Raw genomic sequence first — 144,179 nt, 5'->3', positions numbered from 1 at the left:
AGATGGTGAGATAGCATCACCAAGTCGATGGACATGGATTTGAGCAAAGTCCAGGAGATAGTGGAGGACAAAGGAGCCTGGCATGCTACAGTCCATGGGGTCACGAAGAGTCCGACATAACTTAGCAACTGAACAACTATATCTGAGGGTTAGGAATCTGGAAGTCGCTCATCTGGATGGTTCTGTCAAGGGGTCTGTCTCTCAAGAGACTGCAGTCACATGCTGGTGGGGCTCTAGTCATCTGATCCTTGGCTGGGGCTAAAGGATCCATTTCCAAGGTGGCCCACTCACATGGATGGAGGCTGGGTATTAACACATCTCAGTTCTTTCCACATGGACCTCTCTATGAGACTACTTGAGTATCCTCAGGACATGGCAGCTGCCTTCCTGCACAGAAGGTGATCTGAGAAAAGACAAGGAGGAAGCCACAGTACCTCTTATGAATTAGTCTCTATATTAGTTCTGCTTTATTGTTTCTTTAGCAGAAAGTCTCTAAGTCCATTTCACACCTAATAGGAGGAAAATTAAGCTCCATTTTTTAAAGGTAAGCACTTCACAGAATGTCTGGACAGAATTTTAAAACCACCAGAGATATCATTTTGAGCAGAAAAATCTACTCTACTTAGTAATAAATCTAATGAAAGATGCTTAAATCTTTAAGGAGAAAAATTTTAAACTTTAGTGAAAGACATTAAAGAAGACCTAACTTAATGTAGAGCTATATATGTTAGGTAGCCTCAGAAGCAATTCTCTCAAATTGATAGATTAAATCAATTTGTTTCTAATCTAAGCCTCTGACAGAATTTTTTATTTTTTATTTTTTTTTGAACTTGAAAAGCATATTCTGAAATTCATATGGAAATTCAAAGGCCCAAGAATAGCAAATACACTCCTGAAGAAGAAAGAGTACAAGGCTGAAGAACATGCTCCACATACATCAAAATGTCTCATGAAGTTTGAGAGCAATAGCAGTGAAAACAGTGTGGGATTGTCCCAGAAATAGACGAACTCTGCAGTGGACAGAATAGCAATCCCAGACACAGATCTATACAGCTATAGAAACTTGATGCATGCCAGAAGGAACACAGAAAATGACTTGGGGAATAGTATAGTATTTAATAAATAATGCTGCCACAACTGCTTATCCTCAGAGAGAGAGAAGATGAAATTGTATCTTTACCTCAGACCAAATCTTTAAATAAATGAATCCCAGGTAAATTTAAAACTTGAATGCAAAAGCCAAAACTCTGAAAGTCACAAAAGAAAAGATACAAATAGGACTTGGTGACCTTATAATATGCAAGAGCTTCTTAAGCAGATATAAAAATGATAGCCATAAAAATAATTGATAAATTTAACTACCTTAAAATGAATAACACTGAACAATCAAAACAAAAAAAGAATAAGCATAAAGAAAGTGAAAAAGACAGGTCACACATGGTAAAAATACTTTTACCAAGATTCACAAAACAAAATGTGTTTCCATATAACAGAAGGAAAGAAAAACTATTCTGGACAATTCTTGTCCATTTATATCTGGCTAAAAGCAAGGAGGTGGGAATGAACTTGGTGTATTCGGAGGATAATTCAGAATGCTGATAATCTGGCACTTTCAGTCATTCTGCAAATTCTTATTCAGTCAGTTCAGGTGCTCAGTTGTGTCCGACTCTTTGCGACCCCATGAATCACAGCAAGCCAGGCCTCCCTGTCCATCACCAACTCCCGGAGTTTATCCAAACTCATGTCCATCGAGTCGGTGATGCCGTCCAACCATCTCATCCTCTGTCGTCCCCTTCTCCTCCTGCCCCCAATCCTTCCCAGCATCAGGGTCTTTTCCAATGAGTCAACCCTTCGCATGAGGTGGCCAAAGTATTGGAGTTTCAGCTTCAACATCAGTCCTTCCAATGAACACCCAGGGCTGATCTCCTTTAGGATGGACTGGTTGGATCTCCTTGCAGTCCAAGGACTCTCAAGAGTCTTCTCCAACGCCACAGTTGAAAAGCATCAATTCTTCGGCGCTCAGCTTTCTTCACCATCCAACTCTCATATTCATACATGACTACTGGAAAAACCATAGCCTTGACTAGACCGACCTTTGTTGGCAAAGTAATGTCTCTGCTTTTTAATATGCTGTCTAGGTTGGTCATAACTTTTCTTCCAAGAAGTAAGCGTCTTTTAATTTCATGGCTGCAATCACCATCTGCAGTGATTTTGGAGCCCCCAAAAAATAAAGTCTGACACTGTTTCCACTGTTTTCCCATCTATTTCCCATGAAGTGATGGGACCGGATGCCATGGTCTTAGTTAGGTACTTTCTATTAATAAGTGCTATACTCAGCCACACATGAGTTATAATCTAGACCTGGTCCTTGTTCTCATGGAACTGAAAATGATTTAACAGTAACAAAAGACAGCTTATAAAAGTAATAAATCATGAATGTCACCTTGAATATCACCTATACTTGTGTCATTAATTGACAGATATGGAAACTGAGGTCCAAATAAGAGATATGATTTGTTGAAGTTCTCACAACTAGTAAATTTAAGTTGGGACTAGTTCTCTTGATTTCCTCAGCATACTCTTCTGCCTCTCAGATGATAGTATGAGGGAGTTTAAATTGTACTCCTTAGTGTAGTCTAATTCAGCACTTCAGGAGATTTCATAATATAATTGATATACACATGATTAGAGGCATACAACTTGAGAAAAAACTAGGCATTGCGATGATGCTCAAACCCTATTACCATTTTGTTAGACAATGAGCAGAATACATCCAAACAAGGGAATACCAGACAGTCAATAAAAAGATGATGTAAATCTAGAAATAGATCTGTATATGGAAGAATGACTATGACATAACATTAAATGAATAAAGATTATAGAATGTTAGTTACATTTATCATATCTTATATATGTAAAATTATATATATATCTAAATACAGGTATAAATTATACAAGGTATAAAATTATATACACAGTTATATATGTGTGGATATATATGTATGTATATACATATAGTGTGGTATAGTGTGGCTATGCTTGTGTTAGTTGCTCAGTCGTATCCAACTCTTTGCGACCCCACAGACTGTAGCTCACCAGGCTCCTCTGTCCATGGAATTCTCCAGGCAAGAATACTGGAGTGGGTTGCCATTCCCTCCTCCAAGAGATCTTCCTGACCCGGGATGGAATCTGGATCTCCTGCATTATGGGCAGATTTTTTCTGTCTGAGCCATTGTATAGGTATATATAAACATGCAGAGATATAATGATTTCTGGATGAGTGTTTGTTGTGAGTGTTTGATGAGTGTTTGTTAAGAGTAGTATTTGTTAGAATATGAGATGAATTTTATTTTCTTCTTTGTACATTTCTCCATTGTTGATTTTTAAAATATTGATCCAGTATCTATTTTTAAAGCAATGAAATTTAAAAGATAGATTTTTTTTCTGAATAACTTCAAGTATCAGGAGCATGCTAATGGGTTGAACACATATTCATGATAGAACATGGACAATGGAAATAGAGAGTACAGCAAGACCTACTCATCTAGAAAAAGGGATGGGGAAAAATCTGCATGTAGGATCAAATGATACAACTTCATAAAATAATCTGAAGGAGCCTGCATCCTGGATGACACACAGTCTCTACCAGCCTTGGACTTCCAGGGCTTCAGGCATCTTCTGACAGGAGAAAAACAATGCCTGTATATACAAACCCCTACTTAGCATGCTTTCAGTTATATGCAGCTGAATGAATTTGTAAAAGCTACATGCAATAAACTTCCTCAAATTGACTTTGCTTAATCATAGTTTGTGATGTGGAGAAGGCAATGGCACCCCACTCCAGTACTCTTGCCTGGAAAATCCCACGGATGGAGGAGCCTGGTAGGCTGCAGTCCATGGGGACACGAAGAGTCGGACAAGACTGAGCAACTTCACTTTTACTTTTCTCTTTCATGCATTGGAGAAGGAAATGGCACCCCACTCCAGCATTCTTGCTTGGAGAATCCCAGGGACAGAGGAGCCTGGTGGGCTGCCATCTTTGGGGTCACACAGAGTCGGACACGACTGAAGCAACTTAGCAGCAGCAGTTTGTGATGTCCCCATATAGCAGGAGCTAAAATTGATTTTTGCCAAATTAATTTAAAAATAAATCAAGAGTGAAATTATGAGGGCAAGGAAAATCATTATCTTTGCTGAAAGACTAAGCTACTTATTAATCACAAGCCCTTTAGCAGCATCAAGCACAGAGTTACATACAAATATTTCCTATGTCCATTATAATTATTTCTATTTATTCTGTAACACTTTTGGCAATATCTTCCTAATCCTGTTCCAACTTGTCTGAAGTCTAGAATACTGACTTTTCTCGTGGAGTTCTCGAAAATTAGCTGTAATGCCTTAAAGTTTAATCTACAACAACATAAGAACAATATGACCAAAAACATAGCAGTTTACATCTAATATCTATGCTTTTCAGTGAGTGTAACTCACACAAACATGTTCATCACTTAAGGTCTAACTCTTCTGTTCCAATTATATGAATAACCTTTATAATCAGAGATACAATATTTTAGAAAGCTGCACAGAAAGTACTTACCTAAACTATGTAATTGTGCCATGACTGATAACTATTGATCTGTCTTCCTCCCCCCAAAAAAGGTTTGGAGTAAAACTACACAGGCAATTTGAATAATATAATTGAGTCATCATTATTCACTTGTAATCCCTTTCCTTTGCCACATTTATTAATCCTTAAAGGTTTTCAGAAAATCGTTCTACTCCAATATTCTTCACATACCATCTGTTCAAGCACATTCCTCGTATTCTTACTAGGTTTTCACAGATGCCACTTTTTAAATCGGCAAATCTCCTCAGGAGCATCATCTGGCTCCCATCACCCCTACTTCAGGGAGCCCCTAGACATCACAGTAATACCAGCATCAGAGCAGATGTTCCATATTCTCAGGCAGATTTCCCTCCCTCTGTAGAGTTTCTGAATGCAAATTTTGAGATGGGAAAAAAAAAAATCTTTTGGGTGTAAGAGTTTTCTGCAATTGCTTCCTCTGTGTCAAACGCAGTCTGCAACCCTCATTTCTACTCTTCTGGAGAAGACCTGGTCAGAAGGAATCTCTTTTCTCAGGGTGTAGGGAGCAGAAATGAACACATAGAGACAGAGACCAGAGAGAAGCCTGGAAAGCCAAAGGGAACAAGATGCAAAGTCGAATTGTACAAGGCTCAGTTTTTGTTGTTGTTGTTTAGGTTTGGCTGCCCTGCACAGCACGGAGATCTTAGCTCCCTGACCAGGGCCCCATTCAGTGGAAGTGTGGCTTCTTAACCACTGGATCGCCAAGGAAGTCAAGGCTCGACTTTGTAAAGGTCAACTGGGTCTACTCTGCCATGGAAATTAAGCAACATTCTGATTTGTGCAGAAGGGAACAGATTGTCTTTGGGAGATATGTGGAAATACAACTGTGACTCAAAACAAGATGGGAGACTGAGAATTTTTGCATGGAACTAGATCACTGAAGACAATTACTTTGGATAACTGATTTGTTAACTGCCAGGATCTGATACAGAAATTATTCAAACATTCTTTCCAGATCTAGAACTTGCTTGTTCCATGTGAACACAATGTCAAAGTGAAACCACATGCTGCAGTGATGCTGAAACAATGTCAAGTTCAGGGGAAAGGCCCTGGTATTAAACAGGGTTCTATCCTTCTACACTGTTGGTGAGAATATAAACTGGTATGGCCACTGTGGAAAACAGTATGGAGGTTCCTTAAAAAACTAAAAATAGAATCACCATATGATCCAGCAATTCCACTCCTGGGTATATAACCAAAAAAATTTATAATTTGAAAAGATATATAGCAGCACTATTTACAACAACTAAATGTCCATCAGCAGATGCATGGATAATGAAGATATGATATATATATCACATGTGATATATATACACACATACATATACGTGTGTGTGTGTGTGTATACACATATACATATATATAGGAGTACTACTCAGCCATAAAAAAGAATGAAATAATGCTATCTGTAGCAACATAGATAAACCCTGAGATTATCACACTAAGCGAAGTAAGTCAGACAGAGAAAGATAAATATCACATGATATCACTTAAATGTGGAATCTAAAATATGACACAAATGAACCTACCTACAAAACAGAAACAGACTCACAGACATAGAGAAGAGATTTGTTGTTGCCAAGGGGGTGGGGGGAGGGAAGGAATGGGAGTTTGGGATTAGCAGATGTTTATACAGAGAATGAATAAACAACAAGGTCCTACTGTACAGCACAGGGAACTATATTCAATATCTTATAATAAACTATACCTAAATCAAATCCCTTATGATTATACAGGGGAAGTGAGAAATAGATTTAAGGGACTAGATCTGACAGACAGAGTGCCTGATGAACTATGGACAGAGGTTCGTGACATTGTACAGGAGACCCGGGATCAAGACCATCCCCATGGAAAAGAAATGCAAAAAAGCAAAATGGCTGTCTGAGGAGGCCTTACAGATAGCTGGGAAAAGAAGAGAAGCGAAAAGCAAAGGAGAAAAGGAAAGATATTCCCATCTGAATGCAGAGTTCCAAAGAATAGCAAGGAGAGAAAAGAAAGCCTTCCTCAGCGATCAATGCAAAGAAATACAGGAAAACAACAGAATGGGAAAGACTAGAGATGTCTTCAAGAAAATTATAGATACCAAGGGAACATTTCATGCAAAGATGAGCTCAATAAAGGACAGAAATGGTATGGACCTAACAGAAGCAGAAGATATTAAGAAGAGGTGGCAAGAATACACAGAAGAACTGTACAAAAAAGATCTTCATGACCCAGATAATCACGATGGTGTGATCACTCACCTAGAGCCAGACATCCTGGAATGTGAAGTCAAGTGGGCCTTAGAAAGCATCACTACGAACAAAGCTAGTGGAGGTGATGGAATTCCAGTTGAGCTATTTCAAATCCTCAAAGGTGATGCTGTGAAAGTGCTACACTCGATATGCCAGCAAACTTGGAAAACTCAGCAGTGGCCACAGGACTGGAAAAGGTCAGTTTTCATTCCAATCCCAAAGAAAGGCAATGCCAAAGAATGCTCAAACTACTGCACAATTGCACTCATCTCACACGCTAGTAAAGTAATGCTCAAAATTCTCCAAGCCAGGCTTCAGCAATAAGTGAACCGTGAACTTCCAGATGTTCAACCTGGTTTTAGAAAAGGCAGGGGAACCAGAGATCAAATTGCCAACATCTACTGGATCATCAAAAAAGCAAGAGAGTTCCAGAAAATCATCTATTTCTGCTTTATTGACTATGCCAAAGCCTTTGACTGTGTGGATCACAATAAACTGTGGAAAATTCTGAAAGAGATGGGAATACCAGATCATCTGACCTGTCTCTTGAGAAACCTGTATGCAGGTCAGGAAGAAACAGTTAGAACTGGACATGGAACAACAGACTGGTTCCAAATAGGAAAAGGAGTACGTCAAGGCTGTCTATTGTCACCCTGCTTATTTAACTTATATGCAGAGTACATCATGAGAAACGCTGGGCTGGAAGAAACACAAGCTGGAATCAAGATTGCTGGGAGAAATATCAATAACCTCAGATATGCAGATGACACCACCCTTATGGCAGAAAGTGAAGAAGAACTAAAGAGCCTCTTGATGAAAGTGAAAGAGGAGAGTGAAAAAGTTGGCTTAAAGCTCAATGTTCAGAAAACTAAGATCATGGCATCTGGTCCCATCACTTCATGGGAAATAGATGGGAAAACAGTGGAAACAGTGTCAGACTTTATTTTTTGTGGCTCTAAAATCGCTGCTGATGGTGATTGCAGCCATGAAATTAAAAGACACTTACTCCTTGGAAGGAGGGTTATGAGCAACCTAGATAGCATATTTAAAAGCAGAGACATTACTTTGCCAACAAAGGTCCGTCTAGTCAAGGCTATGGTTTTTCCAGTGGTCATATATGGATGTGAGAGTTGGACAGTGAAGAAAGCTCAGCGCCGAGTAATTGATGCTTTCGAACTGTGGTGTTGGAGAAGATTCTTGAGAGTCCCTTGGACTGCAAGGAGATCCAACCAGTCCATCCTAAAGGAGATCAGTCCTGGGTGTTCAATGGAAGGACTGATGTTGAAGCTGAAACTCCAATACTTTGGCCACCTCATGCAAAGAGTTGACTCATTAGAAAAGACCCTAATGCTGGGAAGGATTGGGGACAGGAGGAGAAGGGGACAACATCACCAACTCGATGGACATGGGTTTGGGTAAACTCCGGGAGTTGGTGATGGACAGGGAGGCCTTGTGTGCTGCGATTCATGGGGTTGCAAAGAGTCAGACACAACTGCGCGACTGAACTGAACTAAATAAACTATAATGCAAAGTCCCCTCAATGTAAACCCATGGCTGATTCATGTCAATGTATGGCAAAAACCACTACAATATTGTAAAGTAATTAGCCCCCAACTAAAATAAATAAATTTATTAAAAAAATAAATAAATAAAACAGCCAAAAAAAAAAAAATAGGGTTCTAGAATCAGGCACATACTAACTTGCTCACTATTTATAGGAACCTGGATAAGTGGCCTGATTTATCTGACACCTCAGCTTCCTTATCTCTAATGTGAGCAGTCAAACTAGATGACTACTAGGTCACTCCCAGCATGAAAGTAGCACAATGCCTTGTGCACAGTATGAATGCTCATAATTTATGATGAACTGGTTGCATCTTCTTCCAAAATAGCCTAACAGATGTCAAGATCTACTGGATCAGCTGGAGCAAAAAGAACAAAAAGAACAACATTGAAAGACTGTCTGTGTATGTTTAGTAGAAGCCATAAATGGAGTTCAGATACCAAAGCGAGGTTTTTCTGAGTGAAAAACTTTGCTAGGGGCTGCATGACCTGCCACTGAATTACAGAGGAGAGGATGGCACCCAGAGTGGCAGATAGATGAGTCCCAGAGTCCAGATCCAGGTCTACCGGCCAATCACTGAGTAACACCAGGTAGAAAATCCACATCTCTGAACTGCTGCTTCTTCATCTTTAAAAGAAAAATTGAAGAGGACAGATATGTTCTGGGAAAGTGGGGTGTACCCTTCAGATTTAAGTCTGATTACAAGACATTGACAAAAAGAATGTTTAGTTACAGTCTTCTCTTCTCCCCATCACTCATTCTTTCTTTCTTCAAACTCACAGACAACTTTAATTTGGGTAGGAAGAATGTCAACTGATTAAGACACTTCGCAATCAACAACTGTTTCCATTCATTCCACATTTCACCTATGACAAGATAGGTAAAGTTAAAGAGGAGGAGGTAAGCAAAATCTCAATTATTCAACTATTGGAAGAAATTTGCCAGGCTTAGCAGAGACCTTAAAAAATAAAAACTTTTTTTTTCCTTTTTTGGAAATTGGGGAGATTGTTGTATTTTAATTTCTTAGTTTGGGCTCAGGTATTAGTCATCCATATCTTCACCTCAACTTTCCACTGAACAATTACAGTCTTAGTCATAGTCTGGCAGGGACCTCAAAGATCTTGAAGAAAAACAGCTTCCCAACTAAATGCTAAACTTCTTGCCTTTTCTCTCTCTCTGCCTTTTAGGACTAAGTCTGCATGAATTTGCTAAAATGTATTCGGCTAGCTTGTTGTTCTTTCCATTTGCCTCAGTTTCTCCCTTTGCATACTACTCTCATCCCAAGCCATCTGAATCCTGTCTGTCATGTCCCCACACTCAAGCCTGCCCTCTACCTACTCACACTTCTCCACCCCATTCCCTGGCTCCATTCATTCCTCTCAAAATTACTTTCTCTCTGTCTCATTCCATTTCATTCTGGGAAGTGGTAGGCCAGTTTATGAGGTCAAACTCCTACAACCTTGAGGTTAGTCTCTTCATTGCTCTTTGCGGCTCTACAAATTTAAAAGAGACTGATTCAGACACAGATAGCATCTTAACACTGCCCTGCCCAACATGGTAGCCACTAGTCACTTGTGATCATTTAAATTAAATAAAATTTAAAATTCTGTTCCTGTTTATAGTCACGTTTAAAGTCATAAGATTATTTCTATCAACATAGAAAGTTCTATTAGTCAGCACTGCCTTCACATAAAGGAATCCATTGTAATGGTGAGTTGCGAATATGACCATTATTTCTGGGCTGAGAAACTCTACAGGTGCTAAAAATGAATATATTTGTGTGTTATAAGTGTATAATCAAGAGTTGGGATAGGAGGTGGCTGGATGAGGGAGAGACAATTCTCTTTTGATAAGTATATTAGGCCTTGATTTGGGCAGAGGCAGGCCAATTGAAAATAGAGGGGCAATCTCTTTTTTGGCTCAAATGGTAAAGAATCTGCCTTCAGTGCAGAAGACCCAGGTTGGGTGACTGGGTTGGAAAGATCCCCTGGAGAAGGGAGTGGCAACTCACTCCAGTATTCTTGCCTAGAGAATCACATGAACAGAGGAGTCTGGCTGGCTACAACCCATGGGGTTGCAAAGAGCCGGACACGACTGAGGAGCTAACAACTTTCTCTTTTTATATTCACAGGAAATCCTCCAGCAACCTATTTTACAGGTGAGAAGATTGGACAAAAAGGTGTTAAGAAGTTTGCTCAAAACTTAGAAACCAGAATGTAAACTCAAGTCTGCTTGAATCCTAACATTCTTCCGATTGTGCCATGCTGCCTGTCAATCTCTGTCACCAGGGAAATGGGACTCCCAGCAAAGGTTCCCAGCCACTGGGTCTCAGAGCTCACTAGTTTTCTTTCCCTTCAAAGAAGGGCTTGGGGCCATGTAATATAGAGTAATAAATATTTTTTAACACTTCCTTTTGAGATAATCCTAGATTCACATGCATTTGTAAGGACTAAGAGATCTTGAATATCTTTTCAATATGTGTGTGTATATATATATATATCATATGTTTTTGTTTTGTTTTTTTGTACTTATTTATTTGGCTGTACAGTGTCTTAGTTGCGGCAAGTGGAATCTTTTTTTTCTATTAAGATTTTATTTATTCTTAATTTTATTTTTTGGCCACATTTCAGGGCATGTGAGATCTTAATTCCCTGACCAGGGATCAAAACCATGCCCCCTGCATTTGGAGAGTGGAGTCTTAACCACTGGACCCCTAGGGAAGTCTTCAATTTATATTTTTAATCTTCTACAGACTGGATCTGCTATAAGGCTATCTTTATCCTAGAAGACTTTAGAAGCTATCAGGGAACACATAAATAGATAATTAATATAGAGCTTGTTAAAACAAAAATGCAATGCCATTTTCATTTACCAATTACCAATAAGGATAATAGTAGTAACATGGTAGTAAAAGCATGCTGACAGACACATTCCCATATTTTATTGGTTAGAGTGTAAAGTGAGGCAAATTGGAAAGCAGGTTGGCAATACATATGAAATATTTCCATCTTTCAGCCACTGTCTCTTGAGGCCTGCTATATATGTGCCAGGTCCTGGGCTAGACCCTGGGGGAAAACAGTAAACAGAGCAGACACTGTCCAGCCCTTCTGGAACTTACTGTCCTGTTTTGTTTATAGGCAGATACACTTTTGTGAGAAGTGTTGTGATAGGCAAAGTATAGATGTTATAGAACTGCATGAGGAAAGCTGAATTCAGCCTTAGGCAACTAGGGGAGGCATTCCTCAAGCAGAGGACAAGGGAAGATGGCCTTCCATCCACTAAGAGATAAACAGGAGCTGGCCAGAGGAAGGAGACAGCGTCATGTGGAGAAAGAGTGTCTTAAATGGAAGAAACAGTGGGAACGGCCCACAGGAAGGCTCAAAATGAAGAGAGAATGGCCTAAAACATCTGGCAAAACTACCTTAAGGAATAACCTAGAATACCAAAGCAAACCAATAACCTTTTAAATAGATAGACTTTCACCACATCATTAGTTAAAATAGTAGAATATTTAAAAATATCTGTTTCAGTAGAAGATACTTGGCTTTGTTATGGAGGGCACATCCGCAATACGGAATATTTTGTAGCCATTTAAAATAATGCTTACAGTGCTTTTTTTTAAATACTGAAAATACTTATGTTAAAATGCTGAATGAAAAAGGCAGGATACATAATTTTATATCTAATATGACCACGATTGTGATGTGTGTGTGTGTGTGTGTGTGTGTATCTCTCTCACATGAGGGCTTCCCTGGTAGCTCAGCTGGTAAAGAATCCATCTGCAAGGCAGGAGACCCCAGTTTGATTCCTGGATCAGGAAGTTTCTGGAGAAGGAATAGGCTACCCACTCCAGTATTCTTAGGCTTCCCTGGTGGCTCAGACAGTGAAAGAATCTGCCTGCAATGTGGGAGACCTGGGTTCAAGCCCTGGGTTGGGACGATCCCCTGGAGGAGGGCATGGTAACCCACGCCAGTGTTCTTGCCTGGAGAATCCCCATGGACAGAAGAGCTGGTGGGCTACAGTCCCTGGGGTTGCAAAGAGTCACACATGACTGAGTGACTAAGCACAGCACAACAGCATAATGAAATGAAGGAGACAAGTTAAAAGATTGACAATGACAGTCTTTTTTTTTTTTTTTTTTAGTATGTATGCTGTCAAAGTAAGCATGGTAGTCTTTTGATAGTGAGATTACAGATGATTTCCATGTACATGCTATTTTAGAGCATAATGTTTACTTAGTCTGGGGCAGAGTTCAGTCCCACCATTTCCTATCTGTGTAGCCTTGGTAAGTTATATAACTTCTCTGTGTCTCAGTTTACTCATCTGTAAAATAGGAATAATTACAGAACCTATGTGACAGATTGTTGTAAACATTATCATAGTAAAGTATCTCAGCATGCTCGTTATTACTGTATCTTAGTATTCTGTTAAATATATTAGCATTCTGTTTCCTATTTTTAAATTTTTCTTTAATGCACTTACATGACTTTTATAATGGGAAAATCAATTTTCATGAGAAGAAGTGCTTCATGTTGTAAGCTAGTGGTGTGTGTTATCTTAAATGAGAACACTGAGAGGAGGCAGCTCACCCTTTCCGAGGAAACAGAGGGATGTGAGAGAAGGGTCTCTGAGAAGGCGAAATCTGAGCTGACGGTTGAAGACCAAGGACTTAGAGAGGAGAAGGGCAGTGGAAAATTCTAGACAAATGGAACATCAAGAAAAGACTTAGAATCTTAGGAGTCTCAAGGCAGAAGGAGGCTGGAAGATTAGCCAGCCCACCTTTCCACCCACTCGGGTCTCCCTCTGCTGCACACCCTACAGATGCTTACATGCATTCAGGGAGGAGGAGGCTGACTGCTTTCAGAACAAATCCATCCTCTGCCTGGATAGTTCTCTTTGTTAGGAAGCGCCTCCATATCTGGACACTCATCTACCACTGCACTTGCATACATACACAGCAGAGAAAATCCAAGTCACACGTTCACACCAATACACACACATGCAAGTATCGGTCACCGAAGTGTGGTCCATTAAGGCAACACTCCTCAATCTACCACATGGTGGTGGTGTTTGTGGCTTGACTCTGAGATGCCTTACAAACATTACTAATTCTATAACTTTTAAATGCAAAAGTCATGAGAGTGTTCAAGTTTAAGGTAAAAAGTAGCACATGATTGCAATAGAGGAAACAAAATATAAAAACAGTAATGCTGTCACTTTTTATAATAGCATATTTCATTCTGAAGGAAAAAGATGACTTTTAGCACCACATGGAAATTCCTGTAATGGTACAGCCTAAAGAAGAGATGGTGCTGGAAAATGGACAAGTGTGTGTCTGGAGAAAAAGCATCAATATTGTATGCTAACTGGAGAACCCCGGAAATTCACTAAGCAACTCAAGAGGCCAGGTCTGACCTCTGAGGCTTTATTGGAAGCTTGTAAGTCTAAGCCCTGTTGGAAGCTAAACACCATCTGCTGATGTTAATTTATCGAGTGCAGACCTTGTAGCAACTGTTACCTGTCCCAACACCTCTGAAGCACAGTTAGAACTGAACTATATGATAAAAATAACATGACAAATCCACAAGGAAAAGATAGATTATTCAATTAATGCATTTGAACATCCAGATAAAAGCCCAGAAAATAAAGCTGGGTCTCTACTTCACTGTCAACATCAAAATTAATTCCCGATGGATCAAATCCTTACATGAAAAATGAAACTATAACAAGTAAATTTTTTAATAATGGCAGAGAGGCAAAGACATTTTAATATAACATAATACCCAGAAGTCATAAAATAAATATCTTACATGGAAAAGAATTTCACCAAAGGGTAACAGGAAAAGTATTCGTAATTCATATCCCAGGCAATGGGTCCATTTTCATAATATAGTTTAGTTCAGTTCAGTCGCTCAGTCGTGTCCGACTCTCTGCGACCCCATGAACTGCAGCACGCCAGGCCTCCCTGTCCATCACCAACTCCCGGAGTCTACCCAAAACCATGTTCATCGAGTTGGTGATGCCATTCAACCATCTCATCCTCTGTCGTCCCCTTCTCCTCCTGCCCCCAATCCTTCCCAGCATTAGGGTCTTTTCCAATGAGTCAACCCTTCGCATGAGGTGCCCAAAGTATTGGAGTTTCAGCTTCAACATCAGACCTTCCAATGAACACCCAGGATTGATCTCTTTTAGGATGGATTGATTGGATCTCCTTGCAGTCCAAGGGACTCTCAAGAGTCTTCTCCAACACCACAGTTCAAAAGCATCAATTCTGCGGCGCTCAGCTTTCTTCACCGTCCAACTCTCACTTCCATACATGACCACTGGAAAAACCATAGCCTTGACTAGATGGACTTTTGTTGGCAAAGTAATGTCTCTGCTTTTAAATATGCTATCTAGGTTGGCCATAACCTTCCTGCCAAGGAGTAAGCGTCTTTTAATTTCATGGCTGCAGTCACCATCAGCAGTGATTCTGGAGCCCCCAAAAATAAAGTCTGACACTGTTTCCACTGTTTCCCCATCTATTTCCCATGGATTGATGGGACCAGATGCCATGATCTTAGTTTTCTGAACGTTGAGCTTTAAGCCAACTTTTTCACTCTCCTCCTTCACCTTCATCAAGAGGCTCTTTAGTTCTTCTTCACTCTCTGCCATAAGGGTGGTGTCATCCGCATATCTGAGGTTACTGATATTTCTTCCGGCAATCTTGATTCCAGCTTGTGTTTCTTCCAGCCCAGCGTTTCTCATGATGTACTCTGCATATAAGTTAAATAAGCAGGGTGACAATAGACAGCCTTGACGGACTTCTTTTCCTATTTGGAACCAGACTGCTGTTCCATGTCCAGTTCTAACTGTTGCTTCCTGACCTGCATACAGGTTTCTCAAGAGACAGGTCAGATGGTCTGGTATTCCCATCTCTTTCAGAATTTTCCACAGTTTATTGTGATCCACACAGTCAAAGGCTTTGGCATAATCAATAAAGCAGAAATAGATGTTTTTCTGGAACTCTCTTGCTTTTTCGATGATCCAGCAGATATTGGCAATTTGATCTCTGGTTCCTCTGCCTTTTCTAAAACCAGCTTGAACATCTGGAAGTTCACGGTTCATGTATTGCTGAAGCCTGGCTTGGAGAATTTTGAGCATTACTTTACTAGCATGTGAGATGAATGCAGTTGTGTGGTAGTTTAAGCATTCTTTGGCATTGCCTTTCTTTGGGATTGGAATGAAAACTGACCTTTTCCAGTCCTGTGGCCACTGCTGAGTTTTCTAAGTTTGCTGGCATATCGAGTGTAGCACTTTCACAGCATCACCTTTGAGGATTTGAAATAGCTCAACTGGAATTCCATCACCTCCACTAGCTATAGAAAGCTCTCCAATGAATCAGTAAGAAGATACCAACAACTAAGTGAATAATAGAGAATGAAATACAGCAGCTCTTAATCACATGAAAAGATGCTCAGTTGCATTCATAATAAGAGAAATACAAATTAAAATTAACTCATGCATTATCTTTTATCTATAAAATGGCAGAGCACAAGGAATGTGATAATGCACTCTCATACATTGATAAGCTGTCAATTAGTAAAATTTTCATGAAGGAAATCTGACATCATCAATCAAAATTACAAATACATGGTCTTTGAGGTAACAGCTCCACCTCTAACAATTTATCTTTCATATATCCTAACACATGTAAAGTAGTGTGGGTATCAGGTTATTAGTTGCATCATTGTTTATAAGAACCAAGATAGAAAACAACCTGAAATCTGTTACTATCAAACTACTAAGTGGCTACCTCCAAAGTGAGGCAGATATTTATGTTGATATGAAAACACTTCTAAGATATATGGTCAATTGGAAAATAGCAAAGTGAAAGTGAAAGTCGCTCAGTCATGTCTGACTTTTTGCGACCCCATGGACTATACAGTCCATGGAATTCTCCAGGCCAGAATACTGGAGTGGGTAGCCTTTCCCTTCTCCAGGGGAATCTTCCCAACCCAGGGATCAAACCCAGGTCTCCTGCATTGCAGGTGGATTCTTTACCAGCTGAGCCACAAGGGAAATAAAGTGAATCGCATACTATAATTTGTGTTAATAATAAAGAGCTATTCAGATGATATAGATGTAGACAGGTTTTTGCTTGTATGTGTTTAGAATATTTCTGGAAGGGTAATCAAAACCTCAGAGGTACACTCAATAATAGCTGGAAATTTGAGTTGGGGGAGAAAGAAATTTTCTACCACAACGTATCTTTGTACCTTTCAAATATTTTGTCATGAATATACATTAGCTATTCAAAATATTAATAAATTGAATTAAGCAACATATTCCTGCTGGAAACTAATCCCTTCCTCTTCTCTGCTACCCCTGTATTTTTCACTCACTTATTTGTTGTGCTTGTATATATATTTGTATCATCTACAAAACCAAGAGCAACTTGAGGGCTGCAACTCTGTCTCTATCAAGTTTCTATCTCCAGCATCTAGCACAGTGTCTTACATATAGCAGGAAACTTTTTTTTTAAGTGACGTCTTGAAGAGTGATGAAGACTTTTTCTTGGAAGGAAGTCTCCTTACTTGATACAGCAGCTGAGCAGGGCTGCAAGACCTTAAGAACATTCTACCTTGCAACATGTCCTTATTCTTTAAGAGAAGGGAGGGAGAGACAGAAAAAAAAGAAAAAAACAGACGCAAAGAGAGAGAGAAAAATAAACTGAAACAGACTCAAAGATCAGATTAGACTTTAGAGCAGCGCTGCCAGGAGGAATACATTTGAGGGGGGGAAATTGTGATCATGTGACTGGATGGGAAGGAGATCATTTGAGATCTTCCATGATGTAAACAAAAGGCAAACACTGAGAGGAAAAGTAACTTGTCAGGAAGTCTACATTTTAAGCATTCTATTGTCATTTCTGTCTCTGTTCATGGTGGGTTTACCTAGGACAGAAGCTGCAACTTCAACAGTTAAGTGTCAAGACACAGGCGTCTACATTCTATAGCAAATTCAGTTGATGCCATCTCAGCACACCGACACTGCTCACTTCCTAAGGGCAGGGTTGGCAGGCACTTTTATTAGCAATCATCTCTGCCACCTTCTGATTATCTACAGATTTAAGGCCACATAATCATCCCCTGCGTCACAGAGAGGGGGGGGGGGTGGAAACTAAGAGTCTCTAAATCCCTCCTAACACTTGCTTCTTCCCTACCAGCAAGATTAGAGCAGTCAACAGCTGTAAGTATATGTGCTCAGAACAGACAGGCTGGGCTGGGCTGGGCTGCCCAGAGCCTCAGGAGGGCCAGTTCTCAGGGCAATGCTGGGGACCCCAGGTCTGCTGGTCCAGGCGGGTCTCTCTTAGACAGTACAGGGGACGTGACCAACTCCTAGGGGCAGTGAGCAGGCTAGGGACCCGACCACAGCCAGGAGGGCAAAGCCAGGGCTCCCATTCCTCCAGCTATGCTGAAACAGACTGAGAGGAGACGGTCCTGGGGCTACAGGTCCTGGAATACTACAGAGGGTGAAGACGCGTCCCAGGAGGCGGGCAGTCAATACCACCGCAAGAGCATCTGCTCCGTGGGGGGCCGCTCAGGTTCCCAGGCCAGCATCCCACCGTGGACAGAGGGCAACTATAACTACTACATCGAGGAGGATGAGGATGGGGAAGAGGAGGAGGAACTGTGGAAGGACGAGCCGGCCGAGGAGGAGGACCGACAGCCAGGGGAGGCCACCACCACCGAGCGAGAGGAAGGCGGCGGCGCCGACACTCCACTCGTGTCCACCACGCTGAACGTGAACGTGGGCGGCCACAGCTACCACCTGGACTACACGGAGCTGGCCTGCTACCCCAAGACGCGCCTGGGCCGCCTGGCCACGTCCACCAGCCGCAGCCGCCAGCTGGGCTTGTGCGACGATTACGAGGTGCAAACAGACGAATACTTCTTCGACCGCGACCCTGAGGTCTTCCAGCTCATCTACAACTTCTACTCGTCCGGGGTACTGCTGGTGCGCGACGAGCTGTGCCCGCGCAGCTTCCTGGAGGAGCTGGGCTACTGGGGCGTGCGTCTCAAGTACACACCACGCTGCTGCCGCATCTGCTTCGAGGAGCGGCGCGACGACCTGAGCGAGCAACTCAAGATTCAGCGCGAGCTGCGCGCCCAGGCGCAGGCGGAGGAGGCGGAGGAGCTCTTCCAGGACATGCGCTTCTACGGGGCGCAGCGGCGCCGCCTCTGGAACCTCATGGAGAAGCCCTTCTCATCGGTGGCCGCCAAGGCCATTGGGGTGGCCTCCAGCCTCTTCGTGCTCATCTCCGTCGTGGCGCTGGCACTCAACACGGTGGAAGAGATGCAGCAGCAGCCGGAGGGCGGCGAGGGCGGCGGCAACCCACAGCCATTTCTGGAGCACGTGGAGATGCTGTGCATGGCCTTCTTCACGCTCGAGTTCCTGCTGCGCCTGGCCTCCACGCCCGACCTGCGGCGCTTTGCGCGCAGCGCCCTCAACCTGGTGGACCTGGTGGCCATCCTGCCGCTCTACCTGCAGCTGCTGCTCGAGTGCTTCACCAGCGAGGACCAGCTGCACGGCAAGGGCTCGCCGCGGGAGCACGATCTTGAGACGATGGGCCGCGTGGGCAAGGTGGGCCAGGTACTGCGTGTCATGCGCCTCCTTCGCATCTTCCGCATCCTCAAGCTAGCGCGCCACTCCACAGGTCTGCGCGCCTTTGGCTTCACGCTGCGCCAGTGCTACCAGCAGGTGGGCTGCCTGATGCTGTTCATCACCATGGGCATCCTCACCTTCGCCGCCGCCGTCTACTCTGTGGAGCACGACGTGCAGGGCACTAACTTCACCAGCATCCCGCACGCCTGGTGGTGGGCAGCGGTGAGTACCACGGCCCGTGAGCTTTCCCTCCCGCTTCCCCAACTTGGCAGAAGCTGCTGCTCTCCTTCCTGGGTGATGCCGCCCTCCTTGCTTTGTTCCGTCATCTTTCCCCTGCCTTGTTTAATGGTCATTGCTTTCTCTTTCTCACTGTCCTCAACCAGAAAATATAAAGCAACAGCAGCAAAATAGGTTGGGTGTTAAAAGGTTCGAAAGACATAGTCCAGTAAGAAAGACGAAGTCCAAGAAGCTTGATGTGGTCCTGACGTGGTCCTAGGAATCTCCAAAGCTAGATTTAGTTTTAATACCCCTGAGAGGCTGATTTTAAGAAACAGTGACTGTTCACTGATGAAGCCTGAGGAACTTCATCATCATCACTTGTGTTATCTGTCACTTATTGAACACCTGTTGTCCTGAGTGGTTTATAATGCTTAACTTATTCCAGCATCACAACCATGTGAAGTGGCTAAGAGCACTATTTTTTAAGAGGAAAAATTTCCTTCAAGTGTTGAAGGAAACTGTTGATGTTTGCAGGGAAGGAAACAAGACTTGGCTGAAGAGTGTCAATCCTCACCGAAATTTCACTGGTTCTAGCTAAATCTGAGCATCTAACACTGAAACTTGCTCTGGTATCACAAAAATTATTTCTGGACCTGGCATTATTGCCCCATTTTACAGCTAGAGGAATTGAGGTGCAGAGAAATTGAGTGTAGACACACAGATAAATGTAGCAAAGTGAGGACTGAAACGCAAGCCTGCCCAACTGCAAAACCCATGCCTTTCCACACCAAAACCCATGCCCTTTCCACACCTAGCACTGCCCTTCTCAAGCTTGAGTTTTTCTGCATTCCTTGCTTAATTTGAAGTTAGTGCATGAGTTATTTTTGTCATTCTTTTCTTTGGTGTTTGCCTTTTGTAATAATTTATGCCATTTACTCAAATATCTGTTTCTCATGTGCTAGACTAAATCCTTGAAAAAAATCCCTGAATTCCTGGAAATGTTGATGGGTTCTTAAGCCAATGAATAAATTGACATATGTGCATAGGAAGGGGCTTTCTTGGTGGCTCAGTGGTAAATAATCCACCTATAATGTAGGAGCCGTAGGAGATGCAGGTTCCATCCCTGGGTCAGGAAGATCTCCTCGAGATGGACATGGCAACACACTCTGGTATTCTTGCCTGGAGAATTCAATGGACAGAGGAGCCTGGTGGGCTATAGTCCATAGGGTCGCAAAGAGTGGGACATGACTAAAGTGGTTTAGCACACAAACACATGCCACATGCACACATAGGAAAGAACTAGGTGTATGCTTCCCTTATTTTTTAATTAGATTGTTTGTAATGGCTTTAAAGACATTAAGCAAATATAACCAGTTTTTGCTGTGTTATAAAATAGATACTTTTGACATTAATATTGGATATGTTATAACCCACAGTCTGGTGTAAAGTTCTGACGTGAACTTACTCAGGGCTCCTACTAATAGTGTAGCATAGTAGGATGGAAAATTTAGGTTTAGGTTCCAGTCACAGATCTGCTAATGATTAACTGTGACCCTACATAGTGTGTGACCCTTTCATTAACTGTGAAAACTCGTCCCCTTTCCCCCTGGCCTCAGTTTTCTCATCTCCAAGAGGAAAGGGTGTAGAGCTCTACAATTCAATGAGTCTCACTTCCCTGGAAAGCAGAGTACTCACGTGTACAACAGGATTTGTGAGCTTTCCTTGATGACAGAATGATGTTTGGCTCTTCCAAATAAGCATTTGAGCCAAATGCTGCTCCTCTGATCATATTCCAAATGATGAAAGGTCATCCCCATAGTAGATAACCATGTGTACAGATGGAACTAGTGGAGCATGATTTATCCATTATTGGATAAATAAATTTATTTTTTTATTTATAAAAAAATTGTTTATAAATTTTGGCCAATGCATTGGCCAGACACATGCATTGGCAAACAACATTGACATTAGAGATGAGTAAAGCAAGGAGGGAAAAGAGAAAATCCACAGGCTGATGACATAAAACCAAGTTGTAGAAAGTCAAGTTTTCATTCAGCCAAATATCTTAGAAGGCTAGTGTATGTAAGCTGGAGCTAGTGGACTCTTTGATATTGTATTTTTAATGCACAAAAGGGTTTTTTTACCTTTTGTATATTAATATAAAATTTATGATGAGAAGTCTGTTGCTAATAATGAGTTTTTCTCTTTAAAAAATTTCCTGAAGTGAATGCCTAATAATCTCCTTTAATGTCTTGATCTTTTTGATGTATAATACTTAAAATTTTTCAACTTATCCCCCTTTTTATATTAACTAAAATCATTTCAAAGTTGGTATTTTCTATAGATTTGACAATAAAAATTGAATTATCATTCAGTTTCTATCTATAACAAAGTTTACCAATTATTACTTTTACCAGTGTGATTCATCTTTTGTTATCTCTATAAGGCATGGTTTTCATAGGCCAGAATTTGCACATGTCAACCAACCTTAACCTTTACCAATGGCATTCATCCATTTTGTTCTCTAAGAATTAGTTATACTAGTAAAAGTCATTATGAATTAGACAAAAGACTGGTTTCCTGTATTTGTTTCTCAACTAACCTATGAAAACAATGGGAGCAACTCCCCTTTAAGATTTGAGGACTGCTCTATTCCTCAGGACCAATATATTATTAACCCAATTCATCTATATATTTCTGATGACATTGCATACTGTACACTAAGGGCCCTTATTTGCAATAAAGCAAAGAGAAAAGAAGATGCAAAGTAAAAAGATGCATAAGATTAGGACCAAATCTTCACGTAACCCTCAAAAATCCATTTTCATTCACTGAGCAGGATTTTTTTTTGAGCACTTAGTATGCCAAGGAGTATTCTAAACTCTACGGATACTGAGTGATTGGGGGGGAGGGCGTGGGAAGTGAAATTCTTTCCCTCATGGAGTTTGCATCCTAATGGAGAGAGATAATAAATCATTTCAGATGTTAGTGTGTTTTTATAGGATAGAGAGTGATCTGGGTGGCAGAATCTACCTTTGATATAATAGTGGAATGGTCAGAGAAGCCTTCCTGGAAAAGTTGACATTTATTAAAACTTGAGTGGTGAGCAAGCTGTGACTACTGAGCCCACAGGCCCTAGAATCAGCAAGGTGCAGCTACTGAGCCTGAGTGCCGCAGCTATTGAAGCCCATGAGCCTAGAGCCTGTGCTTTCCCACAAGAGAAGTCACCACAGTGAGAAGCCCATGCACTGCAGCTAGAGAGTAGCCCCCACTCTCCACAACTAGAGAAAGCCCTCACGCAGCAACAAAGATCCAGCACAACCAAAAATAAATGAATACATAAATATAACAGTGTGTACATATATTTTTTAAAAAAAGAGCTTGAATGGTGAGAAGAAGCTCATCCAAATAGGCATGACTGAGCAGACATGAGAATCTGAGAAGTAGAATCCTAATGTATGATTATGAGATCATACATCTCATAATTTAAAAAATTTTGAGCACACACCCATGATAAATATGTAGTTATTCATCAGTTATAAGCTATTTATTGCTGTAATAATGATGCATTACAAACCACCCCAAAATTCTGTGGCTTAAAATGTCAAGCATCTTTTTTGGCTCATGAGTTTGCAAGTCAGCAACTCAGGCTGGTTTCAACCACAAGGTTCTTGTCATTTGGACTGGTGTCAGCCACTCATGTCCCAGTCCCAGTCTGATGGACATCTGGGATGAAGAGGGCGACTAGGTCTTTCCTTATCCAGGTGGCATGTATCCATGGCTGTGGCAAAGGGCAAGAGAGAGAGAGTGTGCAAGCCCAATCATGCAAGCTCTGATAAGCTTTTGTTCTTGTCACATGCTCAACGCATTGGCCAAAGCAAGTCACAAGGCCAAAGGCAGAGCAAATTAGCCCACTCACTATAGGAAAGCACCACAAAGTTGTATGGCAAAGAACCTGGATACAGGAAGACATAAAAAATAGAGTCTTGTAATATAATCAACCTACTGCATTAAGATATTACTTCTCACATATATTATATAGCTCAGAAAACATACACTCACACATTGAAAATGTAAAGATGAGGTAAAGAAAAATAGTACTGATATTTTCTTGCCCCACTGCAGTGCTGTAGCCTTTGTGGTATATTCACCCACATTAGGAACAGGTTCTCTAATCCCTCCTTCCAAGTGTTTTTAGTGCTCCCAGACAACCCAGCATCTGACTTGTTTTTAATAATCTCCTCTGTCTCTATGCCAAGGATCCTGCAACCTTCCTCAGTAATTCAAGTCAGGGTTTTTAAGAGAAGCATGGCAATTTTCATTATTGTGAACTCTCCTACAGCTGCAGAACAAATCCCTTATGGACACTCATGTCTGGAGATGCTCATGCATTAGAAGACAGACCCTGCTCATCTGTCCAATGTAGGTTATGTGTAAGCATAATGTAATAGGAAACATATGTAAAGTACTAGCCCGTAAGCTATCCACAGTAAATAGAAGCTACCATATCTGACTAGTTGATAGTCTTTATCACATGGAAACAATAATCTCTGCTTCCAGATTCATTTGGGGGAAAATAAAACAGAAGTGATTCCTTCTCTCCTGGGGAAAAGAGAGAGACTATAAGATGCACAAGAGGGTCAGCTGTTCGATCCTGGGAGAGCTTCTGAGCAAGCAGATAAACAGGCCAGGCCCAGAGGAGCTCCAGCCATGTTGAGGCTCCCTGGGTTGCCTGGGTGTGGGAAATGCATGGCACAGCTTAACAAGCACAGTTAACTCTATGATCAAGCTGTAAGCATCGGCCTTCGTTGAGGCTGTGTTTTTGAGGAGAAAAGGAACAACAGGACAGTTGAACAGACCGTTTCCTTTTGAGCTTGGCAGAGCAGGTTAAAGCTGCAGAAACCAAATAGGAAATTATATCATGAACTCATGTCTTTAAAAACTAACAAAAACTCTTAAAAAAGAAAATTTAGCTCTGGCTGAGGCGTCACATAATTGTGGCCCACAAGTTTGTTATCATTTCTTTGCAAATAGGTGGCTCTGACAGGATCACTGAGATTCATTTTATTTTTATCGCTTGCTTGCTTGGAGAAGGCGCATTTGAAAGGTGAATCAGGAAAATGGAAAACAAAACCAGGGTATTTTAAACAGAGGGCATTTGATACAGGGAGATTGATACAGACTGGAAGAGCAAAAAGGGGAAAGTGAGATAACCTAAAGATTGGTAAGTTAGGAAACAATGGTGGCCCCAGAGTTAGGGGAGCAAATAGGAGAAGGCAGGGTTACTGTAACCTGGGAGTAGAGAGAAGGAGCCGCTGAGGCCGATGACAGGACACCCAAGATGGCACCGTGAGGCGGTGCTGGGTGTGCTGAAAGAGGCCTGAGCTGTGGCTCTCTGTCATTGCTGAAGGATGACGGCAGAAGCTGGATGCAGCAGGAGAGACCCTCACTTCCTCACTCCATCTTCTAGTCTCCCAACAGTGTCTCTCACTGGCAGAACCTCACCACAAGACAGCGGGCAAGGGAACCTGGAAAATGTGGTTTGCAGCCTTCCAGTTGCTGAACTACAGAAAAGTGCACAGAAGGGAATGGGGCTTGGGGCCAAGAAATAAGGAGTAAAGGTTTGGCACAGAAGGCATTGAAGTTCTCCTGGCTCCTTCAGAAATAGCACAGGAGCCATCAGTTGGGCAAAGGCTCTTAGGCACTTCTGTGATCTTTGGTCTGGTGGACTCCTGATTTTGAGGTGGTCCCCTTTTAGCTCTGTGAGCTCTTCCTGTTGGCCAATACAACTTGAGTGGGACATGATAGAACTGTAAAGCACAGGGAGAAGTGCCAAGTAAGCTGAGATTGTGAAGGCATCATCATTCTTGTGTGCCTTTCTAGGGACAGAGGCCAAACTGGCCTGAGCTTCTGGACAGCCTCCCCCTTATGGTACAACTCATGTACATCTCAGAACTTTCGTACACACGTGAGACTGGTTGTGCTCTTCAAGGAGATTACCCATGACCTCATTCTAACAGGGCTTCCACTGATCAAAACATTTTTTGAATTCCCCTGAGGAATTGTTCCACTGAGCACGTGTCACAACACCTGCAACATATCCACTTACTTATTCATAGTGGGGCTAAATCTTTCCCTTTATGAGGCTGGATTTAATGTTTTCAAATAGTCAAGAGCCTTGAGTTTAAGACCAGCCCCAAGGTTAATCCTCAAGGTGGATAAGAACACTTGTTTCAAGGTCATACCACTGAATTCTCTGTATAGATTATAATCCCAAGAAGGAATTCCTAAAATATTTGTAGTAGCCACAGCCGCATGGGTAGGCTAAGTATAGTCTTTGAAGCTAAATTCATTAAAGGACAACATGAAGTATGCAATAATCTCAGCCAGAAAATGTTCGTCTTTACTATCTCAAATTCTTTGGGAATTAAGAAGAGGAATTAATTCTTTGGGAAATCAGTTTTATTCCTTGAAATCATTATTCCTGGATGTAGGGATTACTAGGTGCTAAGACATGATCTTGGAGTAGGAAATGGCAACCGGCTCCAGTAATCTTGCCTGGAAAATTCCATAGACAGAGGAGCCTGGTGGGCTATAGTCCATGGGGTCACAAAGAGTCAGCCACGACTGAGCAACTGAGCACAAGATGTAATTTATGACGAGGTCACTATGAAGGAACTAAACATTCCTTGCTGAAGGAGAAATTCAAGTATAGTTATTCTAAAGTTTCAGAGACAAATCGGATGCTTGTCCTCCTTATAACATTTAGCGGGTCAGCATTTGCTGACCAGTGGGTGAGCTGCTAGGGAAAGCCTGCATTCTGGCTTTGGGAACCCAAGAGCTAGGGAAAAATATGTAAGTTTTCAACAGAATGGTAGAGTGGCTGAGCCAGCCAATTTTTTCACGGTATTAAGATGGATGGTGGAAATTTCGGTCACATGTCCAAACCCAAGTCCTGCCAATGCGAGAACTCGCTCTGTGAGGCCACTGGGTCATTCTGGGACCTTCCATTTTTAATGCTCGCTCAGGGAGAAATGGTTTGGCCTGTGGAATGTGGAGAAGAAGTTTCCATAAGCCAAGGAATCCTGGGTCCCTCCGGAGCCAAGAAGCAAGAACCAGATCACCAGTTAAGTCAGATTATCCCCTACACAGGCAGTGCATAAATTAGCTCTGCATTTTGAACGAACTCTTCAGAATCAGTCATACAGTCTCCTAGCAGAAGAGATCTCTTGTCTAAAAATAGAGATCCAAGACATACAAAAATATTTAAACCATATTATGCACATCAAATATTGAATCTTTCTTCAGCCAATTCTCTTTGCTTTTGACTTTTCACTCAAAGTTCAGCCAAGAAAAATTAAAAAAGAAAGAAGTTGGGGTTGGGAGAGAATCAAAGCCAGTGTGGGGACTGAGCAAAGGTTTAAATTAGGCACTTTGTCTCAGTTATTTTCCTTCCTGTGTATCCTCATGTTTCCAACCCACCCCAACCCCTCCCAGTCCTGGATCCTTGAGGGGCTGGATTAGACCAAAGTCTCTGCTTTGGTCTTTCATGGGTGTTTCCTAATCTGAACTATCCCTTCCTGTCACTCACCCTTCTATCCAGACTCCAGCTAAGTTGACTGACTAAACACTCACAAAGAGGTCTGAGCAATGGGGTTAGTGACATATGGAAGCTGTTCACACACCTGGATAGAGAGCTAATGCAGTTTTTTTTTTTTAACTTTTTATTTTATATTGGCTTGTAGCTGATTAACAATGTTGTGATAGTTTCAGGTGCACACCAGAGGGACTCAGCCAAAAATATACATGTATCCACTCTCCTCTCCCCTCCAGGCTGCCACATAACATTGAGCAGAGTACCATGTGCTGTACTATAGGTCCTTGCTGGTTATCCATTTTAAGTACAGCAGTGTGTACATATCCATCCCAAACTCCCTAACTATTCAGGTGCTTTTACTTTCTGCCTGGCTAATGACAAGAACATACACACATACAAATACATACACACACAATGCAAACTTTTCTTTTCTTTTTCAAGATTAGCCCATGATCTTATTTTATCACTATCTCTGATCACCCTTTAGTCCAGAAGGTAGGAAAAGGAGATTCTCTACTGGAGACATGGTGTCCCATCCAGTCTCCCCCAACAGCATTCAGCATGAATCTCTTCCCCAGTCTGTTGGACTAAGGAGCACAACTAACATTATCCCTTATATACCAGTGCCAGACACTCCTTCAGGTGGCGCTAGTGGTAAAGAACCTGTCTACGAGTGCAGGAGATGTAAGAGATGCAGGTTCAATCCCTGAGTGGGGAAGATCCCCTGGTGAAAGGAATGGCAACCCACTCCAGTATTCTTGCCTGGAAAATTCCACGGGCAGAGGAGCATGGCGGGCTACAGTCCATGGGGTCACAAAGAGTCAGACACAACTGAAGCGATGCAGCAGCAGCAGCAGCCACTCCTTTACCTCCCATAACAACCCTCAGAGGTACACACTATGATTCTCTCTCCACATTTCAAAAGTAGAAACTGAGGTAGAGAGCATTCAGACCACTTACCCCAATCCCACAGCTGTGGCCTAGGGCCACACCTGCTTCCTAACCTAGTCTACACCCTCCTGCCTCTCTTAGATGCAGGCTTGAAGTTTCCCATTGTGGGGGGAGTATTCCCCCCCCACCCCAATACACACACCCTCCGCAGGTCTCTCTCTGGAGATGGAGTAGCGAGAGGCGGTGTGTCACCTGTCCCAAGAGGAGTTGCAACCTCTCGCTTTGATGGGCTGCATGAAGCTCTGGTTCTTATCAGGGCCACCAGATTTGCCCAGCTGGCCCACTTGTCCATTTCATTCTAACTCATCAATCACACTTTAAGTTCAAACTGACCCTTATGTCATCGAAACAAAAATGTTTACATTTCTAAGCTAGAGGCTGTCTCTGTACAGACCCACAGGGTGATCAGATCTGTACATTTATAACTGTACGCTGGAAAATTGTGCAACAACACAAATCGATGAAGCTGACATTGCCCCCTGGAGTTGTGCGATGCACAGTCTTTTCAACTGTAATCAACAGCCCTGCCTAAAAGACTTCTAGTAATTCTGCCAAGAGTCTTGGGACTAATGGGAGTCTTAGTATATGAGGCATTAAAAAACAGGCCCCAAGAGATTTTCCTGGGCTTTCTCTGGCTACATTGACTGATAACTAGTCCTGTGGGTATCTGCATTTTAAAACAGAAGCTTGTTAACCTAAATAAATCTCTAATTAGTGGAATTTAAAGCAGTGACAAGTGTGAAGGGAAGGATTTCATTCAGGATGAACATATTTGTGGTCAGTGATGTCTTACAAAAGTCCCTTTGCAGAATAATGAGTGTGTGTCTCCAGACATTGGCAATTAAAGCACCTTAAAGACAAAATATCTCATTCGAACTACCTAACAGCTCTGAGAAGTATAAGTTCAGTTCAGTCACTCAGTCGTGTCTGACTCTTTGCAACCCCATGCACCGCAGCATGCCAGGCCTCCCTGTCCATCACCAACTCCCGGAGTTCACCCAAACTCATGTCCATTGAGTCAGTGATGCAATCCAACCATCTCATCCTCTGTTGTCCCCTTCTCCTCCTGCCCCCAATCCTTCCCAGCATTAGGGTCTTTTCAAATGAGTCAGCTCTTCGCATCAGGTGGCCAAAGTATTGGAATTTCAGCTTCAACATCAATCCTTCTAATGAACACCCAGGACTGATCTCCTTTAGGATGGACTGATTGGGTCTCCTTGCAGCCCAAGGGACTCTCAAGAGTCTTCTCCAACACCACAGTTCAAAAGCATCAATTCTTTGGCACTCAGCTTTCTTTATAGTCCAACTCTCACATCCATACATGACTACTGGAAAAACCATAGCCTTGACTAGACGGACCTTTGTTGACAAAGTAACGCTTCTGCTTTTTAATATGCTGTATGAGAAGTATGAGAGTTGCCCCTATTTTAAGGATGAGAGGAGGACAACAGAGGAGGCTGATTTTAATGTCTTTTGTGTGCCTGATAGTGTGAAGCACTTTATAATCTTTTTTTCCCCAAACTTTAAACTTTTTATTTTGTATTAGGGTATGAAGTAAAGTGTTAGTCGCTCAGTCATGCCCAACTCTTTGCAACCCCATGGACTGTAGCCCGCCAGGCTCCTCTGTCCATGGAATTCTCCAGGCAAGAAAACTGGAGTGGGTAGCCATGCCCTTCTCCAGGGGATCTTCCTGACCCAGAGATGGAACCTGGGTCTCCCACACTGAAGGCCGATTCTTTACCATCTGAGCTACCAGGGAAGCCCATGTTGGGGTGTAGTCAGTTAGCAATGTTGTGGTAGTTTCAGGTGAACAGTGAAGGGACTCAGCCATACATATAATCATTTTTTTTATGTAGCCTTCATGAGAACCCTGAGAGTTAGTTATTATCCTCCTGTTTTATTTTTAAAATTTATTTAATTGGAGTATAACTGCTTCATAATGTTGTGTTGGTTTCTGCTGTACAACTACGTAAATCAGCCATAAGTATACATATATTCCCTCCCTCTTGAGTGTCCCTCTCACCATCCCCACCCCACCCTTCTAGGTCCCCACAGAGCACTGAGTAGATCTCCCTGTGCTCCACAGCAGCTTCTCATTAGTTACCCATTTTGTACATAGTAGTATATATACGTCAATCCCAATTCCTCCCACCTCCTCCCTCCCCCCCTTGGTGTCCATATTTTGTTGTCTATGTCTCCATCTTTATTTCTGCTGTACCATTTTTCTAGATTCCACACACATGTGTTAATATATAATACGATATTTGTTTTTCTTTCTGACTTACTTCAGTCTGTATAACAGGCTCTAGGTTCATCTACATCACTACAAATCACTTAGTTTCATTCCTTTCTATGGTTGAGTACTATTCCGTTGTTTATCAGTACCATACCTTCCATCTTCCTGTTTTAGATGCAAGGACCAAGGCTTAGAAATTCTGAATGTTTTGCCCAAGGTCACTCAGCTGGGAAGGGTCAGAGTGAGGATGTGAACCCAGGTCTGACTGGTTCTAAGCCCAAGCTCTTTCTAGTACATGTATCAGGTAGGCAAACCCAGGGACCCTGTTCTAAACTTGGCCCCAGATGAAGGGAGGCACAGACCTACATTCACTGAGCCTATTCTACACTGGGAACTTCATGCACATTCTCTTCTGTGCCCTTCACAACAACCCTTTAAAGTAGATATTACCTCCTCTGTATTGTATGTAAGAAAATTTATAAGTGATGGTCAGGATTTAAACCCAAGCCTTTCAGCTCCAAAGCTTGTATTCTTTCCATGACACAAGTCTTGCAGGCAAAATTCCTGGTACCTTCAAAAGCTGGCTCCACGGGGAGCCGTTACATGACCCATGTGCACCTTCAGGGAGATGGAAGACACCTTCCTACCTGGTTCTCTCTTTTCCTACTTCTCCTTCTCGATGCTAACAATCCATTCTACTTTCCCTCCCTCACAGGTGAGCATCTCCACTGTGGGCTATGGAGACATGTATCCAGAGACCCACCTGGGCAGGCTTTTTGCCTTCCTCTGCATTGCTTTTGGAATTATCCTCAATGGAATGCCCATATCCATCCTCTACAACAAATTCTCTGATTACTACAGCAAGCTCAAGGCTTACGAGTACACGGCCATACGGAGGGAGAGGGGGAATGTGGAGTTCTTGCAAAGAGCCAGAAAGAAGATAGCAGAGTGCTTGGCTGGAAGCAACTCACAAGCCACCCCAAGGCTAGATAATTAATATTTCTTAGTACGTGTGGCTGGTTGAAGCCATGAACTTCAAGGCTTCATTCCACTTTCCTTTTTTTTTTTTTTTTGGTTTTTATTATAGGATTGACAGTGAAAGGGCACGTGAAACAGACACACACAAAAAGCATTCAGTTCACAAAGTTCTACCTCTAAAAATGTTCATTTTGGCCCAAACTCAGACTGCCTCCTGCTCTTCTTTAGTAATGTTGTATAAGAGGCTGACCTGCTCACTGACACTGATATTGAAAACGTCTCGAGAGGAGCGATAGTTCCTTGTATTTCTCTTGTAGCTTCTTTGTGGCTTTTCAGTAAATACTTTTGGACTTGAGCTGACTTGAATTTCCTGGTTGAAATAAAAAAAGATTCCTAATTGTCTAGAGAGAGGGAGTGTTGCAGCAGGAACTCTGAGCTTTGGAGTTAGACCAACCTCTGTCAGAAGTCCAGGTCTCCCAGCTGTTCGATTTGGGACAAGTTACTTTTAACTGTCTGAGCCTCAGTTTCAACTTTAAATTATACTTTAAAAGGAAAGCTTTCCTTACAATATGAGCATGGGGATTGGAGATGATCCTTATAAATGCTCAATAAATGGTAGCTGTTAATATTGTTAGAGCAGGTATTGTGTGGTCAATTCTTGACTGGTCATTCTCATTCAAGGGAAATTTTGACAACTCCTCCTCACCCCTTGCCCCAGTACATTTGGCAAAGTCTAGAGATGGTTTTGACTGTCAACATTGTGATAGAAGATTAGAGGGGCTACTGGCACTAATAGGTAGAGACCTGATTTACTACTCAACATGCTCTGGACAACCCTATCACAAAGAATTATCTGTCCCAAAACGTCAGTAGTGCCAAAGTTGAGAACCCTGGGCTAGCTGTAATGTGGGTGCCCCAGACTTGACATGTGAAACATGCCTGAGGGTGTTAACCTCCTCTCTTGACAGGAGCCCACATGTGTCCTCACCTCTCAGAGCCTCAGAGCCTTTTCTTCTCCTTTCCATGAGTAGACAAAAGCAAACAGAAAAAACCTCTGCCTTTGGACAACTGTTCTGAGCTAAGCACTGAACAAAGTGAATTAAGTAAGCATGGCCCTCTGTTCTGAGTATAATCTGTGGATCAGAAAACCAATTCCTACAGGTTCTTTCTCTCCCTGTCCCCTTGTCCTCTTAATTCTTTCCTCCCTGCACAGGACTGTTGGCAAGTAAAGTCCTGGGCATTAGAGGCACTTTTGAATGAAACAAAAAGAAATTTCCTCTGTAACAAGGGGCTTGCCATGCTGACCATCAATTTTGTCTCAGGGCATGATCAGACCTCCACTTGTGTTATAAAAATAAGAGTAAAAGGGATTTCCCTGGTGGCCCAGTGGTTAAGACGCCACGCTTCAAATACAGGGGACATGGGTTCGATCTTGGTCAGGGAATTAAGATCCCACATACTACATGATATGACCAGAACATTAAAAAAATTTTTAAAGTTTAAAAAAAAATAAGAGTAAGCATTGTGTACATTCTTACACTTACAGGCACTATGGACTGCACTTTAGAATATATAACTCCATTTACTCCTTCATCCATCCCTAAATAAAGTGTTATATTCCCTTTTATAGTCAGGAAGAAAACACTCAGAGAGGTTAAGTAATGAGGCCAAGTTCACACAAGCAGTAGATGGCGGGACTGAGCGTTGGCCCAGGTGTGTCTGATCCCTAAAGCTCTTGCTGAGAGTCTAAACTGTTGGTTCTCAGGCTGCATCAGCAGCAAGCAGAGGACTTGTTACACACAGAGTGCCAGGCACCCCCCAGAGTGTCTGATTCAAGAGGTCCAAGTGGGGCCCAAGGATGTGCTTTTCTACCAAGCACCAGGTGATGCTGATTGCTGCTGGGCCACAGACCACATAGGAGAACCACAGTCTAAGTCACTCCACTCTGCCCCTCCCATGAGATGCTCTCCATATGAAAGTAAGGTGTATCTGGGAAAAACTAGATGTAGCTTTCTTCAGTCCTAAGCATCCTTAACGGGCTTCCCAGGTGACTCAGTGGTAAAGGATCAGCCTGCCAATGCAGGAGACGCAGGTTCAATCCTTGGGTCAGGAAGATCCCCTGGAGAAGGAAATGGCAACACATTCCAGTATTCTTGCCTGGGAAATCCCATGGACAGAGGAGCCTGGTGGGCTACAGTCTGTGCGGACATGACTTAGCAACTAAAACAACAACAACACATTCTTAACATCATTATAAATGACCTGGTACCTAAAGGATGGACAGAAGCCCTACTATTGGAAGGCAGCTAAATAAAACAGGATGTCCAGGTAAGTCTGAATTTCAGATAAACCACAAATAATTTTAGTAGAAGTACATTCCAAATATTGCATGGTTTATATGCTTACTAAAAAAAGTATCTGTTGTTTATCTGAAATTCAAATTTAATTGGGTATCCTTAGCTTCATCTGCTAAATCCAGCAGCCCTATACTATTGCTTTAGAGAGACAAAGGTTTCTCGTGTGGATCAAAATTACCACTCAGGTCTTAAAACCCTACCCAAACATCAGGCCCCTCAGCCAAGTGGGACGTCTCTCCTCTCTTGCCAAATAAAAGAGGGAGGAATTTCAGATCGGGCTCCTTGCCAGAACCAATCATGAAAACAGGGTTACAGCATGCAGGAGGTCTGGTGCATGGCTTACAGAACCAGCTGGCATGCTAAGTGCCACAGCCACCCCTTCCCCGGGAGGGGTGTGCTGATGCAATGCATGTTCTGGGGCTGTTGAGGGCATGAGGAATAGGAAGGGCCAGTGTTCATCACCCCTCCCTCTGCTCAAGACCCAGAGGAAATGACCCTGACCCTTCCGAGCAGAACAGGCTTCGTGAGAGATAGGGGTGGGAGTGGCGGAGGGAAATGGGGAGGTCTTTGCGAGGAAGATGAACTTTTCCAGGTCCCTCGGAGAGAATCTGGTCAATGGCAGAGGCCCCCTCCTCCCAGTCTCACTGGCCCTATCTGCTTAGACAGCTGTGCTCTGCCTCCTGAGACAGTAGAACTGACCAAAGGGTGAAAAAACAAAAAGAAGTAGCATATCATGAGCCCAACCATGCACCAGGAACAGAATCAGTGTTATTTCATGTAATACTTGGACAGTTCTAAGGAAGCAGGTTTTCAGGTGGTCCCTTAAAAAGGCTCAGCCACACTGACCTTGACAATGAAACGATTCAAAATCTGACTCCACCAACCACTGTGAAGTTTAACAATATAAAATTGCTATTTTCTTAAAAAAAAAAAAAAAAGATAAATATTGGAGGTTTCATATGGTGTAACTGAATAGCTGTGTGGTCACTTAATTTCTCTGAGCCTCAGTTTTTGCAACATTAAAATGGAGACAGTAGCAGTATTTTCCTTGGGGTTGTGGGAGTGATTAAAGGACATAATGTCTTTAAAAACCTTAGCACCCTATTTAGCACATATTAAGAACTAAATACACGTGGCTGCAATTATCATTATCTCTGCTATTTTGCTGGATATACAGAAAAATATGTAATAGAAAAATTGTACCAGCCCAAAGAAAGTCGTTTATCATCAGGGAGAGAATTCTGTGGGTGAAGTCAGAATCCTGTGACCAGCCATCTTGCCATCCAGGGCTGTGTACAACAATCCAGACCAGTCTGTCCAATAAAATCATCAGTGATGATGGAAACATTATGCACTAATACTGCATAATGGCCACAAGCCGTGTGTGGGTACTGAGCCCTTGAAATGTGGCTAGTGTGACTCAGGACCTAAATTTTTCATTTTATTTAGTTTAGTATAATTGACTTGTAAAATAATATTTGTTTCAGGTGTGCAACACAGTAGTTCAATATTTTCATAGATTCTACTTCATACAAAGTTATTATAAAATACTGATTATATTCCCTGTGCTATACATTACAACCTTACAACCCTGTAACTTATTTCTTTTGCACCTAGTAGTAGACCTTAAGGAGTAAGTACCTCTTAATCCCCTTCACTTATTTTGCTCTCCCCCAACCCCTGCCCCACTGGTAACCATGAGCTTGTTCTCTGTATCTGAGTCTGCTTTGTTTTTTATTTTTTAAATCCTACAAGTAAGTGAAAACATATAGTATTTTTTTTCTCTGACTTATTTCACTAAGCATAATACCTTCCAGGTCCATCCATGTTCACAAATGACAACATTTCATTCTTTTTTATGGCTGAGTAATATTCCATTGAGTATATATCCCACAATGAGGTATCACCTCATACCTGTCACCATGGCTATTGTCAAAAAAAACCAAGAAATAACAAGTGCTGGTGAGAATTAGGAGAAAAGAGAACCCTTGCACACTGTATGGAGTTTCCTCAAAAAATTAAAAAATAGTACTACCATACCATCCAGCATTTCTACACCTAGGTACTTAACCAAAGAAAACAAAAACACAAATTCAAAAAGATAGAAATACCCCAGTGCTCATAGGATCATTATTTACAATAACCAAGATATGAAAGCAACCTAAGTGTCCATCAGCAGATGAGTGGATAATTAATTTCATTTTAAATTTAAACAGCCACATACAGCTACAGGCTGCCATAGTTGGCAATGCAGTTAAAAGCCTTTCTTTTTTAACCCTCATGGAGGCATCTGCTCTGAGGTCAAGAGGACTGTTAGGCTTTTGGTGGGAGAGTGATACCAAGAGAAGAAAATAGGACAACCCCCCTGTTCTGGCCCAGAAACTTAGACGGGTTTCCAGGACAACACAGACTGAACTGGAAGCAGAGGTTGTCAGTCCAGCTGGTGGGCTGGAATGGCCTCCTTTGTTAAAGAGAAAAGAAGATAAAATTTTCTAAAGCAGGCACAACAACAACAAAAGAGCTCTAGGGCTTCCCTACTGGCTCAGTGGTAAAGAATCCACCTGCCAATGCAGGAGACATGGGTTCCATCCCTGATCCAGGAAGATCCCATATACTGCAGAGTAACTAGGCCCCACATGCCACAGAGCACCTAAATTAGTGTGCCACAGCTACTGAGCCTGTGCTCGAGAGCCCATATGCCACAACTACTAGGGCCCGTGCACGCTAGAGCCGGTGCTCCACAACAGGAGAAGCCACCACAATGAGAATCCCGTGCACTGCAACTAGAGAAAACCCCGTGCAACAGCAAAGACTCAGCACAGCCAAAAATAAATACATAAATAAATGTTAAAAAGAGCTCTAAAAAAGGACCATCATCATCATTTAGTGACTCCCAACCTTCATCCTGAGGGCCTACAAGTGATGGAGTTCTCCAGCTCTTGCTAATCCCTGAGCATCTCACCACCCCTTGCTGGTTTCTTTAATCCTGACCACATGTCTGTAAATAGAACTGTTAAATGATACAAGGAGGATAATAGAACAAGTTGGTTCTAATACCCCATCAACCTATGAATACAACCCAAAATTTCTGCCAATAAATGCTCCAAAGTTAAAAAAATAAAAACCTAAGCACAATCACAAATAGCCAGCTAGCCTTTCCCAAACAAGGCTCAGGCTATACCCAGCCAAATAACATCCTTGCCTTGCTTCTGTCTTTTCTAAGTCTTTCCTCTAGCTCCTGTTGGTGGAAAGTGAAAGTGAAAGTCACTCAGTCGTGCGTGACTCTTTGGGACCCCATAGACTGTAGCCCACCAGGCTCCTCTGTCCATGGGATTCTCCAGGCAAGAATACTGGAGTGGCTGTTCCCTTCTCCAGGGGATCTTCCCAACCCAGGGATTGAACCCAGGTCTCCTGCTTTGCAGGTGGATTCTTTACCATCTGAGCCACTAGAGAAACCTCATTGGTGGAAGACTCCTAATAATCACTTCTGGTTTGGCACTGCTCAGTTCAAATCTACTTTTGCTCAAAAAATGCTTACAATTTATAGTATGCTTCACTGGATCTTTTAAAAGAATCTTTATTAAAACCTCTTTGATTAAATCCTTTGAGTGTGTCATCTATTTTCCATTTGAATCCTAATCCACCTTGCCTACCTTAAGAAAAATATATTGCTCATATCCCCTAAATCACTGCTGAAAAGATGAGATGTTTATCTGAGGATTCAAATCTCCCCAACATATCACCCCAGACTGAGAAACAGCCCTTGGATTTAAAGACCAGGAGGCATGTCCAGTTCACAGAAGTCTGGTAGGACAGTGATGACTGGCTCCCTTAGCTGCCAATAAGTGATTCATCCTTCCTGTCAAAGGCCTTCAGCTCAACTCTCCTTAGGAGCAATTTTCAATGACTCTGTTGAATTGCCTTCCTCAGTCCCATCCCACACATATAAATGGATTCTCATGACTTCATGATGGAACAGTATGCATATAATAAGTTGCAATATTTGCAGCTAGGAACACACATTTTGGTGGCCTCTGAAGACATCAAGAAACCATCCTGAACAATCTACTACCTTCCCTCACACAAGTTTCATTAACCTTGCTTCGTAAGTGATATAACTAAAACACAGAGAAGTTAAGAAATATGCCCAGAGATGGCAAACACCTGTTTTTCATGCTGCCACCCACCTCATGCCCATAGCAGACATTGTTAATCAATCTCACTTTACTCTTTCCCATTGGAAAGCCTTCTTACTGCAGCTCTCCAGCAGCCAACACAAATCTGTCAGTGTTGACACTCAAGATGTGTTTGCCATCCTCACACGTGCTCAGACTTTAAAAATTAGGAAGTGGGACTAGAAACCAGTCTCTGAGTCTCCTAGTACACTGTTCTTTTTTAAGGATTTCTCTGTAAATCCAGAAAACCTGAGCAGACTGTGTTCATGCTATCCTTAATACCTATGATGCCTTTGTTAGGAAACATGCCTGAACCTCCATTTCTACCTTACCATAATGAGATTATGATTAGCTGATACATGAATGCTAAGTCCTTGGCACATTCCTGTCATATACTAGGTACTCAGCTCATGGTAGCTCTTATCCATTCTTTATAAACAATGCCATTAACATCCACCATCCAGAGCATGCCCTTCTATGGTGGTCATTAGGGTCCATGTCATTGAGCTGTTAAATACTTTCATTCTCCTGGAATATATGCATGGTAGATTATATTTCTTCACCACATTCAAGTTATGTGTGGCCAAGTGGCTTGCTTTGGCCAAACACATGTGAGCAAGAGAGACATGTATTACTTCTGGACAAAACCATTTAATTGCTGCATCTGTATTCCAGTCTTCCTTTCTTTCTGACTTGGTCATTATGGAAACAGATTTCAAAATGGAGTATCCATCAGCCCACAGCTCTGAGTGACAATGATCAGCAGAACTTGGGTTGACCCCCCTTGACATGTAATGAGAAATACGCTTCAGTTGGGTAAAGCTACTGAGGTTTTGTAGTTGTTTCCTTCTGCAGCCATAACTTAATCCACCTAGATGAATACTCTGTTCTCTATCAGGGTTCCAGGGAAGCTGAACTTCTCCGTCTCACTACAGAGAAATGATTTCAAATAATCACGTTTCTTAAAGGGTCACATCCCCAAAGTGACTCTGCTACACATATGCAAATAATGCTACCTAAAATGTATTAAATGGCCATTATGTGCCAGACAGTGTTCTGGGCACTTCATGGGGACTAATGGGCACACTTAGCACAGTTCTGGCACAGGGTAAACATGCTAATTCACGTTAATCTGCATCATTGTTCTCATCACCATTATCACACGTCATCTCCAGCCCTGACAACAACTCAGCGAGGTAGGGACTGCTCTGACCTCCTCTCGATAGAAGAGGAAACTAAGGCACAAAGCAGTTAAGTAACATGAGCATGGCTTCAGAGGCAGAAAATAACACAGCAAAGATCTGCACTCGAGTTCACTGGAGACCGGTCCTTATTCTTCCCATGCTACTGCCTACACATCCAGATGAAGCCCACCAAATTCTGTGTGGTGCACATTCCTGGTCACCGCCACTTCCCCTTGGTGGGGTGGGTGTCCCACCATCAGAACTATACCCCTTGGTTCTACCACTTGCAACAGTTGGAGGTTAATTCATTGAGAAGGTAGAGAAACCAGCATCCTTTAGACCAACTTATCCAAGAAAATGAAAACCTGGCATTCAGGAACAGGGTTATGCTTTTCTACCAGCTTCAAGGTTCACTGTCAAGACGGCTTTCAAATTTCTTCAATATCCCTAGGCTGTCATTTCTTTCTTTCCAGAAGTAGCACAGGTCCCAGGGCCAGTGGTAAGTTTGCCCAGCCCTGTCCATCGCCTAAGGACATCAGAGGCCAAACAGGGAGGGAGAGAGAATTTCAGCATGGACAGACCCACCAACTACTCTTCACTGACCACATCTTCCTCCAGGCCATTTATTTCATTAAAGAGCAGGGGGCTCAAGGGAATCTCCAGAAAGGGGACAATTTCATTCTTCCCACATCTTAAAAAATTAAAATTCTTTCCAAAAAAAATAATTTGCTCTGTTCTTTGAGAAAGCTAAGGAGAGGAGAAAGGGGTCAAGGAGTGAGAGGTAAGAAATGTGAGGCAGAGAGGGAAAGAGGAAAGAAAAACAGAACAACAAGTCGAATAGGGAAGAGAGGGAAGTTAAGAAGGGAAGAAAAAGAAGACAGAACAGAATAAAGCAGCAGTGAGAATAGCTCTGTGCCTTCGTGAGATCAGCAAACCCTCTGAATTTTCACCTTTGCTCAAAACTGTAGTTGGTACTATTTTGCCAATCACCCACATCTGGGTGTTTCCTGGTGTCCCTTCCCTATGCTCCTCGCCATATCCTGAGAAAATCTACTAACTCAGTAGCTTTCACAGTCTAATCCCTAACAAGAGTTCATTTTCAAAGAACATGGAGGAGGAGGAGGAAATTTGTAGTCTGACTGGACTGAGTTCAGAATGCAGTCCTAGCACATTTTTTTCATTCAACAAATATTTATGGATAACCATCTGTGTGCCAAGCACTGTTCTAGGCACTGGGTTACAGTGAACAAAACTCCCTGCCCTCATAAAACTTCTACCCCAGAGGAATAAATAAAAATGAAAATCTATATTATCTTAGTGTTAAGTACAATGGAGACAAATAAACCATAAGAGAATAAGGAGTAGTAATATCAGGGGGAGGGTCCCTTTAAAGTGACCAGGGGAAGTCTCACTGTGAAGGATGCTACTGAAGCAGAGCTTCAAAACGAGGTGAGGAGTTACCTAACCCTGTAGGTATCTGGGGAAGAGCAGTGCAAAAGCCCTGGGGCAAGAGCACGCTTAGAGAAGGCATGAGGAATGAGCAAAAGGCAGACGGTTCCATGCAGTGTAGGTCCTGGTGCGGTGAAGGGTTTTAGAAGTTCAGACGTGAACTGGAAAAATAGAAAGTGATGAACAAAATGTGGGACAGTTGAAACTGACTTTAGGGAAAGGCTCCTAATGACACATTCTAGGATAAGACCAGGGGAGTGAGTGTCTGAAGTAAGACAGCAGATACAACCATTAAAGATTAGGTGAAGGACCTGAGAGACAGAGCATTGGAAGTCTCATGGCTAAAAAGCTCTTTTTTTTTTTTGGCTACACCACTCAGCATGTGGGATCTTAGTTTCCTGACAAGGGATTGAACCTGGGTCCCTTGCAGTGAGAAGCTCAGAATCTTAACCAATGGACCACCAGGGAAGTCCTGGAAGTCTCATCTATGGAAATGTTAGGGTCACCAGGAATTAGAGAGAAGTAGTGTTGGAGAGGGAACCAGGGCCCCCTCTACAAGGAATTAGAGGGAGGGCCTGAAGATCAGTAGATGGTGGTGATTAGAAGGGAGAGAGGTCTAATGATGTGCAATTTACACTTAGTTTGGAGCAGCTAGGCAGAAGGAAGGCAGAGTGATCTGGAAGCAGCAATAAGGAGCAAGGAGAGCAGGCCCAGTAGGGAAGGGCTGCTGGATAGAAAACCACTTGATAGAAGTGCAGGTGAACAGGAACTTTCAGGAGAGTCAAGTAGCAGTGAGGTTCATTGTCATCTCACTGGAATTTAGTGTGCAGATGGGCCAAGGATGCTAAATGCCCTGCAAAGCTTAGAACAGTCCCATGAGATGACGATCCGTCTCATCCAATAGTGCCCCTGTGGCAAAACATGTAATATAATTACGGAGGCAAGAGCATTCAACATTCAAAGGAAAGGCTAAGAGTATAGTGGAAATTGTTGACACTAATTCCAGGGACCAGTGTGGAAATATTGTAGAATTTGGAAAGGGGAGGAGATGAGATCAGAAAAGGGGTTATCAGAATGAAAGTCAGGGGGCTGAGTAATGCCCCAGCAGTCCTAGGCTTCCTATGCTGCTGCTGTTTAGTCATTTTAGTTGTGTCTGACTCTTTTGTGACCCCATGGACTGTAGCCCACCAGGCTCCTCTGTCCATGGGGTTTTTCAGGGAAGAACACTGGAGTGTTCCTCCTCCAGGGGATCTGTGGTGACTGTCATAACCATTGCTCAAGGGGCAAGGAGATGGTCCTGCTGGTCTCGGGGCAGGTGCAGTGATGAAGCCGTGAGCAGAAGGGAGGGACATGCAGTCCTGGATCCACCCTGCATCCTCCTGATGCAAGTGTGGAGTCTCACTAAGGGCTGTTCTAATCTGGAGTACCTAGAGCTTGGAATTGCCTCTTGGTCCTGAAGACTAGAGGGAGGGAGGCCCTACAAGGGCATTTCAAATGCCTCTTGATTCCTGCCAAGGCTAAGCTCTGTGTCCTTGGGCAAGTTACTTAACCTTGCTGAGCCTGTTTTCTCATCCATAAAGTGGGCCCCAAATACCCAGAAAGTGTCTAGCCCGGCGTGTGATAGGTGCTCGCTGCTGTCAGGCCCACAGCTGGTGGCTCAGGCTGCACATGCCTGAGTCCAAATCCTGGCTCTGTTGCTCACTGATTGTCTAAACTGGGCTAGTTGCTGAACCTCTCTGAGCCTCAGTTTCCTGCACGTGAGATTGGGAGAGTAACTCCGGAAGCATAAGGTATCTGGAAGAAATACATGAAAGATGATGTAGTGAGCTGTTAAGTTTTGCCTTCTCCTCACTGGAAAAGGCTCACGAGCATAACAAGGTAATTTTCTTCTTCTAACAGTCTCTCGAGTGAATCAGCAGACCTCTGTGTTCAGAGCCCCTGGCCTCAGGTAGAAGCCGGAACTTCTTTTGGAAGTTTTCAGGGCTGTTACTAAGGGCTTCCCAGGTGGTGCTGGTGGTAAAGGACCTGCCTGCCAATGCAGGGGATGTAAGAGACATGGGTTCAATCCCTGGATTGGGCCAATCCCCTGGAGGAGGGCACGGTGACCCACTCCAGTATTCTGCCTGGAGAATCTCATAGACAGAGGAGCCTGGGCGGGGGGCTAGAGTCCATGAGGTCGCACAGAGTTGGACAGGACTGGAGCGACTTAACACGCATGCACTCAAGCCTGTTTAGTAGGCCAGAGCACATCGAGGAGGAGGACAAGATGAGCAGTCTAAATCCAGGGAGTGAGAGGTGAACATCCTGAGACAGGAGGAGAGGAGGCCTAGGGTCTGTGAAGGAATGGCAGGCTGACTCGGGGAGGGGAGGGCAGCCGCCCAGAGAGTGCATTTGGAGCCTCACTCCTGTCTCCACCCACCACACTGACAGCTGCTTCTGCAGCCTGAAGTCACATTTTCTGTAAAGGAGTGCATTACATTTTCTTCCCTATCTTGTATTTGGTTCAGAGTGTAGCAGTCCAGCCACGTGAGACACAGTCAGACAGTTCCGGAGTCCAAGTCACCCTGCACATGGGTGTCCCTGGGGGTCACTTCACCCTCTCAGCATAGGGTGATGGGGTGATGGCAGATGCTGGCGGTGCAGCTGCCTTGCCAGATGTTTCCGGGGGGAAGGGAGGGGAGGGGAGGCTGGGAGGAAGGCCCCCAGCGTCTGGTGCACCTGCTTCCCTACACCCTCCCTCCAGCCTCCAAATGTCACACCCTTGCTTTCTACTCATTCCTTGGTGACTTGGGGCCAATCATTTGGGAAAAACTCACTGAAGGTTAGGCCAGTTCCCTGGGAAATGAGAATCATTCCTGTGGCCTAGGATTATTGTAACTCATGTGAATAACATAAACCCTTGAAATGGATGTGGCAACTAGTAATTACAGAATGAACTGCAGAGGTGGTGGTGGTGGTGGTCAGAGAACTAGTAGTACTGGTAACACTACTAAGACAACAGGTAAAGTGCTGGCTGGCTCATATTTAACCAGTCCCAACAGTCCTGACGGAGAAGGCAATGGCACCCCATTCCAGTACTCTTGCTTGGAAAATCCCATGGACGGAGGAGCCTGGTAGGCTACAGTCCATGGGGTCGCTAAGAGTCGGACACGACTGAGCGACTTCACTTTCACTTTTCCCTTTCATGCATTGGAGAAGGAAATGGCAACCCACTCCAGTATTCTTGCCTGGAGAATCCCAGGGACGGTGGAGCCAGGTGGGTTGCCATCTATGGGGTCGCACAGAGTCGGACACAACTGAAGCGACTTAGCAGCAGCAGCAGCAGCAGCAGCAACAATCCTGAGGCTGCTGTTCAGTTCCCAGCTTTGCCATAGACTTTGCTAGGGGAGGTGGGTTGCCTCCCTTCTCTGCCTTGGTTTTTGCACCTGTCACATGGGGACAGTCCCATCCACTTTAGAACAAGATCTTGTAGCTGGAAGGGTCCTTAGAGAACATCTGGTCCAGCCCTTTCTTCTCTGCATCCCATTTCACAGAGGCCAAAAGAAAAGCAGCCTACCTAATTCATGCAAAAATACTCTTTCCAAATCCACAGAAGCTCGGTTTATTTTGTTCTGTTTACTAGTATGGGTTGGGAGGATTGGAGGTAGCAAGGGGCAAGTGATGTAGAAATGTGACATTCTCTTCCTTTGACAGGCTTTTAATTTACTCGGAAAATGAGATTAAACTCATGAGGATAAAAATTTTTTTTAATGAGACTTGTATGAGAAGTTCTCTGAAAATATTAAATACTTGCATAGACAAATTGTGCGGACAGGCCTGCAAGACAGCTTCCACTGACCCCACCCCTTGCCTAGTCTGTCCCATACCATCCCAGCACTGATCGATGAGATCTACAGGACAGGCAGAAGCAATGCTATGTCACACCTGAGATTAGGTAACAGAAGACTGCACCTTCTGCCTTGGGCGCTCTGTCGAGTCACTAGCTCTAGAAAAAGCCAGTTGCCATGTTCTGAGGACCATCAGGAAGCTCAATGGCGAGGCCTGTGTGGTGAGGAAATTCAAGCCACTAGCCAGACAGGTAGTGAGGCCTCCGAACAACCCCATCCCAGGCATGAACTTGAAAGTAGACCTACCAGCCCAAGATGATTGCAAGACTGGGGTGACAGCTTGATGGCTACCTCATAAGAGACCCTAAGCCAGAAGCACCCAGTTAAATCTTGCCTGCATTCCTGCCCCACAGAAACTAGGAGATAGCAATACATGTTGTGCAAGCTGCCAAATTTGGGGTAATTTGTTACACAGCAATAGTTTTCTAATACATAAAAACAGACCACCACCATTCTTCGCAGAGCACCCACTGCATGCCAGACCTCTGCTCCCCAAAGAATAGATAGCAAAGACTCAAGACAGAAGCTCCAGCTAGGAATTATGACAGCCCTGGGCTGAGGCATAACTTGGATGGGTCTCCTGGGAGCAGAGGGTGGTACATGCTGATGGGGAGGACGTAGAACCCTCAAGAGAGCCTATCAAATTCACGTCATGGATTCTTCCCGAAAGTGAGATTACAGGGCTCATGTGTGTGCTGCATGAGTGTAGGTGAGAGAGGAACGTACATACAAATGTCAGGATGGGGCAGGGCTCGTAGATGTGGCCGTCTTCCACAGGGGCCTTAGAAGGAGGCAAATTCTGAAAGGTTCCCCAGAACAGGAGGAGCCTTCAGTTGTTCCCATGGGAAGGCCTGGCTGCCTCTGTGAACTAGGTTTCAGTCCTACCTACATCACGTATCGGGTGACATCAGTCTAGTGACTTCCTGTCCAAAAGTGGAAATTAACTCTCCAAAGGATGCAGTGAAGTTCAGATGAGAAAATATACTCTGCAAACTATAACACACTGAGTAACACAAGGAAAATACAGTGAGGTGTTGTATATAAAGTCCCTAGAACACGGCCTGGCTCACAATATAAGGTTCACAAATGGCAGTGTTTTTTTTTCTCTCTTGTTGATAAGCTCACCTCCGGTAAAAGAAGAAACAGGCAAGAAAAGCGATGGCAGCAGGTGCTTTCTGACTTGTAGCCTTTGCCCCGTTGTCACAGGAAGCCCCATCAACGCCCTGTCACACCTCCACTCACCCCATCCCTTCCCCACCAGCAGGACTCACCCAGTGGGAATTGGCGGGCTCTAGATCACACTGCAGAGACCAAGCAGGATTCGATCGCAAAGCAGGGGCAACAGGTTGGGAGGGTTTGACAACTTCCTCTCACGGGGATCTGAGGAGACTGAGACCGCCAGAAGGCATGGGATGGAGTGATAAGGAACAGGAAGACTGAAAGGGCAGGAAAAGAAACCCAGAGTTTCCTTTAATCCCTCTGCTAGGGCCTGGATACTGATTTCAATCTCCACCTCTAAGATTAAGGGGGCAAGGCAACACACATCTGCACACTGGTGTGTTTCTGAAGAACTGCAGGTGAGGTCTGTCCCAGGTGGAATTGCGTCTCCCTCCCAAAAGACCCCTAGGGTCTGTGAATGTGAAACAGGGTCTTTGGAGATGAGCAAGTGGAGGTCATTAGGGTGGGCACAAATCCAATATAACTGAGTCCACGTAAAAACAGGAAATTTGAACACAGAGCAGATGCACATAAGGAGAATGCCATGTGATGGCAAGATCAGGGTAATGCTTCTACAAGCCGAAGAATGCCAATGATTGACAACAAATCACCAGAATCTCCAGTGGTTGAGAATCTACCTTCCAATGCAGGGCACACAGATTTGATCCCTGGTTGGGGAGTGAAGATCCCTGATGTCATGGAACACCCAAGCCCAAGCACTGCATCTGCATCTACAGAGCTCTTGCACTCTGGAACCACAACTAGGGAGAAGCACACAGGCTACAACAAATATCCCGTTGTGCTGCAACTGAGACCCAACGCAGCCAAAGATAAGTAAATATTTTTTTAAATATGAAATAAATTTTTTAAGAAATAGGAGGAGGCATGGAACAGAACCTTCCATCATAGCTATCAGAGGAAGCCAATCCTGCTGAGACCTTGATCCTGGACTTCTCCCCTCCTCGCCTGGGAGATAAATTTCTGTTGTTTAAGTCATTTGGTTTGTGGCACTCTGCTGGAGTAGCCCTACCAAACTAATACAAGAGCATTTGGTGTCATCAGCACAAAACCACAGGGTCAGACAGACCTGATTTGAACCTCTGCACTTACCAGTAGCATGTCCTGGGCCACTTATGTGCCATAGTGGGCCTTGGGTTTTTAACTGTAAAATGGGAAATTCCATACACTTTATGGATGGTGATTGAGAAGCAAGTAACAAATGCAAAGCACGCAGTTACAATGCCTGGCTCCTGGTAGCCACTCAACAATGGCTTTCACTAGCAGAAATGATAGCTCAGCTCGAATTCCTTCACCTCTCTAAACCCCTGCACCCTCATGAGTGACAGAGAAGAGCCAGTTATCTGTCAGTCTATGAAGATACCGCACGCTGTGAAGGCAAAAGGCTCCAAGACCCAAGTATAGTGGATTTCTTTGGCTATATAACAGATTGCCACAAACTCAGTAGCTTGAAATATTACCATCTCAATTCTACAGATCAGAAGCTCAGAAGAACTTGGCTGGAGTCTCTGCTTAGGGTCTCACAAAGCCAAAATGAAGATGCTGCCCAGGGTGGGCTCTTACTTGGAGGTTCTGCGCATTAATCGTTTCTGAGCTCATTGCAATTGTTGGCCAAATTCAGTTCCTTGCCTTTGTAGAACTAAGGTTCCTGGCTTTGTCCTGGCTGTTGGTTAGGGATCACTTTCAGCTCCTCAAGGTCTGTGATCTGTTTCTAGCGACAGCACCTGGGTTATGAAATCTGTAGGTTTTCTACACCAAGCAATTCCCCTGTTTTCTGTGGACACCAACTGGATGTCCAACAGTCTAATTCAATTCCTGTCTTACCTGCAGAGGACTCCGCAGGCTAAGGGCTCAGCCCCACAAGACGCCTCCAATTCAGACTCCAGTAACAAGCCCAGGCAAGCCTGTACTTATAGCCACCCAACTAGCTATAAAGTTGGGGGGTTCCCATAACCCCCTTCTCAGGTTTGATAATCTGCTAGAACAGCTCACAGAACTCAAAGAAACTCTACTTGTGTTTACTGGTTGATTATAAAGGTTATAAAAATGATAAAAAGAAACCAGCCTGAAGAGGTATGTAGGGTGAAACCGAGAAAAGCCCTGAGCATGTAGGCTTCTGGAGGGTGAGTAAGCCTCCCAGTAGCAGGATGAGCTCACCAACCTAGAGGCTTCTGGGTTTGTATGGCGGTTTCATTACAGAGAAAGCTAGATTCCCTGGTGGCTCAGACGGTAAAGGGTCTGCCTCTAATGCAGGAGACGCGGGTTCAATCCTTGGGTCAGGACGATTCCCTGGAGAAGGAAATGGCAACCCACTCCAGTATTCTTGCCTGGAAAATCCCATGGATGGAGGAGCATAGCAGGCTACAGTCCATGGGGTCACAAAGAGTCAGACACGAATCAGCAACTTCACTTTCTTCCTTTTTCATTACAGAGGCATGCTTGATTAAATCACCGACCGTTAGTGGGTAACTCGATCGGCAGCCCCTCTCTCCTCCCTGGAGGTTAGGGGAATGGAGTTGAAAAGCCCAATCCTCTAACTCCAGAGGAATCCCCCAGCATCCTGATGCTATCCAGAGGCCCATCAAGAATCACCTCCTTAGCATAACCTCCAGTTGGCTGAAAGGGGCTTATTGTGATTAACATAAAATACTCTTCTCACCCTTATCACTCAGGAAATTATAAAGGTTTTGGGAGCTCATTGCCAGGAATCAGGGAGGACAACAAAATATATACTTCTTATATCATAACATTAAAAGATCCTTCCACAAGGCCCCCTCCATCTCGGCAACAGAGAACTGCCCTCCTGTCAAAATGGCCTCATATTTCAGTTTTCCTGACGTCTTCTCCTGCCCATAGCTCGAGAAAAAATGCACTGCTTTTAAAGAGCTCTTGGGGATGAGATTAAGCCCATTTGGGTAATCTCCCTTGTGTCATGTGACATAACCATCACAGAAGTGACACCAGCAAGCAAAGGTCAGACATCATCTTAAAAATTCTGCCCACCATACAGCTATCCTTGGCTGTACCACTGAGTGGATGAGTGACTGGAAAAGTCCTTGTCCCTTTTGGACTACAAATTCCCTTTAACTCTATACCCCACTTCCACAATCAAATTACACTTTCTTAACTTTATAGGATGTGTCCTGATTAAGGGTAACAAAGAAACCTTTGCTCTCCGAGAAGGTTTACAAACTAAATGCAACCTTGTTCATCCTTTATTGCAGATCACAATTGTCTGCTATCTTTAAAAATATTGATGCTGGGCCCCCATCTTCAGAAACTCTGACTCTCAGGAACTCTAGGCAAAGACAGACAGGGAGGACACGGCCTTCCCTACGGTGGGGGCATAAATAAGGAGGGATGGGGATCTTCTGTTTGCGTTTCAAGTCTTTAAAGGATGCGATAGATAGAGCTGAGGGCAGTGGCTGCTGGACCCAAGGGTGCATCATGGCAGTAGACATCCCTACAAGTCACATAATTTCAATTTTGTATGTTTGCTTCTAGTGGTGTCCCTAGGTGTGAGCCGAGGATAAGTTAGTAAACACATTTCTACTGGACTGAAACACTGTGCTCTAGACACAGAACATTCTGGGAGAAGCCTGTCTAGTTCCAAAGCCTGAGTTTACACTGTCTTGGAGAAAAATGAATGGAATGCAATTTTTTTTGTCTAAGTACCCCAAGTAGGTATATATGTGTGTAAATATATACACACATATATTTAGAGAGATCATATAAAATTTCTATTTGATAACAGTTGGATAGTGCACAGTTATATTCTCTACCAAGTTCTTGTTATACAGAATTTTACCTTGTAGATTTTAAATGCATACAATTTAAACATGCTAAAAAAAATTGTGAAAATTTTTGTAATGGGAAAAAGACTACTGAGTGTCCCTTCAAAAGAATGTGAGGTATTTAGAGAACCTTCCAGGGTTATCTGATTTTGAAGAGCTCTGTACCTTCCAGTGTCCTTGACTACTGTGCAGTGCTATAGGGAAAGATGTTAACTTCTGGAGGTCTAATAAAATACAAATGATCCTCATTAATAAAAATGCCAAATTTTGTTGGATGAAGATACAGCAAAGTACTACCCTTTGCATGTTGAACAGTTTTGTACCTTTCAGATCAACTTTTATGACATTTCGTTGTATGAAGGGAAAAAGTAAGGCCCCTTTCCTTTTCTCTGGAGGAAAAAAAAAAATTATTTTCCTTTGAAGAAAGCAAATGGGGGTTATAGAACCACATAAACAGGGGAGTCACAGTCAGTGAGGAAGGGTGCAGGTAGGTCTTAGAAACAGTGAGTATGAGGGTCCTTTACCGTACCCTTTTCCAGGGACACAGGGCTCAGGTAAAGTTCAGCACTGTCAACAGCCTAGAGCAGAATGCAGCAATAAGGGCACCATTCATCTCTCCGAGTAAAACCATGCGGAATTCTGAAACTAATACAACATTGTAAACCCAATAAAAATTTAAAAAGAAAGCAAAAAAAACTGATTAGTGTTTATAACATTGAGGTAAGGGGGAGTTAAGTTAGGGATATGAGAGTAAGAGATACAAACTACTATGTATAAAAAAGATAAGCAATAAGGATATTTTGTATAGCACAGGGAATTATAACCATTATAATAACTTTTAATGGAGCACAATCTGTAAAAATGCTGACTCACTACACTGCACACCTGAAACTAATAAAAAATTATAAATAAACAACTATACTTCAATTAAAGAAGAACTACAGTGATTCCAAACTTTGGATCTAATGTAAGCCGGAACACTATCCATCATGATAGAAACCTTTATTTGGGGGAGAGTCTTCTTTAAAAATATCTATACCACAAACTTTTAAGTCACAAATTGATGTTTCTCCATAAATGTGAAAGTCCTTTGACACAGAATGAACCCAAAGTACAACTGGGCAGTATCGTTTATAACATATGATTCATTTAAAACTAAAGAAAAGTACTTACCATTTTTCAGACTTTAAATTAATTGATTTTTTATATTATTAAAAAGGTCTTGAATTCTTTGGTCAATTCTTTAATTCAAGATCTTTTAACTTTTATAAAGTATTTTTTGGCTTCTCATAATTTCCTAACAAAGTTTCTATAACTGAAATATTTTTTTAACCATTTCTCCATCTAAAAATATTTGTGTATATGTTTATGTGCACATGCAAGAGTTCAAAGTTACAAGTTCAAATCCTGTTAAAAATTATTAAAAAACATTTTGAACATTTAATTTTGATTTCAAATAACTAATACTGTAAGGGTTTTTTTCCTTTTGATTTGTGAGAGGAAATTTCACTATTATTGGCTTAATATGTCTCTTTTTACACAACAAACATCCTTTTCATTTTGTTCTGCTGTAGCAAACTGCAACTGCCATTCTTTGTGAAATTTGCAACATACCTCCTTCTAGTCTTTTTAAAAAAACTCTTCTAGTATATGCTATTGAAATTCGCATGTTGAAACCTAATCCCTAATGTGATGGTATTTGGAGATGGGGGCTTTGGGAGGTGATTAGGCCACAAGGGTGGAGACCTCCACAAGGGTGAAGACCTCATGAATGAAATTAGTGCCCTTCTAAAACGGACCCTAGAAATTTCCTTTGCCCCTTCTGCCATATGTGAACACTGGCAGAAGACAAGCCGTTATGAACCAGAAAGCTGGTCCTCTCTGAACACCAAATCTGCTGGCACCTTGATCTTGGACTTCCCAGCTTCCAGAACTGTGACAAATAATTTGACTGTTTAAGCCATCTCACGTGGTATTTTTTGTTATAGCAGCCTAAACCAATTAAGACATCATAGTACTAGTTTCTCTGTCTCCATTCAATATTTTTTCCCCTGTGAGAAAGTATCTTTTTATTGTTAGAATTTAAGTCAGTCACACATTATTGCAAACATCTGGAACAGGGAAGAAAATATTTCAATTCTATTTCAAAAATGTCTCCAAGACCAAGCAACAGGATTCCATAGTCAAATGAACAGTATAAAAGTGCAATGGAGAAAGGCATAAAAACACTTAAGATTATTTAAGGTGGTCAGAGTATAATAACATATTTCACTTTATGTGATGAATGTACTAATTCTCCAGATTATCTTCAGTTTGGGATCACAGATTGATTTTTCTTTTGACAACTGTTTTGGTATTTTTCACATTTACACAATCCAAACAAGGGTTTTGCACAAATGCAACATCCAACTCAAATGATAAAATGACCATAGTACATATAAAAGTGCTCCAGAGACAGAAGACAATAGTTAAAAGTGGCATTGGTGCCATAGCCTTGCAATTCTTGTATTTCTTTATTGTTACTGTTGTTGTTTAGTTGCTAAGTTGTGTCTGACTCTTTTGTGACCCCATGGACTGTTGCCCACCAGGCTTCTCTGTCCATGGGATTTCCCAGGCAAGAATACCGGAGTGGGTTGCCATTTCCTTATCCAGGGGTCCTTTCAATTTTGCATCAGTAGTACACCTTTATTTTAAATTTAAAATTTTGTTTATATGTATTACTCTAATTAGAAAAAAGATTTTACATGGGAATTACTATAGCTCATGTTGTCTGCATAAAATTTTAAAAAATCATACTATATCAATACATAGACAAAAATTGGTTGAACTGAAGCAGTCCATTGTCACTGACTAGATCAGTGATATATACATGCGTAACATCAGAAAAAGTGCCCATCCCACACACCACAAACATCATATATTAAGTGATGCAACAATTAAGAGTTAAATTTAGTCCTTCTGAAACAATACATTTGTGTTTAATGGCAAAATGCTTTACACTGTTTTGGTTTTTAAATTAAATTTAAAAAAATCAGGTTCTCAATCAGCCTTACTAAATTTCAAGTGTTCAAAAGCCATATCTGGCTAGTCAATATTATATTGATTAGTGCAGTTTAAAAAAGGAAGAAGAGAGATTTGGGGACCTACCAGGAAATGCAGAATTTTGAATACGGAAAAAACACAAAAGAAGACTTTAGTTTTGTTGCTGTGTTATATGGTATCCTCCCTTTGCGGTTCCCTCAGAAATATATATTTAAGTCCTCTGAATCAGATTAGAGACGGCTTTGAGTTACTGTATTTGTCTGCTTGGACTGCTATAACAAAATACCTCATCTAAAGTCTCTTCTTATAAGGACACTGATCCTATCAGACCAGGGCCCCAACCTTACCTCCTCATTTAACCTTAATATTTCTTTTCTCCAAGTACAGCCACAATGGAGCCTAGGGCTTAAACATATGAAATTGGAGGGGACAAACATTTACTCCATGAGAATTACACAGACCAACAGTAATAGGCATAAAATTTTATTTTATTCATTCATCATTTAAAATTTTAGCCATTTAAAGAATTCTGCTGACTAGAGGGCCACAGAAAGCTGGACCCAATGAGAATCCAAAAGCTGGTCCAGGGTTTTAAAAAAATATAATATCTTTTTGCACAATTTGGGCTAGCTAATATGTAACTAAAAATGTACCTTTCCTTTAATCACTGTATTGGCTAGCTGCTTTGAGGTAACTCGTTCACTTCTGATTTAAATCTAGTCTTAATTGGGAAAATGTGGAAATATGGATTATTCTCCTCCTCTCTCTCATCCTAAAGTGGCACCCAGGAGGTTATGTAACTTCATGATGTGGTGGATGGGGGCAGGGTGGGCAACTGGCCATAGCTGTTTCTCTGAAGGCATCTTTCACTGAAGTAACTCATCCATTTGTTCTTTGCTCCTCATCTCTTAACCTAAGGAATCCACTGTTCAGGTACCCTTGTCCTCAGATATCCTGCCTGTGGTGGTTGTAGGCTGTTCTGTGCCTTCCCCATGCCCACCACAAAGGCCCCCGAGAAGCCCACAGTCATCCTGGCTGTTCCCTGTCCCCTGCAGTATGACAGGAGATCAGATCTGGAGTGCCATCGAAGGCTCTCCTTGCCTCAACATGCCGCCATTTCCCATTTTGCTGTGACTAGTGTCCCCATTCCTGGGGCTCCTTAAGACTCTTGAAGTCTCTCTCAAATACATCCTTAGAAATGAAGATAGAAATTTTGTCTACAGAGGTCAATTATCTGAGGTTTCACACTCTCTTCAATCCAATCAGGTAAGAAGACTGTGGGAGTCCTTCTCAAGAACCTATAGCAGTGGCTCACCCTCACTCTCCTCTGACAAACTGTCTTCCAAAGTAGCGTATCATTTTGCATTCTTACCAGCAATGAATGCGAGTTCCTGTTTCTATACATCCTTGCCAGTGTTAGATGTTGTATAGTACTTTGAATTTTGGCCATCCCAATAGGTATGTAGTAGTATGCTGCATGCTAAGTTGCTTCAGTTGTGTACAACTCTTTGTGACCCCATGGACGGTAGCCCACCAGGCTCCTCTGTTCATGGAATTCTCCAGGCAAGAACACTGGAGTGGGTTGCCATCTCCTTCTCCAGAGGATCTTCCTGACCCAGGGATTGAACCTGCATCTCCTGTGGCTTCTGCATTGCAGGCAGATTCTTTACTGCTGAGCCACTAGGGAAGCCCCTTCATGTATTCCTAGAAACGGTAGTATTTTCTTGTTGTTTTAATTTGCAATTCTCCAGTGACATATGATGTGGAACATTTTGTCATATGTGTATTTACCATCTGTATATCTTTTTTGGTGAAATATCTTTAGATCTTTTGTTCACTTTTTAATTGGGCTGTTTGTTTTTTATTAGTGAGTTTTAAGTGTTAGTTCTTTGTATATTTTAGATACAATTCCTTCATCAGATATGAAGGAGTTTTCCCCAGGCTGCAAGCTAACAACGATACTTTTATAGATGCTGGTAGAAGACACAAGATTTTGGTGTCAGAGACAAAGGACTTTACTACTCACAGCATAGCAAGTGGCATGAGCTTCTTGTTCACATTGGCTTCTCTTGCCCTCAGTTCCCCGCGGGATAACACAGAGTGGTGTGGGGGGAGAGGCACTGCACACACAGTAGGTTTGAGTCACAACTGAAGAACTCCAACCTCAGTAAGCCCAAATCTTTTCTAATGGGCTGCAAGGAAACTTGCTTAACTTTCACCCGAGAGGGAGAATCTGCTTTTATTACACCACACTCCAAAAAAATACAAACCTTTCCCTTTGACTTAGAGACACTCAGAACTCCAACCTCAGTAAGCCCAAATCTTTTCTAATGGGCTGCAAGGAAACTTGCTTAACTTTCACCCGAGAGGGAGAATCTGCTTTTATTACACCACACTCCAAAAAAATACAAACCTTTCCCTTTGACTTAGAGACACTCTATCTTCCAAGGCTGTCTGCTAGTCAAATGCCATTGAAAAATTGTTTTGCACAAAAGCTGTTAGTGTCTTTGCTCACAAGACTGTGCAGAAATTGATCAAGAACTGTCTCCCCCTAGTCATGATTCAACACCTCTAAATATCTTGGCATGTGTGCTCCAAAGAAATTCTCATGTATAATTACCACAACATTATCACAAATAAGAAATTTGACAATGATTTCTTAAGTCACAACTCCAACAATTCATTAATATCCAGTTCATATTCAAATTTTTCCAAGTATGCCAATAACCTATTTTATGGCTCAACAAACAAATCCAAAACATAATCCTATCAAGGTTAACCAATACACTTGGTTGTTTTGTCTCTTTATTTATTTATTTATTTATTTTAGTTGGGGGCTAATTACTTTACAATATTGTAGTAGTTTCTGCCATACATTGACATGGATCAGCCATGGGTTTACATGTGTTCCCCTTCCTGGACCCCCCTCCCACCTCCCTCTCCACCCCACCCCTCTAGGTCATCCCATTGCCCCAGTCCTGAGCATCTGTCTCATGCATCGAATATGGAATGGAGTTCTCTTTCACATATGATAATATACATGTTTCAATGCATATATATGGAATTTGAAAGATGGTAACGATAACCCTATATGCGAGACAGAATAAGAGACACAGATGCATAGAACAGTCTTATGGACTCTGAGGGAGAAGGTGAGGGTGGGATGTTCTGGGAGAATAGCATTGAAACATGTATATTATCATATGTTTTGTCTCTTTAGTATATTTTTATCTAGCACAACCCCTTTGCCTTTACTTTTTGCTATGGGGAAAAAGGTCTCACATTCTGAATGTCTGATAGCTTTCTTGTGATATATCATTTAACCTGCTCCTCTTTCCCATGTATTTCTGATAAATTAGAAATTGAGTCTAGAGACTAGATAAGATTCAGACTAAACCACTTTGGCAAAAATACTTCTTAGGTAATGTTCATTTTAAATACAGTGAGAAAGTACAGGAGGAGGCATTTAATGTCAGGTTGTCTTGTTACTAGCTTTGATTACTTGGATAAAGTGACAACTGCAAGACCTCTCCTTCAAAGGTTCATTCTTCTATTTGAAATCTATAAGCAATCTGAGATGTAATCCTCTTGTGTGTGTGTGTGTATTTAGTTCACAGTCATGTCCAACTCTTTGCAACCCCATGGACTGTAACCTGCTAGGCTCCTCTGTCCATGGGGATTCTCCAGGTAAGAATATTTGAGTGGGTAGCCATGCCCTTCTCCAGGGGATCTTCCCAACCCAGGGATCCATCCCTGGTCTCCCGCATTGCAGGCAGAGTCTTGGCATCAAGCAAATGGCCGATTCCCCAACAGGTTGTAGCATCCATTGAAGTTTCTTCCCTGAATTAATTATTCACTAGGGTTAGGCTTTGCTACTAATCAAAGCTAACCATTAAAATAAAAAGAAGTGAGAATGAAAGCAGGGAAGGAGGAAGAAGGAACATTTCTCTTCCATAAAAATGTGTCTCCAAAAATGGACAGCTGTGGCTTTCAAGAGCTCATTTTGGAACACTAAGTCAAGAATTTTACTCTGTTCTTAAAGGTCCCCCGCATCCACCCTTCTCTGGAGGTGCTGAACCTTGGCCTTAGTCCCAGAAGGAAAAATACAGGGAATATTTCAAGTATTATCTGACTGTACTTAAAGAACCAACTTTTCCAACAGTGGAAGTAGAAAATCATCAGTGGTTGCCAGAACCCAAGGGCAAAGGTTTGAGAAGAAACATAGTATTTCCATAGTCTCAGCATGCATTCCTCCAAATCACTTACTAATTTAAAAAGCAGTAGCTCCAAGTTAACACCACCAAAAACAGGACACACTGAAGAAGTCTCCTGATGTTCCTGGGACACAACATCATTTACATGCTACTCCTGCCTGGACATGGCAAACTCGGGGTTAAATCAGGCAAATCAGGGACAGGCTGGAATAACTCTTCTGTGCTCTTAAAAAATGTGAGTCAATTATGGCAAAGGAAAGCTGAAGAACTGCCGCAGATTAAAGGAGATTAGAGAGGCATAACAGCTAAATACCATATGTGATTCTAGACTAGACCAGGGACTAAAAAAAAGAAGCCATAAAGGATTTTATTGGGATAATTGACAAGACTGGAATATAGACTGTAGATTAGAAAATAGTGTTACACCTCTGTCAAATTTCCTGATTTTGAGAACTGTACTATAATTATCCCCTTCATGGACCACAGCCTTGTTGTGGTGAACGGGCTTGCATAACTCATTGAAGCTAAGAGTCATGCAGGGCCACCCAAGATGGATGGGTCATACTGGAGAGTTTTGACAAAACATGGTCCACTGGAGGAGGGAATGGCAAACCCCACCATTACTCTTGCCATGACCACCCCATGAACAGTATGAAAAGGCAAAAAGATATGACACCAAAAGATGTGCCCCCTAGGTCAGAAGGTGTCTCATATGCTACTGAGGAAGAGAGGAGGGCAATTACTAATAGTTCCAGAAAGAATGAAGTGGCTAGGTCAAAGCATAAATGACTCTCAGTTGTGGATGTGTCTGGTGGTGAAGGTAAAGTCCGATGCTGCTAAGACCACTACTGTAAAGGAACCTGGAATGTTACGTCCATGAATCAAGGTAAACTGGACATGGGTCAAGCAGGAGATAGCAAGAATAAGCATCGACATTTTAGGAATCAGTGAACTAAAATGGATGGGAATGAGCGAATTTAATTCAGATGACCATTATATCTACTACTGTGGGCAAGAATTCCTTAGAAGAAATGGAGTAGCTCTCATAGTCAACAAAAAGTCCAAAATGCAGTACTTGGATGAAATCTCAAAAATGACAGAACAGTATTGGTTCATTTCCAAGGCACACCATTCAATATCACAGTAATCCAAGTCTATGCCCCGACCACTAATGCCAAAGAAGCTGAAGCTGAGCAGTTCCATGAAGACCTACGAGACCTTCTAGAAGTAACATCAAAAAAGATGTCCTTTTCATCATAGGGGACTGGAATGTAAAACTAGGAAGTCAAGGGATACCTGGAGTAACAAGCAAGTTTGGCCTTGGAGTACAAAATGCAACAGGGCAAAAGCTAACAGAGTTTTGAAAAGAGAACACACTGGTCATAGTAAACACCCTCTTCTGAGAACACAAGAGATGATTCTGCACATGAACATCACCAAATGGTCAATACTAAAATCAGACTGACTATATTCTTTTCAGTCGAAGGAGAAGCTCTATACAGTCAGCAAAAACAAGGCCTGAAGCTGACTGTGTTTCAGACATGAGCTCCTTATTGCAAAATTCAGGCTTAAATTGAAGAAAGCAGGGAAAATCACTAGGCCATTCAGGTATTACCTAAATCAAATCACTTATGATTATACAGTAGAAGACAGGAATAGAGTCAAGGCATTAGATCTGGTAGAGTGCCTGAAGAACTTATGGATGGAGGTTCATAACATCGTACAGGAGGCAGTGATCAAAACCATCTCCAAGAAAAAGAAACGCAAGAACACAAAATGGTTGTCTAAGAGGGATTAACAAATAGTTGAGGAATGAAGAAAAGTGAAAAGCAAAGAAGGAAGAGAGAGATATACCCAACTGAATGCAGAGAATAACAAGGAGAGATAAGGCCTTCTTCAATGAACAATGCAAAGAAACAGAGGAAAGCAATAGAATGGGAAAGACTAGAGATCTTTGCAGAAAAACCGGAGATATCAAGGGACATTTCATGCAAGGATGGGCATGATAAAGGACAGAAACATTAAGGACCTAACAGGAGCAAAAAAGATTAAGAGGTCTCAAGAATACACAGAAGAACCGTACAAAAGAGGTCTAAATGACCTGAACAACCACAATGGTATGGTCACTCACCTCGAGTCAGTGCACATCCTGGAATGTGAAGTCAAGTGGGCCTTAGGGAGCATTACTAAAAACAAAGATAGTGGAGGTGATGGAATTCCAGCTAGCTATGTTAAATCCTAAAAGAGGATGCTGCTAAAGTGCTGCACTCAATATGCCAGCAAATTTGGAAAACTCAGCAGTGGCCACAGGACTGGAAAAGGTCAGTTTTCACTCCAATCTCAAAGAAGGGCAATGCCAAAGAATGTTCTAACTAATATGGGTTCAAATGAGTGCTCACAATTGTGCTCATTTCACATGCTAGCAAGGTTATGCTCAAAATCCTTCAACCTAGGCTTCAGCGGTATGTGATCTGAGAACTTCCAGATGTACAAATTGAGTTTAGAAAAGGCAGGGGAATCAGAGATCAAATTGCCAACATTCATTGGATCATAGAGAAAGCAAGAGAATTCCAGAAAAACATCTACTTCTGTTTTGTTTACTACACCAAAGCCTTTGACTGTGTGTATCACAACAAACTCTGGAAAATTCTTAAAGAGATGGGAATACCAGACCACCTAACATGTCTCTTGACACACCTCAAGAAGCAATAGTTAGAACTGGACATGGAAGAACAGACTGGTTCCAAATCAGGAAAGGAGTATATCAAGGCTGTATATTGCCACCCTGCTTATTTAATTTTTATGCAGAGTACTTCATGTGAAATGCTGGGCTAGATGAAACACAAGCTGGAATCAAGATTGCAGGAAAAAATATCAATAACCTCAGATACGCAGATGACACCACCCTTATGGAAGAAAGTGAAGAGGAACTAAACAGCCTCTTGATGAAAGTGAAAGAGGAGAGTGAACAAACTGGCTTAAAACTTAACATTCAAAAAAGTAAGATCATGGCATCTGGTCCCATCACTTCATGGCAAATAGAAGGGAAAAAAGCAGAAGCAGTTACAGATTTTCTTTTCTTGGGCTCCATCACTGTGGATGGTGACTACAGCCATGAAATTAAAAGATGCTTGCTCCCAAGGAAGGCTATGACAAACCTAGGCAGTGTATTAAAAAGCAGAGACATTGCTTTGCTGACAAAGGTCTGTATAGTTAAAGTTATGTTTTATTCCAGTAGTCATGCACAGATGTGAGAGATGGACCATAAAGAAGGCTGAGTGCTGAAGAATTGATGCTTCAAATTGTGGAGCTAGAGAAGACTCGAGTCACTTGGGCTGCAAGGAGATCAAACAAATCAATCCTAAAGGAAATCAACCCTGAATATTTATTGGAAGGACTGATGCTAAAGCTGAAGCTCCAATACTTTAGCCACCTGATGCAAACAGCCAACTCCTTGGAAAAGACTCTCATACTGGGAAAGACTGAAGGCAACAGGAGAAGGTGGTGGCAGAGGAGAAAATGGTTAGATAGCATCACCAACTCAATGGACATCAATGTGAGCAAACTCTAGGAGACAGTGAAGGATGGAGGAGCCTGGCATGCTACAGTCCATGGGGTTGCAAAGAGTCAGACATGACTTAGCAACTAAATGACACCACCATGATTATGTGAAAAAATGTCCTTGTCTAAGGAAAGATGTATATACCAAAGTATTTACGGATAAAGGGACTTACCTCTAACTTACTCTCAAATGATTCCAAAATACACATAAGCAAACATGTAGACAAAAATGAGAATATGGGGCAAATATAAACAACTGGTGAATCTTGGTGAAGAGTTTGATTCCTGCATCTTTTCATAAGTTTCAAATTATAATTCCTCAACAACCAAAATGAAGCCATTCCTGTTTCATTTCCCTTATTCCCTCCCTAAAATCCCATGGGAGAATGAGAACTGGTCTGGGGAGAAGAAATCTGGTTATAATCCTCACCTCCAATCAGAACTTGCTGGAATATCTTGGGCTAGATCCTTTCTCTGGAACTCAGATTTTTTATCTGCATAAATGTGAAGTTGGCCTTGAAGGGTTTAGGATTACAGTTCAGGTTGCCAAGATGGAAAGATGGTTTTTCTGTTGTTCACCTACTGGGGTTGTGCTACGCATACTTGGAGATGCTGCCTTTATCTCCACGTGTCCATCACACCTTTTCAGCTGCCTCTGAAGCTCCTAGAGCAGACTGAGTTTGTTGCTCTTGAGTTTCTCAAGTCCGATTGGGAAGGGGGATGCTGTTTGTTTCAAGTGAGACTCGTACTAAAAGGACCACTTTTGAGTCTTGATTCGTCAAGGTATGTAAGAATGCCCAGGACTTCTGTGGCTGCTCTTTGAGGGGAGAGGTGGGGGTGGGGGAGGCCAAACAGACATTCACGGTTATTTGCTGGTGAGAGCTCCTGACTTCAAGGCATCCCTCGAATGGGGTGGGGTTGGGGTAGTGGATAAAAGGGAGACAGACCACTGCTCTGATCTCAGAGTATCTGGGTGGCTTTCATTCGCCTTTCTTCAAATTGCCAGACTGAAGGTGTCTCTGACTGAATATAAGTGAGAATTCAAATTTCTCAAAGTTCAACACTGCTGACCATAGCTATATTGCTGAACTAGGGGAAAAAAAACCCAAAGATCTGGAGTCTGGAAATTTAGCATGAATAGTTAAAAATTAATTTGAGTATGGGTGGAAACTGCCACAGCTAAACAAAGCAACACGTCACCGAGCCTTCTAGCTCTGTGCATGAACCTTCCCATGGGCTCTCATACTCGATTTCAAGACATTAAATGTTCACATGATAGAAAGTCTATCACCTGTTGATTCAAGGTTGGAAAAAAGGCATCTCTCCACTCCTTGAGACTTCATGAGTAACCCACGGATTCTACATACATGAACCTTCTAACCAACCCATGTTGGTTAAGTGCAGCAATTAATTTTTATCAGTTGTAAATTACTGACATTAAATTACCAATATGAAAACAAACCAGTATTTTTATCTTTCCCCTGCCTCCTCCTCTTCCCAGGGGTCAGGAATGGGGAGAAAAGTTTGTTAAAATTGATACCAAAGTAGTTAATTACAGTGCTTATCAGAGGGTGCTGTTTTATTTAGACCTGTCTAAAAGTGACACCAATTCTGTTAGTCTTGAAGTTCTGTGCTCTGTGTATAGCTGAGTGCCTCTGCTGGTAGAGATGTCAACTAAGATCAAAGGAAGATTAAAGAGTACAGCAGATGGATTAGTCTTGTTTCTCCTTCCACTGTGATGTTGTATCAGTGAAATAAGACCTCCTGATACCAATGGACTAGTATCTCAACTAGTATGTTGAGGTTTCACAAATCTGGTTCAATTTCATACCCTGTATTTCACAAGAAGCCTTGGTCATGTAAATAACAGAAGCTCACTTGTGTCTAGTAGTGCTCAGGTCACAAACACTTTCACATACACCATCTTATAGGCACGGCAGACAACTAGTTCTACCTATAATAAAAAAAAAAAGAGCCCAGAGGTCTTAAAGTGGCTTGTCCAAGGTCACAGTGTCAGTGAGTAGCCAAGGTGGGATTAGAGCCCCAAGTACAAAGACCCCCTTTCGTGTGTCACAGCCAATATTCCCAGCTAATGGTTGCATAGGTCTTACTTTGACAGCTGAGGGGCTTGGTTGCATAGGTCTTACTTTGCTGTCCTTTTCTCCCGGGGGCAGCTGGAGTAAAGAGGATTTGGGAAGTGAAGCGCTGGCTGTGTAGATGATGTCCAGGAACAGGATACCAGCTGTGAAGGCCATGGTAAAGCCATGAGAATCCTGAGTCCCTGGCCAGGGATGTGGTCATCAGATCACCATGGGAGCAGGAAGAATGTACCTGCCAACTCATGGTATCTAACTTGAAAGAGGGTCCTTTAAATTGGAAGATGAAGGCATCAGAGAAAAACAACTAGATAAAATGGCAATCATTCCCACTAGGAAACCTCAGAGGACAGGTTCAGCTATGGTACTGATGACCTCGCATGTCTTCATACCGATGTACAAAAAACAAGGAATGACCACAGCAAACGTGGATTTTAATCTGAGGGAACTACAGTCTTACAAGTGTCAAGGAAACTTGGCGGGCTGAGGATCTAAAGTATGACCCCACGAAAAGTTGAATCATTGAAAAGAAATACTTAGAAGAAGAATAAGAAAAGTCACATGAAATGTGAAGAGGGTGTAGACTTAGCTGGAGATCCACAGACCTGAAAGAGACACAGTGAAAGGCATGCGGCCGAGACAAAAACAGAGAACCAAAATTCTATCAGTAGAAGTACACATCTTATCCAAAAGGCCACAGCAAACATTATTAAGAGAGACACATGTCAAGACTGGAGAATAGATGAGAGAAGAACTCTAGTTTCTTTACATAAGGCAGGCCTCTACAACCATAAAAAACTGCAGATCTTTTGGAGGGAAAATAGATCTTGGCAAAATTACAAAAAAAAAAAGTGACAGAGGTTAGACAAAATTCCAACTCTCGTCATTTCTGATTTCACCCAAGGCATACACCCAAAATAATCTGTGAAAGTGAAGACTGGACACAGACCATGTTCAAGTTTTCCAGGTGGGGAGAAGGACAGATTCCAGAAACAATTGGCAAGTAATAAATAAAAATCCTAGCCTTGAGTATTTCCAAATAGAGAAAGGAGTATGTCAAGGCTGTATATTGTCACCCTGCTTATTTAACTTATATGCAGAGTACATCATGAGAAATGCTGGGCTGGATGAAGCACAAGCTGGAATCAAGATTGTGGGAGAAATATCAATAGCCTCATATATGCAGATGACACCACGCTTATGGCAAAAGTGAAGAAGAACTAAAGACCTTCTTGATGAAAGTGCAAGAGAGTGAAAAAGTTGGCTTAAAGCTCAATGTTCAGAAAACTAAGATCATGGCATCTGGTCCTGTCACTTCATGGCAAATAGATGGGGAAACAATAGAAACAGTGATAGACTTTATTTTTGGGGGCTCCAAAATCAATGCAGATGGTGACTGCAGCCATGAAATTAAAAGACACTTACTCCTTGGAAGGAAAGTTATGACCAACCTACACAGTATATTAAAAAGCAGAGACATTACTTTGCCAACAAAGGTCCATCTAGTCAAAACTATGGTTTTTCCAGTAGTCACGTATGGATGTGAGAGTTGGACTATAAAGAAAGCTGAGCGCTGAGGAACTGATGCTTTTGAACTGTGGTGTTGGAGAAGACTCTTGAGAGGCCCTTGGACTGCAAGGAGATCCAACCAGTCCATCCTAAAGGAAATCATTCCTGAAAATTCATTGGAAGGACTGATCCTGAAGCTCCAATACTTTGGCCCCCTGATGTGAAGAACTGACTCATTTGAAAAGACCCTGATTCTGGGAAAGATTGAAGGCGTAAGGAGAAGGGGATGACAGAGGATGAGATGGTTGGATGGCATCACCGACTCAATGGACAAGAGTTTGGGTATACTCCGGGAGTTGGTGATGGATAGGGAGGCCTGGTGTGCCGCAGTCCATGAGGTTGCAAAGAGTCAGACAGGACTGAGCGACTGAACTGAACTTGCCATTTAGAATGGAAAACGGCCATCCTCAGGTTGCAGCATGGGTCATTTCAGCAAGCCATGGCAAGGTGACTTCACTTCTCACAATGACTGACAAAGCAAGAATGTAGACGACTTGCCAATAGCAAAATTTCTGACCTTTTCTCATGAGAGTGGACAAAGTAGAAACATGGGTTGAAACGTTAACAAGAAGATTTAAATCTGTAGCTTGTTGGGCTTGCCCAGCGAGTGTTGACTGATGTTTCCGTGACAACTTGGACAACAGAAGAGAGTTCCCTAGTTGGCTTCTGAGCTTGATCTTTGGCTTGGTTTTGGTCAAAATTTTTATTAATAACTTGAGTAAAGACATAGAAGCTGTAGTGTGTTAGTTTATGGGCACAGGTCATTAAGTTTTTAGAAAATTTGTGAACAGGTTAACACATTAGCTTGTAATTGGTCGTGGTGGGGTATTTAGACTATGGAAATTAGCAAGCACTATAAATCAGGGCCTTTCCTTTCCCTCCCAACAAGAACTAGTTGTTAAACATTTACTACCACACCACTGGAGAGAAAACAATATATAGTCAGGACTCATTTGACTAGAGCTAAAATTGCTTTAAACCAACAAAGAAAATTCCCCAGCAAGTTTAAGTAACTAGAAAGTCCACGTTGGAGCCTTGGGTGGAGTTGGACACCTGCTCAAATGATGTCACAAAGACTCAGTCTCCCCCCTCTGCTGCTCTCCCTTTGCTCAGCTTTCCTCCATGTTGGCTTCATTAAGTAGTAACTCAAGGCTTTTATCATTCTGGCATTGCAATGCCAGTGGAAAGAGAGTCCCTTTTCCTCAATAATTTAAACAAAAGATCCATTCACTTTGATGAAGGGAATAGAGCGCTTTGATTGTTCAGTCGTGGGTTATGTTCCTTTATCTGGGTATAGAGATTGAAAATGCTGAAGTGGCCGGCCAAATCAGGAGCTATCAGAAGAAAGAGAGCCGGATGCTGGGCGTCCAAGGAATGTGTAGCCACTAAAATGCAAGAAAAGACTGACGAATTATAATCCAGCTTAAAAAAAAAAAAGTAATCTCGGGATGAAAGAATCAATGAGCATAGTGTCAGTTCAAGAATTGTAAGAGCTATTCTATAATTATTTAACTACTACTCGGAGTATTGTATTCAGTTCTTGACATTGCACTTTACAAGAGACATTGAATATTCACAAGAAAGTCCTAAAACCATGTATTAATATGTAGAAATATGTGTTAACAATGGCTGAAGAAATCAGAGAATGTTAGCTTTGGAGGAAAGCAGACTTAGGAGCATACAGGGATCTCTGTCTTCAAGTGCTCAAAGTCTAACCCAGGATGTTCTCATGTGACTCTGGAGGGCAGAGTTGCAGGACCTGGGACAGATTTGGTTCAAAATAAGAAACTACGCTCTAACCATGAAGGCTGCCCAACAACTGGATGGGCTGACTCAAATCAGGGAACTCTTTGTCACCAGAAATGCTCATGCAGAACTTGGATGACCAAACATCTGGAAAGGTACAGAACAGCCTGCCTGGTATACTGCATAATGGGATAGCATTTTACATGGAGGTTAGACTCTAAAGTCAGTAAGGCAAAAATCACACGTAGCCCACCTTGAAAATTACCTATATAGAACGGTTAATATAGATCATAGGTTTGTATCTGTGATATGTATATATAAATGTACAATGCAAAATTATAATTCCAAAAGATACATGTACCCCAATGTTCATAACAGTACTATTTGCAATAGCCAGGATATGGAAGCAACCTAAGTGTCCACTGACAGAGGAATGGATAAAGGTGTGGTACATATATACAATGGAATATTACTCAGCTATAAAAAGGAATGAAATTGTGCCATTTGCAGAGATGTGGATGGACCTAGATACTGTCACACAGAGTGAAGTCAGAAAGAGAAAAACAAATATTGTATATTAATGTATATATGTGGAATTAGAAAAAATGGTAGAGACAAACTTATTCACAAAGCAGAAACAGAGACACATACTTAGACAACAAACATATGGATATCAAGGGGGAACACCAGGGGTGGGGCGAATTGAGAGACTGGGGTTGATATATACACTACTATGTAGAAGACCGACTAACTAATGAGAACCTACTGTATAGTACAGGGAACTCTACACAGTGCTCTGTGGTGACCTAAATGGGATGAAAACCCTAAAAAGAGGGGATATATGTATACGTGTAGCTGATTCAATTTGTTGTACAGCAGAAAATAATACAATGTTGTAAAGTAACTATACTCCAATAAAAAACTTTTAAAATGTACAATATAATAAAGCACACAGTCTTAAGTTCTGGCATGAAAAAAAACCCGAGAAGTGTGTAGGGACCCAACAGAACCACCACTGATTCAAGTCTCTTATTCACATTCATTTTGGGCACATGCTGATTAAGTTTAACAGTGGATACCCTGTTGACAGCACCTCACTCTTCCTTCCCACACCTCTACAAGCAGATTTAGTTGAATCATCCTGCTGCATAATAAAAAAAATTGACTCGCCTTTGCCCCTGGTTCCTGGGAGAGAGACTTTAACTCCTTAGAATCCCAAGTAATAGAAGCATCATTTTATTTGAGTTTCTTGGGTCACACCTGAGTTTATGCTAAGAGATGAGTCAGGATGGGGGCCGGTTACCTGAAAGACCATATGATGAGAATTTTGGGACTTGGAGCCAGCCCAGCTTTCAAGAAGGGGAGGGGGACTGCAGATTAAGTCCAAATCCATAGCAAGTGATTCCACCTGAGACTCTCTTTTCATATCTCATTGGACAGAACTGGATCATAGGATATCCTTTAACCCAGTCACTGGCTAGTGAGTGAAACTCACTCGGTCATGCCCAACTCTTTGTGACCTCTGTCTATGGAATTCCCAGCAAAACTACTGGAGTGGGTAGCCATTCCTTTCTCCAGGGAACTCCCCAACCCAGGGATCGAACCCAGGTCTCCCACACTGCAGGTGGATTCTTTACCAGCTAAGCCACCAGGGAAGTCCGATTCCATCTATCACATCCACTAAAGGCTAGAGATCAGCTAGTGTAATTCCCTGAATTGAAAATACATTGATGCACTGAGTGCTGTTCCACCAGGAGACAGCATGGAGGCACTACATTTGAGACCCACCCCCTACTAGCCCACAGCATCTCTTCATTGGACCAGTCCTGATTTGTATCCTTTCCCCCAAAAAACTATACTCCCAGCGTGGTGCTTTCCTGAGTTTTGTGAGTCTTCTAGTGAATTACTGAAGCTCAGGGGTTGTGGGAACTTCTGAATTTGTAGCCAGTGGTCAGGAGTGCAGATAGCACCTGAAGAAAGGGTACTCTTGTTGGGGACCATGCCCTTAAGTCTACAGATGTGTCACTAACTCTGGGTGATTAGTGTCAAAAGTACACGGCAGTATTCCAGCTGGCATCAGGGCAATTGAACTTAAAATGTGGGATGTGACTGTACAGTACCTCTAACAATAAGTACCTCTCTAATAACGCCAAAACCCAAAATTCTACTTTTTAACTACCGACTAAACAAAATTAATACTTTCATCTTGGCGCACAGAAAAGCCATTAGGCAATAGTCTTGTGCTATGCTGCATTATGAAATTTATATTTAAAAGATGCAAGAAAACTGGACCCGGAGTCTCTGGCTGGTGCAATTTCATGTTTCTGACTCAGGTTACCAGACAGCAGCTCAGATCTGGTGATGGAACAGCTTATCCAAGTGAGGTCCGGCCAGTTAGGGAAGAAAAGCAGAGATCTTCTTTCTCAATCAGAAGATTACCCCAGAGACCACTAGCACCATGGTTAAGAAGATGTGCACACCTAATGGCTTAAAGGTTGGCAAGATTTTTCTTTAAGAGAAATGTGAATCAAGAATATCCACTGGCCATTTCACTGACATTTAGACGGAGGGGAAATTTGCTTGCAAGCTCTCTCAGGGTGGAAAAGACAATGTGTTCTTTTCCCAGTGCCTTCAGTCACAGGCCAACAGCAGTAGTATTCATTCCATACACAACAGCTATTCAAATCCCTTAGTGTGCCCCCAGAGATGCCTTTGTCCCCCAGCAATGGGGGGCAGGGAGTGAATTCCTAGGGGGTAGGATTGAGATCAAGAGAAGTTACAGGGAACCTTCTTAGCTGAGTGTAAGGAAGGACTTTCTGAGTGGAGACTGAGAAAGAACTCCCTGTTACCAGCAGGTCACAGCCACCTCATGGGGACAAGGGGATAAGGGATGAGGACCTCAGAAAACATTTCAATCTCTGCAGCTCTGACAGCTTCTGGTTCTAAGCGACTATATGTTCAAGGTAAAACCAGGGAGAATAATCCCACGTAAGTGGACTTGTCCGCTGTGTCCTTACTACAGATATTTCAACAATAAATCCCAGAGTACCTCCTGTATGACGTTATTTAGGGCAGTTAAGGGAGATTTTGGAACTACTTCAATGTCGTTTAAACTCATTATCTACTGCTAATTAAAATGATCTGTTTTGCTGTCACCAAGGAAAATCTTGTTAGGGAAACTGATGAGCTACATCAAGTTCTCTGTCACTGGGCTGGGAGTAGACGTATGCTAATAGAACCACACATCCTGTCACCGACAATTCTATTCACCAGCAAAAGAAAATTAACCTGGCCTTGTACCTGGCCTCAGGCAGGTTTCCAGGGCCAGCCAGGTATCTGGACTGGTTGAGATCAATCTTTTTCAATCTAGGATTCATATTAGAATCACAAGAACTTGCAACAATACCCAAGCCCCACTCCAGATCAATTAAATCAGAATCCCTGGAGATGAGGCCCCAGCATCAGTATTTTAAAGCTTCTTGGAATTGCAACATGCAGGTGGAATACCACTGCATTCGATGGTCTGGAAGGACCCCTCTTCTCCAGCCCTGTGCCCCTCCCCATTTCCAAACTGAGTGATGGGGAATTATTGGCTCAGTTCATCACTCTCTTGCACACACTAGTTATGAGTCTGATTCAATGGAATTCCACACAAGTATCAAATCACGGAGGTAACTGCTGTTAAATCATGACCATGTCTTAGTTATTTCTGCATATGCTTAGCAATGGCACCCCACTCCAGTACTCTTGCTTGGAAAATCCCATGGACGGAGGAGCCTGGTAGGCTACAGTCCATGGGGTCGCTAAGAGTCGGACACGACTGAGTGACTTCACTTTCACTTTTCCCTTTCATGTATTGGAGAAGGAAATGGCAACCCACTCCGGTATTCTTGCCTGGAGAATCCCAGGGACGGGCGAGCCTGACGGGCTGCCGTCTATGGGGTCGCACAGAGTCGGACACGACTGAAGCGACTTAGCAGCAGCAGCAGCAGCAGCACATACTAGGTGCCCAGTACTCATTTGACAGATGCAGAGGGCAAAAATTCCATTTGTAATTTATCTAATCTCTGCTTCACTTTGAGTGGCATTTTAATCATGTTGCTGCTCTGTCACTCAGCAGAGCAAGAAGCATTAGTTACTAAAGTTAAATAAGACTCAACTTTAATAACAAAATAGCCCCAAATAGTGGCTTAAACAAGAGAAGTTTATTTCCCTCAACACATAAAACCTTGGTTTCCAAAACATGAACCTGGGACCAGCATGATCCATGTCAACTGGGAACTTTAAAAAAAAAAATGTAGACTCTGGGGCTCCAAACCATTATCTACTTAATCAGACATGGGGGATAGGGCCTAGAAATCATTTTTAACAAGCCATCCAGGTGATTTGAGAATCTTGCCTTTATAAGAGTGAGAGCTGGCAGTCCAAGGCTAGTATAGCAACTTCAGGGACACAGGCTCCCTTCTGCTCACACACCTTCACTCACAGGTTAAAAAAAAAAAACCTTGTCTATGTGCTCCAATATAGCTGCTTTAGCTCCAGCCATCACATCTGAGTTCAAAGGAGTAACAGAAAAGACCAGAGGAGGGCATTCTTTCTCCTTTAATGTGATTTCCTGAATGAGTACAACATTTACTCTTACATCTCATTGGCAAAAACTTTTCTATGAAGGCAGGAAATGTTTTTGAGTTGGACACGTCCATCCAGCAAAGAACTTGGGTTCTATTTCTGAGGTACCAAGATAGAAAATTAGTTGTCTGTCTCGAAGAATCACTTAATAAGTATAACTAAAACTTAAGAGTAAATTTCACATCCAGGCACTGTATTAACTATATCGTATGATAGTATTCAATGGGGAATTGTTACAGAGTATGTGTGGCTTAGCGTCAAAACTATGCTACCCTGACAAGTGTTGGTGGAGATGAGTAATAATATTTTATATCCACTCTTCATTAGCAGGAATAATACAGCACTAGTTTTTGCCATCACTTAATAAGGTTGAGCTTGCAAAGCCACCTCCACCCCATTCCTAACGGCTAGTTTGTTCTTTCTTAAGGGTGCACTTTCAGCTCACTAGGATGGGTCTGCAGTGATGTCTTTACATTAAGGAGCTTGGGTCTTACACAAGGAGTATCCAAGATTCATAGGGCCTAAAGCTTGTATAATTTAGGATCTCCCCTTAAGAAAAAACTTAAATTACAAAGGCAAAATGAGGTAGCAGGCTTTTCGGAATACCCAGCAAACATGGGGCCCTGATGTTTAAATCTTGCTGGTTTCACAGGAAAACTGCTTGCAGCCTACTGCCTCCCTTCTGGCTCTGCTTGCTAACTACACAAGGTATCGAGGACACAGTTCAGGTGATGGCAATTAAGCAACCATGGACTCCTTCATCCAGAAGGGACACTGGAGATGACACTATCAGTGTTTTTTTGGCTTTTAACAGCAGAACCTGGTTACAAAAAGAAACCAAACTCTTAAGTGGAGCTGCTCTCATCAGAGCCCAGGTGGCTGGCTGGTCAAGAGTCCCTTCTGCTCTGCCCCCACCTCCTACCACACTGCTGCTCCCAAGGCATCTCAGGGCAAACCGGGACTCGAAGTGTCCAATCCCAAAACCACCAGGCACACATCTATCCAACGGTCTTTTCATTCAACCATAATTATACTGATTTCTAGGCCAGCCCTCAAAAGCGTTTTGCTGAGCTCTCACCTAATTCCAAATGCAGGACTTGTTGGACTGTACAGTCACAGCACAAGGGAAATCAGGACAGGCCTGCCTGTCCCACCGCAACCGTGGTGGAGGAGGGCTGGGAGCTCCTTCCAGGTAAACCACCCAACGTTATAACCCTGAACTACCGGCCCTCTTTCTCCCCTCTGTCCACCCAGCACCTCTGGCTGAGTCCCTGGCACACTGCAACCATGGGACTTGGGAACCAAACAAGGCAAGGAGTATTTAATCTATCTAAGGAATAGAATGGACTTCCCTGATGGCTCAGACGGTAAAGTGTCTGCCTTCAATGCGGGAGACCCAGGATCAATACCTGGGTGGGGAAGGTCTCCTGGAGAAGGAAATGGCAACCCACTCCAGTACTCTTGCCTGGAAAATCCCATGGATGGAGCCTGGTAGGCTACAGTCCATGGGGTCGCAGAGTCGGACACAACTGAGCGACCTCACTTTTTTCACTTTCACTTTCAGGGAATCATAAACACCTACAAGGTTTTACGGAGCACCATCACACACACGATCTTGTTGGATTCTGAGTTCAATCCTTTGAAATTTTCAGGTACTATCTCTGTTTTCTGGACTATAAAGAAAGCTGAGCACTGAAGAATTGATGTTTTTGAAATGTGGTGTTGGAGAAAACTCTTGAGAGTCCCTTGGACTGCAAGGAGACCCAACCGGTCCATCCCAAAGGAAATCAGTCCTGAATATTCATTGGAAGGACTGACCCTGAAGCTGAAACTCCAATACTTTGGCCACTTGATACGAAGAACGGACTCATTTGAAAAGGCCCTGATGCTAGGAGAGACTGAAGGTGGGGGGAGAAGGGGACGACAGAGGATAAGTTGGTTGGACGGCATCACCAACTTGATGGATATGAGTTTGAGCAAGCTCCAGGAGTTGGCGACAGACAGGGAAGCCTGGCATGCTACAGTCCATGGGGTCACAAAGAGTTGGACATGCCTGAGCGACTGAACTGATCTCTGTTTTTACAAATAAGAAAAGAGTAATTTCTAGATTGTGACTTACCCACATTCCTGGTCAAGAGTCAGGGTGGAACTTCCAAGCCAGGTCTTCTGTAAGCAAACTCCAAGTGCTTTTCACTGTGGTAAGGCACTCAAAACCCGCTCGCATTTGCAGTGAACCTTCTTGTTAAAACAATCGCCTGGAGTCAGCCCACTGTGTCTTCAGGTGCTGACTGACACTCACCCCTGGATGCCTAGACCACTACCCAAGTGGAAACTCTGTACTTCTCTGCGGTTCTAGGCTTCCTGGCCCTGGGGAATGACTTAAATTTACCCCAGTCCTTCCCAAGGAAACAAACTCCCTCTTCAACCAGCCTAGCTCCCAGCATTCCACCCGAACAAGCTGAGACTCGGAAGGAAGGTGTTAATCACAGGCGACAGCTGGAGGTGCTGTTCCCACTAGGGTTATTTGCATTTGAAAAGGAGCCAATTTGGGCTGAGTGCTTTCACCTTTGCTTCCTAACCTGTGGGCAGAAGAAACTGCTGGGGGCCTGAAAACACCTCCTTGCCCCAAGCACTAGCTACTAAAGGAGTAAGAGCCTTTCAAAGGCACGCAGCTGTTTTAAATTGTAAAATCTGTATTTAAAAGTGATGAATTCATGGGCCTTAGGTGATTTCTTACCCAGTACAAACTCAAAAGAACAAATGTAATATTGCGTTTTGGGGCAAGGGTTGCTAAAATGTTTTGATGTCCAAAAAAAAAAAACAAACCCTCAAAAATGGGAACTTACTATTTGACTTCCAAGTCACAGCTTTGTGACAACAGCAGCCTTTCTGGCCTTGTCCAAGCCTCCCATGATTCTTCCACTAGGAAGCCTGGCCAAGTGTTAGGCCTACTGTATTCAGGCCCAGTTCTCCATCCTTTTCACATATAGACTCGACTTAAGCCTCATAGTGACCTAGTGAAGTGAAAAGACCCTGATTCTGGGAAAGACTGAGGGCAGGAGGAGAAGGGGACGACAGAGGATGAGACGGTTGGATGGTATCACTGACTCAATGGACATGGGCTTGGGTAAACTCCGGGAGTTGGTGATGGACAGGGAGGCCTGGCGTGCTGCAGTCCATGGGGTTGCAAAGAGTCGGACACGACTGAGCGACTGAACTGAAGTGTGTATCATCTTTTCACAAATGAGGAAACGGAAGCAGAGAGGCTATGTAACTTGCCCAGCCATCCAGTTAACAGCCGGGCTTCACATCACGTGACTCTAGCTAGGCCAGCACTCCTAACACTATCCTCTACCACCTCTAATTTTACGTGACGTTCATTTTGCAAAGGAGTATTATTTGAGTGTAAATATATGGCAGGAGACACCTAGGAGTTCGGCAATGAAGTTCTGAGAGATAAAAAGCTACCACAGGGAAGAAATCAGGCTCATTAAAAAGAGAGGAAAAGATGGATTCATTATTTTACCAACTGTAACACCACCTTGATGTTAAGAAAATGACCAGACTAAGATGCCACCAGTCGGTGAAGTACATCCTTTCAGATTTGTTAAAATGTATGTTTGATGGGCTTCCCTGGTGGCTCAGAAGTAAAGAATCCACCTGCAATGCAGTAGACACAGGAGATGAGGGTTAGAAACGGCAACCCATTCCACTATTCCTGTTTGGGAAATCCCATGGACAGAGAAGCCTGGAGGGCTGCAGTCCCTGAGTCGGACATGAGACACACACACACTTGGCAGGTGGGCAGGGACATGGCATAAGCCGGGGTGGAGAGTGCATTTTTAGAATTGATGAAATGTAACTACAGCCTGGTGCTGCTTGCCTGGATAAGGAGCTTGAGACCCCAGGGAAAGGCAGATCATCTCTCACAAGTTGTCTCAGAAGCCCCAGAGCTCTAAATGCTGTTTTTGGTCTAATGCCAGATTCTGATTTGATGCTATTTATTAAAAAGAGTACTGTGCTTAGTTGCTCAGTGTCATTTGGGAGACTTGGGTCACATGCATCTGGTTAAAGCAGTTCATGATGGGTTCACCCTACCCAGGGAGGATGGCTGTGAAATGTGGGAGGAGGAGAACCCCCACAGAGATGCCGGCCAGACCAAAACTCACATCCGCCGGGTTGTATTACATGCAGATATCAATATAATCGGTTCCAACAGATCTACATTTAGAACTAGACTTAAGTGTTAAACAATAGATAGGACAGAACAGTTGATTTGGCAAGAAAAAATAAAACCCAAGACATGTTCAGTCCCTCAAAAGCACTTCTTTGCTGTTACGGAGGTCTTTATAAATCATGTTTATTCTATCACTGTGTACTGTTGAATGTATCAGCAGTAAGTCAGTGTCTTTACTGAAGGTTTATTAAGAACAACGTGAGTTTTAAATGCAAGAGGATTTCTATGTAAAAGGCAAGTCTTACTTTCAAGCATCTGGAAGTCATTTGAAATATCTAAATTATTCATTATGCTTAATTATAGTCATCAAGAGCACAAAGTCAGATGATTCCCATAACCTTACCAGATTTCTATTACCTTCCACTTAAGTGTTGTCACATATCAGGCAGAAGAACTAATCATTTCCCCCAAGAAAGAATTAACTTTCCTAAAAACAAGAGCGCATGGGCCAAAGTTTTTCATTACCATGTTTTTGCAGCTTTCTCTGTCCACTTCAGCAATAGGCATGAGTCCATGTTTAAACACTAGAAAACATTTTGATGAAAGATTCCAAACACCATTCCTTCACAGGGATGGGAATGAAAATACTGGCACAATCTTCCCAGTCAGTTTTGGGTACAAACACGCACAGAGTCATCAGTGTGTTTGTACACTCTGGGATGCAGAACAGAGAGGCCGTTTTAGTTACTATTCATAAAAGACACGTGATCCAAAGAACTTAGTATATATCTCTTGCTTAAGACTGCATTTACAACCCTAAGAATTCATTTGGGAAAAAGGTTAGGGAATTTGGGGGCACTGTGGTGGTGATGGTTTTAAATTTAGAAAAAGAAAGATGGTGTATTAGTTTGCTAGGGCTGCCTAACAAATACCACAGACTAGGGGGCTTCCCAGATGGGGCTAGTGGTAAAGAACCTGCCTGCCAATGCAGGAGACATAGCGACATGGGTTTCATCCCTGGGTTAGGAAGATCCCCTGGAGGAGGAAATGACAACCCACTCCCAATATTTTTGCCGGGAGAATCCCATGGACAGAGGAGCCTGGCAGGCTATCACCCACAGGGTTGAAAACAATCAAACATGACTGAAGCAACTTACCACCCATAGAAGCTTAAAAAACAAGATGTTTATCTCCTCACAGATTCTGAAGGCTAGAAATCCAAGGTGAAGGTGTAGCAGGGTTTGTTTCATCTGCAGTCCTCTGTCCCTGGCTTGGGGAAGGATATTTTCTCTTTTCTCTTCACATGGCCTTCTCTTAATGTGTGTCCCGATCTCTTCTTATAAGGACATACCCAGTCATACTGAACTAGGGCCCACTCATGGGACCTCATTTTACCCTAATTACCTTTTTAAAGACCCTATATCCAAATGCAGTCACATTCTGAGGTTGGGGGGGGGGGCATCGTTAGGCTTTTTACACACAGACTTGAAGGGGACACAATTAATTCAGTCCTTAACAGATGGAGATGATTATAAACTTAGTTTCCTAAGGTTCAACAGTTCAGAAGTGGAAAAAAAAAAGTTTAAGGGGCAGACTTTTATGTTTGTTGATTTAAGTCCATTAGCTTTTTTAAAAAAAACTGTTTATTTACTTATTTATGCTGTGCCAGGTGTTAAGTTACAGCACGTGGGATCTAGTTCCCTGAGCAGAGATTGAACCTGGGCCCCCTGCATTGAGAGCACCGAGTCTTAGCCACTGGACCACCAGGGAAGTCCCAAGTTCATTAATTTTAATATAAAAATAGTTTGACTAGTGGTTCAGTGTAAACGGTTGCTGCTTTTTCTGAGACCTTGTCCTCTCTTAACCATTATTTTAAAAATAAACAAACATTCTTGTATTCTTAAGAGTGACTAACCTGCTTTAATCAAGATGTAACCTTTTCAAAACTTCATTGCAAACAGAAACAGAAGTGCCATCACATTTTTTAAAGAAACTATTCTTTGCATGCAGGAAGCCTTATTCTACTAGGCTAACGCACATTACCCTAGTCTTGAAGGGGAACAGGTTCTCCTTTCTTCCAGGCCAAGCCTGTTCAATCCCTAAGAAAAGGATGGAAGTGCAATCTGAAAACTACAAAAGTTACAATTTAAAATTAAAAACATTTCTCAAATCCACTGAACTTTTCCACGGAAAATACAGCCTCCATTCAGTCAGGTAGGTTGTTCTCAATGTGGTTAAAACCATCTGTTGATTTCTGCTAAGAATAAATAAAAATAGTATAAAGTTAAAACAACAGAGGAAACAGGAGAGAAGTCATCAGTAACTGAACAATAGCAACAAATATCTGGAAGAAGAGGAAGCTGTGGAGAAAGTAGCAGGGCCAAGAAATAGCAGGTACATGCAGAGGAGCAAGCTAATTCCCTCTGCAATTACAGAAAATTTTAGCAAGAAGAGGCGCTAAGTACTGGAAAGAGCTGGGGTGAGGCCTAGGATGAAAACGGGGGATTGGCTCAAACGGGCTACCACTCCACACAATGGCAAAAGACTGAGTTTATTTTGTGGACTCCAGTGGTTCAGTTTCTCCAAGCTATGGGGTCCCAGATACAAGAGAGCATGACAGATAGGCACTGTATGCAAAACAGGTGAGTGAACGAAGACCTGTACAGTGCTGAGCAACCAGAATTCTGGCTGCTAGCTGGCATCCCCTCTAGAGGCACTGAAAGGTCCAAACAGAAGCCCTACAGATATTGACATATGGAGGACTCCAGTCCAACAGCAGCAGCCACACCTCATCACCTGTGCAATGAACTGCCAACACTCCAGAAGGTCCTGCATCCTTTCTGATCAGTTTAAGCGGTCTTATGTATATAAAGGGGGGCTTTACATACATAAGGAGGAGACACAGGTTTGATCTCTGGGTGAGGAAGATCCCCTGGAGGAGGAAATGGCAACCCACTCCAGTATTCTTGCCTGGAAAATGCTATGGACAGAGAAGCCTGCCAGGCTACAATCCATGGAGTCAGAGAGTCAGACATGACTGAGTGGTTGGGCCCACACACGTGTATATAAAGGAAAGCTAAAGATCTCTCCCAAAAAGTCTCAAACGTGAGAGACCAAAATAAAAAGTGCAGACACCAAAAAAGAGACAAAGCCAAGTAAAACAAAATGAACATAAAAGACAATGGAGGGGATGAAAGAAAAAGTGGAGGAAATATTTCACCCAGAAAGCAAATCAAAAGGCCAAAGAATTGAAAGAGAAAATTTGCGGATCAAATCAGCATTCAAAATCTGCAAAACAGGAGCTTCAAAGAGAAAGAATAGAGAAAACAGGGTTGGAGGAAGGGGGGTTAGGGAGATAATACAAACACAGCCCCTGGATGGGAGGGCTTGCCTTCTCCAATGAAAATCCTAAACAAGTACCCAGTATGAAGAATGAAGAGTAGATAACACACAATAGATAGCAATGCCAAGATCCTGAAATATGAGGAGGTGGCTGGCGATAAAGTCCTGAAACCTTTCAGAGAAAACCCTCTCATCCCTGCAAAAAAAGCCACATACAAAAGACTGAGAATAATAATGGTACTGAATTTCCAAAGTCACTCTGCAAGCTGAAGGAAATACTGAACCATGTCTTCAAAATTCCACAGCAAAATTGATTTCAAACTAGAATTCTATAACCAGCTAAAATAGGTCCCCAGATGTGAAAGGGTAGAATAAAGACATTTGGACTTTAAATTTTTACCACATATGCATTCTTTCTCAGGAAGCTACTAGAGACTGTGCCCCATTCAAAAGAGGATGTTAAGCAAGAAGATGAAATGCATGGGATCCTGGAAATGGGCTTTCCATAGGAGACATGAAGGGAAGGCCCAGGATGAAAACCAGCTGGATCCAGGAGAGGTGTCTGCCAGTTGACTTGATGTACTGGACAGGGTGGAAACTACTATTCAGTGACAGATAAGCACACTTTGGGCTGCAAATTTCCAAAGGTTCAACTCGAAATGGCCTAAGTGACAAATGAAAGTTAATTCTCTCACGTAGCAAGAAGTTCAAGAGTAGGGCAGTTGATTATTCAGCATTTCAACATCAAAGTTTCAGATTCTTCAACCTTCTGCGTCACCATCCCCAGTGTGCTTTCTTGCATATACTGAAGTCAGTCAGCAGGAAGGGGACTGTGTTCCTTGTGGGTCTGAGACCAAAGGAAACTTTCCCAGGAATATACTTCTCCTCTGAGAAGCATATTGGCCAAGACCCTCCTTAAATCCATCACTGACTTAAGGGAAGGGCCCCTGGGATTAGTTCACATCAGTGTTCTTTTGCACAAACCACACAAGGGATGTGTGTAATGGCTTCGTGCAGTAAGGGTTGAAGCTGTTAAAATCTCAGCACAGTTCTGACCCACTCGAAGCACATGAGGTGGGACATATCAGAGCCATGGGGAAAAGGGTAGACACCAGAATGACATGGAAACCTTGCCAGGCTGAAAAAAATAGAGGAAAGGGGGGCCTGTTGGAGAAGAGTTTAAGCAATTCTGATGGACAGTTTGAGAAAAATAACAGGAATGCAGAAAGAAAGTAAATAAACGAGGCAATTTATTAATCCCAGAAAAAAGAAATTAGTATAGGAAATGTCATGACAGTTCACTACTTCCTTTAGTATTTAAGAACTGATGCCAGCATAATCATATAAACTGAACACCAATATTTCAAAAACGATGCAATTCTATTGGGAAAATGGAAAGAAAAGAAGTAGGGGAACAGTGGTGGTGAAAGGTCTCACTCTGTATTTTGCCATAATAGGAAGTTAAAAGAAAATGTTTAAAATGTATACATTTTTTAAAACCTCAAAAATTCCATGTTTAAACACCTAGCAGAGCTAAAACAGAACTGAAAGTTGCTTCTGGGAAGGACAAGGCCAATGGTGAAAAGAAGCAGGGCATACGAAGGGTTTCTGTTTTTGATCTATGCTAATACTCTTAACTTTCAAAACTGCGGATGTTATTTTATTTTAGTCTTATAGATGGAACAAATAGCACAGTTTTGTCCCCTTCTCTTTATAAATGGGCCCTTTATACAGAAAACAAACTCACAATACACTGGTCAAACAAAAGCAAGCTTCTTCCCCATTATACCTCATCACCCCATCCCCAGACCCTCCAGCAGTTCCACATCTCCACCCTTAGGCCCAGTTGGGAGTGGGGACGAGGTTGTGTGTAGGTAGACAATCTACACTAAATAGAACCACTGGCATGGGCTCTTTTCAAGGCACCTGCCAGAAAGGGCAGCAGGTGACATCTCCTGTGTTGGAAGTAGTCCTGGGACCCAGCAGTCTGGCAGGAAAGGCTCAGCTGTTCTCAGGTGTAACCCCGGTGCAGAATCAAGTGGGTGTGCTGTTACAGCAGACTACTTAGAGAAAGCACTGAAGCTTGGTTTCAAAAGCAGTCAGGTATTCATAGGCAGGGCTACGTGAGCCTGACTACGAAGTCTTCCAAGGTCTACCAATCCTTCCAAGCTTGGTTCCTTGGGAGTCAAGTGTAGTTTTAAAATTCAAACTGCTGCATTATTAACAAATCTGCAATCTTCCTTCTAACTCAAACCCTGGAGGCCTCAACTACTTTAGGGAAAAGTTCCAAAAGAGACAGTCTCATTACAAAGAGCTAGAAGGCCCAGTTTCAAAGACAGGAAGATTTTCCCTGTGACTATGACATTCATACTGCTACCCAGTGTGATCCTTTAATTCACCCAGCAAATTTTCCCCTACAAATCTTAATTTACTGCAGTCACTTGATTCCAACAAAATCTAACATGGTGTCCAACCCATCAGGCAGCTGGGAATGCAGCTGCCCTAGATGTAGAGAGGCCCCATCCCTGTGCCCATTGGGCCCCAAGGCTTCCTGAAGCACTGTTTCCACCAAGGACTCCCCGTGGCTCTCATCCATATCCTCAGGATGATCCCCTGGAGGAGGAAACGGCAACCCACTCCGGCATTCTCACCGGAAGAATCCCAGGGACAGAGGAACCTGGTGGGCTATGGTCCATGGGGTGGGGTCACAAAGAGTCAGACGTGGTACAACTGAGCGACTGAGCACACACACATGGCCTCCTCTGAAGGTCTCTCAGGTTCGTCCTCCAAGAAGCCCTCTTAGACTACTGTTCACTGAAGGTGTCTTTCCCCCTAATCAATGCATGCAACTACCTTATATGAATTTGTTTGGTCCTTGTGTATGACTGTCAAACCTTTTCCACTGTGACTTGCTTACTATTCAATATGATAAAAGAGAAGGCTGAGATTGTTTTCTTAAAAAGGTCATTTTTAGAAACCATTTTATAAATAGATTCTTATACAAAGAAGAAACACATATACAGAGCACCCAAATTACCAGTAAGATGGACCCTAGCCCTTCTTTCCTGCACTGGGAAAACAGAACAAGAAAAATGATTCCAACTTGTTCTTAACTGTTTCCACCTAGGCAGTCAGTTTTTCAAGTAGCATTTCTATTCCTTTGCTGGTGTTTTTGCTTTTTTCCAAGGCAGGCATCAGGCTTTTCAGTCCAGCTTTGACTTTATTTGCAACTTCTTGATCAGAACTCTGGAGAAGGCTGAAGAGAGAAGACAGAAATAAACAACAAAAAAGTGTATTTCATAAAGCCTCCTAGATTGGTCTGCAAATACTACCTTCACACACAGTGTAAAAAATTCACTGACATGTGAGAGAAATCTTATATCTATAAATATATATTTTTTTCATTCAACAGATGAATGATGAGGGCTAGGAGTCTATATATTCTAAAACCACATAGCTTGTCCTGCTTTCACTGTGTCTTAGGACAGAACACACTTCATTAAGATTGTTTATTACATTTATTTTATCTTCCCTTCTCCACCTAGATAAGCTCAAGAGCAAAGACCCTGTGCTTTATCTATCTCATGGCACTGCGTGTACAGAGCAGACAGTCAAGAAATGCTCACTGAGTAGCTGAGTTAACATCTGCGAGTAGGTGTACATGTAGGAAGGTGGGCAGCATAAAAGGTAAGCAGTTAATGAATGGCCTTCTTGCTGAACTTTGTTGCTAAAACATTGAATGAAGGGGCGAAGATCTTTACCTTAGACCTTACCTGTCCAGATTTGAAAAACGCCTCTGACACTCTAGTAACTATACAACCAAGAGCGTGCATTAAAATTCTCAAGGATTGCAATTTCCTGGCCTGTAGAATGGAATCAACAAAAGAATCCACCTTCTACCTCACAGGGTTGTTTTTTGAGGCTCACATGATCTTGTACCTAAAGCACCTAGCCTGACACGTAGTTAAGTACTCGATCGATGTGAGTCCCTGAATAAGATAAGCTCAGCTCTGCTCTCTGAGACCTTGCTGGGGCACTCTATCCCAGGTGAGCGGAGCCCTGCAGGCTGCAACAAGAAGGCCCTTCTCTAGATGGGGGCTAGGTCACAGGCACCCTGTTGCCAAGCACCAGGGCTGAATTTCTTATTCTCCCCTGACTTCCTCATGACATTTACTGACCACTGAAATACATCTTAGAAAGTAATCACTTGGCACTTTTGAAAGACCCTGGCTGCAATATTTCCATAATGTCCATAGAGAAGAGGGGAAATGAGCAGCCCCCAACAGCATTCCAATGCTTGTGGAAGACAAACAACAAGTACTGCCTGCCACCTGCAAAGCTGAAAGGTGCCTTCTTAACAGACTTGTGACTCACTAGGTGTTTTTATTTTATATACCTTGGCTAAACACAGTCACATCATGCACAATAGTAATACAAGTTAATATTTATTGAACACATGCATTAGACCTAATGCTAAGCATCATGTATGCATTATCTCATTTAGTTTTCCTAACAACCTAGGATTACTATTAGTCTCATTTTACATCCAAGAAAATTAAGGCTCAGAAAAAACGAGGCCACACAGTGAGCTGGGAATGGAACCCATGCATTTAAATGCTAGAGAATAATGCTTCCCTGAGTTATTTTTCAGACTGCATACAAGGCTGACTTTTTTTACCCAGAATGAGGCTTTTCCACTTACTCCTAAAAAGACTTAGCAAAACAAACAAACCAAAACCAAAAACACATACATGTACTGCATGAGTTTAAAGAAAAATATAAACAAGCAAAGAATCTTGCTAAACAAGTCAGGCACATGACAATAATCTATAACCAAATAAAAAATAATTATAATAATCAATTATTAACTTATCTACAGCTTCACTTCTCTTAGAACCTCAGATATTTCATATTTCAGTTTTAAGGAGTACTCCATAATAAACCTACAGTATCCTTCTCATGTTTGAAGTCCACCCAAGGGGAGTTCTGATTGATGATCAATCTTAAAAAATTAATTTTATGGCACTGCCAGAATTTTTAGTTAATTGCGTGTAATGAAAGAATATGTCAGTAGGTGTTAACACTCCAAATGCCTGGTAAAGAAATCCATGTCAAAAAAGTTCATGTTTCAACTAATGGACTCCAGCTATTCAACATCAACTGGAAAATGAGCTAATTTTAATGAGGAATAAACTAGTGATCAATATCACCTGTGCATCTGGAGATACCGATATACCAAAAAAAAAAGAATGCCCATTTGGAATGTACATATTTGTGAGTACATGTGTACCAAATCATAATATAAATTGAAGAAATACCTATGACGTATAAACAATACAAATTAAATTGCAGAGGATCTTGCATGTGAAATACCACGGGAAATTCAAGCTGAAACTGGTAACTGTTTTTTCCAGTTTGATGACACAGCAGGGGGAAAATATCAACAGCGATTGCTTTAAAACAACAGAATCTATTTTAAAGCAATAAATGAATATCCTTAATAGAAGGGTTTTATCTGGGAACAGAATACATGGCAATTTCTGCTGCTGCTAAGTCGCTTCAGTCGTGTCTGACTCTGTGTGACCCCATAGATGGCAGCCCACCAGGCTCCCCCGTCCCTGGGATTCTCCAGGCAAGAACACTGGAGTGGGTACATGGCAATTTCAATTCCCTGTAAATTATAAACTCAACCTATGTCCAGTCAACAATATACAAGTTAACCATATGTCTCAATTCACAAATCATCAATTTTCTATCATTTTAATTAGAAACAAAGATAAGCAGGTAAATTGTAACAGCTAATGTTTCTCCAATCCTTTCAGAATAGTTGAAAACAAAGAATTATATGTAAAGTCAGTTGTGATTTTTAAAAAAACCTTCATCAGATTCCACAGGAACAAAACCAATTCATTAAAAAAGAATACAATTATCCTGTGGTCAAAACCAAAAATATAGTGAAACAATCAAATGATGCCTTGTAAATGCCCTAATTTTATGACCCTTGATATCTAAAAGAGGGCATATGGAAAAAGTGACATTTACTCTCTAATATTTGGCAAATTAAGACCAAGAGTGACTGAGAGGAATGCTGGGCTACTGAAAACAGACATTCCACCCGCGAAATAAATGTGAAGGAACCATGTTTTGCACCAACAGGCATTATGGATAAGAAGCCTCAGCAGGAAAGGCACACACTCTACATACCTAGAGAGAATAATGGCTCCTCGATTGACACTAGCCCAGGACTTTAGGTTCTTCACACCAACACGTTCTATGAGTGTTTTTGCAAAACAACCTGTAAAATAAACTGAAACTTCATGAACGTCATATATTAATATTTAAACTCCCAATCACTCTCTCTCTACTACTCTTAGAGTGGGAAACATGTTTTAATAAGAAAGCTAATAGAGTTCTCACCCAATATCACTTAACACGAAAAATTCCAGCTCAGCCTGACATAACGCATTTTTAATATAGCCATTTCTTTCAACTCTGACCCAAATCCCCAGCTATGTTTAGCAGTAATTACTCAAGAGAAACAATGAATTTTTATAAAAGCTCACTTGGTCAGGTTTGCACTTCTTTGTACTATTTAATGATTTAACCCTAATCTGAAAGTTATTCAGGAAGTAAAGGTGTAATAGCAGTGTTTGGTTAAAATTAAGTTGCTCCTCAAGGAAAATGCTGACTCGGACAGTGCCATGAACACAATTACATTTTCTCTCTACAACACTAAACATTTGTTCTATCAAAAATACCATTCATTTTTTGTTATTGCAGTACAACTGATTCCCAAGGTCTTAGAGTATATTATCATATTCACCGGGTCACCTAAGCATGACTAACTCTAGGACAAAGGAGAACTCTGAATACCAGGATCTGGTACAGATGGAAGTAGGGACAACCTATTTTAAAGGCAGATATCTTGGGTAGGTCCCATGTATAAATCATTCAAAGATATCCAATAGTGAGGAACCTTTAAAAGCCAAAGGGTCTATGGCTATTTCCCTCTTTGTGGCTCGTGCTCAAAAGGGACAGAAACCAGCTGGTGAGGCAGATGACATTTTCCAAAGGTGGCCACGGCAACATCTCCTTTCCTGCATATGCTTCTGGATTAGTGCCACTTCCCCATCTAGAGGTGGAACTGGTATCTTTTTGTGAACTGGGTGGGCCTTTGTGACTGACTTGCAAGTATGGTACAAGTGACCTTAAATCACTTGAGGCTAAATCATGAAGTACCATGTACCTACTTCATTGTCCTGAAACTCGACCACTATGTTGTAAGGAAACACAGCATACTAGAGAGAAGGACTGAGACTGCTGGACTTAGCCACTGCCAGTCATGGCGTAAGTGGCTACTCCAGCCAAGCCAAACAGCCCAGGATGATTCGGGGTAGAGCTTCTGAGCCCCACCAAACACCGACCAAATGACTGCTGTTCTGAAAACTACTAGGTTTTGAGGCAGCCTGTTACACAGCAACAGATAACCAAGACTGCTAGCCACGCATTTGGTGCCACATGAAAATGAATACTTCGAGTCCAAGCAGATGTGTTTTAGGGTTGCCAGTGCAACTGAAATAAGGAGAAAAGTCACTAGAAAATCCTTCATATTTTAAAAGTAAGCAAGAAAACTTTTCTGACATAAACTCAGCTCAACTATGTATCAACTTTTTAATAATGAAAAAGATGATTCAATATATTACTTTTTCTTCAAAGTTTATTACAAGAAGATTTCTTTTTTATTAAAAAAAAAATTACAGTGAGAAATAGGGCCAAGTCCATCTTCTTAAAGACAGAGTGAGAAGTAACAGCTCTACTGCTTCCGTGACTGCCGTCAGCACTGCAACTTGCCTCAAGACATAAATTCATGATCTGTCACTTTTTCCAGACACAGTAATAGAAAGCCTGAACTGTTTTAACTCAGTGGGAGGAAATCTCTTTAGTGGCTAAAATAGAGTCTGAATCGAGTTTGAATTTAGAAAGAGAAGGTCTGGTCAAAGAGACAGGACTGACAGGGGAAAGACATGCAACTTCTCACTTAGATAAAAGATGCTGTCTTCCTGGGACCTGAGTTTCTACAGAGCAGCTGTAAGGTTTATGAAAAACCATGAAGTGCCAAGGACTGGCTTGCTCTTTGGTCATATATATTCCAAGGCCAAACTGGCATTAGTTCAAAATTCTCTGATAAGGGTAATTTTCTTCTAGTTATTCTTTCCTCAAAACTAGAGATAAATACGTTTTACAATTGGGGTGATGATACTCACAAATGGGCCCGCCTACTCAGCTCTCAGCATCCTCAAAGAATAAAATGGCATTTTAAAGCACTGCACAAGCCTCTTTTGAGGTCTGAAGTAGTAGAAGAGGGAGGGATGGTGGGAAAGGGAAAGAAAATGGAAGGATTCAAGGAGACAAATCTCCAGGGGAAAAAGCAGTAACCACTAAATCATTTCTTACAGGCATCATGCCTGAACACTCAACAAGCTTTCATTTGAGCTTAAATGGCCAGCATAAAGTTCAAGGATGCCAAACATTACTGAAATTTCACATACAATACCAGAAGAGGTCAAGCTGCACAGCCTACCTTCTCTTCCACGTTCTTTCATCTTTTTATCTTGTTCGATTAACCACTTCAGAACCAAATGTCCAGCAGGATGTTCTGCTATGTGAAGCTGTGAGAAGTCGAGAACACATTAATTAAGAAGCTGCTTTTGCCCACCTGATATCACCACATACGGATAAGGTCTCAAGTGAGCTGCAAGTTCCACAAGGCTTAAGAGATCTTTATTGAGAATGACTACTACTCCTGGAGAGACAAGACCTACTCCAACCCCAACCGAAAGGAAGACAGTTATTCAAGATGACACAGCCACCGACCGACACAGTTCACAGTTTCGCGAGCTCCAGATTGAAAAGCTCTACCACTAGGGTTGTCTTAAGATCACACAAACCACTTTTCAGATCGTCAGATGCAGTTCTGAGGAGCAACACAGTAGAGACACTGAAACCCAATGTTGAACGATGTTTAAGTACAGGTGCCTGAGGAGCACTGCCTGGTGAGCAGGACAAGAAACCATCTTCCAGCTTAACCTCCCTCCTTTTCAAGGGCCAAATGAACTGTTCGCATAGAGATCAATCTCTCCATGTCCAATGTGGGAGACAAGCTCTATCTCCTTACAGAGGAACTTTCAAGACACATGCATCATCCTAGTTTGTTAATAGGATCTGATCCATGATGGCAGGAGTCAGGGCATCTCTAAGACCCCCTGACCCATTTCTTTCCTCATCTCTTGTGTCAGCCAGCTCCCCAAACATGTCTTTCCATCAGGAGCTCACAACCCTGCATGGGACGAGGCCCCAGCAGAATTTGGCTTCTGCCTTCCTCTTCCCTCTGCTCACCGATTTCCAGCCCCCATGCCTGCTGTTCTCAAACACGCCAAGCTCTTTACTTCCTCCAGGAGGCCGCACATGGCTCTTCTCTCTGTCTAGAATCTTCTTCCTTCACTCAGCTACCCATCTTCTGGGTCTCAGCTTAGCTTTCACTGCCCTGGGAAGTCCTCTGAGGACAAGCTGGTTCCCATTCGTATACAATCCCATAGAACCTAGAGTTTTCCTTCACACCACTTATCTCTATTCTACAATAAATAATCATTTGTGTGCATATTTATTTAACTATAATGTTTCCCCAAATGGCATTCTCTTTTTTAGACGGGGGTAGGGGGAGTGTGGACCACTGCCTAGCACATAACTGGTGCATGAGCCAATAAACTTGAGATATAAGACAGAATAATACAAGGCCCAAATAACATAAGCAAGAGCAATCAGAAAGAGCAAAAGAGGATTTTTCTGATGGTCCAGTGGTTAAGAGTCTGCCTGTCTATGCAAGGGACACGGGTCCAATTCCTGGTCTGGGAACTAAGATACCATGTGCCAATGGGGCAACTAAGCTTGAGCACCATAACTACTGAAATCCACTCACCCACAGCCTGTGCTCTGCAACAGGAGAACTCATCACAATGAAAAGCCTGTGCATTGCAACTAGAGAGTTGCTCCTGCTCGCTGCAACTGGAGAAAGCCTGCACACAGCAACAAAGACCCAATGCAGCCAAAAATAAATAATAATTCAAAAAAAAGGGGGGGAAAGAAAGAGCATCGAGTTTCTGCTTGAGAGGGAATTAAGAAAGACTTCATGGAGAAGGATTCTGAGGACTTGGAAGGATGAATAAGGCAGTTTCTGCAGGAAGAGTGCAGGAAAATGGAAGTATGGGCAGCACTTGCGACTGAGAAAAGAAGTACATACAAATGAAGAAGTACAGAAGTCCACAGCAAATTCTAAACGAATTAAGAACACAGAGAATGCTGGAAAGGCAGCCTGGGTCAGTCATGGACAACATTAACAGGAGTCTGTTTTTACTCTGCAGATAATGTAGTCATCAAAAGACAGTGAGTGTGAAAGTGAGTGTTAACAGCACTGGTGTTCTGAATTCACAATTTCCAAATGTACTGTGGGTATGAGGTGACTGAATGATCATTAAAAGGCTCTTTCTAGCAGTGCTCCCAGAGACAGGAGTTTCTGTGGCCACAGAGGCTTTCTCGCCCATCTCACGGCGGCATCTCACCTCTCCGTCTTTGCCGCCGGGATGCAGCTCTGCCGCTGCCAAGCTGGCGACAGCGTCCATGGCGGGCTGCACGTCTCCCGTGGCAGTGCCCAGGATGTCAGCCACCAGCACGCACGCAGACTTATCCAGGACCACTTCCTGTGCATGTCCCTGCAGGTAGCTTAACAAAGCTGGAGAAATGGACTCTAAGAGCTCTCGTCGGCGGATCTCTGTGTCTTTCTTACTGTGGGAACATGATGAATGAAGAATCAAGGTAAGATAAATAGCAAAGTTAATGTGGTGCTTTACCATACAGAAACCTCTAAGGCTTTTAAGAGCTTATGTCCTGCTCTGCTACAATTGTCTGATTTCTGCTATGCATATGGATAAGCAATTGGAGAGTGGGATATCTTTCATTTTTGGGTCCCCAGGATCTGAATAGTGCCTGGCACAGAATGGGCACTCAGTAAGTGAAGCTCGCCTTGTGTAAAACACACACACACACACACAAAAACCCCAAACCAAATAAAGACAACAACAAAATATCTCTCAAGGCAACACATGTTTAGATTACAGTATGGATTCTGCTCTCTAGAGGATTTGATTAACTGGTTGCTTTAAATATAAAGCAAAATCATAAAAAAACCACACACCCAGCCACCTACTATGTGCTGGGTCTCAGAGGCATTTTTTTGGCAGGACACTTTCATTTCCTTTTCAGGATAAAAACTTTTAAGAATCTGCCACAACTACAGGCTTAAAAATGGAATTCACTTTTGCAGTTTGAGGGAGGAAGCATGAGAGGTAGACACGTGTGCCACTCAACATGAATGAACAACCAGAGCGGGCTTAAGCCCTTACCTGTGTGCATTACCGTCTCCCTTCTGCAGAATTTCAATGATCTCTCGTACCGTGTGAGCAGGATCTCTGGGGCTTAGTAAATACAACAGGACCTTCCTTCCATATTTGTCATTTACTATGTTCGGCAAGGAATTTATAATTTCCTATAAAATTATTGAAACAGAAAGTGAAACTATACACTCAAACTATGCTTAGAATCTGAATGGAAAAGAAGGATACATAACTTCCCCCCAACATAATGAAGAATGTACAGCTAGTTCTTAAATCGTCTCATTAAAGCTAAAGAAATTTCTTACACAAGGAACACAGAACTGCTTCTCTACTGGGACTAGCATTACTGAACAATCCATTTATAGCTGACTGACCAAGCCCAAGGAATAAGGAGCTAACTCATTCATTGTAACCAATATTTCTTTGGCGGCTATTACTTGGGACATTGCTTGCTGGGGCCACTGAGCAGATACAGTTAATTTGCAGCTGCACTTAAATGCAGCATCAGCATTGATCGGGACCATTCTTCCTAGAATTTCCCCACTGAGATGTATGTGAACGGAGATAAAGAAACTCTGTTAAATAGAACAAGTGGATAAAGGCTTTTAAAGTTAGGTTACTTATTCATAGCAAATGAAGTATTACATGGAAAACAAAAAGAGGGGGGAAGGGAAATAACTGCAGAAAGACTCTATGGAGCAGTTACACAAAATTGCTTTCTATGACATTTCCCATCAAGTTACCAAGAACAGTAACCTCCTTTTCTAGTTGTTTGAGTTTAAGGAACAAAGGCAACGTCATCCTCACCCTAAATGAGCTCCCGTATAGATTTGGTGATGTCTACTAAGACAGAGAAATCACTGTGTAAAAATTCCTTTATTCTAAATATGCAACAGAAAAATCATTAGCCTTTCCCTCTCTAACATTCTTATTTCTTATAAAACAAACCTAATAAATATTCAAAGCCACGTGCATCTGAACACTAGAGATTCTTCAGACCTGGTTGGGGCCACAGAAAAACTCCAGCCCAACCACCCAGGTTTACAGAAATGAGGAACCCCGAAAGGGGGGAGGTGACCCACAGGACAACGCTGGGGTGTCAGTAAAAGGGCTCTGACTGGTCTTGGTCCCCTGACTTTCCAGCTCCAGTTTCTTTCAAAGAGAACATGTAACCCCCTCATCAGGACAGGAATTCTCTAGGAGATGTTATACTCAGATCTGCTATTCTCTTAAGTGCTTATCAATTAGAATGAGATTAGTAATTTTAGTGGGGGGAAAAAAAACAAGCTGGAAAATAGGTACAACAGATATCAGCACCTCAAAATGAATACAAATTTAAACCACTCAGAAAAAATGAATTTAAAATTTCAGTAAAAAAGGGGAAGACAGAAAAAAAATGTACATAATTTATCACGGAGATGGGAGCTTTTCTCCAATTTCAAGGTAAACTTGCCTTAAAGTAGACTCAATATATGGATTTCTGATAAAGAAGCATTTAGTGCCACAAATATGGGCTACCTTTAATGTGGCTTTTTCAATTTCAAGTTTAACTAAGTCATAAAAGAAAACAAATGCTTTAATCAGTTGAAGGAAGAGACAGAATTATATGTAGCTTAGGTGAATTTCTACAATCGTTAAAAGACCTCCATAACTTTTGCTGTCTTTAAAAAACCCTCTGGGTATTATACCTTTAAAACACTTGATTTTTTGAAGGGAAAAAAACAAAAAGTGAAGGTTGGGGGGCGTGGTGGTATGCTGTGAAGAACTATAAGTGGCTGCTATTTAATTAGCTATTTTCTCTTGGTATAGGAAGAAAAGGTGGGTGGCATGAAGCCAGCATTTATTCTTCAATGCACTTGGCCTTCTCTATAGGTTCTACACTTAAGGGCTAGTGCAATGTATTTAGCTTAGGCAGAAATGGTTTCACTTTAACACAAGATGCATATAAAAGCCATGCAAAACTACTATTCAAGGACTAGCCCCCAAATTCACTGAAATTTAACTACCTTTCAGTTTGCAATTAAGGAATTTAGAATCTACACTCAGGTTGGTCTGTTTCTTGAAATAGTGTAATGTTTATAAACTAAAAAACGTTTACTTAAAAATGTGACGCCATTTAATTCTCCCCCAACTCCTACTATCTTGGGAAAAAAAAGACAGTCTGAGTGATGCTGTATTATGGAGTACTAATTCATTTCTTTTTAACCTGGGGTATACAAAGGACAGAAATTTCTAGATGATCACCTGGAGAACACTGAGTGTCAGAAAACATAGAGACAGGAAGAGGGAGCTATATAGCGCAGCTGATTTGTGTTGAATTTGGTCTTTGGATTCAAGCTGTGTAGCCTTTAGAAAAAGCTTAAACTTCCCTACACATCAATTCCCTTCTCTGTGCAAAAGGAAATTGATATACCTGCCCAACTTGTGGGCCACTACCAGAAGTAAATAAAAAAATTCACTCTGCAAACTGGGAAGTGCTATAACATTTTCTTTGTATGAAAAACTCCTCTCAATGTACAGCACCTTTAACTATGGAGATTAAATAAAGCTGATGGGGTCATGAGTCTGGCATCCTCAAAAGAGAACTCCAACAACAAAGGTTCAAATGTACAGGTTTTCAATTCACTTTCCTTGTGACTTAGAGAAAAATCAAAACAACTTTAATTGTTGTAACTTGTTTCCCTTATTTGCTTTACTCTAAAGCAGGTATGCCGAAAGAAAGGCAATGCCAAAGAATGTTCAAACTACCACACAACTGCACGTATCTCACACACTAGCAAAGTAATGCTCAAAATTCTCCAAGCGAGCCTTCAACCGTATGTGAACCAAGAACTTCCAGATGTTTAAGCTGGATTTAGAAAAGGCAGAGTTCAAATTGCCAACATCCACTGGATCACAGAAAAAGCAAGAGTTCCAGAAAAACATCAACTTCTACTTTATTGACTATGCCAAAGCCTTTGTGTGGATCACAACAAATTGTGGAAAATTCTTAAGAGATGGGAATACCAGAGCACCTACCTCCCTCCTGAGAAAGCTGTATGCAGATCAAGAATCAACAGTTAGAACCAAACATGGAACAACAGGCTGGTTCCAAATTGGGAAAGGAGAATATCAAGGCTGTATATTGTCACCCTGTTTATTTAACTTATATACAGAGTACATCATGTGAAATGCTGAGGTGGATGAAGCACAAGCTGAAATCAAGATTGCCGGGAGAAATACCAATAACCTCAGATATGCAGATGACACCACCCTTATGACAGAAAGCAAAGAGAACTCAAGAGCCTTTTGATGAAAGTGAAAGAGAAGGGTGAAAAAGTTGGCTTGAAACATTCAAAAAACTAAGATCATGGCATCTGGTCCCATCACTGCATGGCAAATAGATGGGGAAACAATGGAAACAGTGACAGACTTTATTTTCTTGGGTTCCCAAATCACTGCAGATGTTGACTGTAGTCATGAAATTAAAAGATGCTTGCTCCTTGGAAGAAAAGCTATGATCAACCTAGATGGCATATTAAAAAGCAGAGAAATTACTTTGCTGACAAAGGTCTGTCTGGTCAAAGCTATGGCTTTTCCAGTAGTCATGTATGGATGTGAGAGTTGGACTATAAAGAAAGCTGAGCACCGAAGAATTGATTCTTTTGAATTGTGGTGTTGGAGAAGACTCTTGAGAGTCCCTTGGACTGCAAGGAGATCCAACCAGTCCATCCTAAAGGAAATCAGTCCTGAATATTCATTGGAAGGACTGATGCTGAAGCTGAAACTCCATATTTTGGCCACCTGATGTGAAGAACTGACTCACTGAAAAATACCCTGATGCTGGGAAAGACAGAAGGCAGGAGGAAAAAGGGACAACGGAGGATGAGATGGTTGGATGACTTCACTGACTTGATGGACATGAGTTTGAGCAAGCTTTGGGAGTTGGTGATGGACAGGGAAGTCTGGTGTATTGCAGTCCACGGGGTTGCAAAGAGTTGGACACGACTGAGCGACTGAACTGAACTGAAGTGAAAGAAGATATGTACACAGAAGAAAAGTGAAGGAAGAACAAAAGAACTCCCTTGTGAAAACCTGTGGCCATTCTGACCTTGCGATGGACCCTTGTCAGATTCTTTGGCATTCCTGTTTTGTCAACCCTCTATTAAGAAGGAAAGGTAAAACTCAAAATGAAAGGTACAGACTGGAAGCAGGGTTAGAGCACATATGGATTTTCAGTGGAAGAAAGAAATGCAAAATGCCCATCCATGCCCATTCATGGTGCACATTCCTCTGGGGGAGGTTGTGTGTGTAGCAAAAAGAAATGCAGACTAGCCTTAACCTTAAAGAGCTAAAATCTAGCAGAATAGGCAAGAAAACACGATAAAAAGTTAAAACTAAAAATTAGAGATTTAAATGATGAATAAAAACAGAAATGTAAAAAGAAAGATCACTGGCAGTGATTGAGTATGTTTTGTTTAAAAAATATGGTGATTTATCCAAACGTCCAACTTTTTGGCTGTACTCAAAAACTTGGGATGTGGTTATGAAAAGTACAGTTTTGGTTTTGTAAGATGGAAAAGCTATGGAGACTGGTTGCAGAACAATGTGAATATACTTAATATCACTTAACTGTACACTTAAAAATGGTTAAGATGGAAAATCTTATCACAATTAGAAAAACAAGTTGGAAGACCTATCACCATGGGGCTCACATTCCCAGAGATGGGAGCTGGGGGTGGCCATCACCTTGGACAAGGCACGGACACTCCCTTCCTTTCTTCACAGCACCCCCACCACCCCTCCAACTTAGCCTGCCTCACTCATTTACCTGCCTGGTCAATGAATGCTTCTGAGTGTGTAAGCCCTGGGTGAGGCCACAACTAACTGCTAAATGAACAGATGGCAAAGACAAAAACCTGTAAGAGTTGAGAGGATGTGGACAGCAGGTCCAGTTGGGAGATTAGAGAACACTATGTGGAGATTAAACTGGAGCTTGGTTTTAAAGAGAAAAGGAGGAGTGCTTGTTAGGCTACAATGTCAACCTGACATTTCTGGAAAACCAGTTACTCTGAATAGAGTGCTTAGCAACACTAAGCTTTCTTGGCTATTTTTATAAGCACTGCATAATGCAACAGGTTTTGTAGTGGCTGGGCGGGTAACACAGACACATGACTCTTTATAAACATATGGGCAGCATATCTGGCAACCCTCAGTTCTGCTAAGTAAATGCCTCAGAGAAATGAGGAGACGCACAAGAATAATTATAGAACTGTTTGGAATAGCAAAAAATAATAACAGTGTTTAAAGTTTTAAACACTATAAACCACCTTAACTTCCATCAACAGAAAAATGGAAAAATCAACTGTGGTGTATTCATATAGTAGAAAATTATTCGGCATTGAAAAATGAATGGTTTAAAACAGTTGTGGATAAACCATGGCCTGTACTTCCTGTGAGTTAAGAATATATATTTTTGAACATTTTAATGTGCTGTTTTAAAAAAAAAAAAGCACACAAAATATGCTACAGAGACCAGATATGGCCCACAAATCCTAAAATAATTACTATCTGGCCATTTACTAAAAAAGCTTGTCAACCCTGATGATGAGTTACAAACACAATGCCAAAGGAAAGAGCAAGTTGCAGGAGAAAGCACACATCTCTTATATAGAATTTGTAAACATGTAAATACTGTAAACATTTACATATAGCAAAAGGATAAGGGAATGCATGCAAATAGTAAGTACTAATCCATCAGAACAGATATGAGAGGATGGGAAAGGGGGTGGTGTATATATATATATATTAAAGAAAAGGACACAAGGGTCTTGAACTTCAACTCTATTTGGCAAGTTTTACTTCTGCATGCCCAATCAGTTGGGAAGCTGGGTGTTCACTGTTATTATCCTTTATACCTAACTGTACAGCATCTTAGAGATAATACATTTAAAAGTATGCATCAATATTTATTCACTCTCAAAGAGCAACTGGTCGGTGTACTTACTTCCTTTCGAGAGACTCACTGCTCTCAAAGCAGCTGCACCACATCAACAATTCCAGGATTGGATTTTTAAGTCTGCTTATTTTGGAAAGCAAAGTAGGTGAGAAACAGTGAGTATCCATTTTGAAGGGTGAGGGCTCAGCTGACCAGGCTTTGATTTCAACCTGACATTTCAGGAGTCTGGTTACTCTAAACAGTATGCTTAGCAACACTAAGCTTTCCTGGGTATTTTTAAAAAGCACTGCATACTGCCACAGATTTTGTGGTGGATGGGTGGGGAAAACGCAAGCACAATTAGCATTCCAGAATTTTATCGCTAGCTACAGAGTTTAATGATACACAGAACCTAGTGAGCATTTGTCAGATAGAGGCAGGACATCAGCAAATGAGGCCATTTTCAGGGAAAGCTGCCCTAAGTATGAGAAAGTCACTAGGAATGTGGGTTAAACAGTTGTGGCAATCAAGCTGATAAGCACGAGGAATTAAAACTGTTTCAACAGCAACTGTAAGTGGGATAAATCTTTGGAAAAAATTAATCTAGCAGACAATCGTGGCAAATTCTGAAGGAAGTTTGGTTTCTCTTAAAATCCATTCGGAAGAGTTATGCAAATTTCAGTTGTCATGAAAATATTAAACAAAAGCAAGTGTTCAATAGCCCAGTCTGTTTCCATTTTCATGAAACAACTTTATTCATTAGCCAATTTATGGCCTCACATTTCTGTCACTGGAATGAAAAACAAGCATTATTGATTGGAGTCAAAAGGGTAATAAAGTCACAAGGAACGTGTCAAAATACTCAGTTAGTGACATGAAAGTCTTGCCAACTTGTTTCTTCCCACAATCCTATTCCAGAGAAAGTCATTACAATCTTAAAACAGTCAAGGGAAAAGCTGGAAAATGACAGCAAGGGCATGAGAAATTCACACACTGGGAAATACAGCTGTCTTCTAAGAAAACAAATCTCCTGCCCATTCACTAGTTGGGATATTCTCCCTAATCACTCAGCTCTACTGGTCCAGATAGGATTGAGAGAGGCCTCAGCACCACCACAGCCAACAGGGCAATCCTCTTTTTGAACATTCATATGCTGCTCCCTGCAGACAGTGTGGAAGCAGCTTCTGTCACTAAGATGTCTGCAATGACCCCATCCATGTCTAACACCCTTCAGATGAACAACTGGTGTCTATATAGATTATGTGGTTTTACAAACATTTCCAGGTTTGGTCGCTGCTACCCATGTTGCAGTTTCTTATCCCTTCCCCTACACCCTGTATCACATGCCCAACACCACTTGTCTGCTAGAAATAAAGGAAGGAAAAACAAAAGCAGATCACAGGACCAGAAGTCAGAAAAGTGGGCAGTAATTAAAGAATGAAGAAAATTATTTCATAATGCAGTTTCTACTTCGGTGCAGTTTTTTGTTTTTTTTTTTTTAAAGAGAATATTCAGTTTTTCAGAGAGCAAATTTAGTCAGGACAATGTATTGATAAGGCAGAACAGATATATTGATAAGCTATGCAGAGGTAGTTTCTCCAAAGGGAGAGAGAAAAAGGTCGTGGATATCTTCTGCTTGGGGGGACACAAGCTCCTGAATAACTGAAGAATTACTACATAAATAAATTTCTGATCAAATCTAAACACTGCACTGCTGATTTTTCATTTACTATGGGGTTGGCCAAAAAGTTCATTAGAGTTTTTCCGTAATATTGTATGAAAAAACCCAAACGAACTTTTTGGCCAACCCAAAATCATATGGTCTAAAAAGTCATGCTATCCTAATTTAAGCAGTCTTTTACATGTTTAAAGCAATATTAATTAGTAACATCAAGTAACAAGATTATGGTTTGTACAGGAATAAAGCAACGCCCCAAATTAGGCTCAATTAAGGCAACTAAAAAATAACAAATACTGACAGAAAGCACACATCTATGTGTGAAATCAAACTTAAATGTTTAAAAATGATATATCCATTTAACTTAAATTCAAGACCATGCAAATTACTTACTGATATGATTATCTGTTTCACAAGCTTCGTATCATCAATACAATCAAAGGCTGCCAGTAAAACCAAGTGGGAATATTGGCCCTGTAAGAATTAGAAACCAGTAAAGGTTAAAAGACATACAGATTCTCCCTTTTCTTTCACCCATGGAGTTACTTTGTTAAGGTTATCAACCTGACAACTTATCCAGCTTAATAGAAATGGGATAGATAAAAGTCACTCAAAGAAATGTGCTCTTTCATCAGGACCTAGTTAATTACATTCTAGGTTGAATAACAAAAAGATAGAAAGAAACAGATGAGCACATTCTTCAATATCAAATAGCTGAGACTCATTTTTGAAACTAACCAGATACCTCTCAAAATAAGTATCCTGTTAATAGCTACTTTAAAATTAAATTCAAAAGAAAATTACAGTCAAAGTGGGAGGAAAAAAAGGAATATAAAATAATATGTTAAACTAGGTATAGTATTTTAATCCTGAGAATAAAAATATATAAATTTAGATGTAATAAAATAATATATATAAAATATACATAACACACACACAAGAAATCCTGGAAGGAAAAACACTGTCACCTTTGGATTGAAGGATTACAAATGATTTTTCACTTTCTTTTGAAAAATTACACAATTGCTTTAAAAGAATCTTACATAATTAAAATAGAAACACTAAAAAAAAACTAGAAGAATATACTTATATACTGAATATGAGCATAAGATAAAGTGAATTGCTTTTAAAAATTACAGCAGCATGAGACTACATAAATATACATTAGGACTTTCATAATTGTCACTCTTTAAATAACAGAATTATTTTCATAATGCTGACAGTGTTCCAAAGATTTAAAGAATTTCCACTTTACGATAAAAAAAAGTTTTCAAAGCTTATGGCATATTTCTTTTCTATCCCAGATGATGATATAAATCTTTTTTTTTTTTTTAAACTCTAGAGGCATTTGACTTTTGCTACCAACCAATGGGTTTCCCTGGTGGCTCAGCTGGTAAAGAATCCGCCTGCAATCAATACTCATTCAGAGCCATATCTGATAAATATGGCAGGAATAGCATCTCAATCAGAAACAGACTGGAGAAAAATAACAAAGGTCTAACATCTTTACTATACATATAAGATCAACAATCAACTAAAAGGGGGCTAAGAACATGAAGAATCAGTCCACAAAGTAAAAATGGCTTTAAGTATATGAAATAATGCTCATAAATTAAGGACGACAATTAAAACAAAATACTATTTTCTACCTAGCTTATACACAAAAGTGAAAGCCCTTGATAATACACTAATTTGGCAAAGGTCTGGGGAAAAGCAGACACACTTTTATGTTGCTGGTGAGAATGTAAAGTGGTTCAACCTCCTTAAGGGCAACTGACAGTAGCACTAAAAATTTAAAAGGCACGTACCTTCTGATCTAGCAATTCTAGTTCTAGGCAGGTATTACAGACATGCTTCCACATATGAACAAAGGCTATGCCCTGGAGAATTATTTGAAATAAAGAACTAGAAACTACCCAAATGTCCAATAGTAGGGATTGGTTAAATGAACTATGGAAGTTATATAATATAAAGTCAGTATCAAGAAAGAGGTAGATATATATATAAATAAAATGATCCTTGAGATGAATTAAGTGAAGGAAACAAAGTAGAGAACACTGCGCTTCTAGCATACAACCACTGGTTTTCTGGTTCTTTAAGTCCCACACACAGAAGTGTGCCCAAGTACAAAATATCACTGGGTGAATACAGAAGATGGAACAGAATTTAAGTGAGAAACAGACAATTCTACAATTATAGCTGTAAGTTTTACGACACTTCCTCAGCAACTGACAGAAGGAGACAGTGATAAGTAAGTCAGTAAAAACATCCATGATCTGAAAACACTACCAATCATTTTGATCTAATTGACATTTATAGAGGACTACAGCCATACATTCTTTTCAAGACATTAAGATAGACCACACGCTGGACCATAAAATAAGTCATAAATTTTAAAAGACTGAAATAATACAGAGTATGTCCTAATATATGGAAATTAAACACTTCCAAATAACCCAGAGACCAAACCCATGGACAGTATTAGTTTATCTCACCCCCTTAGAAACAACTCCTTAAGATAAAACAGGCACTGCATTGCTAATTTGTTAACTTTGCAATGCCTTGTGGGGATTTGGTTCTCCAAAGAAAAATTATTGTTCATATAACAAAATTGGAAAACAATCTAACTTTATTACTGAAGACTTTCCTTTACTATTAATACCTTACATAACTTCTTTTGATGTCATTTTATTTTAAAATTTTTATTTTATATTGGAGTACAATCGATTTACAATGTTGTGTTAGTTTCAGCCGTAGGGCAAAGTGATTCACTTATATACATACATAGAGGTCTCTGTGCTACACAGTAGATCCTTGTCAATTATTCACTCTCTATATAGTAGTGTGCATATGTTAATCCCAAACTCCTAATTTATGCACCCCCCCAAATAACAGAACTTTCCAGTAATTCTACTTTTATTCATTTCTAAATCAAAATATTCAAATTAAAATGCTATACAAAAAGATTTAATGATGAATTATGAATCATAAAAATTTGTCATACTTTGAAAACAACTCACTAGAAAATCTCTTATTCCATTTTGTTCCAAGCAAGTTGGCTGCCTTCTACGTCGTTTTATACTAACTCTCTTCCTAGTCTACAATCCTACAGAAGATGACAGGTATGTATACAATCTCAGAGCTCTAATTTATTTGAGTTTGAATTATCATTTACTATATCAAGCATTCACTAGATGCCAATAGTGCTTATTGGAATTTTTTACAGGGAAAAGTTGTTGATTCATTCATTTTTAGCTCACCTGCAAATTAGAAGCTATAAAACATAATATATAAAATAATTCAAAAATTGAAAACTAATGCTTATTACTACATATATTTTAGAAATACTACAGAAAATGATTTAGTTTATTTAAATACAGAGATATTATTTTTTGAGAAAATTATTTCCTCAGAATAAACACATTTTATATCCTCTAATTTCATTTGAAAAGTTGTTAAAGCATCTCCAAAAGATTTCAAAGAATTATAAAACTTAGAACTAAAATTTTCTTTGACCACACTAAAGATTTAATTGAAGAAAACAGAGAGACAAGTTTCACTTTCTGTTATGTTTTTGATGATAATGAAAACGGGTAACAAGTTTCCGAAGTGCAGTTTCCCTAGAGACTAAATATTAAGGTCTTCAAAATCATCTAATAAAAATGGAAAATTGCCAAAGTACAATGTCAAATGAAAAACAAACTCATTTTGTGTAAATTCAATAATATGTAAAAATACATGTATAAACATATATTTAGATTATAATGAAATGAAATAACAAGTAATTTTCTTGATAATTTTCTAAATTTTTCTAATTTGCTATAATAGATACAAATGCATTTTACTATCAAAAAGTATTAAAAGAAATATGCAGTTTTTATACTTACATTAGCCACCTTTTCAATGTAAGTCTTCATTGTTTTCACAATCACTTTTCTGTCCTTAAAAAAGAACAATTGTCTCAATGAACTTACAGCTATAGAGTTAGTTATAGAATAGCTATAGATTAAGGTATTTCATAGTTAAGAAATTTTATATAATCCTAAACTTCCACCGGAATGGCATACTTTTCATTAGTGAAAACAGCTATTTAGCCAGAACAAAAAAAATGCAATATACTTTAAGAATTCCTCTCAGAGCTACTATAGTCTTAGACTTCTTTGTGACATTCCATTGAGACATAAATAAGGAACCATGAAATTATCAGCTGCAAGGCAAGCCTGGTGAAACTACCTTCCTTTATACTAAAAACTGAGATCCCTCTTCCAATATCTGAGCTGTCTTCAAATGCATAAGTCAAGCATACAGATGGCATTCAATACATTACTTATTGAACAGAAATTAAATTTGTGTTAAAAACTGGACAAAGTACAACTGCCCTTTAAAGGAGAATTATACCAATTAAGGAAATGAGGATCATTTCTATTAAGCTTCTATAATTAATATGGATCTGTAGCATTTCCCTCAAAGTACTTAAGACCCAGAGGAGCAATGCATGGCTGCACATTTTCTTTTCTTTCCTCTTCCTTCTTGGCAACAAGATCATTAAATGAGGAATCAAAGAAACTGACAGGTATCAAAACTTTTAAAAACCCGAACATAAACACTGTTTGGGCTCCCCTGATGGCTCAGTGGTAAAGAAACTGCCTGCAACGCAGGAGACACAGGTTCAATCCCTGGTCGGGAAGATCCCCTGGAGAAGGAAATGGCAACTCACTCCAGTATTCTTGCCTAGAGAATCCCATGGACAGAGAAGCCCTACTGGGCTATAATCCACTGGGTCACAAAAGAGTCAGATGCGACTTAGCAACTAAACAACAAATACTGTGTTTATTTGCTTGACCGATCCCTTCCCATACAATGACAACACAAAGTCTTCAAACTTGAAGACTCCAGCAGAGAAGAAACAAGAGGCTCAAAGAGGAGCCAGTTTCTGTGAGGCCTTGAGGTACAACTTTGCAAAGATAATGCTGTGCACAACAGGGCAAGACCCCAAGGAGACTGAAAATGTCTCAGTTCAGTTCAGTCGCTCAGTCGTGTCCAACTCTTTGTGACACCATGAATCGCAGCACGCCAGGCCTCCCTGTCCATCACCAACTCCCGGAGTTTACCCAAACCCATGTCCATCAAGTCGGTGATGCCATCCAACCATCTCAATCCTCTATCGTCCCCTTCTGCTCCTGCCCCCAATCCTTCCCAGCATTAGGGTCTTTTCCAATGAGTCAACTCTTCGCATGAGGTGGCCAAAGTATTGGAGTTTCACCTTCAGCATCAGTCCTTGGAAAGGCAATTTCTGACTGACCCTTACCTTGGGTGTGCCATGCCAGAGGCAGTGCATGGCCACTCTGGCGCCATCGTGTGTGTGTGCCAGGTACACCACTGCTTCTCGGATGGCTTCAATCATTTCCTGGGGAATAAATGCAGTCAGGGCTTTGGTTTACTCTTTTTGCTTTTTCACAATCTGTCTAGTAAGGAGCAGTAATGCACAGAGAATGAAAGGCAGAGAGTACAGGTAGCAAACAACTTAATTTTTAATTTTGTAGACAGGCATGCATATGTATAACCGTTTCCTACAAACATTCTTTTTCTATCAAGAGCAGTAAATGTTGCCCACAGGCAATTTCTATTAAAATACCTGAGTTTCATCAAAGTCTATTCAGAAAAGTATGTATACAGTGGACCCCTGAGTGTGATTTGAACCAGAAAGGTTCACTTAACACATGAGTTTTTTTCACTAATATGTACTACAGCACTATACCATCTGATATAGTAATACATCAGATGGTACCCCTGATGGGGTAGGGATGATTACAGGTGGGTTTTTGACTGAGGACAGAGGACAGGAGTGTCAGTATCCCTAAATCCCATGCTGTTCAAGGGTTAACTGTATATGTATAGTATATTCGCAATGACTTTTCAAGAAAAAAGAAATCTAAGAACTGGCTGTGGTATAAGAAGAGAACTTTTAACTTAAAAAGCCAGATAAAATAAATAAAATGTTGTTGCCTAAAAGTCATATATAATGAGCAGAAAGTCAAAATAATAATTTTGTCTGAAAATGTTTTTCTTTTTTTAGTTTATCACTGGATTACCTCTGGAAATCACGTTAATAATTCACCATCAAGACACTTAAATAACATTTATGTTAAGAAAAATTAATCTCTATATTGACATTTAGACTAGGCCTTCACTTGCCAATGACCTTTTAGTAAAACCCAGTCATTAAAGTATTATGAGGTAATTTTAGCTATTTTTAGTCTTTATTCTTTGTTTTCAATGTATATATATATTGTAATTATATTTGGAAGACAAGCATATAGGACAAGATGAGTTCTGCCAGTTAACAGCTACAGGGCCAGCTTAGTCCATTCCCAATTTTAAAAATTTATATTAAATAAACACCAAGTCTCCTGCCAGGAAGGAGAAAAGTAGTCTATTTTTATCAATAAGGAACAAAAAATTCCACTCTTAACTATCTTACAACCCTTTTCAAGAGTACAGCTTTCAGCTTACATATCTACTTATGCATCTCTTCAAAGCTATCCAGTTGGGGAGTTACACATATACTCCAATCATGCTTCTTTCATCTCCAAAGGTTTTTTTTTAAGTCTCTCTATTGAAAATGCCCCAGGGTCCACAAAGATTTGTCTGTTTACTTTATATTCACCCTAAGTTCCCAATGATTTTTTGGCTATTACTAAAACACATTCAACACTAAAAAGATAAAGACTTTATGGAATATATTAAAATGATCATTTTCTCAGCTCTGAAAATAACGTCCTGCCTCAGAAAATCCAGAACTGTGAAATACTGCACAGGAAACTAGAGAGTGATCCTCCCAAAGAGAAGCAGCAGCTGTTACAGTCACTGAACTACGCACTTAGATAGGTGGCCAGACTTGAAAAATAATTTTGCATGTCAATTTTGAGAGGGTCAAAATTCCTATGAATGTTCAATCTGGCATATTTGTAAAAAAAAAAAAATGTGAATCTCATTATTTGGTTATTGCTTATGATTAGAATGAGAACAAATGGACAATGAATTCACAGTATGATGAAACAAGCAAAATTCAAGGGACTAAATGAATTCTCATCTATACTCCCATCACTGACATGAAGGGCAGTGCAATTTACCTTCACTCTCACATAAGGTCCAGTCTTTCACGGTCCATTTAGTTTTACCTAAGTGTCCTCCAGTCACCTTTTAACACCAATATAATTTCTTTTTTTTTTTGGTATCAATAAAGGTGAATTTCAAACTCCTTGAATGCTGAATATTCCTCCATGTGTTAATTAATTTTCTGATTATGTTAAGCTGGAGTATACTCTCTAGATTGTAATTAAAATATGAAAATTCAATGGAACGGATAAAACTATGGTCAGTTCTCCTGTCTTTCTAACCAAAGTCTAAATGGAATTTAGTCTAAATTCCATAGACTAAAAAGTCTAAATGGAAGAAACAGACTTCTTCAAAGGAAGTCGAGAGCATTATCTTTTCTAAACAAGGAAACAATTCCTTAAAAATTTCAAAAACCAATATACATCAAACCAGTGTTTCACATTTTTACACAGCACTCAATGTTTCAGTTTAAAAACTAAAACCATGAACTTACTGATCTTAGCTTTGGGGGTGCATAGGTGAAAAAGTCCAAAAATACTTTATGTACCAGTGAGTGCTTAATCACAGCTTCTCTGAAAACAGAAAAAAAGAAGAAGAAAAAAATCAGAAATGGTAGTATAATAATACAGAGATAGGTAACCTTGGTTGTCCTAAAATAATCAAAACAAGTGAAATGGTTTTAGCAAATATCATTTGTCATAAATAGATTATCTTCAGCAACAGCAAGACTTGAAAAAAAACTTTCAGATCTATAAAAATATTAGTGCCATCTACAACCAAGACCAGACTACAAATTTCTAGTACCTAATCAGCAAATATGAAATTATTGTTCAAAATACACTCAATTTTCTTAAATAAAGCCATTAACTTTCTTTTACCCAACAATGGACACGTGATTAGAAGTCCACATGTGGACTATATTTTAATGGCTATTTTCTTTTTGTCATGCTTCCTTTATAATGGATCCGTTTATAAAAACATTTCAGCAGTTAAAACCTAAACAGATCAAAACAGTATCAGCATTTGCAACAACACTTAATTGATTGAAGCCTCCTCTGGTGTCACATGATGAATTCAGATGTACAGTGTAGGTTAATGATCAGGCACCAAAGTTCACATGGAATATCCAAGTAGAAGGCAAAAATAAGCTGTTTTTAATGGCAAAGCACTGTTCTGAGTGCTTTGGAAATATTAACTCATTTAATTTTCATAAAACTCTATGAAATAAATACTATTATCACAATTATATAGCTAGGGAAACTGAGGCACAGAGAAGTTAAGTAGCCCAAGGGCACAGAGTCAGTAATTGAGGGAAGCACCAGGATTCACAACCCAGGATGTCTGGTTTCAGAGCAATGCCCTAATGCCAAGTAGGCCACATGCATGGGCTTTTAAGTTTCACAATCCAATTTATATAGTAGACCATAACTGGCAAACTATTCACCTTTCCTATGCAAAGGCTACATAAAATTTCCCCTTTCAAATGCTATTTGTTAATAAAAAACAAAAAAGCTCTCTTACTTTTGGGCCATTGGAGTTAGAATCTGTTTCATTTCATCCATGATAAGCTCTAATTTTTCTGGCTGTACTTCTAATACTTTGTCCAGAGTTGGGTGATCTGCTGACTGCAACAGAAGAAAAATCAAACCCCTCTAAATTTGACCACGTTTCTCCAACTTTAGAACAAAGAAAATCAAGTAGAGTCATTTTACATAAACTTAAATTTTTAGATTTCCCATATTTACATAATAAAAGCACCCTGTGGATACACTCAGAGTAATTCCTGATTATCAAATTCTCATTTGATATACACCATCGTACTTACAGGCTAAATAACCAACCAACTCAACAAGCCAGCCAGTACAGACCTGCCAAGCACTTAACAAGTACCTATTCACAAGATCAAGTAGTCAGTTAACAAATTCTTGCCACCGTGTGTTTTGTAGTTAGCTGGATATTCCTAGAGTGACTGTGACAAAGGAGCACCAAGTTCAAGCCAGGAGCTGAACCTGACTAGCAGAAGCAACCCAGGAACCAATCCATCTCCCTTGAGATAAATGTGTGTACTTGTGTCTAAGGTCTGAACTAGATCCCTTAACTGTCCTAGTCCCACTACTAGCCTTGTAGTAAACCCAGGGTTGGGTCTCTCTACTCTGCATCCTCTCCACGTAGGACCCAGAGAAGGGTCATCCACAGCCAACAGGGAGCTTGATGCCCTTCAACCAGGGCTGGTTAGCGGGTGTTTACAAAGCTTCACTGATGATTAAGAATCTTCTTCCTAGGTCTATCTGACTACTGTAGCAACAGAAGTACTGAAGCAGTACACAAGAGTACCTGCAAAGGAGTAACGCAAGCAGTTTTAATTTATAGGGGATTTAAAGATCGTGCTCTGGGAAAGAGAAATTTAATTATGATTACTTGCTTAATACACCAGAGACAAAATACTCCAAGAGGATAAAGGCTAAAGAGACTAAGAGACTAAAGGCTAAGAGACAGTCTCTTAAAGGACCAACCAAAGGAAAAATACATTCTGAAAATAGGGCACTGGAAGGTAAAGAACAGCACAAATGACAAGTAAATCTCGAGGAAAAAACTGTCTTGACGCATCACCTTGTAAAGCTGGAACGTGTTTCCGTAGAGTTCTTCTGTCAGCATGTTCCTCTGCTCCAGGATCGCTTTGTCATTGTAGGCGTACTCCACGATGGCGGATGCTTCTGCGTGCCGCAGGAGCTTCCTCACGTGGCCTTTAAAGCTTTGCATTATCTCTGCGATCTGTGCTTTACTCCTAAATCCGATGTGACCACAGGAAAAGTAAGTGATACAAGGAGAAAGCTGGGTGGTGACAAAACACAACACACTTCTCCTGAGACCTCTCATCATTGTGTGTGTGTGGGAGTGACTACCCCAGAGAAATGCTGTGAGAAGGAAAATCAAATTGCCTTGTATTTTACCTTGTATTTCCTGTCTTTTTTTTTTCCTCTTTTTGGTCATGCTGTGCAGATTATGGGAATCTTAGTTCTCCAACCAGGGATTGAACCCAGGCCCTCAGAAGTGAAAGCATGGAATCCTAACCACTAGACCACCAGCAGATTTTCTCTGTGACTTGGGGAGCAGCCTGCCTAGGTTTGCAACCTGGCTCTGCTGACCAGCTAAAAGTGTCTGAGCAAGATATTTAACTGCTCTGTGCTTCAGCTTCTTCAGTCATAAAATAGAAAGAATAAGGTTACTGTGAGGATAAATGAGTTAAGACACACTGAGAACTGTAACCAGCACATAGTAAGTGCTCAATAAATGTCAGTTCCCATCAGGAAATTGTTTAGCTTGAAAGAAGTTGGGTAGAAGGAAAAAAGGAGAAGGTAAAAGTCAGAGATGCAGGATAATATAAATAAAACATATTCCAGGATTCTCTTTTAAAATAGGACTTAATCACAAATATTTCTATTCTATCCTAAAATAATCAAGAGGCCAATAATTCTAGTCAGGAATACAGTTTTTAGGAATTTGCCAGCTGTACTGTTTTCTTCTTGGTTAGCACATTTTGGCACATTATTATTATTATACTTGGGAGGGCAAGACAAGTATTAATTCCACCTGGTTTAAGAAATCCTCCTATCTTGACATTTCCTAATCCACTTACCCTGGTTAGGTCTATTCACCTGCCCCTCCCACAACTCCAACCTCTAAATAACTAGTGACTAATTACAAGTTCATTAAAACCATTTCTCTTCTTCCAGGACTTCAGGATACACTTGTAAGGTCAATGAAAGCAATACTACCTTCTACACCGTTTCAATAACTGTTTTTTTAAGACCATACTCCTTGCAAACATTACCAGCATCTGCTTAAGGCTACTATTATGGTCACAGATTTTTAAGAAACATTTATTTGCACACAATAGGTTATCCAAATCTTAAGAATACTAATTAAAATATTTTATAAATAAAACAACTCACCCATACATGAGAAACTTCTTAACAATATTTCTGGAATATTTAGCTTTACTTAACTCAACTAAATCACCTGAAAAACAAAATACATTACAATGATTGGGTAACCTCCAGAAACAAGGAGAGAACTGAACGCACAATCCTGGGAACACAAACAAATAGCTCCCTATTTGTCCCAGGCAAAAAACAAACAAAAACAGAAAAGGTCCTGTAGAGGACACACTGCTATTCCTCAATAGAATTCTTTTTCAACAGTGTTGAGTATTTCAAGAGAAAACAAGCAACTTTATACCAATGATTACAAAATACATATAAGAAATACCTCGCAGTTCTTCAAAAGCCTGTTTCCTTTGCTCTTCATTGCCGAACTGAATGTAACACTGGATCACACGAGTTGAATCGTGCGCAAATGCAATCTGTAGGGAAACAGTTGGGGCCTTTAGACAAATTCTCCCTGAAAATGTATGTTTCTATCATTACTTATATTGTATTGCTCCCTCTTTTACAACTCCTTGTGAGAAAAAAAAAATAGGGTCTTCATGGCTAATCAAATCTACATTACTTGGGAGTAAAATTCTTTATTTAATTGTTCAGAATGGCACTCTTTGGTTTTGCTGGCTACTGTATGGCATTGAGGTAGGACTGGATTTAACTATTTTGTAATATTTTATCATTATAATTAAAACCAAACCAAATCTGTACAATGATTATATATACTGTATTTCTCATTTCTCTGACAGTTACTTTCCCTAAAAGAGGAATTTTCCAGTGCAAAAATTCTATCAGGGTGTGATTTTTTTTTTTTTTTTAATATAAATGATCTAGGAATGTTTGGCTTTGGCAACCAAAGTCTTGCTACATAAATAAGTACATCCAGATACACACTGGCAATTATATTATGAGCTAATCACTCCGTTCCTCACATTTTCATTATAATTCCTGAACATACATCCAGTTATATTCCTAGAAAAGTATTTCAAATCTGATTCTCCAACCTTAACCTCCTCACAACTACTGGATGAATTAGATCCTCACTGATGGACTTGCCGATCAATTTTCTAAAGCAATAACCACAGATAATCAGTCATGCACTATTACTTTTTATATACTAGTCTATTTTAATAGAGCTTATTACTTGTTGCTAAGTCTGTCTTTAAATTTTTAAATTCTAACAAATCAGAAGGTACATGTATATCTTCATCAAAGTCATAGATTGCAGAAGAATTTGCTTAAGGGAGATCTGCATAGACAAATTTTGATAAAAATTTAAAAATAATTTTAAAAAATCAGTCTGAGATTTCCCTGGTGGTCCAGTGGTTAAGGGTCCACCTGCCAATGCAGGGAACATGGGTTCAATCCCTGGTCTGGAAAGATCCCACACACTGTGGGACAACTAGGCCCATGTATGACAACCACTGAGCCTGTGTTCTAGAGCTAGGAGCTGCTACTACTGAAGCCCATGTGTCTAGAGCCCATGCTCTGCAACGAGAAGTCACTGCAATGAGAAGCCTTTGCGCCACCACTAGAGTAGCCCCTGTGTCCCAACTAGAGAAAGCTCACGTGCAGCAACGAAGACCCAGCGCAGCCGTAAATAAATAAATAAATAGAATTATTTTTTAAAACAATTAGGCTGTTTTGTGCATATATTGATTACCTACTATGTAACCAATGTATGTGGTTTAAGTGTATTTTTCCGATGTAGACTTAAAAGTGAGTTGGTGTTATTAGATATTTACAGATGAAAGTACGTTTATGAGAAATTAAGAAACTTGCTATCCTTATGACTCTGGAATGAATTTCTTTGAGCCCAGATGCTGTTGTTGTTCTCCACCCCCTGCCCCTTCCCCCATTTGCTATGCCGTAATGGGGCCAGATGCCATGATTTTAATTTTTTCAATATTTAGTTTTAAGCCAGTTCTTTCCCTCTCCTCCTTCACCTTCATCAAGAGGCTCTTTAGTTCCTCTTCATTTTCTGCCATGAGAGTGGTATCATCCACATATCTGAGGTTGTTGATGTTTCTCCCACCTATCTTGATTCCAGCCTGTAACTCATTCAGCCTGCCATTTCTCACGATGTGCTCAGGATGTATCACATCTCATGATGTGACAGCAGACAGCCATCATACTCGTTTCATAATCTTAAACCAATTAGTTGTTCCATACTTGCTTCTTGTTCCATACTGCATACACATTTCTCAGGAGACAGGTAAGATGGTCTGGTGTTCCCACCTCTTTAAGAGCTTTTCAGTTTGTTATGATCCACAGAGTCAAAGGCTTTAGCATAGTCAATGAAACAGAGGTAGATGCTTTTCTAGAATTCCCGAGCTTTCTCTATGATCCAACAAATGTTGGCAATTTTATCTCTGATTCCTCTTCCTTTTCTAAACCCAGCTTGGACATCTGGAAATTCTTTGTTCGCATAATGCTGAAGCCTAGCATGCAAGATTTTAAGCATGACCTTACTAGCATGGGAGATGAGTGCAACTGTCTGATGTTAGCACATTGTTGAGTATTACTCCTCTTGGGAATTGGGATGAGGATTGACCTTTTCCATTCCTGTGGCCACTGCTGGGTCTTCCAGATTTGCTGACATATTGAATGTAACACTTTGATGGCATCATCCTCTAGGGTTTTGAATAGTTCTACTGGCATTCCATCACATCCACTAGCTTTATTAACAGCAGTGCTTCCTAAGGCCCACTTGACTTTGCTCTCCAGAATGTCTGGCTCTGGGTGACTGACCACATCATCGCAGCAATCTGGTTCACTTAGATCTTTTTTGTACCGTTCTTCTGTGTATTCTTTCCATCTCTTCTTGATCTCTTCAGTGTCTACTAGGTCTCTACCGTTTCTGTCGTTTATTGTGCCCATCTTTGGGCAAAATATTCCTTTGATATTTCCAGTTTTCCTGAAGAGATCTCTAGTCTTTCCCATTGTGTTGCTTTCTTCTAGTTTCATGTACAGTTCATTGAAGAAGACGTTCTTGTCTCTCTGTGCTGTTTTTTGGAAATCTGCATTTAGTCGGATATGCTATTACCTGTCTCCCTTGCTTCTCCCTTCTCTTCTTTCATTAGCTATTTGTAAGGCCTCCTTGCCTTCTTGCTTTTCTTTTTCTTTGGGATGGTTTTGTTTGCTGCTTCCTGTACAATATTATGGGCCTCCGTCCATAGTTCTTCAGGTACACTGTTCACAAGTTTTAATCCCTTGAATCTATCAAATGTCTACTAGGGATGATGACTAAGCTAAAGGATACAAAGTATGCGCTGGTTACCATAACTGCTGGCACACAGTAAAGAATAAATGGGCTGTCTTGTCTAAAGGCACAGATTAACTCCCAAGTCCATGGGCATCAGTAGTAACAATAACCTAAGGGTAAATGAGAAGGATCTTGAGTGTGCGTTATTTATAAATTGAGTATAAGAGGTTACTGCTAGAGATGAGTAGTTCTATCCTAAAAAGATCTTGCTGGCTTTAAGAAAGCAACAGCTGGGAACTTGCTATTGGAAGACAGTCCTTCAAATTGCAATACAGCATTTGTTTAGACCTATGTACATGGTACGACAAAGGCAGGTCCTCAGGGTCTCCAAAGATACTGAGTCTGTTGGCTTACAAGTGAATATCACTAAAACTGTAAAAGTGTTAGCCACTCAGTCGTCTCCAACTCGGCAACCCCATGGACTGTTGCCTGTCAGGTTCCTCCGTCCATGGAATTCTCCAGGCAAGAATACTGGAGTGGGTAGCTGTTCCCTTCTCCAGGGATTGAAACTGCATCTCCTGTGTCTCCTGCATTGGCAGGTGGATTCTTTACTGTCTGAGCCATCAGGGAAGCCCAAATATCACCATCAGGGAAGCCCAAATATCACTAAGTATTTATCCAAATACACAAGAATCAATAGAGGTATACTATAAAACAGGATTAAACAGCAATAATGAAAATCACTTTAAAACTCCCAAATCTACTATATTTTAAAGATTTTTGCACAATGCTTATAAAAGCAAGGAAGAAAGTAATATGTTTGCTTTGCACATTCAAAATAGCCAGCATTTAGAACTTACAGAGTTCACAGTAAAAGATTCTAACAAACACTGTTGAACTAATAAATTCCCTGAGATAACTTTTAGAGAACATTGAGTGAGTGAAACTCACTCAGTTGTGTCTGACTCTTGGCAACCTCATGGACTATATATAGTCCAGGGAATTCTCCAGGCCAGAATATTGGAGTGGGTAGCCTTTTCCTTCTCCAGGGGATCTTTCCAATCCAGGAAATCAAACCCAGGTCTCCCGCATTGCAGGTGGATTCTTTAACAGCCGAGCCAGGAGAACACTGATTTATTTTAAATAAATTATTTTAAAATGAACAGCCAAATACTTGATAGTCTTTTTGCAGTTTTCCAGCAGTAAGGTCTCTATTAAATTTTTCAGAGATTATAAAAGGTATTTGAAAACTGAGGCCAAATATACTAAAAACAGAAACAATTTCACCTGTAATGAATAATCAACTACCCTTTACTGAGTGAGTCAATTTAGTTCTTAAAATTGCAACTATGAGTATGCCTTACTTACAGTTTTAATTTTCCCTTGAATCAACTTCTGCAAATCACTCATCAACTTCACTCTTTTCTCTTTGTCACAATCTTTTCTATAAAAGAGGCAGGAAACATAGCCTAAGCAAAGACATTATTTTAAACACACAAAACTAAAAACCGTACCAGTGTATGTTCATGCAGTTCAGTATGATCTTCGCTTCGAAGAAAGCAAACCTTTGACATTAAAATTACTATTCCAGGGCAGCTAGAGAAAAGTAATTTTCTCGAAGGCAGAAACTCATCTCACAAGGTATAATTTCATGCATCAATCTAAATCTTAACAGCCAGAACTTCAAAGCAAAGCAAATAATAAAACAAGTCCAAGATACCAAATACTCAAGTATTTCAAAACCTAGCCAAAAAGAACTGTCCTCCATTTTCTCAGAAATTTCTCAGGAAGGACATCAAATCCATGTTAACTCTTATACAGTTTCCTAAGCAGATCTTGATGTCATCCTAATGATTCCACGCATTTCTGTAAAGGGCACACATCCAGACAGCGATGCCTCTCCTGGAGTGTTATGAAAACTCCCTAAATAACCTAAGTGCTATGTCATTTATTTTAGGACATCTCACTATTTACAAAGTACACTGTTACTCCTCCATCATCTCCAAGGGCTCAATAAAGACGTCATTAGCTAGCATTACCTTCTTAAGATCTCCCAGATCTGCTTTGCCCGAACGACAATGTCATAGTTGGTTTTATCACTGAGTTGCCTGCTCTGCTTCAGTTCTTTCTTCTTTTTTTTGAACTCATCCCATTTGGGTTTCTTGGCTGCTGACTCTAGTCATTACAGAAATTATTTTCAATTACACTTAATATTCTAGTGCAATAAACACAGAGCAAATTTGGTCAAGATCAATACTCATTGTGGGAACCAGAAGGGGGAAAATCATTCCCTATCAACTTAAACTTTATTTCATTTTCCAAGCAGTTTACACATTTTAAATTTGTTTGACACCAACTGTTCATTCATTCAACAAATTGATTCTGAACAGGACACCTATTAAGAAAAAAAAAGAAAAAAAGGAAACTAAAAGGATTATAAAAGCAATTAAAAATTTTTAAGCATCTTTTTCCATTGTAAAAATAAAATTTTACTTTAGAACATAAAGATCATTGGAAGTTAGGTATAGTCAGTTCTCAATGAAAACAGAAATTAGTCCAAGTTAACATAGGAAAAACAATAGTCACAAATTCACTATTCTGAGTACTGTTACGTATTAAGTAATTTTTACAACAGCTCTGTGAGGTGAATACTGTTATTATTCCTTCTCAAGTCAGTGAAAGAAAGATACTGGGCAGATAAGCTCCCTATCCCAGGTCACGTAACTCCTAAGTGGCAGAGACAGGATGTAAACCCAGATATGGCTCTGAAACTTTATTTTCTTCTGTCTCTTACTCATGATAATGCACAGCAAAAATTTCTAAGTTCTCTACAATTAGGGTCATGCTATAAAAGTATCTTTCTACTGATTATCGTATTCACAATCTAAGCAACTTATTAATTGAATTAAAAAAAAAAATCCCAATGAGGCCAAAGAACAACTTAATAAGATGGGTATTATTTACATGAGTACCCTGCAAAGAATCCTTAGGAGAATTAGTTACTTCTAGATATTGCCCCTTCTCTGATTAGAAAATATATTCAAAAACCAAAATTCTCCTATAATCTTAAAACCTAGAGACTAAAATTTCATTTCCTTTGTCTTTTCCCCCCACACATATTTTATATTAATTTCCTTGATGTCTTTACTTAAACATTATTATACTCTAAGTATTCCTCCATGAAACTAAATATTCCTCAAGAATGTAATTTTTAATGGCATATCATATACTACAATGTATTTTACTCCCCTTACTGCTCACTTAGTCTCAATCTAATAACAGAGGATTACAGGCAACAGAGGCATATTTACTATTAATATTAGGACATCATGTACTATACAGACCGATCCACAGTTCATTTAATTGTAAAAATATTTGGACACCCTTGACATATGCCATGTTGGGCTGCAGTAGATATAACCAATTTTGGGAATGACTAGTATCCAGTCCCCCCTCAGTTGCTGGTATTAAAATGAGAAAATCAAGAGTTCCACTTTGAGATGCAGGGAACTTATCTCCTATAGCAAAAGGAATGAGGGCCACTCTTTAATAAGATGAGAATGTGTGTGCACTTAAAATGCAGGCATCAAGAATGCCAGTGTAGGGACGTCCCTGGTGGTCCAGTGGTTAAGAATCCTCCTTCCGATGAAGGGACGTGGGTTCGATCCCTGGCCAGGGAATCCCATGTGCTGTTGGGCAACTAAGCCTGTGAGTTGTAACTGGATAGCTCATGCTCTCTAGAACGTGGGCTGCAACAAGAGAAGCCCGCGCATCACAACAAAGACCTAGAACAGCCAAAAAATAAGAAAATTAAAAAAAAAAAAAAAAGAATAACAGTGTGGAAAGGAAGAATTAGGATCTATGAGAGAAGCAAGGTAAGAGCAGATAGGCAATAGAAACTGGAAGAAAAGGGGAAAAGAGAAAAGGGCTAGACCATGAAAAAATCCTTCAGGCCTCATGAGAAATAATGAAAATTTCCCTCCTTTCCTTTCTCCCTACGTCTCTGTCTTAAAGCTGCTGTCCCTCCAGTGAGCAACCCAAGGCAGAGCAGAGAGCAAGGACCAGGGCTAAAGGACTGGACTAAGAAGGCCCCTTGGCAGTGGTCTCAGTTGGCAGGAAAAGGGCAGTGTTGGAGAAAAAGGGAATGAAAGACAGCAGAAAGTCTCCTGACGCTGCACAGAAGGCACCTGTAGGTCAGCGAGACTCACAGCAAGGGCAGGTTGTACAACAGACAGCAACGCTCTGAGTTAGACACCACCCCTTGAACATCATCATGATGAAGAGAGTAGTAGTTTGTTTCAATAGACAAAGAAGAGCCTGGTCAGCACTTCTCATCAGTTAGCAACCTAGCCTGCACCAGTTCAAGTCAAATCCATCACGTGTATTATACACCTTCTCTGGAACGGTTTACCAGGTCTGAGCCATAAGATATGCTGATACTCTTAGAATGGCCTGAGCTCTGTGAGAGCAGTATCTACATGTTTCTCATTCACCAGGACGCTGGTTATTTAAGGCTGGCTTCCATGCTGATTACCTGGGGCTTGTACCCTCACTGGTTATTAATTGCTTTTCACTGTCTCTTGATGACAGTGTGCAGAAAACTCAAGTATTTATTTGCTGAATGAATGAGTTTATTAATGTTAGCCTACAGAAAGGAACGCTTCATTGAGATTCCAATGTATAAAGCCCATTACAACTTAGCCTAACTCCACGGCAAGGGGAATTTAGCAAGGGCCTAGGAATTCTAAGCACTAGAGGACAATTTTATAAAAATAAATAAGACACTAATAGCAACTCTGGAAAGTAAAAATAAAGACACCAGTAGTAACCCTGGAAAATGGAGAAGATGCTTTCTGTAGTTTATTTAATCCCATCTACCACCTTCCCATCTCTACCTGAGATACTGCCTGTCACAGAACAAGAACAGGAGGTCTCTAAGAGACTTCAAGAGTCCCTGCGCACAACGATTCGCACAACGATTCAGGCAAGGGCAGTTCAGTTCAGTTCAGCCGATCAGTCGTGTCTGACTCTTTGCGACCCCATGAACTGCAGCACGCCAGGCCTCCCTGTCCATCACCAACTCCCGGAGCCTACCCAAACTCATGTCCATCGAGTCGGTGATGCCATCCAATAATCTCATCCTCTGTCGTCCCCTTCTCCTCCTGCTTTCAATCTTTCCCAGCATCAGGGTCTTTTCAAATGAGTCAGCTCTTCGCATCAGGCAGGGCAAGGCTTCTGCAAAAACCACGCTGAAGAAATCAGTGCTTACCATCACTTTTATTGTCTGGCTGGAATTTCCTCTTCTGGTTGAATTTATTTGCCTGCTGGAATTTGTTCTTTGGTATTTTATCCCCTTGCTGCTTATTCTTGAACTGCTTCACACCTTTTTTCCCAGGTTTTGTGGCAGTTTTCTCAAAGTTCTTAGATGTGATTTTAGGTCCACCTTCCTTAACAACTTTTTTGGGGAAAGTCTTTGAAGAACCTGAATCTAGTGAAAATAATAAATAATTATTAGTTCAATGATCCTGGGCCTGATCTTTTATCCACTGGGCTGTATTCATTACAGAAAATTACACATTTTTTGGTGAAACATACTTTGTCCTTCTCTCAAAAGGGAGCACAGAAGGACTTAAAAAATTACAACAAAATATAAAAACTTCCTCTGATTATAAAATTATAACATAGGTTCATTATAGAAAACCTAGAAAGTATAGAAATAGATAGTTAAAACTACTCATAATTCTAGAGATAACCCACTACTGTCAGTTAGGTGTATTTCTGTTTTAAGCACACATCACAAGATGAGATATTATTTATGTCTTCATGTGTGTGTGCATTTTGAGAGTTAACAACATAACAGAAGTCTAAGAATAAAATGAACATTTAGAACCTAGAAAGTACATCATATAGACAAATTCAAAATGTTTATATCTCAAAATTTCTAGCTGCAAGAAAAAAACATAAAGACTGCTTAGGAAATTAGTCATTGATACAATTCTTGACTTTTCTATTTTGCAATACTGACACCTGATGGAATACTAAAGACATCACAATTAGAAATCCTGAAGATTTGGCTTTCCAGTAAACATATTAATCACTCATACACAGTGACACTTTGTCCACTATTTTAATCCTAACTCTAACCCACGAATAGATTGGAATCTGCTGCATCCCCTCTCATCCCACCAAACCCTCCCTCCAAGAGACAAAACAGCCACATGGGAAGCATGTTTTGAGTATCTTACCATTGTTTTTATGAAATTTGTTTTTTTCTTGTGACATCTTTGTACCTTTACCTGTTAATCTTTTTTTCCCTTTGACTTCCATTATAGCAACTCTGGAAAACAAAAATAAAATCCAGAAACGATCACTAAATTGCTCTCATGCAATCCTTAGTCGTCAATGCCCCATTTACTTCTTGACCAGAGATGCAGGACAAATTATCTGTGTCCATGAGGAGTCCAGGAACTACACATTCACTATTTCTAAGATTGAAAAAGTAAAATTAGACACCAATACAGAAACTAAGAACACACACACATCCTAGTGAGTGTGTTTTGGAGGCAACATTATAGTGACAGTAAAGGTTACAAACAAATCATTATTTACATTAAGCATACTACAAATTGTCAGTGCTTGCATTTCTTACAACAGTGGGAGGATTTTTGTGACAAGAAACTGACAATATTACCATTTCCCCAGCCAGGAACAAACATTACACTTAATCACATTCAAATTTAATGAAATAATACAAAAGATTATCTAAAAGTTTCCTATGGAACCCAATGTAGCTAAAACAAAAAACAACTTCAAATGTTTGTTATTCTCTTAGAGGCAATGAATAATTTTCAAAGACCTCCTGTTGACATACGGAATATTTCATTTTAAAAGAACCTGGCTAGCAGGTTATTTCTGGATTGAGACCCCACTGTGCACAGGGCAAATAACAGATAACCCTTCAGGGGCCCAAGGCTCCTGAAAGCAGAATGTATCAAGAACAAAAGTTACTATGTGTTATTTGTCTAATTCTGTACCTTCCAAAGTTGCATGTTCAACTCATTTCAAAATATCTAAAGCTGACCCTCTAGAGTAGATGTTGGGGATCCCTGACAACTCTAGATATTTCTAGACAAGAACTGTCCATTGAAGAACAACACATTTCTCAAAATATTAATAGGTACAAGAAAAAAGGGTTCTGGAGTGAAAGGCATTTGGGAAACACTTAAATTAAAATGATTAATGAGGCTTCTTTAAGGAAAATCAGATTCTTAGATTCTTTTGATTTGCTAATTTAAGCCATTAATCACCAAGCACAAGCTAAAGTAAGCAGGACTTTCCAAGCAGGTTGAACCACTTTTTCCTGGAACATCACAAGGGACCAGCAGGGTCCCAAAGAACACTCTGGAAAATGAATGGCCTCTGAATTACTGTTTCCTTGGGTCATTTGTAACTGCAGGGTCCCAGCCACTTGGCTGAAGCTTTCATAACCACGTCTGCATCCCTCAGCTCCTCTATGCATGAACTTTCTATTTTGATATGTTTAGTTTTAGAGAAGAGTTGGGAAAGATACACAGAAAGTTCCAGCATATCCCTGTTTCCCCTAATGTTAACAACTTACCATGATGCATTAATCCAAACTAAGAAACAACCTTAATATAATGCTGAATTTAGGTTTTGATAGTTTTTCCACTAATGTCCTTTTTCTATTAATATTCCAGAATTTGTTATTGTTGTTCAATCGCTAACTTGTCTCTCTTTTGACCCCATAGACAGGGGCCCGCTAGGTTCCTCTGCCCATGGGATTTTCCAGGCAAGAATACTGGAGTGGGTTGCATTTCCTTCTCCAGGGGATCTTCCCGACCCAGGGATTGAACTTTAGTTTCCTGCTTGGCAGGTAGATTGTTTACCACTGAGTCACCTGGGAAGCCCATACCTTGCATTAAATTTGAGTTTTCTTTTAATTTCCACTAATCTGTGACAGTTTATCAGTTCTCACTTGTTTCTCATGACCAAGACTGGCACTATGCAGAATGAATATCCCACACTGGGAGTGGGTCTGACATTTTCCCTTGAATCTACTGATATTACAGATTTGAAGGAAGAATACCGTAGAGAAGTGCCCTTCTCAACCCATTACACTAGGAGAAACATGATATCGACATGACTAGTGTTAGTAACCTTGATCACTTGGTTAAGGGTAGGGTTTGCCAGGTGTCTCCATTGTAATGTTACTGTTTCCCTTTCTATACTCCGTTTATTAAAAGCAAGTTACTAAATTCAGCTCAAGCTGAAGAGGAGGGGAATTAAGCTCCACTTCCTAGAGTGGGGAGTATTAAAGAATTTGAATCAATACAGCAAAATCTCCCCAGTAATTAATACATATTTTGGATGATATATTTTGAGAGCATGCAAATATCCTGTATCTTCCACTGATTTTTTTTAACACTCTCCACTGGATCTTGCCTGCAGCAATTATTTGGTGTTTTAATGGTGACTATTTTCCTACTTATTTTTACCTTTATTATTTTGAATTCTTCTGTAGATAAACGTTATTCCTTCTCTCCATTTACTCAATCATTTATTTACATTAGTATCATCTCACAGACATTTTATTACTTAGGTTATGGACTCATAGTATCTTTATTTTATTGCTAAAATTATTCCAGTTTTGACATCTCTAAGTTTCTGTGTCCTTTCACCATGGTCCATCCTTTTTTCTTCTTAGCATGTCTTTAATTTCTGGCACTTTTCCCAAGTTTACCTTTTCTTATCCCTGCACAAGTCCTAAAGTCAGTCATTCTCCAAGGAACCCTGATCCCTCTTATTGAGATCTGAGTGCTAGGTATGCTTGTCACTGTGGTGTCACTGCTTCTTGGTCTTTTGACCAGGCAAGGCTAGGTAATATATGTATGTACATTAGCCTTTTGTGTACAAAGAAACCTGTATTTCTGTATCTGTTAATTTCACACTAATGTCTTGAACTCTAAACATGTGCCACAGGGTTATGGTTGGTAATAAAAAAAATTTATCAACAGCAATATGTTTATTTACAGTTTGTCATTTCTCGAACAGTATCCATTCAAAAGACTGCTTTTCAAAGTTAGTTAGGTCAAATCTTTTCCCTTCACTCCTTCAGTGAGGTCACTGGTGGTGGGGGGTGTTGGGGATGGTACCCGCGATGCACAGCATGTGGGATCTTGGTACTTCGAACTCAGCATTCTCTGCATTGGAAGCTTGGAGTCTTAACCACTGGACTCTTAGGGAAGTTCTAGTGAGGTCATTTTATACATCTGTACTAGTTAGATTCATTTTGCTTAGGTCTGCATTCCATTTCCAGGCATGTCAGTTGACTTTCTTTTCATCCACCTAGGGTCAAGATCATTCTTTTTGGTGTACAGTGCTGATTTTGACAAACCCACAGTCATGTATCCTCCACCACAGCACCTTACAGAACTGTCCGACAACTCCTAGAGGTTCCCTGTGGAGCCCCTTTGCAATCATCCTCTTCTGGCTCTCCTGGCAACACCTGATCTTTTTTCCTACCCTCTAGCTTTGTTACTTTTCAAAAATGTCATATAAATGGAATCAGACAGTATACAGCCTTTGCGGTCTTGCTTCTTTCACTTAGCAAAATGCATTTGCTTGTACACCCTGTACCATAACATCCAACCATCACATTCCAGTGTCTTGGAATCACCTCCTCTTTTTCACTTCCATTACTCCATTCAGATGCTTTACCTCTTGTTCAGATTGTTTTCTGCCGTTAGATTCAATTTGCTATGATCCACTCCCTGCTGCCTGATTAATCTTTCATTATTACACCTATTCCATGTTACTTCTCTGCTCCAGCACCTTCAAAAGTTTCCCACTGCTTACAGGAAAAATTTCAAACTCAGTCTGTGTACTACGCTTAGTCGCTCAGTTGGGTCTGACTCTTTGGGACCTGACAGACTGTAGCCCACCAGGCTCCTCTGTCCATGGGGATTCTCCAGGCAAGAATAATGGAGTGGGTTGCCATGCCCTCCTCCAGGGGATTTTTTCAACCCAGGGATTGAACCCAGGTCTCCCACATTGTAGGAGGATTTGTTACCAGCTGAGCCACCAGGGAAGCCCTGGTAAAACTTGGTCCTAACTCACCCACATCACAATACCACACTGAAGAAAACTTGATTCCCTCAGTATTCTTTCTCAGAAGCCAAAATTTAAAGCTATTCTTTATTAGTACCCATCCTTCAAATCCAGCCTAAATGACAATTTCTAACCATTTTTCCTCCATATGCCTTCCTTCTTTCTCAAATGATTCTTCTCATCCCTATGGCACATTCTGATGAGCTTGTAACTTAACACTTCAAACTTGAAATGCATTGAATACCCATAAACTCTGTGCTAGAAAGGTAATGGGTTTCTAAATATACATATACAAACAACAACAACAACAACAAAATCAGTGTGCTGTAATAGAGACAGAAAAGGAGAAAATCAAAACATGGCATAATTAAGCATTATAACCAAAGTACACAGAAAGTGTTCAGAGAGTCAGAGCTGAGAGAACCCTGAAAGAAAACAATAAAGATTTCCCAGACACAGAAGGACACGTGACTGATCCTGAGTGATCTTTCCTCCTCTCAGCAGGCTCAGCACAGCACTTTGACAGTACTGACCTTTCAATAGCCAACTTCTGAATGCCAGCATTCCTTTCTCTTCATGCTACTCTCTGGTGATCTCATGCAATCCTATGGCTTTCTATGCTGGAATCCCATGTACTTCTCCATCAGGAATATCTCCTTGAGCTACAGACTTGTGTATCCATCTGCTTGCCTGAAACTTTTAAGTGTCTAACAGGCACCTTCCACTTAATAGAACCGAAATACTGAATTCTTTAACCATATAATCACTGCAAACTACCCCCAACAATAACATCCTCACCTATTTTTGCCCATTTCATCAGTGGCCCACCATCCATTCCACTGCTCAAGCAAAAAACCCAAGATTTACCTGTGATAGTTTGCTCTTCCTCCTCTGCTACATTCAACCCTTCAGTAAGTCTTCTCCAATCTTAAAAAACACCTCTAACCCTTCAACTTCGATCTCCACAACGACGGCCCTAACGCAAAGCATCAATAGTCCAACTATATAATCAATAATACTCCAAATTATTATACTTTTTCCAAAAAGAACCCGGGCCTATTGTGTTTCTCCCTTGTTTATAAGCCTTTCCTGTGTTCTACAAACAGGAATATTCTTCCGTTGTAGAGAAAATTAAAACTCCCACCATGGCTTTCAAAGTTTACAGAACCTCCACTCACTCTCCCCCATATGCCTAACTTCTAGCTCATTACCTTGGTCCCCTTTCTACAGCTCCCACCTCAGGGACTCAGCTCAAGTCACTGCCTCTGCTGAACGTAGTTTTCCCTGGGCCTCCAGATTTCACGGATGCCTCTAGCCACGCTCTGCGTCTCGGCTTAAAGATCACTTCTTTAGACTCCCCTATCCTCTATCTCGGCACCTAGTTCGTTTCTTCCTAGCGCCAACAACTTTCAACTGTACATTCAGACTGCAAACTGGGCACCTGGCCCTGACCGGGCACAGTCAGTGAGTGTCAAACATACAACAGAAAGGCTGAAAGCGAACTAGTCCGGACCCGGATTTTAGAGGCTGAAGGTAATAAAAGCTAACCCAGTACTCGCTAGGCAGCGTGGTAGGGAGAAGAGTTGTACACCCGCCCTTGTCCCCAGGCTCCCGTCAATCCCCAAACTCCCACAACAGAGACGGCCACAGAGAGTCGCCCAGCAAGTGACAGGGGTGAAAACTACCTCAGAAACCCTCCGACTCCAGCACCGGGCAAGGAGAGAAGCCCTCCCGAAACAGCCGCGGAGCGCCCCTCACTCACCGCACACGTGTGGCCCTGGCAGGCGCGGATTCCGGCTTCGCCGCGACGGCTTCCGCTTCCTCGCCTGGCTCCGCCCCCTAGCCTTTTCCCTTCTTTCTCAGCCGAGCTGGAGTTAAGGGGCTGGGAGTAGCCGGAAAAACGGAAATTCGGCATTTCTACTGGTCCGCGTCTAGTCATACGTCATCTAGAGGCGCGAGTGCGGCGCCACGGGAGACTTTTGGCCCTAGAAAGTATCCGTAGGTCAATGACGTAACGGTGGCTACTCAAAGTGACGTAATTAACCCTTTCCCTTCCCGGCCGCAGAGCGGGCGGCTTCTAGAAAATGCTGACCGATTGTGGAAGTGGAAGTTTGGTTGGCCGGGCTTCTTGTTCTTCTGCCGCTGAGTCGTGTCTGACTCTTTGTGATACCATGAACTGAAGCACGCCAGGCTCCTCTGTCCTCCGCGATCTCCTGGAATTTGTTGAGTTGGTGATGCTATCTAAGCATCTCATCCTCTGTCGTCCCCTTCTCCTTTTGCCTTCACTCTTTCCCACCATCAGGGTAGCAGGGAGCATTAAAGGGACATCTCGGTAGTCGGCTAGGATTGCGATCTCGTTTCTGTTTCTTAGCTGGATGGCTTTGGGCAAATCACTCAGTTTCTCTGAGCCTTGGTTACCTGATCAATAAATTACAGATGGCTAAGTCATAAATGGAAAGCGCCTAGCACAATAAATGATTTGAACAAGCGCTCAAGAAATGCTTGCCATTTTAAACCTCTGCGAGTTCCTCTGACGGTAGTTACCCAACTTACAGCTTTAGGAAATCAGACTAGTTAGGGTGTTATCCCCCGATCTTACAGATGAAGAAACACCGAAAACTTGCTCTGGTCAAACAACAGAATTTATTCTCTAACAGTTCTGAAATCATGCTAGTAGCGAGGTTGTGCGCCCTCTGAAGTTTCTAGGGTAGCATTCTTTGCCCCTTCCAGCTTCTAGTGGTTCCAGGCATTCCTTGGCTTGGACTGCATGACTGCAGTCTCTGTCTCTGTCTTCACATGTCTTTCTCTTCTATGTCTTCCTCTCTTCCATATATTATAAAGACACTTATCTTTGGATTTAGGGCTCATCAGGATAATCAAGGATGCTCTCATTTGGAGGTCCTTACTTAATTACATCTGCAAAGATCCTGTTCCCAAAAGCAGTCTCTATCATAGGTTCTGCGGGATGGTACACTGATATATCGTTTGGAGGACCACTGGGAAAGTTGAGGAATAGAACTTGATCCCAGGGGTGTCAAGCATCAGATTTTACTGTCTTCCAAATCAATGTTTCCCACGTCTTAAGGCATCAGGCTTGAGACTGGTATTTGACTAGACTTTGCTTCTTGAGGACAGGGACCATCATAACTTCCCAAACACCTATAGCACTATTCAGCACATAGACAGTTGCTAAGTACTTCTGTGTGCCTTAAGTATTATGTTTTGATAAGCTCTGTTAAGTCTCATAAGAACAGTTAAGTAGGTCTTTCCCCTCAAGTTTTGTAGAAAGGGGAAACATTCAGTAGTTTTGATCCAGTCAGTCTGACTCCAAACTCAACATGACTGACTATGGACTACTATCTCTAATTCACAAATCCTCCAGTGAAATTCAAGAGGAGAGAATACAGAACAAGAACGGCAGAAGGTCCATCGCAGCACCTATTAGGCAAATAGAATGGTTATGTACTAGCCAATAATAATGATAAAATCTTCATGTATACACCCTACCTGAAAGAGATATATTTATATTTTCAACACCACAGTTTGCATCATCCCACATCCTCTCAGACACATCCATGTAGCTTTCAAGTGTATTGGGTTGGCCAAAAAGTTCATTCGAGGTTTTCTATCCGATCTTACTGAAAAACCCCAAACAAACTTTCTGGCTAACCCAATACATTAAACTCTGTTCATCTGTCTTCTCACCAGGGAGGAAACAAAAGTTGCATACCTATGTCCTAGATTATTATTAATGATTTTATTTATCAAATCTATGCACTGTCAAAAATTTCACAGTAAGATTGACTTGAATGTTTGATTTGTTTGGAGTCAGTTGGAAGTATTTTATGGTTTCACAGGACAACAACAAAAGTTTTCTATAATTTTACAGTTAACCAAGTTAATTCTTCAAATATCTAATACCTGTCCATTTCCCCTATGCTCCATGCCCCCCCTTCCCTCTCAACCTCTGACAGCCATCAGTCTGTTCTGTTTTTATGAGTTCAGGTTTTTGAGATTCCACATATAAGTGAGATCACACCTTTTCTGTCTGACTTATTTCTCTATTATTTCCTGACTGCAGCACGTACTTCTCAGTTTCCAGATTTATATCAGAGTTCAGGGCTAGGAGAATGGAGAAAAGATGAAATCCACTTTTTTCCTCCCAATAGGGCTCTATCCTTTCATCCCAGAGGGAGAAGACTGGCAGTGTTTCCTATCTATTTAAATGCCTAGACCTCAGTCACACGGCTGCCCCTGGGACTGGAAGACCATCAGACATACTGTTAACCAAGCATTTGGATTCTTTTTCCAGTACTGTAGTAAAATTACAGGTAACTTGGCAAATACCCTTTCATCCAGCAGCAGAGATTTGTTATTTAATCTGGTTTAAAACTTAAAATAACTCGAACTAGTAAGCTAAAACTTAAAATTATTGTGGTATCTAAGGTAGTGGATCTCAATCTTGGCCACACATCAGAATCACCTGTGGGTTAAAAAAAAAACAAACCCAACAACAGTAATTCTGATTTAATTAGTCTGAAGTGGGACCTGGGCACTGAGAATTTAGAACGTTCCCCCAGATCACACTAAGATGTGGCTAAAAATGAGTTGCTTATTTAGGGAATGGAGTTCAAGTTGGTGATTTGATTTTATTTTCCAGTTAAATGAGGATTAAACCCTGTTACCTTCTGGTTCCTGTTTTTGTGGTCACCAGAATTAGAGAATTAAATGTAAAGTGCACTTGTTTCTCTAAGTAGAATGTCTTAGATACAACTGTATCTCTCTTGTTGCTTGAGGTCTCCTGCAGTGAGTTAACATCTTACTGAAAATGGTTTAAATTTGAACTATATGCTTTCAAATGTATTCTGGAAAAAGTTCGCTTTTTTTTTTTCCAATTTGTCACTATTTTATGCAGTTTTCCTCTTTTTCATAAAAATAAAGTGTTTGGTGTCAGCTCCCACACATCTCCCCTCCCTCCAAATCAGTTCTTTAAAGTTTTAACTAATGGATTTTTAACTAATGATGTTCTTTTTGTGTTTCCCAATGCATAAGCAGGGAAAAGGGCATGTTATTGATGTAAAATGTAAGTGGGACTTTGGCAATGACTGGGTTTTATTTTCAGGACCTATTAGAATCATAAATCCATGGAAACGGAGCAGTTGCCAACACATTTTCCTTTAGTAAAAAAGAACTGCTTCTGAGTAGAGTGGATTATGTCTTTCAATACCACACATTTGCTAAAAAGTACACAAATAAAAACATTAATTGTGCATTCCGAATTTCCAGTTACTGTGTAGTAGACATAAAACTGATCTTGTACTAATTTTACTTTCTTTGATGACATTCTTAAGAGCCACAGAAAAATCAGATCAATAAGATGGTGGCCCAGTTGGTAAAGAATCCACCTGCAATGCAGGAGACCACATGCAATTCAGGAGACCCAGATTCAACCCCTGGGTTGGGAAGATCCCCTGAAGAAGGGAACGGCAACCCACTCCAGTATTCTTGCCTGAGAAATCCGATGGACGGAAGAGCCTGGTGGGCTACACTCCATGGGGTCGCAAGAATTGGACATGACTTAGTGACCAAACCACCAGCACCACCAAACATAAAATTGACCTTGTCCTAATTATACTTTGTTTGGTGATACTCTTAAGAGCCACAGAAAAATCAGATCAATAAGATGAAAGTGTATCTGATTGTAGTATAAAATACCACTTTTAATGCAAGATCATATCAAAGATTAGTTAGTATCACTTAAAGCCATGAGTCATACTTAACACTGCACTATCATAGAACAAAACTCCTCAAGCAACAGGTACCAGCGCCAGGTTTTAGCAAGGATGGGAACAACGAACATGTTTTTGGTTTAACTTTTTGCTGAACTTTTGTTTTCAGGCTTTATGAAAGGTATTTCCTTTGCAAACTAGTGACTAGTTTTGACTTGTGATTTCCTTGATTTCTGAGCAAGCTCATTAATAAATGAATCACTTTCTAACTATTTCTCCCATTTTACTTTTAAAAAACTATAGAAATGTTAAGTCAGGACTTAACAATGATGTCTAGCTCTATATACCTACTCAGTTTTCCTCCTCATTTTAAGATGGAGAAAAGATTAACCAATAACCTAAACCTGTTATATCACTTTGAACTTTCCAGCAGATGCCGAGAAGAATTAGAAGGCCAAGACATGTATTGGGGGTGGGAAGCCTGTGAAAGACAAGGAGAGAGAGAATAGGATTAAGTCAGAAGCCTCAGGCCATAATACTGATCAAATCCTGATCTGAAGGGACTGATGGACAGGAGAAAGGTGTGGTAAAAAGATCTTTTGATTGAATGTTCTGAGACTCTAGTAATCATACCCTTGTAAGGTGAAGAATACTACAGAGATCCTTTTTCAGTGACCATGGGGGCTAAGAAGTACTGAGAGGCGCTGGAGTGGACCACCTGGGCTCTACAGTGATCCCACACATCCCCGATGTAGAAAAGCAGCCTTACCTCTTCCTGCTGATATGAGTTCATCACTCCTGCCAACATGGTTGAGAAAGAGTTCCTCTTCTCACTGTTGGTCCTGGACACAGTGAGTCCAAAACATCCAGGAAGCATCCACAGCTCAGTGGAACTTTTGCTCTATCCTCTGCCAAGAATGTGTCTCCTTTGCAGAGCCCAGAGCTGTAGGAACAGAAAGCACAAATTGCCCCAGAGGACCATTTAGAATGATGGCAAGTGGGGCCATTCCTGCTTCTGCTCCTTAGTTCCCAGGCCTATGTAGTCATCGTCTTATAGCACCATATAGAGATCTCTCACTTAGATTTATTCTGCATTCTGGAGGACAACATCCCATTTTTGTAAATTACGGCCTCTGAGCTGGTGTTTCAGCTGCACCTTTAAAAAGCCAATGCACAGCTGTGTCACATGGCTGCCCCTGGGGGAGCACTGTGTGATGTGTCTTGTGGATCACATGACCTCCTTTGCTGTGAGGTGTGTTCCCTATTCAGATGCTATGTTGTGTAGTTTTCCATGACTATAGATCAGGTGCTTCTTAGCTTCTGGACAGTGGTCCTGGCTGAGGCTCTTGGGCAGGAAAAGCGAGTCCACACTTGGAATAGGACTCTCTATCTATGAGGAGAAACAGCTGGCCCTTCCAGAGTAATAGGAGCCCAATGTCATCAACTCATCAGTAGGTGACCTGCTGGGAAACAGTGCCGATTCAAGGGCTCAGCACTGGTTTCTGTTGCTGGTAGGTCTACATTCAGAGGAATCAGTAGTTAGATGGGCTTTGGTAAGTGGAAGTTCACACTGCTTGGCCCACATGTAGCCTCTGTCTCTGTCACTGTGGCCACTATGTTCCTGTACCCACCAAGCCAGCTCTAGAGTGTCTAGTGTTGCAGGCTCACTAATGTCAACTGGCTGAATCAGCTTGTCTTGTTGGTTGTTCAGTGGTTATTATGTCTTTTGACTGGGCTTCCTTTGTGGCTCAGATGGGAAAGAATCTGCCTGCCCTGCAATGCAGGAGACTTGGGTTCGATCTCTGGGTTGGGAAGATCCCCTGGAGAAGGGAACGGTTACCCACTTCAGTATTCTTGCCTGGAGAATGCCATGGACAGAGGAGCCTGGTGGGCTACAGTCCATGGGGTCACAAAGAGCTGGACACGACTAAGCGACTAACCCTTTGTTGGGTATTATCATGTGAAAATGGTCACCTGCCCTGTCCATTCCCACCTGCCTTTACCCTGGACCTTGTTTCCCACTGTCCTTTACCTTCCAGGTGCTTGACTGGTTGGGGCATTGGCCAATGACAGCAACTTCTGTATGCTCTCACCTTGGGCCATTTCTCCTTCCACATAACCTGGATGACCAGGTATACTCTTGCCCATTAGGAAGATTCCCCCCTCTACTGTCTCTCACCTGAAGGAGGTTGTAATGCTACTATTTACTTTCAGTTTGCACCCCCAAACCTCGGCAATTCACCTGTAAACTCTGCTGGGGCTTTTCCCTCCTCCATCAGCTATCTGTAAGGTACCCTGCTCTATGGCCACAGAAGAGAGCTGAGGAAGCAGGGCTGGTGCAATCACGTGGGTGATGTGGAGATGGAGGCTTCCTATTTGTGCAGCCGACTCATGCCCTCTGGTCTTACTCGGGCTCAAGCCAGGACATACCATTTCCATGTGCTAAAGGATTGTTGCTGGGCCCTTTTCACTTTATGGAATGACAGGTGAGACAGAACCCACCTCCCAGTGGACAGCTGTGGCAGGACGGTCATTGGACACTACAGTCAAGCACTGTCCCGCTCAGGCCTCAGTAACATGCTAGGAGATGTTATAATTCCCCATTATAGATGATCTGGCCTTTCTCTAGAACCCCAAGGCTCTACACTGTGATCCTTCTTGGGCTTACCATGAACTCTATGCTGCATCTTTTCTCACCACTGACACATCCCACAGCACAGGGTCTACCAGATGTTCTGCTGTAAGTGGGGAGGCTGCCTTTGCTATGTCTTGGCCTTGCTGTACAGTCCTCCCTGCCCCGGGCTCCACTCAAAGCTGGCAGTCTGTCATGCCCTCCAGTGCATGGACCTGGAGAGCAGGATTCCTAGGTGTGGAGTAGTTGGCCACCAGAACGTGAAAAGGCTCCCCAGGTACTGTACTTCCTCCTTTGTAATAGGGAATCCAAGATGCAACTGTGTGTCTTCACTCTGGAGGGATACCCTGACATGTCCCTGACCCTAAAAATGTGCATCTCCTTTTTTCCAGTTCTAGTCTTAGGATTCCTATAAGCTTTACTGAAGTGGCCTGTCCCTGAAACTCTTCAGCATTTATTTCCCATCTTCTTGAACACACATTTCTTACCAAGGTCTTGAGCGTACTAGTCGTGTCTTTATTTCACAAATGTAATGAATTGGTGTGCTGTTCTGCAGGATGTCCAGATGGCCCAGATCTCTTTGGACTATATTAAGACAGAAGGTGGGCGAGCTAACACAGTCCTGGTGCAAAACTGTAAATGAATACTGTTGTTCATTCCAAGGAGTGTGAACTGTTTCTGATCCTATTTTCCATCTACTTTTTCTATCCTATTTTACCATCTGCTGCGGTAACTCAGGCATTTAACCTCTGCTCTGCGACTGGAGTAAAAACATAGTGTTTGCCCCCTTCTTCCGGGGTCCATGCTGGAGTGTTAAATCCCATGTTCCTAGAAAGTGAGTCCAAGTCAAAGGTTTCCCGCTTGTTCTCTTTGGCCTTCCAGCCCCCTCACACCCCAGTCCCTGGGTGGGCCTCTCCCCTGACAGTGTATGCTGGCCAACTCCTGCTGGTCCTCTGGGGGGTAATCTCTCTCCTCACTCAACAGGCTCAGCATGTCCTCTGCTGGGTTTAACCCAAGTGACTGGCCAGGCAGCCAGGAGAAGCAGTGGGGGCTGCTCCTAAGGGCAGGGGGTTGGGGAGCAGGTATTGTCTTGTAGGGAGAGGCCTCTGTGGTTTCTTCCTGCTCAAGCAGAGTCTGGATCTTAACAAGGCAGTGCAGGCTACCTCTGCAAGTTCGCATGTTCAGGGCCGTCAGCAGAGCCAAACTGGGGGCACCCATTCATGTACCCATTCCACAGCTCATGGTCTCAGGTTGTCCCAGTCAGGTCTTTGGCTCCTGTGTAACAGGATGCCCTGGCTAAGCACATAAAACATTCTGGAGATGCACACTTCCTGAAATCTTGGGCTTGCTTTTCACGTCATCTTCTTCCCCCGCCAGAGACAGCAGCCTCTTTGCAAGTGACCAGAGATGCCTCTGCCTCCCCCATGAGCCTTTAACCATCTGATTCCAGTTCTCAATGTCACTCTGCAGGGAATCCTCCACGTCCACTCTCCTTGTAGACACCGAACCCCCCCATAACTTTCAAATCCCTGATCCACTGCACTGGCAAAGGCATTCCTCTCCACCAGATGACCCCATGCTCATCAGCAGTGACTGTTTTTTAGCAGATGAGCAACCATCTGTGCCAAGGACTAGCTGTGCCCCACATACCAGTTGGATTGGGACCCTCCTTGCCAGCCTGGGATGAGTGATCCAGTCTCAAACCCCATCTTTTCATCAGCTTTCTGGAACCATTCCTGGTACCAGTGGCATTGTTTCAAGTCCTCTGGGAAACAACAGCAGAGTTAGAAATGTAAGATTTATGCAAGGAATATCCCATAAAGCTAAAGGGAAGAGGCAGTGGGGTAAAAGGGAGAGCCTCGGACAGGGATGTGGAAAGGATCGTACAGGAAGAGTCCCCAAGAACAGCTTTGAGGATTCTTTGGCCTGGCTGGTGTGAAGATCCAGAGCCAAGACTGGCCATTAGAGAGGTGGACAGGAATGTCCTGTTGTTGGCTTGGAGCAGCCCCAGAGCCAGTGGTCTTGGTCTGGACACTGTAGATGCTAAAGGTTTGAGAGCTTGGAGGCCTTCGGCTAACCCACCTCTCACCTCCTGCAGCAAGTGCTCTCTTGAAGAAAGACCTGAGCTGTATACTCTCTGCCTGTCACTGTTATGTGACTGGTTTAATGGCAAGACCAGGACAAGAACCAGAATGGTCACCAGGGTTTTAGAAGCCTAATGTTATGTCTTTAATAAATTTAGGGGGGAGGGGACAAGATTAATTTCTGCCATATATTCTTTGATGTATTATCTAGTATTTAGCAACTCAAAGCAGTAGGTCTTCAAAAAATAGCTCCGTGGACAGTAAATTATACTATACAATTAAAATACGACTTCACACTGAAAGTAGAAGTCAGGTTTTGGGAGCTACACAATCCAGTGTTTTAAGACACCTTATTGCTGAGGTTGACTATGTGCAAGACAGTGCTCGTGAGGACTGTCCACAAGACAGGGAGGTGAAAACAACAATCGAGAATTTTAAATTTGGTGGCCGAGTATCTCACATACATTAACACCTGAATTTTTATAACATCATTTCACAAGAATTAGCTATCTGAGAGCAAGGAAACTGTCCTTCGTTTGCTGTAGTATCTCTAGTGAAAGTGAAAGTCGCTCAGTCATGTCCGATTCTTTGTGACCTCATGGACTGTAGCCCACCAGGCTTCTCTGTCCATGGAATTCTCCAGGCAAGAATACTGGAGAATGTTGCCATTCTCTTCTCCAGAGCATCATCCCGACCCAGGGATCAAACCTGGGTCTCCTGCATTGCTGACAGATTTTTTACCATCTGAGCTACCAAGGAAGCCCACTGTATCTCTAGGGCCTTATACATTGCCTGGCACATAATTGGTTGTCAATAAGATTAGTTAGATGGGTATCACTGTTAAGCTATAACTGCACAAGTATAAGGATCACAGCTATTTTATTTACGGGCGCACACAGTAAGAACTTAAGTCAACAAATTCGTCAACTATATTCATTCACTGGCTATTCTGTCCCAGGCACTGTCCTAGGCACTCGGGATATCTATTAGTCAACAAATCTAAGCCTTCCTGATAATAAACACCAAACAACCACAAGCAATAAATAAGGGCGTGATAAGATATGTTAGAAGTACTACAGTAAAACAAATGGAGCTGGGTAAAGAGAGAACCAGACCAGGAAAATAGGTTATAATATCAAATAGGGTGGTCAGTGTAGGTCTCACTAAGGAGAGATTTGGAGAGTTTGGGAGTTTTCCAAACATACATCTGCGAGAGGAGCCTTCCAGGCAGAGGAAAAATCGAAAGCAAAGGACCGAGAGCAGGAGTCATCACCCCTCACGACTATGTCTTTGAGGAACACGGGGAGGGGTGGGTGGCTGAAGTCAGCCAGGGAGAAGAGCAACAGGAAACAAGTTCAGGAGGAGGGTGGGAGTGGTTGGCCGACGGTGAAAGGATTTTTTTAGGCCATTTTAAGGACTTTGGGTTTTATTCTGAGTGAAAAAGAAGTGCCGTCTCAGGGTTCTGAGCAAAGGAGAAAAAAGATCTGACATCCAAACAATACACTTTTGCAGGATTAATGAATATGTGAAGTAGATAGAATCATGCTATTTTATTGCCCATGAACTGGTTCTATAAAACTCATCATAATGATATAGTATTTTTTTTGCTGTTTTTTCCTGACACTCATTCTTTATCTCTGGGGAGCTGCTTGTCTTATGTAACTTGATCATTCCCATTTCCAGCAGCAGCAGGAGGAACTATCTGCCAACCACTTAATCATGACTAACTAGATACCATTTGATAGTTTTGAGAGCATTTTTCCTATGTATTGTGTCACTCAAATCATCCAAACTGTATGTAGTATTACATTACAGATCTATCACAAATACAGAAACAAGCTCCAAGAAATGATGTACATATACTGCCCACAGTCACACATTTAATAAATGAATTTTGTCTCCTCATCTACTATTTGTAGAGCTACATTCCAGGTCCTAAAGACAGAAAATGGCTACATTACTCTAAGAGGGGTTTAGAGTTCAGGTGGGAGGCCAGGATGGGAATAAACAAAAATATGGTAAATATCAGAATAAAGAAGTAGAGGCAAAGTACCAAAGTTTTGTAGTGTGTTCAGCAAAATGGCCCATAAAGAGGACGATGGTCACAATGGTTGGTGGCCTTAGATACACTGAAATGCGGCGGGGAAGGGGGTGGCGGTGGTATGCTTCGGTAGTGGGAATAGTGCTGGCAGATGCTTGGGGGTCCAGACGAGCACTGTGTCTCCTGGGAATGGCTAGAAGCTCCATTCTGAGTGGAAGGAAGGTGTAGGAAACAGGATTATAGCGAGTAGAAAAAAGCCACAGGATATAGAATCTCAAGCTACAGACTAAGACCATCTGTACTTTATCTACTGCAAGTTGCCAATGATTTATGAGTGGAGATGATGTTAACAAAGCTTTTGTTTTTTAATCTCCCTGAACTTTTTTAAAGTTCAATATAACACGACTGCTTAGTGGGAGCTGACATGAGAGGCAGTATCTCAGAATGAGTTCCTTCAGAAGTCAACAATGAGATGAAGATTCAAGTGAAAATAACTGATTTTGGGGGGTAATGCCAGGAAATACCGATATGGGACTAGTGGGGAGAGGTAGGAAACAAGGCAGCCAGCGAAGTGTTCTCTGTCAGGTAATTTACCACCCTGGGTAACTGGACATTAACCTTGTTGAGGGACTCTGGGAGCCAGTGTAGAACACAGAGAGCCAAGGGATCCCCCCAAGGCATGCAGGAGCCGAGGTGTTTATATGTGAGCTCCCAGCAGTCACTGATTGAGGGCTGCTCCTAGGGGCGGGGATTCGAGGTTTACCAGAACTCCCAGCCTGACACCCAGCCATTATGATGGCATCTGGTAGCATCAGAGAAAGCCTCAGAAATGCACCTGCTGGCCATGGGGGGCTGGATAGTGTGCAAAATAGATAAGGTGCATGGTCCAGATAGGCTGGTGGCAGGATTTGCTACAGGCAGCAACAGTAGTAGATTGAGACCTCTAAGCCAGAGAGTCACATGGGTTCAGACCAGTGTGCTGACAACAGGGAATGAAAAGAAGGGACAGCTTAAGAGCTTTTATAAAGGAAGAATTGCAGCCTTGGTCTTATAGACCTTTGCCTCATAAGGTCACAAGTGACTCAACCTATTTAATGACTGGAGTTAACCTCTGAAAAAAGTCCAACTGGTCCCACATGCATTCTTTTGAACACATTAGGGAAAATAAGTATCTATAAGACTAATCATTTAAAAATACCTATGAAAGGGAAAAGTGAAAGTCACTCAGTCGTGTCCGACTCTTTATAGTCCATGGAATTCTCCAGGCCAGAATACTGGAGTGGGTAGCCTTTCCCTTCTCCAGAGGATCTTCCCAACCCAGGGATCAAACCCAGGTCTCCCACATTACAGGCAGATTCTTTACCAGCTGAACCACAAGGGACGCCCCAAGAATACTGGAGTGGGTACCAGCGGATCTTCCCGACCCAGGAATCGAACCAGGGTCTCCCGCATTGCAGGGGGATTCTTTACCAACTGAGCTATCAGGGAAGCCCCCAAACACCTATAAATTACACTTATTAGGAAAGGATCTGGGCAAAGGTGTGATAAAGTTTATATACTTGTGGGAGAACAACACACATCCAAATTCCAGACCTGCTCATTTTGGCCAATTCATCTTTTTCATGGGAACACAAGGAAAAGTAATGAAGAGATAATATAAATCAAGAAACATTATCTATGAAAAATGGAGATAAAAAAATAAGGTAAATACATGGACTTTCCTAGTGGTCGAGTGGTTAAGAATTGCCTGCCAATGTAGGGGACATGAGTTCCATCCCTGCCCTGGGAAAATTCCACATGCTGCAGGGCAACTAAGCCCATGTGCCACAACTGCTAAAGCTTGTATGCCTAGAGCCTGTGCTCTGCAACACGAGAAGCCACCGCAGTGAGACGTCTATGCACCACAACTAGAGTAGCCCCCGTTCAGTGCAACTAGAGAAGGCCTGCGTGCAGCAACAAAGACCCAGTGCAGTCAAAAATAAACAAATAAAAAAGGAAGGTAAGTACAACCTAATCATTTGTTCAAATATTTCTAGCAGGAGCTTTTGAGAAAATGCATCAAAGAATGCAGATAGAAAATGGAAGTATGGGAGAATAATTTACTGAGGCATTCATTCAGCTTCATTCTCATAGTTGTCACTAAAAAGATAAGAGGTATTACCTCCTTTTCTCACCCCTCTGCTCCTTGGCAAGACAGTCAGACTTGGAAAGAAAAAGAAAGAAAAGAACAGGAAAAGGAAAGGAAAGGGATACGCTCCTGGAAGAAAGGAGCGGAAATGTCCAAGGAGGGAAAACACTGAGGTACCAGAAGAGCAAAATCAGGGGAATATGATGTGCAGTGCAGTAGAGGTGGGCTCAGGGACTCCAGAGATGCGGGGGATTCAGGGTGAAGTGGAGGGACCTGCCTCAGAAGGTCATGAAACCTGGGAAATGGGCATTTCCTCAGCCACTGTCACAAACTAAAGATTAAAGTTACATTTGTCAGTTTTGTGAGTGGTTAACCCACAAATGCTGGGAAAGATTGAGGGCAGGAGGAGAAGGGGGCAACAGAGGATGAGATGGATGGATGGCATCACCGACTCAATGGACATAAGTTTGAGCAAACTCTGGAAGATAGTGAAGGACAGGGAAGCCAGGCACGCTGCAGTCCATGAGGTGGCAAAGAGTCAGACACAACTTAGCGACTGAACAATAACAACGTCCTATAGGACTCGTTAGGATGTATGAGGAAGGCAGAGGTTTCTAAGACCCAACTGAAAATATTTACTACCTTTGATGGGTGGACATGCAGCCAAATCAAGATGATTTCAAAAGAAAAAATGCTGATTCTTGCAGCAAATTCATCCCTGCAGTAGAAGAACTATACAATCTTGACTTTTCTTTCTCTGTTTGCTTTGTTGAAACTGCGTGTCCCGTACTGAGATTCACATGGGAGGACAGTGAGTGACATTCTGCCAAGTGTATGGATGGAACCACCCTCTGCATGACTTTTCCCAGACCTGGTTCCTTTGTGGAGGCCTCTCCATGCTGACATTCTCATTAATGGAAGAAGAATTGATCTTACCCGCTTCTCCTAAATTTTTCTCTTCTTTTCATCAAATTTGATAGAAAAAGAATGGGTACATAAGCACAAGGGGATGGGGATCTTTGAAAGGTACATATTTGAAAGGAAGAAGGAGAAAACGAGATTAAGGAAACAAAGGAGGAGGCTGGGATGTGTGGGATGGGGATGGATGGGAAAAGGAAGTGGAGAAAAAGGCAGAGTAGAAGGGTGGAAGGAGGAAGGCGAGGAGCTTGGTGACTTTGATCCCTCTGCCTTAAGAATGCCAAGGATGCTGACTATTCAGGGTTCCTTCCTGTGTTAGCAAGACAATCTGCAAAAATACATTTGAGCCAAATTTATAGATATAGGGAACCAGTCAAATGTCTCCTTGTGATGTTAAATCTATTTAGTGACATGAACACCTCAAAGGCACATTTAAAATAAGATACAAATTTGGAAATAGTGTTTGCTTCCATTCACATTTCATTTAATAAAGCCTTCATATTCATTTTTGATGGAAGTATCCCTGTCATCAATAGAGGTACTTTTCAGTTCAGTTCAGTCGCTCAGTCGTGTCTAACTCTTTGCGACCCCATGGACCGCAGCACGCCAGGCCTCCCTGTCCATCTCCCTGTCCAACTCCCAGAGGATATTCAAACTCTTATCCATTGAGTCGGTGATGCCATCCAACCATTTCATCCTCTGTTGTCCCCTTCTCCTCCTGCCCTCAATCTTTCCCAGCATCAGGGTCTTTTCAAATGAGTCAGCTCTTCACATCAGGTGGCCAAAGTATTGAAGTTTCAGCTTCAACATCAGTCCTTCCAATGAACACTCAGGATTGATCTCCTTTAGGATGGACTGGTTGGATCTCCTTACAGTCCAAGGGATTCTCAAGAGTCTTCTCCAACACCACAGTTCAAAAGCATCAATTCTTTGGCGCTCAGCTTTCTTTATAGTCCAACTCTCACATCCATACCTGACTACTAGAAAAACCATAGCCTTGACTAGACGGACCTTTGTTGGCAAAGTAATGTCTCTGCTTTTTAATATGCTGTCTAGGTTGGTCATAACTTTTCTTCCAAGGAGCAAGCATCTTTTAATTGCATGGCTGCAGTCACCATCTGCAGTGATTTTGGAGTCCCAAAAAATAAAGTCAGCCACTGTTTCCACTGTTTCCCCATCTATTTGCCATGAAGTGATGGGACTGGATGCCATGATCTTAGTTAACTTTTTCACTCTCCTCTTTCACTTTCATCAAGAGGCTCTTTAGTTCTTCACTTTCTGCCATAAGGGTGGTGTCACCTGCATATCTGAGGTTATTGATATTTCTCCCGGCAATCTTGATTCCAGCTTGCAATTCATCCAGCCCAGCGTTTCTCATGAGGTACTTTTAGAGTCACCAATACTGTTTTCAGAAAGGACTTACAACATTCAAGTTTACCACCCAGGAATAATGATTGAATAATATTTCTTTGCCCCTTTAAAAAAAACTGATTGTCTCAGGATCCTTCTACTCGTATCTAAAATCTATATTGATTTCAGCTAATTTATGCCTCATCTTCTCTAAGCGATATGCTATTTATCAACACAAGGTAATTGAGAGAAAGTCTCATAAATGAGAGTAGCTGTAAGGACTGAATTCAAAGGTGATATGCTTTAATTTTTCTTTGAAGTAAAACTTAGGCAAATATGATACAGTTTTTCTAGAAGAGAGAATTTAATGACTCAAGGCCAAGTTGACTAGTTTTAGCTCAACATATTCCAGAGGTTCCTTGAAACCTCTGCTGTCAGACCAGGCTTGGAACCACACATAGAGAATGCCTTCCAGGAAGTATTTTAGCTTCCATTTGGTTCTGGACTATTTTAGCCAGGTCAGCCTTTTCAGGAACCATGCCATGAAAGAATGCCAGCCTCACCTGTCAGCAGCAGTGGTTCTCACTGAGACTATTCTACCTCCTGGGAATCACCTGGCAATGCCTTGAGATATTCTGGGTTGTTACTACCGGGTTGCATTTGTCAGGGTTCTCTAGAGAAAGAATCCATAGGATCTGTGTATATGTATACACACACACAGAGAAATTTATTTTAGAGAATCAACTCACATGATTATGCAGGCTGGAAAGTCCGAAATCTGTAGTTCAAGGCGAAAGGCCATCAAGACGGAGACCCAGGGAAGAGCTGATGTTGCAGTTCAAGTCCAAAGGCCATCTTCTGGCAGGATTCCCTCTTGCTTGTAGGAGGTGAGTCTTGTTATATTCACCCACCTGATGGGGGCAATCTGCTTTCCTCAAAGTCAACCAATTTAAATGTTATCTCATCCATACCCAGAGCAAGCCATAATTCAAAAAGATACACACACTCCAATGTTCATAGTAGCACTATTTACAATAGCCAGGACATGGAAGCAACCTAAATGTCTATCAGTGGATGAATGGATAAGGAAAATGTGGTACATATATACAATGGAATATTACTCAACCATCAAAGAATGAAATAGCGCCATTTGCAGAGACCTGGATGGACCTAGAGACTGTCATACAGAATGAAGTAAGTCAGAAAGAGAAAAACCAGTATCGTATAATATTGCTTAGATGTGGAATCTAGAAAAATGGTACAGATGAACTTATCTGCAAAGTAGAAATGGAGACACAGATGTAGAGAACAAACTTATGGTTACCAAGCCAGGTAAAGGAGGGGTGGGATGAATTGGGAGATTGCAATTGACATATACACTGCTATGCATAAAACCAATCACTAATGAGAACCTGCTCTATAGCACAGGAAACTCTACTCAATGCTCTGTGGTGACCTAAATGGGAAGGAGATTCAAAAAAGGAGGGTATATATGTATATGCATAATTGATTCACTTTGTTGTACAGCAGAAACTAATACAACATTGTAAACCAACAATACTCCAATAAAAATTGATTTAAAAAGCAATTAATTTAAAAATAAAACATATATAAACTACTATACATAAAATATATAGCACAGGGAATTATAGTCATTTTCTTGTGATAACTTTTAATAGAGTATAATCTGTATTGATTCACTATGCTACATACCTGAAACTAGTATCTTAAATCAACTATACTTCAAATATTACACTTATTTAACAGTACATTGTTTTTATTAGTATATACAAATATTAAATATTTTTATATAACATAATAAAAAATAGGGGCTTCCCTGGTGGTCTAGTGGTTAACACTCCACGCTCTCAAGGCAGGGTGCCCAGGGTCGATCCCTGGTGGGGGGACTAGATCCCACTTTCCACAACTAGAGTTTGAAGGTCCAACTAAAGATCCCACATGCTGCAACTAAGACCTGGCACAAGCAAATGAATAAATTTAAAAAAAACATATATATATATAAAAAATAATAAATAATGGGAAAAATAATACATGTTATCTCATTCAAAGGACCCACACAGAAACAACCAGAATAACATCCAAGAGTAGAGCTGGGCACAGTGCCCCAGACAGTGGCACAAAATTACCTACCCCGGGGCTGGGGGTTACTGCCATCTAGAGGGTAGAGGTGAGGGGTGCTGCCACAGTCCCGTAACACACAGGACACGCCCCCACAACAAAGACTCATCCAGCCCCACCGTCAGCAATGCCGAGGTTGAGAAATGCTGTTCCCAGCTCCAGTCACAGACTTGTGACTATAACATCACTGAATGGAAGTGATGAGACTTTTCCTATTTGTAGGGAGCTATTAGAATCATCTAGAAAGAAACGAACTCATGGATGAAAGATCTTACTGAAGATCATCCTTCCCTTCTCTTTCCGCTCTGACTTGCTGGGAGAGAGAGCTAACTCCACGGCGGCCTACCTGTGACAGGTTGGCTGGTGTGGGGCTTTTGGGGAGACAGGAATTTAATTTCTTCATGCCGACGCCTCAGTCAATGTTTCAGCTGCAGAAATGTGCTGAGGAAAAGGGAAGAAAAGAGAGTTTGTGGCAGCTCCTCTGATCTAGATAAAATGTGAGCTCAGATGTTTCTGGAGTAAAACCAGCATTTGAGTGGAACAGTCACTGGCCAGAGCAGCCACCAAAACAGGACAAAAACACCCAATCTGACAATGAACTTGCTGAGAACAACAGAGCAAAGGGGCCAGTGGTGCAAAGGCTGCATTCATTCATTCATTCTTCATTTACTCAACAAATAACTTGAGCTAGGCTCTGAGTGAATAAGGCAGCCTGGTTTCTGTTCTCATGTTTTGCAGTCTCATGGAGAATGAAACACAGAAATATATTGTGAAGGAGAAGGTAGTTCTGGATGGATTTACAACCTCATTTAGGGGTGACTTTTGCTCTGCTCTGGTGGGAAAGAGTCCTGGATTTGGGGCCAAAGCTGGATTCAAATCCTAATTTAGACCTCCTGGCTGGCAAGTCAGTTATCTTCTTGGATCTTCTATAAAAGGGAGCAAAAATACCTGCCATCCCATCTGCCACATGGACTTAATGTGAGAAGCAAATACAATAATGCATGATAATGCTTTGTCAGTTGTAAAGTCCTGAATCAGCATTTTTCACCCCTGGTTGTACATTAAAATCATCTGGTAGTTTTTTAAAACTACCAATTTTGTTGCTTGTACACTTGACACTATCACACCATTGTTAATCTGGTATAGAGCAATAAAAAGAGAAAAAACTACTGGTGCCTGACACCTTCCTCCCACCCCCACACCCCCTCCCCAGTACCTCAGACTACTGGGGTCAGAATCTCTTAGAGGAAGGATCTAAAGCATTAGTATTTTTGAGAAGCTCTCAGGAGAAAATAAAATGAACCCATCATCTACAAGCATTGTCAATTTGTATACTGTTACTTTCCCAAAGTAATCATAGTAAAAACCTGTCACTTAGTGATCCTTGCATCCTTAGGTTGGTTCAGATTTGACATAAAGAGTGGATATGGGCTCTCTGCCCTGGGGCAGGGGGTGATCTTGCTTTAATGCTATAAGCAGAAGCCTGTTGCAGCTCAGAACCTGGATGCTAAAGGTCACCCAGTGACCTCACAGGCCAGGAGAGTCTTGAGTGGCGGGCAGCCAACAGATTTCACTGCAGGTGCCAAAGAAGGTCCATCCACCAGGTAGAGTGTGATTTCCTTTGGCAGGAAACTGTACTCATACAACAGACATGGGATTTTCTGCTCTATGATGGATCCTTTTTTAGACATTTGGGACACTGTGATAACCTTAAGAGACAACAATCATGGAGATCATGTTCTAGCAGGAGGAGGAAAACAGTAAAAAAACAAGAATAAAATGCATCTAGTGTTAGATGGTGACAAGTACTACAAAGAAAAGTAAAATAAGGGGGATGGGTCTCTGCTCTTGTGAAAGAAGTGAAAAATTGAGCCGTGTTGGTTCCTGGAGGAACAGTGTTTGAGGCAGAGGGAACAGCAAGTTCAATGTCCTGACGCAGAGACATGCCTGGTTTGGTTGAAGAACAGCAAGGAGGGCAGTATTGCTGCCAAGGGTGAGGACAGGAGGAGGTGAGATAAGAGTTAGAGGTATGTCTGTTTACAGAGCCTCAAAGGATACTGTGAAGACTTCTATTTTGACTTTGAGTGAGAAGGATTTTGAGCAGAGGATTTGACTTGTGTTTTTATAGGATCACTCTCGGCCACATGGAGAATGGACTCAGGGGACAGAGGAAGGGATCCCAGTTAGGAGGCTGTTATGACAAGCTGAAAGGCAAGGCTGTGGCTGGGACCAGGGACGGAGCGGCGGAGGTCATGAGAAGTGGTAGGGGAAGGGGGGAGAAGTAGCAAAGCCCATGTGAGGAGCCAGAATCACAACTGATGACTCAAGGACAAGCTGACCAAAGCAAGGAAGCAATCCCAGGCTCGACGTGTCAGAAACCCAGAATCCACTAAGATCAACGCCACCTGAAGCCTCCAGACAGACAGAGAAGGACTGCCCCCCAGCCCTCCTATCTCTCTATGCACCTTACATTTGAAATGCTCCAGCTTTTAAACGGTAGTCTGCCTGCAATGCAGAGACCCAGGTTCAATCCTTGGGTCAGGAAGATTCCCTGGAGAATAAAAGGGCAACCCACTGTAGTATTCTTACCTGGAACATCCCATGGATGGAGGAGCCTGGTTGGCTACACCTCATGGGGTCGCAGAGTTGGACGTGACTGAGCGACTAACACACACACACACACAAGCAGTATTACAAATGTAAATACTTTTTTGAGGAGACTGTCACCATGACTGAAGCTCCATGAACACAAGAATTTAAACACTGCCAATTACTGCGTGCTATTGAACATTTATTAAGACATAAAGTGATTCTTCAGAACCTAGCTTTATTATTATTATGCATCAAATCTGTGACACTGGAATTGGCAAGACTGGACACATGCAGTGGAAACAAATGGGGTAGAGCTATGCAAGTGTGTCTGTGCCTGTGTTCAGTGTGTCCAACTCTTTGCGACCCCATGGACTGTAGCCTGCCAGGCTCCTCTGTCCATGTGATTTTCCAGGCAAGAATACTGGAGTGGGTTGCCATTTTCTCCTCCAGGGCATCTTCCTAACCCAGGGATTGAACTCACATCTCTTTTGTCTCCTGCACTGGCAGGCAGATTCTTTACCAACTGTGCCACCTGGGAAATCCCAGAGCTATGCACAAATCATTCTAAATGCTAATGTGTTCCACCCTGAAAGTTCCCTACCTGAAAGACAGAAGAGTGTGGCTGAGGAAGAACATTAGCCACTAGATGGCACTATTTCCCCTGAAATGTCTGACAGTCTCTAAACCCACAGGATGGGTGACTCCCTAGGCAAGATAGAGAGAATCTTTACTATCAGCCTCACCTAAAGTCCAGTGCCTAGAGCCCCAGAGGCAAGGAGTGAATGTGGCCCGATCTGTTCTTAGGCAATTCTGCAGGCTCTCTTGGCGTGTAATAACTTGAAGGATTCTCTTCTTCCCAATCAAGCTCTTGACGGTTTAATATGAGAGTTCTTAGCCCTCTGGCAGTCAGCTAGGCTTCTGAACTCCTCAGCATCATGTTTTTAAATGCACAGGATTTAAAATGAAAGGATTACAAAATAAGCCAATTATACTGAAATGCAATCATAAGACTATAAAGAAAATGTGAGATATACTAATACTAATGTGCTTCTTTAATGATGCAATAAATTAGATCCAGGAGGAGCCTCCTATATATTGTAGTTTTGAAATAGCAATGAGCAAAAATGGTTATTGCAGGGACTTCTCTGGTGGTCTAGTGGTTAAGACTTCACCTTCCATTGCAGGGGATGCTGGTTTGATTCCTGGTGGGACAACTAAGATTCCACATGCCTCACAGACAAAAAACCAAAACACAAAACAGAAACAATATTGTAACAAATTCAGTAAGACTTCTAAAATGGTCCACATTGAAAAAAAAGTTACTTTAAAAATAATATTTCAAAGTATCTGCAACGACTGTAATGTGATGTTTGTGGTGACTATTTTTGATAAAATAGATTCATTTCAGTTAGTGGTAGTTAGTCACTAAGTCCTGTACGACTTTTGTGACCTCATAGATTGTAGCCTGCCAGGCTCCTCTATCCATGGGATTTTCCAAGCAAGAATATTAGAGTGTGTTGCCATTTCCTTCTCCAGGGGATCTTCCCGATCCAGGGATCAAACCCAGGTCTCTTGCATTGCAGGCGATCTTCTGCATTGCAGGCA

The 144,179-nt window shown here is 41.5% G+C and overlaps 2 protein-coding genes across 15 annotated transcripts; one reads left to right on the top strand and one right to left on the bottom strand.

The window, feature by feature from the left end:
• The first annotated feature begins 17,643 nt into the window (after window positions 1-17,643).
• On the top strand, window positions 17,644-31,426 carry KCNV2 (potassium voltage-gated channel modifier subfamily V member 2). The gene is made up of 2 exons (XM_081495508.1): window positions 17,644-19,312; window positions 30,809-31,426. The coding sequence occupies exons 1-2, from the start codon at window positions 17,897-17,899 to the stop codon at window positions 31,088-31,090; spliced, it is 1,698 nt and encodes a 565-aa protein (XP_081351634.1). The 5' UTR covers window positions 17,644-17,896; the 3' UTR covers window positions 31,091-31,426.
• Window positions 31,427-80,479: 49,053 nt separating this feature from the next.
• On the bottom strand, window positions 80,480-122,770 carry PUM3 (pumilio RNA binding family member 3). 14 transcript variants are annotated; one of them, XM_081502619.1, is made up of 18 exons: window positions 122,647-122,770; window positions 117,079-117,170; window positions 115,928-116,321; window positions 112,873-113,008; window positions 112,202-112,277; window positions 107,960-108,053; window positions 107,644-107,710; window positions 106,301-106,475; window positions 105,212-105,315; window positions 104,184-104,262; window positions 101,880-101,978; window positions 100,459-100,512; window positions 96,965-97,045; window positions 88,986-89,128; window positions 88,146-88,368; window positions 86,111-86,198; window positions 83,734-83,824; window positions 80,480-80,785 (listed from the first exon to the last, which is right to left on the bottom strand). In XM_081502619.1, exons 3-18 carry the CDS (start codon window positions 116,103-116,105, stop codon window positions 80,653-80,655), a joined length of 1,821 nt encoding a protein of 606 aa, XP_081358745.1. In that variant the 5' UTR covers window positions 116,106-116,321; window positions 117,079-117,170; window positions 122,647-122,770; the 3' UTR covers window positions 80,480-80,652. The 14 variants fall into 14 exon arrangements, with proteins under 14 accessions (XP_081358745.1, XP_081358620.1, XP_081358628.1 ...); XM_081502494.1 differs by having other exon boundaries at window positions 83,734-83,836; window positions 116,103-116,321; XM_081502502.1 differs by having other exon boundaries at window positions 116,103-116,321.
• Window positions 122,771-144,179: the final 21,409 nt, after the last annotated feature.

Source organism: Giraffa tippelskirchi, chromosome 1 (genome assembly GCF_054371585.1).
Source record: "Giraffa tippelskirchi isolate mGirTip1 chromosome 1, T2T-mGirTip1v1.2.pri, whole genome shotgun sequence".
In the NCBI taxonomy this organism is placed as follows: Eukaryota; Metazoa; Chordata; class Mammalia; order Artiodactyla; family Giraffidae; genus Giraffa; species Giraffa tippelskirchi.
This window is presented reverse-complemented; position numbering and strand designations above follow the sequence as displayed.

Bases quoted from the DNA above. Each gene is read 5' to 3' on its own strand.
- KCNV2 (XM_081495508.1), top strand. From the start codon at position 17,897: ATGCTGAAACAGACTGAGAGGAGACGGTCCTGGGGCTACAGGTCCTGG. The intron at 19,313-30,808 runs GTGAGTACCACG...CCTCCCTCACAG, and splicing joins ACGCCTGGTGGTGGGCAGCG to GTGAGCATCTCCACTGTGGG.
- PUM3 (XM_081502494.1), bottom strand. From the start codon at position 117,160: ATGGAAGTCAAAGGGAAAAAAAGATTAACAGGTAAAGGTACAAAGATG. The intron at 107,711-107,959 runs GTATTTCTTATA...TTTGTTTTTCAG, and splicing joins GGCTTTTGAAGAACTGCGAG to GTGATTTAGTTGAGTTAAGT. The intron at 97,046-100,458 runs GTAAGTATAAAA...TAATTCTTACAG, and splicing joins ACATTGAAAAGGTGGCTAAT to GGCCAATATTCCCACTTGGT.